Source organism: Danaus plexippus, chromosome 11, assembly GCF_018135715.1.
Source record: "Danaus plexippus chromosome 11, MEX_DaPlex, whole genome shotgun sequence".
In the NCBI taxonomy this organism is placed as follows: domain Eukaryota; kingdom Metazoa; phylum Arthropoda; class Insecta; order Lepidoptera; family Nymphalidae; genus Danaus; species Danaus plexippus.
Genome location: NC_083544.1, coordinates 130,526 through 252,421, shown reverse-complemented (window position 1 = coordinate 252,421; position 121,896 = coordinate 130,526). Strand labels below are relative to the sequence as shown.

The following is a 121,896-nucleotide window of genomic DNA, read 5'->3' as shown; positions in this document are numbered from 1 at the left end:
CGGCTTTCTCACTCATCGGACGAAACGCAGACACTAAATGCTACTTCACACCGATCTTCTGTGAGAGGGTGGTAATTCCCCGGTTGAGACGGCCGATTTTCGAGCTCTAGTAACTTGACCACAGCTAGGCTCTACCAAATCAAAGCATTTATGTCACCATACATAGATCTAAAAATTAAAAACTCCTGAAGACATAAAAATATGAAGCGACGACTGACACTGGAAAGTCATATTCTAAAAGTCTGCTGTTGAAAAAGAACTCTATTTATTAATTAAACTTTAGTCGTTCTTCAAGTTTCGCGAACATTCCCACCAGGGACTTATTATTAAACTTTCCGTACAGCTTTTAAACTTAGCCACAACACACAGTACATGTAACGTTTTAAACGTATAAGTAATAATGTTGGTTCTCTCCGGTTTTAGAGATCACCTTGTGAACCAGTCATCCTCGTGATAAAGGTTGACCTGAACTCGTCTTCCACGTGTCACATTCAGTCAGAAATCAAATGTTCTTCTTACAAATCCTAAAATTTAATTCCAAAGATCTGATGCCCATAAAAGCCTCCAGATTGCATTAATGATTCGATTGACTACTAGAATGCTTTGATAACGTTGCTGACCAAATTCGTCAGAATCTATCAACAGAGTGCTGAAATATTTAAATCTCTCGGTCAAAAACGAGCAAATATACAGTTTTTTTTCTATAGTAACGACAATCTAATTTTTTTAATAAGTTAGGTGATGTAGCATGAATCGTGATTGATTCCATATATTCGTTTACCGAAAGACTTATATTCATAAAGAGCGATATATATGAGAGTAAATGATCATAGAAGCTGCTATAACACTTGAATATATCTCGGTCATTGAAGTGTCTAGAAGCCGGTTGTAATTCTGTCCAACATACCAACGAGTGTTGACTGTTTCATTAATTAAGTTTCTAAGCGGAGTAATCGACTGACCTTACTCAACTACAGATATTCAATTATGTTGAGCCAACAATTTGTTGGGAAATTGTTACGAACATTCTAATTGAGATTAGACTAACGTATTGCTATTTCAATTCGCTACTTTAAATAAATAATGTATATTTTATTACGGACTATGAAATGTGTGTTATTTAAAAAAATAGACCTAATAGTAAAAATAGGTTTAATTGTTTTACATTTATTATATTGCCTCGACTTTTTTCGTCAACGTATAGCATGTTTCATTACATCTGGTGGTGTGGGGGTATAATGAAATGAGTTCAGCAGAACAGCCAAGGCCACCGACTCGGACCAGGTAACCGGGTAACATTTGTTCTCGGTCCTTCATTTAAGTACTCTGAAGTATTCATGTATTTGAACAGTAATTTTTAAAAAATATTGCATAGACTTAGGGTTCTGAACCCAAAGGAGAATTAATTATTAAAAGAGTTCTTCTGGCCTGTCACGAGGCTGTATCTCGTGAAGGTGAAACCATTGTAATGTCCCCAGATAATGTACCTTCTGCCTCCGCTGCAACATCATAATTTTATACAGACAGGGTTCCATAGAGCACAAATATTATTTCTATCACTTTTGGGTACGGGTACTTAATTTTGATGTTTTTATATATTTGTTGTGATTGATTTTAGGTCGTAAATTGTAAATGAAAGTTGTGGTTATACAAAATACTTTACGTGCTCCTGATTTCCTATCACTATTCCTATATTTTAGTCCCCGCCGTAAATTAAAGGTTGTTATAAGTTTGACGTTATTGGCTATGTATGTCTGTCTGTGGTATCATAAGTCTCAACCGGTCTCGATGCAAATGAAAATGCAGGCCAATTTCCTTGCGATGTTTTTTACCTACGTATATGTCAGTTATTATCGTTCCAGATGTGTATTTTGGCCCATGATTACTCGATTAAGTCTCTCACACGTACCGGAGATTTTTTTAATTTAATAGAATTTTTATTTATCAATAATAAAGTAAAAATGAAAATGGAGATTTGTTCCCACTAAATGGAATAATTTTTCGAAAGTTTCAGTTCAACATCTTTGTAATTTTTTTATTCATATCACGAAGACATGTTACATTTTGTATTTGGAATGTGTTTTTATATTAACATCACACATCATTTGTAAAACGTCTCTATTCTTTTTAATCTTCCCGCTATTGGCTGATTGAACTTTACGTCATTGTTAACAATAACTTAAATTATTAACTTATATAAATGTAATAATTAATAGGTGCGCTAATTACTAAATCAAATTGCATATTGATATGTGGATAATGGATATACATCAATGTAACATTTGTATTTTGCTCCTAGTCATGAAACACAGACGATAGATGGCGATGCTCCTTGGTTACTGAAAACAATACTGATGTCTCAAATACAAGTAAAATGTCTTAAATAAATATATGAAACACATGATTATGATTTTGTACCATTTAATAGAATTAGCGTCTCCAATTCTTTTGTTTCATTTATTGGAGCATTGCCGTTTTGTTTCCTTGGTGACACTCACGGTTAATAAGAAAACTAATTGACAGTTTATTTTCTTACACTACCAAAATTACAAATAATATAGGTATTTCATTAATTGCTAGCTATAAACTAATAAGTACAAAATTATTATTTCTATAAAACCTAATAACGTTACAGCAGATTGTCTTAATTTACAGAAATCTTTGACGTTGATACATCTAAGTTACAATTTTTAAACGTCAAGCGTGATATGTCAGATGTTCGACACAACACAACTGTTTTGTTATTGTTTATAAACTTTTAATTTCATATTGTATGACGATAACATTAAAGGTGAATTAAAAACCAAAATGAAATCCTAATTTAATACAATATTTTGAAATGTCAAATAGTTATAACTACAGCTATACGCCGCTACTGTCTGACAATGGGTAAGTGCAACTGTTTTTTTAATATTATTTTAAATAGTATTTTGTTTTTCATTAAATAATTCAAGAAATTACAGGACCTTCTTGTCCAATAATATTTAGAGGTTTTGTAACTACCACCATTTCACTATAGTTATTGAAATATTAAATCACTATTTACGTAAATAGCACAAGTAAAGTAAAAACCTTATTTGTCAATATATCTGACTACGGCGTCTCTAACGAGATAATCGTATAAATAAAATTAAACTTATCCTTTTTTATAGCTTAACTAGGAATTCATCAAAAATTATAATATTACACCTATTGTCTATACTGTTATTCATATTTTTAAATAACAGGTGATACATACATGTATATTCGTAGTTCCATAAATAAAAAATGACTAACAATATTTAATCTTTCTTAAGTATGAGAACTATTATTAGTAAAGTATAATTATTTACTTTTAGACTTATTTTGCAGGTTTTCTTAGTACTTCTGAATTAATGAATGTTGTTAGCAGAAAATGTTAAGTATTTAAAGTGAGTAATAAATTAATAATTTGTGTTCTGACAATTCTAAGACTTGTGCACACAATTCTGAATTTTCTATACATTATCTTGTTAACAAACACTTACAATTACATTAGAATATGAAATGGTGATTCAACTTGTAAGCTCAACTTATAACCCAGTAACACAAACACAAATCAATACTTTTGTTGTTACAACTACTATAAAAAACATTAAAAATATTTTAACATCTATAAGTAGTTTATGAATAATACAATTGTTATGGTTTCTGGGTATCAAATAAATTAATAACAACCAGAGTACTGTTTTTAAATTTAATTTTTTTAAATTCGAACCATGCCAGTAACAAGATATTAACAACTAAAGACTCATTGAACACACACTAAAAGAAATTTAAAATAATATGAAATTGAAATTCCATGTAATTCAGAACAAAACAAAACTCCATCTTTTTAGAAATATGTGTATGTAAATGCTAAGTACTCTGTGAGTTTCTTCATGGCTGAGAGGCTCGGCCGTTTGAAGCAAATCTAGTTGAGAACAGAACTCAGCAAAGGATGCGTGTACATTCTGTTACAAAAACTTATCAGTACTTTTCTAGCAGAAGGTTTCTATCATCTAGTTGTATATCAGTGTTCATGTATTTAAGAAATGAGTATAAAATATATTAGTGTTCAAATCATTCCTGAATTTGAAATCAGACTCCTACAGATTAAAACTAACATCCATGTACATACCTATGATTTTATTATTATAATCTGTTTGAACTTAATAGATTTTAATATTTAATCTGTAAGAAAAAAAAAAGAATTAAAACATCTGTTTAGGATATGCATACGAAAATAATAAAATCAAGTGAATATTTTTGACAAATCAAATTGTACTTTGCTTCTTAAATCTTCATTCAAAACAAATATAAAGTGTTTTCAAATCTTGGTCTCATTTAAATGGTGATGTTTGTTCAACAAATATTATCATTATAATAAGCAAGTTTCTCAGACAAATGTGTAAGTAATTTAATTTTATTCTTATCTTCATATTATGGCAGTATTCAAGATAAGGAGAAATAAATAAAGGGAATAATTTAAAAATGTTATAAGGAAACAAGATTAAGCTTATCAACAACCATTCAACAATTCACTATGAACAGAAATTATTATTTATTTTTTTTCTATTTTGTTGATTATTTCACTCGAATCAATCACGATAAATTTTGTTATATAGCAAAATATGTAGCCTTATAAAGTACATACGAGTTCAATCTGAAAGAAAAATTGCGAAGATTGTTTGTTTAATAAAGTATGAAAGTTAATTTTCTCCTTCCCAGTTCCCAGATCTCATTACAGTATATTGGAAAGTTATCTACACTGCTGACTGCATGTGATAGTGGGGGCGAACTTGATCGTGTGCTCACTAGTACTGGCTAGTAGTCAGTAGAGGGCTCGGTGGCGCGGGCGTCGATTGACTTTGACGAGCCGGCCGTCTCTATCTGACGGTTTATACAACACTGAACGCGGGTTACTGTTACTGAGATTGTTGTAGTTCCTACTGCTAAAATGAGTGAAGAAAACTGTGTCAGTGATGATCTCAAAAGACAGGCAGCCCTGTTCTATAACTCCACTGAGAGGTTTGCTTTGAAACATATTACCTGTTATTGTGGCGGATATTCAACAATATGTCGTTGTTGATACTTTCTCGTTAAAGTTCGGATTGCGTTTTTGAATTTTATAACAGAATTGATCAACAAATCTCTTTATTCAGTCGTATGGTGATTAAAGCGAACTTAGTTAAGTGCGGGATTAGGTTATCAGATGACCATATGGATCGGCGAAAGCTAAGACAAAAACAAAACATTCTCTCGTATTGATTTTTTGATTAGATACATTGAGCCTTTGGGGCTGGTCTAACAAGGGACAAATAACTGTCAATAAGAAGGTATAAAAGTATCAAATTACATTAGTTGCGTATTTTATAAATCTAGAGGAGAAACAATGTGTAATAGCTAAAATTGGTTTTATGGGTTCCAATTACATAATAAAAGCGATTAAATTTTAAAACAATGACTAATAAATTTAAGAAATGTTATCGTTAATAATTCCAAACAAATAAAAATATTCATAATTTTTAAAAGGAAATTAATTATTATTGGAATCGATATTCGATTTGACACACAATATGAAGTAATTAATAATTTGAATATAGCGACTTTGATTTGTAACACGTTCTGTCAGGGAAGTAACTTCAAGGTCAACTTTTCATTTATAACTCGTTTACTTAATAGTTCATTATATTATTTTATATAAATAAATATCTATTAAATTTAACAAACATTTAAGGTGTTATCCTTATTGTATAATAAGTTTATTGTTAAGAATGTTTTGCACAATGCTATGTGAGGTTAGAGCGAACAGGTTTCACGAATTACGTGTCTTTGACCCCTCTGACATTCTAAAAGCGTTATTATTGAGGGTCTTATAATATATTAATAATGTTTCCACCTAAAATACACGAGCAAATAAACATTTCTCATTTTACGTTCCGTATACAAGTATATCCGATAACTGCTTCTAATTGTCTTAATTGAATTTATTGTCTTCTGTGTGTTCCTTCAAATGTATCATTGTTAATAATATCGTGTAACTACGTTTTATCACAACAAACAATAAAACCTCTAGTAATGTCTGCGTGTAATTTACTTAGGAAGCCTTTCCGGAAATATGATGATCGCGGGAAATTACTTTGATATTAAATTATTATGGTCCAGTGATGATGAGTTCGCTGCGTCGTCAGCTGTTGGCTAATATTCTGATATTATAGTGACAAATCGACAACCAACATACGGTCTACATGAAGGAGAATAGCTCCCGACAGCTGATGTCCCGCGTCCGTAACACAATTATAGATGTGTCACCGTATTTCGAAGGGTCCGGATTTATTTGGTGACTGGGGAACTTAAGATAAAATGGGTTTTAAGCTGACAATCCTCTCACTGTTGTCTGATTTATAGTTTAACCGAAGTTTCTTATCTGAAACAGCTTGTTCACTTAGCCCCCGCCGTTAGAAAAAGATATATATTTTACAGTTAGAAGAAAAAAAGCATATCTCCTACATATATTTATCATAGATTTTTAACTCGTGTAGCTGGTTGAAGTTTTGCTAAAATTCATTTTAGTTTAGTGCAGAGGAAAAGATTTTATTTAATGCAAATCGCAAACTGCTGTAAGTCCTTGTATTGTGTTTTTTATTTAAGCTGCACGAGTAATATATTCGTATGTATATAATGAGTATGTATGTGCAGGTACGGTAAAGAGAGGACGCCAGTCGTCACAAACCATCACGGGAAAACAAAGATTATATATAAAAATTAACAATAGCCTTAACCACGCACTAGGCACATCCTTAATGAAAATAAGTAAATTAAAAAAGAAAAATTTATTTAATCATCTTGATAAAAATCAGACGATTGAGTTAACAATAAAATTACAAATCTAAGAATTCACAAACAATACAACGTTAAATAAATAGCCCACTATGTAAATCTAGTTCGTCCAGCGAGGCATTAACCGTTACTATAATTTAGTGTCTACTCAATAATAGAGTTGTCTTTGGCATCGGATACTGTTGAAACTTACATCAACATTAGATTATTAAACAATCAAATAATGATATGTCACGTTAATATGTGGGAAATAAAGGATTGTAATCATCTGGTTTATATACTGTTTGACTATTAGCAGCGGCAGTAACTTACGTACATATGATTCAGTATCAAAACATTTGTTAATTGATAAGACTCGCTCACGCGTAGTTGACAACCGAAAGCCGAAAGAAAATAAAGAAAGAAACACGTCGGGTATAACAAAGAGATCTGGAGGAGCGGGAGTGGACCTTCCATTTAAAGGTAACCGTCACTTAGCTTCAGCTCGCACTAATGAGAACTGTAGGTTACAGACGTTGTATCAACATGCAACCCCGCGTCCTCTGATTACAATCACGTGTTTCGAAAAGTACCATCGTTTGGAATAGCTACTACCATAATTATACGTATGATGGTTGCAAACAGACTTCCATACTCAAATTATCGACACTAACATTTATGTATATTTTGCTGTTTTATATCAAAACTAATATTACAAGGCCGGCCAGTGGGTGCAAAATCATTGTGACAGTTTTTCATACCTGTTCCAACCCGAGCCTTCATTATACGCTTCATACTTTGGACTACTTCTGATCTCAAACCCGTTTAGTTCTTACGTTTCCGGCTTCAAAATATATTTTTAAAAGCTAAAAATAATATTGTTAATATAAATGAAATCATTTCTGTTTACCATTGCATTAAGTACTCTTATTATCTCGTTAACTAAGTTGAAGGTACACATTACAATCTCTAAACGGTAATCTGCTATTTCTGGGATATAAAATTACGTATGTATATTATGCTACAACGTTATCTTCCAACAAAAGATTTTACATTTAGATATAAATGTATTTGAATAATCCAAAATTTAACTGAAAAAACCGGACACTACATACACATAAAAACAAATTTGTATTATCATTTATATTAGATATGTGTCTTCCTATTTTTTCTTAAAAATATCATTAATATATGACTACAACCGACATTATAATTTTTTTTCACGCATAATAATATATTAAAAATTGTATCTGTATACATGCAAAAACGTCTGGTAGTACTCCGTAGATACAAATTTTGAATAACAGCCTACAAGGAGTCTGTTAAACGAAGTACGATCAGACTTTTGATTATTTTGGAACACAAAACAAAAACTGACGAGTGCAAAGGATTTAATGAAATAAATTTACTTGATTAGGACACAGAGCTGGAGAACATACTCTGAAATTTACAATTATAAATTTTTGTTCTAACAAAAGGTCTCAACACAAAAAATGTATTCATATTTGCAATACAAAAATATTTGCAATACAACTACTCACAAGCCGGTAAAATTTGTCGAGAATGTATATGAAGATGTTGTCGAGAATTAGAACACTTGAGACATTTATAGTCAGTTTTTAGTGAATAAAGTGATAAATATCGGATAAAATGAATCGTGGGAAAATCTCACCATTCATTGTGATCAAATTATATTAACAAGAACAAATCTATGAATGTAAGACCGAGACTGTTTACCAATGAATTACTGAATAAATATGTTTAATGTATTCATGATGGGCTGATGACACATCCTAGCTGTCGACCTTAGTCGGCGAGTTTTTCGGATTAACATTCCAAAATTAACTGCCTGGTATTGTTGATAACAGCAACTACATCCTTTAAAAAGCATAATTAACTGAGTAATAAACTGAGATTATAACAAAAAGTACATAAAAAGCTACTGCAACTAACTGACGAAATTAAAACAAACAATTATTTAATTAATGAGCAAAAAATTAAAACGTTAAAGATACATTCGAATAACTGTCAAAAAATGTCAAACTATCAAAAAGAAATACTGACGAGTAGACTAAGTTGCTAAAACCATTAAGTTGCTAAAAGTGAATTAATAAACTAACATAATAAATGTAAGAAGAAAATCTATAATTAACTTCTAAATCTCATCCGATACAAATACGACTTTTAAATTTTTAAATATTCGTTAAATAAAAAGGATTCTTTTATCTCAACCCACCGGGATACGAAGAGAGGTAGAAGTGCAAACCTTGTCATGTTTATAATAGAGCAGACGTCCAGACGTTAATTATCTTCTGATGGTTAGAACATATAAAATAGGTTAGTATTAGTGTGTACATTAAAGGTATACGTATACAGTCGGTCCATTCACAGGTACCAAGTGCTACAGGTAAATAAAAATTGTACCGCTTTACGTATAGTCTGAGGTCTGATTCTTATGTATGTTGTAGGATATATTGTAAATAATTTCAAATGAATACTGCCAGACGCCTGCTGTCGAATTTATCAATCTAAGGATGAACTGATTTCGATCTAAATGATCCAAATTATATTGCAACGTTCTTCAAAGAGGCTAAGTGTTCCTGTAAGCTCTCGGAGCCTTTCATTGGAATCTGGACCTCAAAATCGTATCAAACATCCACCGTAACATAGTATATTCTTGTACATGGAATTTAATACTGCAGTTCTTTGTTGTTATTATCTGACCGATACCACTCACCCATACTTTCAAGTACAGCAGCACTGTTAACACTTTTTCTCCGTCTCCATATTTGACTTCAACTACCTGTCGTTTGAATCTAATGACAGCATCATACAAAGCTATGAGTATAAGTTCATGATCCAGGTTTCATAACAAATGATCATCTCAAGTGTAAAGTGACAACAAATGAAGTAGAGCATATTTTTATGTCACGCAGATTATTGTAATGGCGGAAGCGTAATGTTCCGCATGTTTGACTTGTTATGTCAATATGTAATGACTCGGAGTAGACCCGAGACTGAGACAACCTTCAGAAGTAACAGTACACCTTTGGTCATAACATCCAACACTGACACATTAATCATTAGGGTTCCCTGAGATACAACTCTGAACTCATATCGTGTTTTGTGTGTTCCTGGTTTTTTTTAATAAGAAAAATATAAATATAGGTTTTTTAGAACCTAAATTATGGATGACCAAAATATCTGCACGATCAAAACAAAAAGTACTTTATATATGTTTCTTTATGATATAAAATTTATATTAGAACTTTGGTTTAAAATTTTTATAAGATAGCTTATAAGACGTTATATACCTGCTTTTCATAATAAGCAAAAACATGGTCAAGCAATTAACCAGATTATAATTTCGATGCATCTTAGTTGGCTTAATGTCTTACGTAAAAATTTTAACAGTCAGATCAGTTCTTTGTGTGTGTGATATTTAACGTTTTGCGTACACTCGGAGTAATTGGGTCACGGTGTAATCAGGTCGCCTGACACCATCGACATCTTACGGCTGCCATCGTTATAGTACTACGGGGAATAAGTTAACGAGCACTCATTCAAACGAAGCTATCCCAGCGATCTTTATAATGATCCCAACGATAAATGTTTCGTTCTCAGCCTTAGCGGTTTCCGTCTATTGTTTGATAAAATTATTGATAGTCGGATAGGCACGACTGAAACACTCTTTAGTATAGGTAGGTAACTTCCTAAGGACTCCTTTATTTTTCATACAATATAATTATATTCTGTTTGCAACAAAAGACGCTTACTGCAAACAGTAACCTTACCAAAAGTTAGGATCGTCACACTACATACGGAGCGGTAAGAGTTTTTGACTCAAACCTTTTACATCATAGTATTATGGATTAACGGATTACGGATTATCATTATATAGCAGGTTATAGCATGAGAAATAGAATGATGTGTCCATATAACAACAGTAGTGCGTCTGCAGCTCTGTCCTCTGAATATAAATTGTAAAACATCGGAGTTCCTTGTCATCAATAAGTGTTGAACATTCATCTGCGAAAATAACAGATCAGAAAATTGTTGTCCAATAACAAGCAGTGTTCGACATTATAACGGTTAAAGAAAAACGATTTCAAATAAAAACGGACTACTATTTATATATTAGTTAATTCGAACTGAAATTATCGGCGGAAATGTGGAAAATAATAATGAAAGTAATGACCGTAACTAAGATTACCTGCGGCCGCGACAGTAACCCGCCGCGTGTTCGGTCGATCGATACCCACGTGTATTAATATTTCCCGCTCGTCTGATGACGCTTCATGGATCTCATTGACGAGTAAGGTTTTGACTTTGTTTATTGTACATTCATTATATCTGCGGTGTAATGCGATAACATAACACTCACGTAAGAGATGTTAAATGAGAATAAAGTATGAATTTTCAAGACGTTTCTTATCAAACTAGGTTTGATTCGGTGTCTTATAGACATTTTAAATTCATAAATAATATATTTTTTTCATAAATACATCCGCTAGCAACTTATAAAGCCTACTCTGATTGAATAGAAGTTGCTTTGATTTCTGTTATTTTACTTAACTCCAGTTAGTGTTAAAAACTAGTGTAGTAAAATAACACAAGGTTTAAATGAATTTTAGTTTGTAGGTACGTTAATTTTAAGGTCGCTCTGCGAGAACGAACGCATTTCGTCCGCTTATATCATTATATTTGACAACGCCTCATTAACTCTGTTCATATCAGAAATGTTTTAATGTAAGACCATTACAGGACAATTGACCCGATATTATTTAGTATTTTTATTATAAATTATAATACCCGGGTAAATGGGGATTTTTTTTATTTTTTATTAGATTTTTTACTATAAAATCCGTAAGAAATGAGTTTTTTTTCAAGTTTAGGAACTTTTATAATAGCGAGGTCCGTTAATCGATTAGACTTAAGAAAAAACCGTAAAGTTATTTAATTACTCAATAACGTAATATTTTTATGACCCGATCGATTGTTCTGTTATCACGCTCCCTCTATTGTCCGCTTTTTAGTTTGAGTTTCAGAAAATACGCTTCGAAGAATGAAACAAAAGACTTATGAACTTCATCCTAACAAGTATACGCCATCACACAGTCCCATGGACTGCTCACAGCGCCGGGAAACTTGAATCATTGAACTGCTGCCTTCTAGAACATACTCATAGAAACAAACGCACCTGCCATAGATTACTAACGTCAACCCTTTTCTGAATCAATGTTTCTACCACGGTTAAATACCCCTACAATTTGCACTTAAATACAGTCTGGCTCTACCGACGGTTAAAATACATAAATAATATTTATAAACATTATGTAATACTGTTTTTAATGGTGAATATATTTTATTGCACCCATTTGGTCAACAGTCTTGTTAAATAATTTACGCATGTGTTACACATTATAAAATATAAATATACTAGGTACCAGCCCTAAGACTTTAGGCAACATTTTCGTTAAAAGCTTTCAGACGGCTCATGTTTTCCCGACATCTTCAACAATTATCGGTAATGTACACACAAGTAAATTCCAAAACTTAACAAATTATATACTAAAACTTTTCTCGAGAATCACGCTATCGAGTGGTGATAACTGTTAGATAATCGGTACAGTAGGTTTTCACAGACAGACAGACAGACGCTGCGAGGGACTTTGTTTTAATCTGTATATAATATAATAAAGTATATATACTGTTTAGAGCCTGGCCGCTTAGAGATTGCATTTCTGACACCCATCAGTTCGACATGACTAGAGATGTACAGAAAAAGACATTAGTTATATTCAAAACGTTATTATTTCATTTATTATGCATATTTACTCAATTCAAAATATACGTATGTTTTTGTCGGAATCGCTTCAACGTAATGTAAATAAAATTGTTAATTTATATTTATTTTATTAATAATGTAGAATATTCGATGAGGATTGCTTCGTTATTTTGTGATATAATAAAAAAATGTTGACATGACCTTGCAACAGCGCCGTTGACTTTGTTCCGCTTTAAAAACTACAGTTATTTGTTATTATATTGATTAATTAATTACTCATATATATCTTAAACAAAAAATTGTTGTTTGTTGTCTGACGACAAACATTATTTTTAACCTCCCTGACAACAGTTGTGAGGAAGTTTAATAAAAGCTACGTTACTTTTCGACGTAAATTGTACACAAGTACAAAGTTACATCGATTCCATGACGTCCTGTCACAAGTGTGGTGTGTAGGCGGAGTCGATTCGATATGAGCGAGTACAGTTTGTGTGAAACGTGTGATCTTACAAGGTTGAAAGTCATTAAAACATTTTACTATTTTCCTTGACCTTGTTTAGATTTTTATTGAAAATATTATAAGTTGAAACTAGCAATGTTTTATATATATGTGTCCCTATTCAGTTTATTTCAACCAAAAGAAACAATGATTCGACATCGTACAATATTATAATGTTATATAGAAATATAATATCACGTCTACCAACTACGGGTACTTGTTAAATAAGGAGGATTTACTTCAAAACGACTGTGAAAAGTTTCCCAATTGGTCTAAAAAAAGGATTTTTTATACTTGTACCAGTATTTTCATGTTTGTCATGTGTATGTAAATTGTCGTTATATGGACTAAAAGATATGTAAAGCGAACAAAAAACTCATTATTAATTCATATATTTTACGCTTAATGTTATAACAAACTTGAATGTGAACTTAATAACTAATTTTAAGTAGTGTGATCAACATGTCAGCGTTCAGACGACCTAGAACTGTTTGCGAAACATCCTGTAGAGGTCCACGTGATCAAAAACACAAAAACAAACATTGTATATCAAACTTAATATCAAGGAGTTATGAGAGCGTGGCGTATTTAGTTGTAAATAAATAAGCGTAAAATAATTTTCTTCGCGTACAACAACAACTTAGCGCTCTGAAGTGTAAGCGATAAGGCATAAATTAGTGTGAGAGTCGATTCCGATCGGGCGACTGGTCACTGTGACCTGGTTTTCTTCATTTTCTAACTCAGTTATCCGACCGAGGAGTTAAATACTATAATGTTACAACAAGAATTCCTTTAAAAACTAACAAAGCTTCAACGAAAGAGATCGTTTTGGTGACAGCGAGACGCGTCCCAGGAGTTTTCTTTTTATCTTTCGAGAATGTCTTAGAAGTCACAGGCCTGAACTGATTGCAGCGAGCGTTGCTCCGTCGCGCGGAAACATTTTTATTTTTAGAAATTTAGTTACTTGATAGAGCATTTCTTTTTAACACATGACTAACATTGATAATTTATGTCCCAGATAATCAAATTTAATAACTATTATGCAGATTAAGTTACGTAGCAAGCAGAATTTACACAGCTGAGATACAATTGATTTAAAAACCTTGATCCGTCTTGATGTAGTGACATGTTTCGAATGATCTATATTTCTTTCTACAGTTAAGGGACTAAGATTATATCTACTCAAACGGCCCAAAGCTTTTGAAGGGATCAGTCCCTCCTCAATATAAGTTAAAAGCTGTACTTCCGGACCGTGGATTTTCATTCTGACGTGAAACAAGCGGTTCCAGGATAATCATGCAACAAGATCCCGCGCCGTAACCTATAAATATCCCGTTGTCCTGTGGGATAGCTAAAAATGTCAGCTCGGTTTTATTCACTTGCTACGAGACGTTAATTTTAATGCGGTTCCTTACGAATCTGGGTCACGTGACCTTTTTTAAGGGGTCACGAAAATATGATAAGATACATTCTATTATGAGTTACTCACATTGACTCGCACAGGAATGCCGCAAGAACGCGGCTCCCATCTATATGCAAATTAATATTGACGTTCAAGTTACATCACTTCGGACGAAAAAAATCTCGAAATGTTTAAAAAAATAAAGTAAAATTTCTCTTACTTATATAGATGTGAAAAATCGTATAAGTTAAGAAAAGAAAATTATTAAATTTTCACCGAATCTTAATTTAAGCTGCACTGAGAACCTTATACCCAAAATTTATAATATAATTATTTTAGAGATTAACTAATTACATATTTGATTATCTCAAAAAATTCTTTTGCTAAAAGCCAAAATATTGCGGAGTCGTCTTTCTGGCGCAGTGTGGCGAATACATCGGCCATAACATTACACGAATAAGTTGAAGGAAATGTTACAAAAAAGCTACATTATATTTAAATACCAAAAGCAAAATACAGGATACTAGACTACAAGTATCGATTCCTACTAATAAACTTTTCTGACTTAACTGACGTCTGCGGGTCGAAGAAATATTGTGCTCACCCACTGCCTACGCGTATTCCTATCACTTATTAAAGTTTAACGTCTCTTTTATTATATGCTTCACTTCTTTATTATGTCATTATAAACATGCATCGATTTTTATTCTAAGAAGTAATGTTAAAAAACTACCAGTGACTTCTGACTTTTATAAAGAACGTTAATTAAACCAGACGTCGCATCATAGTCATAATAACAATATGTAACGGTCGTACGTCAACAATCAAATATCAAAACTATGTAAATAAAGTAAATATATAAAAAAAAACATTTACGACATGGAGCTTTTTATAATATTGCGATATCTATAGAATCTTTATCGTTCCATAATAAATATCCTGTGATAACATTATTTTACAAAAGCTTGATAAATCTCTTACTCATGTCGTACACGTAACTACAGCATACTGCCTTAATATTTGTCACTTTACGTGTTTCCTAAAAATTTCCCAACTTTTTCTTAGGACTATTTTTATTATAATAAAAACCTTAATGTCCTCAAGTCGCCACTTCTTGGACCACTATAAATGTATTTGTAAAAGAACCAGCGAGATATGTAGCTTCACTACTATGTTACATTAATACTCAATATTCATATTACCATCCATGATCAGGTTCGAGGCTCTTGATCTTATTCCTTATCACAAGATGCTATAAAAGTATAAGAACTATGAACCTCGGGTATAAATATTTTTATTTGACTTCTGACCTTTAACAAGTCTCGTTCAAAGATTCCCGTAGCCAGGGTTTCTGTAACATTTTAATACATATTCTTTAATTCGACGTAAACATTTTAAAACATAATCTTTATAAAAAGTGTTTAAAATGTCTCTTGTTGTCAAAGCTGTCTGAAGTACTGCATTTATTTTAATTTTCTTATCACACGCGAAGTAAACGTGGGTCCTCTGGGTACAAGAGTGTTTTTTAAATTAAAGCCTTAGCATTTTTAAACATTTGTTCCAGGGAAAGGATCGACCCAGCTCCAGAGAGCGATGGTTTCTCGTGGCGGTTTTGGGAGAAGCGTCGGCTGGTTGTGGCGCTGCTGGCTTTCTTCGGCTTCTTCAACGTTTACGCCCTCAGAGTGAACCTGTCAGTAGCTGTGATCGCTATGACCGAACCGATCGAGCTCGAACTTGATAATGGCACGACTGTTTACGTGAGGGTTACAGTCACTTAACTATGTTCTCGATAAAAACCATCGTCTTTGTATATACATATTATGTGGCAATTTCATCATAGTAATTGATAATTCTCAGTCCTCAATCCTGCATTTCAGATATAGTAGGGACCGAGAAAAATATTTAAATTTTTCCGGATACGCAATAATCCCGTTCGATTTTTTACAAATTTTCCTTAAAATAAAATTTTACAGCCTTATAGTCTGCAGTCGCAGCGCTGTCATAACAATTTATAGTATTGTAGAGGTTTTTATTAAAATTAAAGACACCTCTACCGAAACGACGTAAGGGCGACGAAGTGTTTGACCCATTTAGAGAAATAAAGATCGAGTTTTATGGGCAGCTTAAAAATACCAAATGTCCCCTCCCGTCTTCGGGAAAGGACTCAAAATTTAACGTTCTATTAAATCGGATATGGAATAATCGAGGAACATCGAATTAAAGGATAATAAATGTCTCGAATATCTTACGCGTGTGATTTTTTATAAGGCTGTCTTATATCAAGTTCATTTTCATTTATTATTCTGGGCTCATAAAATATTATCTTTATAGAGGCTCCTCATGTAGATTTATGGAAGACATCATCGGGGACGATTTTATATGACCGAATAACTTCACGTACGAATCCGCAGAAAAGTTTCCACACAAAAATTATCCAAAATCTTTTTCATTCGTGATAGGCTTGGGTTTTCCTTCATAGGTTCCAGAGTTCGACTGGAGTCCGCAGACGAAGGGCTTGGTACTGAGCTCGTTCTTCTACGGCTACCTCCTGACACAGCTGCCCGGCGGTTGGCTTGCCTCTAAAATAGGAGGTCACAGGTTCGTTACCGTAAGAATAGCTGATGATACTCTCGAGACACTTTGGCATAAAACTATCATAAAAAAATTCCAAGCCTCAGCAAAAAGATTTAAGAAATGCATGTACTTGCTGTAATACACCTTATAAGTTATGAAATCACTGAGTAAAGTAGAGACGTTGCGGGCAGATAGACATTTGCACGGCATGTCCAGAGTGTCATGTCTAGTAGTGGAGACGAGAACATTGTTTCTAGGATGTTTGCTATCGGTGTGGGCGCCACGTCCCTCCTCACATTGTTCACGCCGCCTCTGGCACACATCAGCACCGGTCTACTGGTGACTGTAAGAGTCATCGAAGGACTTTTTGAAGTGAGTTCGTTGTGTTTAAAAATATGAGAAGAAAAATATATTATTACTTTTTTTTTTACTGCAATAACCACCAAACAAAATTACTATTCAAAACATTTAACGTGGTTTCTTTTTTGGTAGAAAAAAAAACAATTACTTAGTATTGATTGACTATTTAGTAAAGATTTTAATAATTTTAATGTTGAGATAAATACTATTCCATATAGATTGTAATAATTCCTGCTGATTATTTTTTTTTAACGATTCAAAGATACAGGTTTAATATTTCTTATAAAAATTCCTTTTTTATGTAAATAGTGGCTGTGACTATCATTATAACGACAAAAACTGTAAAAAGATGTTCTGAATTTGCAAAAAAAAAATTGATAATATAACAGTTTTTGTAGGGCAAGAATGTCACAAACAGTTGATTCAAATAATACTATAAATATATATCCTCTGTGTTTACTGTCTCCTCTCCGGTCAGGGTGTCACGTACCCATGTATCCACGCCGTGTGGAGCGTGTGGGCGCCGGCCGGAGAGCGCGCCCGGCTCGCTTCCTTCGCTTTCAGCGGCAGCTACGTCGGAACGGTGGTGTCCCTGCCCGTGTCCGCGTACCTCGCCCGCTACACCGGCTGGCCCGGCATCTTCTACGTGTCCGGTCAGTGTGACCGCCGCCCACACACCCGTGCTCCCGCCCGTGCTGATCGTATTGTTGGTCACGTATCCATTCGATCCTCTTCCAGGTATATTCGGTCTTCTGTGGACCACCATATGGTGGTTGGTGGTGAAGGAGTCCCCGGAGAGAGACCCTCACATCACGGCCGCCGAGCTTAAGTACATTCAGGTTTGATCGATTGCATCATACTTTATTCTACTTTTACTGATTTAGTCTTGTTCACGCGACATCTACAATCGAAGAGAAAAACAAAAACACACAACACAAGGATAGTATGAGAGAATCACGACGCGATATACATAGTTACGTGTGGCTTAGAAGGATCTCGAGTGATTTGTTCCAATCACTGAGATTTAGCAAATAATTGTTGAGTAATTCAATGGCTCCCCTCACGTTGAGCATGGAGATGATAGGAAGTTTGACATGCAGTAGCAGTATTCATGAAAACAGAGAAGAGCGCCGCAGGCAGTGACGCTTCACACGTTACTCACGGTACTACTGCTAGTGTGACAACGGCTGTCTCATACAAATACAATCTCGTCTTCATCAAGTCCTCAACTATTATAATTACTCGTGTTTATTATTTTTTATAAACTTCAGTCATTTAATTATCACGAGAAATAATTGACGACAGTTATTTTTTATTATAAGTAAGACAGGAATCTCTTAACTAACTTGTTAATTATCACTGGAATCGTTGTTTGAGAAAGCACGCCAGAAACAGAAGAAACAGAAGGTCCCATTAATATTCCGAACTTTCATTGTAATGTATTAAAAATATAAATAAAAAAACTCCGTAAAACTAAATTCTGCCCCACGCTGTTTGTTCGCCTTCAACAATAGTGTTTGGAATGGTTAATTTCATTAAAAAATATAATTATACCATTTCTGAGAATTTAATGAAGAAATTTTTTTATATATCCTATATTTAAAAAAAAAATACGTTTTACGAGAAAAATGAATAACATGGATTGAAATAACCCTTTAGAACGACTTTACTAAGTTCGTTTCTATTAGAGTCATATTTGGACCAAATTTTTCTGTCTAAGAGGAGGATTCCATAACTGTCTGTTGTTCACGATATCACCAGATCTTTGGCTGTTCTATTTTGTTGTGAGAACATAATTTTTCAATTCATAATATGGCTAATATTATTTATTATAAGAATTTAAAAAAATATTTATAAATGTAACAAAACATGTCTGTTCTTTGAATGCCCACGACTAAACCTTTCTGAAGTGATATCCGCTAACCTTTTAAACTCCACCGTCTATTTCCTGACACGGAGAAACAAATCGCATTACGTCCGATTTAATTCTATTAAACTAAGTTTTAGGAGATTAGAAGTTTTAATGTGTCGTTGTGTCCGAGGGTCGGGGGTCGAGGGTCAAACTAAACCAGCGTTCCCACAGAAATGTGTCACGGGGACGGGAGACAACACTCAAACGCTATTAACATTCACATATTATCCGGTTTACTGAAACCCTGACGTTCACTTGATTCATGCATCGATTAATCAAACGAACAGTTTGTATTAAGCTGATACAAACGACGCCGTACCATGAAACACGCTTCATATTCTGATGGCGCGTGAAGTAGCGTTCGGTAGGTCCAGTTAGCTCGTGCTACGTTATGAAACGGAAAAAAATAATAATGATATTGATGAAATTATATTATTTAAAAGTTATCTGTTGTGTTGTTAAATATTAATGTTAATAAGTCTGTCCATGTTGTGTGAATAGTGGTTTTGCTGAAACAGACGTTAATATTTTTGATATTTGCTTCGTTAATTCGCATAATTTAATCAAAAACCGTGTCCGACGTGGCATATGCAAGACATGTAATATGTATTAAGTATGTCCCTATAAAGTATACGAGTGTATAGGAGTCCCGAGGTTGTACGCGCGGTGTGCGGAGTCACCCGTGGCGCGCGATGCTGTCTTCGGGTCCGGTGTGGGCGATCGTGGCCGCTCACTTCAGTGAGAACTGGGGCTTCTACACGCTACTCACCTTCCTGCCCACCTTCATGCAGGGTTAGAGACGTCACAGTTCGTGTATCGAGAGCTATTCAATCGAATAACCATGTGATGTTCTGCCCCTCGTCTCCTCTTCATCTTCTCGTGTGCAGACGCCTTCGGGTTCTCGACGTCGTCGTCGGGCTGGTCGTCGGCCGTCCCCTACCTGGCCATGTCTCTCACCCTGCAGGTATCGGGCGTGTTGGCGGACTGGCTTCTCTCCCTCCGTCGCCTGAGCGTCACGGCTGTGCGGAGGCTCTTTACGTGCGGAGCTTTCGTGGCCCAGGTACACTACTTCAGGTCACGTCACAGTGCATCCTCGCTGTGTATCTCATCCCTGGTGTGTTTCCAGACGGTGTTCATGCTGGGCGCGGCCTACTCGTCGTCCCCCTCAGCTTGTATCGCGTGCCTCACCCTAGCCGTGGGTCTCGGAGGGTTCGCCTGGTCGGGTTTCAGGTAACATTTACTGTCTACGGTCTACTGTCTACTGTCTACTGTGTACTGCTTCCTGTCATTGATCATTATAACACTCAATTACTTCACAGTAATGTCCATGACTAAGTGTCCCAGCCTCCTTGTAAAGTCTGTCTCTTTATCAGGTGCTCGTGCTCACCTCCTACTTACTGACTTCACTTTTATTAGCAATTTAACATTACCTAACTTTGTAACAGTGTTTCTCTTAAAATATAACATATTTTTTCAGCACTGCTACATTTCATTAAAATTATTTTATAGTAAACATTTTATCCATCCTGCATAACATCAAAAAAACTAAAATTTAATTAACAGTCTAGTGTCTACTGGGTGTGTACCAACTCATATTTTTAACTAGTTTTTAAATGAGTCTTTTCTCAATTTGATTTTGGAATCAGCAACGGTTAGCACATCATACATGAAATTCAGTACTCCGCACGAGTGTTCACAGAATTATAATTTCATTTGATAAATGATTTAAAATTAATGAAAGCTCCATCTATAAAATATAAACAAACATTATAGACCGCTCGCTACTAGCGCCGCCTTCCACTCGATGTGACCGTAAGCAGAACTACTCGCCACTTGTTCTCTAATTCCATACAAACAAATACATCACGTTAAAACTAGTTTTGTATGAAGAAAATATTCGTATGCCTTTGTAAAGGCGTAGGCATGTCTAGCGTTTGAAAGTTCATAAATTGTAATTACGCAACTAGTGACTTTATAAACTAATTCTTCATTTATAAATAAACTCAATCACACAGTCTCCCTACCGCATCCCTGCCCGACCCGGCACCTGGATGGGATACGTGAGAAGTGTGTAGAGAGTGATAAAACAATAGGATAAGGTTTGTGTCACGTGTCGTCATTCACAACACTAGCGTTACGCTGCGCCCTCGCTCGGACTGCACTGCATTACGTGTCATTCCAATGTATAAGTTACATCACGGCCGAGTTTCATCAAAATCCGTGTCGCAGTTTACCATGAACAAAGCGTGTCTCTTGACGTGTGTCGCGTGTGTTATGTGCAGTGTGAACCACCTGGACATCGCTCCGCCTCACGCCAGCGTGCTGATGGGCGTGTCCAACACCGTGGCCACGCTGCCCGGGATCGTGTCGCCCGCCCTGGCCGGGGCCATCGTCACCGACAAGGTGCGGCACTCGATGCGACCTTATAATAAGTGCCCGTGTATGGATACGACTGGATGTTGCAGCTGACGTACAGTCGTGCCGTTTAGTGAAATGAAGAGCGTATCGGAGTAGCGTTGTAACATGTCGATGTCATGTTAATGTTTCAGTCGCCGGAGCAATGGCGGATCGTGTTTTTTATATCCAGCGCCATCTACCTGTCGGGCGCGGCGCTGTACGGCGCGTTGTGCTCCGGGAACAGACAGGCCTGGGTGGTGGAGGTCGAGGGAGACGCCACCTTCGACACGGACGGCGCCTCCACCACCACCTACGACAACAAAGCCTTGGACAGGAGTTCGGAGATGTGACGGAACAACACGACACACACTCGGCTCATTACTTGATACTGTGCAATATGATCTGTTTTAACAAGGATTTAGGATTTATAAACAAAGCTTAACCTCTCGGATGTTAAGTGATTGTGATATTGTAGCTTGTCTTTGACAGTTGGAAGTCTAGAGAACAATTGAAATAAAGTTATCAAAAAATAATAAACATGTCCTTTGCATAAAGAGCGCACATTGGTTTATATTATTTTTGTTACTATTCATGAAATTTTGGCAATTTCGTGACTAATTAGTTCCTAAGTGGATGATTTTGTAAATATACCTTTATAAATATGTATTATATTGTTAACTCATACGACTGTGATGATGAAATAAATATATTTAAACTAGCTTTTATTTTCTTTTATTTCGCCTTAACAAAACGAACACTACTTACTACTACAAATCAAACGAAAATAAGGCGGCGTTTTATATTATTACTTTAATTCTATATAAATCATTAAATTGACATGTCTCTGTTTAATAAGATCAATAATTCAATAACCAACAAAAGATAATTACAAAACTACATTAATAGATCCTCAAATAAACAAACTATTATTAATTAAAGCTCCACCTGTCGTGTGAAATACGAAACTAATACAGAATTAATAAAAAAACTATTTGATCACAAATGATACAATTTCAAAGAACTTTGATAAATAAATTAAGGTTTTTTACAGGATTTTAAAAGGAACTATCTTTCATAAATGTCAACGAATATTTTCTTAACAATTTAAAACACTCTCAGAGTCCGGAAATTGATTTTGATTCAATTGAAGTGTTATACAATGTTGTATATTGCGTCTTACATTATTGTTTATTTGTTGGGATAATATTATATGAATAAAATAAATTCAAGAGATTTGACTAGATTTCTAATAATTATCTCCGATTGATTATAGTGTTTCACAGTGAAAAAGATTGCATATTTATTCGTCAATATTACTGTTGTATTAATATAATTTATTGAAATATCTATTATTTAGGAAAAATAAACTTGCAAAAGTTTTATTTTACTTTAAAAATCTATTCTTATCACATTTCAATTTATGTCAAATAAATAATTTAGTAAAAGCTGTATAAGTTTCTAATGTAACTGATTAAAATTTTTGAATATTGTGTCGTCATATCCACCGGTACATTTGTCGGCGAGTATAAAGACAAGTGTAACTTTGTGTCGCCGCGCCAGAGCTGTAACGTAATTCGCGGCGACGGTGTATCAAAGTCGATCGTCTCGATTTATAAACATGGTGGAGACTAACAACCAGATGTCTTACAAACTGTTAGAGCTGATGCAGAGGACCGGCTACACTATCGCACAGAGAAACGGACAAAGGAAGTTCGGCCCACCGCCCAACTGGACCGGACCGCCGCCGCCCAGAGGATGCGAAGTGTTCGTCGGTAAGCTGCCAAGAGAAATATTCGAAGACGAGCTCGTCCCGCTGTTCTCGAGAGTCGGCAAGATATACGAGATGCGACTCATGATGGATTTCTCCGGCTCGAACCGCGGGTACGCATTCGTAATGTACACTGAACGGGCAGAGGCCACGGCGGCCGTGAAGCAACTCAACGGCTACGAGATACGCCCGCGACGACACATCGGAGTCGTAAAGTCCGTGGATAACTGTCGCCTGTTCGTAGGAAACATTCCCAAGACGAAGACCAAGGAGGACGTCAGGGAGGAGCTCTCCAAGCGCGTATCGGACATTGTGGACGTCATACTGTACAAGAACTGTTTTGATCGAAAGCTGAACCGGGGCTTCGCCTTCGTGGAGTTCACGTGTCACCGCGCAGCCGCTATGGCGAGGCGGGCGCTGGTGCCGGGCTGCGTGAGACTCTGGGACCAGGAAGTCATGGTGGATTGGGCTGAACCAGAACCTGACATAGATGACGAGCAGATGCAAAGGGTGAGTAGTATTAACTCTTCAGCTGAGCGATTAAAATATTATATTTTGTTTATGGCTACGTTATCTACGGTTTACGTTACGTTTAGATAAACAGAGCAATACGATCGGCGTTATTGTAAGTCCGTTGCGTGTATTCGGTTGCAGGTGAAGGTACTGTATGTGCGTAATTTCGAGATTCGGACGACCCCGGACGTGATCCAAAAGGTTTTCGAATCCACCATTAACCACAAAGTGGAACGAGTAAAAAAAATATATGACTATGCGTTCATACATTTTTACGAAAGAGAACACGCAGAGCTTGCTATAGCGAAATTACAAAACGCAGACATCGACGGTAGTAACATTGAAATAAGATGGGCCAAGCCCGTCGACCGCGACCTGTACCGCATACAGAAACTCAGTAGAGGCAATGCGAAGTTTAACAATAGCTTGGATTTGACACAAACCCTGTTGCTTTATAAACATCACATCGAAAAGCAGGAGTACGCAAACGGTCCCAAGGACGAAGGCATCGGCTCGGCCTGCGCTGGGGGCAGTTCCTGTTGCTCTCCGACAGACGCAAAGCCTCCAGTGTATTATCAGGCACCAGCTAACTATATTCTGGCAACGGTTAAGCTGGAATCCATGTGCAAACGGTCAGTCTAATTTTTGTAAACTACAACTTTAATGTGGTATGTGTTATAATTGTTCTAATGTAATTATACTTTTCAGCTACATGTGGTCTCCACCAGTATATGACTATCAAAAGTATGTGGATCCTACTGGCACAGAACTATGGGTGTGCCGTGTGGAGCTGCCTCAAGTGGGTCTGCCGCTGCTGTCTGTTGCGCAACGTGTGGGTCCCCTTGCAAGCCGAGCATGCTTCTCTCTTGAACAAGCTCATGTAGAGGCAGCAGAATTGGCCCTGCAGGCCTTGAAGGTGATTCTTAAACACTAACTTTCCTGAAATATATTTATATCTAAAGAACAGGTATTTGAGAAGGAGATTTCAAACTCTCAGATTTCAAAAATCTATTATAAATGGTTACAGATGTTGAGAGTGGACCTGATCCACCAGTCTCCTGGTTCCCTGTACTCCATGCCTGCAGCTTGTGTCGGTCTCCCTTGTGACTACCCGGTGTACTCGCTGGCGCCTGCTATTCCTGCTACACTACCTGGTTCCTTGCCAGCTCCACTTTCTGCTCCAATACCAACTATTTGGCGTACTGTTTAGATTTTAATTGCCCTTTGAACTTTGAATACTGTCCTTATTGTTGATACAATATGGATGGGATTCTATAGAAACAATTTTTTTATGTAAGTAGTTAATATTAAAATTTAGTTTTTCTTGTTATCACAATGGAAACGGGTTTTCTCGAGACTGTTCTTTGTTTAGATTATATTTTATATGTAATATTGTTGGGTATCATGTGTTATATCCCACAATATTACTTTCTCCTTGATAAGACCTCTTTGTTGACTCATTTTTGACCTTAGACTGCATAGTTTTTTTGTTATATGTTGATTAGCTATTTTAGTAGAAATATTTTTAAATGTAACGGCGGTAATTTTTATAAGTCCGCATCATCGGAGCTTCCTTGTGCATATACATCAGTATATTCAGAGAGAATGCACTGATATTAATATTTTTTTGTTGACGTACAAACTTAAGATAAATAAAACACATGTTGCATATACTTGAAGTTTATTTGTAATAATCCCAATAATGATTTCCTATTCAGTTCCACTGCACCAGTGGAACAAATTAGGGGTGAAATTAAATTATTAGTATAACCAATAGAAAACTGGTCACTTGTACCCTCATTTCCTTTTATGCACATACCTCTTACATTTTGTTCAATTTATTATTAACGAATAAACTGATAAAGTAGGGCATTGATAATCGTAATAATTTTACAATATTTTTAGGTAATAGTTATATTTTAAATATAGTCATGATATTTGAATTTTTTACCTTTATCTGGAGCTTTTAATAGGATGATATATTCTATGTATGCAGTGTTTGCTGTATTATTCTCCGGTATCAATATGAACGTCTAAAACTTTTAATTTGATCCTATGTATTCAGCGATTTAATTATGAAAAAGTTTCGATTAAATCCTGGTTCTTCACAATACACTTTTGATCCAGGCATTTTAAACTTTTTCCATATAACTGTTTCCATATTATACGAATGGGATTTTTCTACATAATGGATTGGTAATATTTACAAAAAGTTTTGCTTTTATTTGAACGCTTGCATGAATTTTGTATTGAATGTGACATTTATTGTGACATCTGACATGTGGATGCTGTAGTTTAATTTGACAATTGTATTTAACCGCGGGTGCTTACTCCTTACTCTTATAAACATAAACACGGTTTACAGATGAAATTATGTTTGGAAAAAGTGTATTTAGATCTTTACAAAAGCATGTCAACATATTAAGATGTTACAAAAGCCATCTGAGTCTTAAGAAATTTGAGATATTACTCAGACGCACACAAACAATTAGATGTCAGCATACAGTTAGAGATACGACAATTAAAACAAATCAAAATGAAGTTAATGCAAGAAGTTATAACTTAAACTCTTTTACACAAAGGACTCACACATGTGGAGAACTAAATCTAAGTCATGTTGGAAACAAGGTTATACTTTGTGGCTGGGTACAGTTTGTGCGTTTATCCAAGTTTTTACTCATCAGGGACTCGTACGGGCTAACCCAATGTATAATCAGCGGCTCTGATATTGACATGAAAGATTTACCATTAGAGACTATTGTTCAGATTGAAGGGACTGTAGTGGCACGACCGTCTACGATGGTGAATAAAGAAATGATTACTGGAAAAGTGGAAGTCGTTATTGACAAACTGAAAGTGTTGAACGAAGTAACGAAGTTGCCTTTTAATTTAAGGGATTATCAGAAACCAAAAGAACAGTTACGTCTTCAATATCGCTATATAGATTTAAGGTTTCCTGAGATGCAGTCAATTTTAAGAAAGCGGTCTGCAATGTTGCATGCTATGAGAAAGTTTCTCATAGAAGAACACAATTTTGTAGAAGTAGAAACACCAACGCTGTTCTGTCGCACACCCGGTGGAGCGAGAGAGTTTGTTGTCCCCACTCATCATTCCGGACTGTTCTATTCACTGGTTCAAAGTCCTCAGCAGTTCAAACAGATGTTGATGGCGGGTGGGGTGGACAGGTACTTCCAAGTGGCTCGTTGTTACAGAGATGAAACCACGCGGCCTGACAGACAGCCAGAGTTCACACAGCTCGATTTAGAACTATCATTTACAAGTTTAGAGAATGTTCTCTCTCTGATAGAGCAATTGTTGTATGACACATATCTCATACATCTACCAAAACCACCATTCAGAAGAATTACATACAGAGAGGCATTAGAAAAATATGGAAGTGACAAACCTAACATAACATATGACTTGTTATTGAGGGATGTTACAGAATTATTCCAAACAAATACTGACTCAAACTTTGGAGCATTTGTTCTGCCATATCCCAGTGAAGTTGGTAAACTTACAAGTAAACATAAAGAAAAAATAAAAGAGCTAAGAAAAAAATATAATGTGAAGGTCGTCTTGAATGAAAACATATCAAAAGAAGTAGGTAGTGATTTAAACAGTCAAATAACTAGTGAAGATTGTCATAACATTCTGTGTCTTGGTGATAGGGACGATGTTTGTATGTGTTTGGGTGATTTAAGGGAAGATTTGGCAACTTTGTTAAAATCTAGAAACCTTCTATCAGTGAAAAAGAGCTCCGAGCCACTGTGGGTGGTTGATTTTCCCTTATTTAATAAAGGAGATGAGGGTTTGCAAACTTGTCATCATCCGTTCACCGCCCCACATCCTGATGACATACACTTACTACATACAGATCCACTGAAAGTGAGATCACTTGCCTATGATATAGTGTTAAATGGCAATGAAGTCGGCGGTGGATCCATAAGAATCCATAATGGGGATTTACAGGAAAGGATCTTGGCAATGTTGGATATAGATCCGCAGCCTCTATCACACTTTATAAGTGCATTAAGAAGTGGTTGTCCTCCGCACGGAGGCATTGCTTTAGGTATTGATAGACTGATGGCGATCGCTTGTGACGCCGAATCTATAAGAGAGGTCATAGCATTCCCAAAATCCCACTTAGGCAAAGATCCACTCTCAGGAGCTCCCAACCTTTTAAGTGAAGACGATAAGAAGTATTATCATATTAAGACAGAGTCATGAAACATGTTTATGTAAAAAGTATTATTATAGTAATAGCACAAGTTTGTAATATATAAATAAATTACAGGTGAATAAAAAGTTGTTTAATGTTTAAGTGTATTTTTGTGTGAACATTATTATGATATATAAATAATTCCTAGGTTGGTTGTTTTAAATATGTCCTTTATCCGTTCAAAGTATAATTTCTAATACATAATAATTAAACGACTTATATTTTCCCTTTAACATGGTGCGGGAGACCAATATGACATGACTAGGGATGTAACGGTATGCAATTCATCTTTATTACTAACGATACTTGCAGTATAAATCTAGTTCTCATTAATATTGTTACGAAAATTAGCGTATGATTTTACTGTGCATTGTAATTATTATAAAATTTACATAAAATCAGGATTATAATTTTTTTCATATTTAATCTGTTTTATGAGCAAAATAAAAAAAAATTAGTCATAATTGGTGTACGACGTATTATAAAATAAGCATCGACTATATGTCGTAGCGGTAACATCACTAAGTTCGTCTATGACGTTACGTTATACGCTTAGCTTACTTTGTCTTTCCATTAGATTTTATTTGAATACTAGAAAACTGGGTAAGTTAAATATAAATTAATTAAGTGAGTAATTTCAGAATGATTATAGTCCTAGAATGTATTATTCGTAACAAGTCTTCTGTTTTATAATATTATTTCATTCATAAATTTAAAACTAGATTCATAATATTTTGCTTTCTTTTCTCTGCTCATTTGTAAACATTGAATAAATTTTTATGTTTTTAATGAGTTTGCGAAATAATAATTCTATTTATTATTAAACGTTATATTGGGACGGTGTCGTCTTTAATTACGGAAATAGATGGCAGTTGTTTAAAAAAACATTGAAAAAAATTACACAAGGACTTCAGTATCCAGACACTTAATGTAATTAACATTTACTTTTTTTGCACGGATGAAGGCAACATTGAAAACAACCAGCCAACCAACATTAAAATTTAATAATTACTCATAATTAGGTAAAATTCTTAAATTGATATATTTTTTATTTTACAATTGTATAGGAACAGTAGTTACAGTCCGTAATGATCACGACAACAATAATATCATATGTAGATGACATGGCCATTGAAGGATAGGACATAGTGCAGTTTTTAAGAAACTTCAGACGATCTTCCGTCCATAAACATGGGTGGAAGCTTTACACCAATAGAATTAAAGGCTTATTATTGTTAGGTATTAAGAAACATAATAAAATAATTCGCAACTTTTAAATTATATTGTATGTATTATTAAAAGTACTATAAAATCTCTAATAAACGAATGAATATGTGAAACTCTTTATCAATCGTGTGTAATTTAGTGAAATTTTCTTGGAGATAATTCCATTTATAGTATTGAAAATGCGTCTTAGATCTTAAAATTGTAAACGGATGATGAGAATAATGGTCCAGGTGATAAATATAGGTTAACATAATGTTTGTTTAAGTAATATATTAAAACAGATGAAAACAAAAATTCTGTGAAAGACAAATATTTCAGAATATAATATACGGTCAGCTGATGCGAGATGAGTACCTGCACTTCCGCCGAGGGAATTTTAATTAGTCCCATTACGTGAGCGGCTGTAATGCAACATGGGACAGATTGAAGAAAGACGGCCGGTGATAACTCAACTTTAAAAGAAACAAAGCGATATCACAGCGACAAACAACCAACAACCTGTCAGACTACTGTTTACGTAGAACGTAACGTATAAAGTTCCAATATACTTTTCAACAACAGCTCGCAGCGTTCGTATGTGACCAATGTGAAACTAACAGGTTAAGTAGGGTCAGTACCATCGGGAAACATAATGTGGAATATACTTACCGTGGTTCGGGTATTTTTCATTCATCACAAACAAACAAAAGCAGGAGAATTTCGTAGTCATTTTAATATTTAGTGTTTAAATATCATCCCACTAGTTGTTTGTATTTTCATATTTATCAGCTATTAATAATATACGTTACTGGAACCTAACATACCGGTACTTTTAGGATATCTTTTCAAGGGTAATTTTTTAATTGAAGGAAACCAGTTACAAAAAAATGTTAAGGAAAAACGTTGGCGTTCACGTTGGCTATGTGTGTATTTGTTACATCATTGTTAGTGAATTTAATATTGAGTATATCAGTACTCGAAGAAATGGCCGAATTGCAGGGAAATTTATTTTTTATTAAAAAATGTTTACCCCACATAAGTATAGTTACTGAAATGTTGATCGACTCTTATGTTGATATTATTCAACGGATTTAATATATTTTGTGGTAGAATATTTGTAAAATGTGGTTACAGTTGATAACCCTTGAAAATACACCAAATTCTTCAAAAACGTAAAAACCCAAGTATGTATACGGATAAAAATACATTATTTTTATTTGATTTTAATGATGTTTGTATTCAATCTAGCATCGATCATCTATCTGAACCGTTACAAATCAATTACATCATTAGTCATTAGGTATATTAATGTCAATACCGGTAATCATAAATTTTAGCGATCACAGAGAACAGTTAGAATTTTCTGTAAGGCACCCGAAACTTTGTACTCTGTACTTTTTTTGGGTTTTATTTTAAATAACGCCCTCATTCAATTCGCAAACAATGGACACCCTTTTTATGGAACGTACCTATGTATGTTTATTTTGGTGCAGAAACGGGCTCTCATATAAATTTCAACCGCACCACAACTCATCTTTTGACATTCTTTGTGACTATGAAATAAAAAATTGAAGTAATTTTATTTGCTGGAGGTGTCATTTTATGTGGTGTATTAAGTGTGGTCTCTTTATGTGGTACTATAATAATATTTACGAATTCCTGGTATGTGGAAAGGAATTCTTATAATTTAATTTGAATTAATTATTATTCAATGTTCAGAGAATTAGTTAAGGTAAACGTGGAGTAAATTATATACAATAAGAATTACGTATTTCTTTCAAGCTATTAGTGGGCTCTGATATTTTAATTTTATGGCAGCTAGTCGGTACCCAAAAACGTGCCTACCGATGTGGACTTTTGGTTTTTTCAGCTCTTTTACAAAATTGTTTTCATTCTGATTTCATTTTTTGTACTATATTATTCACTCTAGTTTGAACGTTCGAAATAGGTGATAAACATACCCATCGGTAGGTGAGGAAACATAGGTTATGGGACTGAATAAAGTGGCGAGCATAAAAACGGACTCTGTTGGTTCTAGAGATGATTTCCGAGCCTCACTATACAGGTAAAGTAATCTGTATGTATGTATATGTTTGTAGCGTCACAATACATACGAAGTTTCTCCCTATTCTCAATCAATAGCCGACGTTAATACTACAGGGTGCGAAGATTTGCGAATAAATTACTCTTAACGGTTCGTGTGTAGTGTGATGGCAACGTAGAGTAAGCTTACTGGATGGTGTCGTGATATTTATTTCTAACTCCGGCGATCATTATTCGTTGGGGTCTCAGTAACGAACTTCATACTCTAAGTCTATTCTTATTTCTGATATATATTATTCAAGTCCGTTGTGTTATATTTATTATATACATATTTATACGAATCACAATTCTTATTTTTAAAGTGTATGCTGATCTCCTGACACGTTTGGTAGCACCTTTTTCCTAGAAATATTGTTTGAGTTTATAGATATAAGATTTCAATATTTTTATTCTTATAGCCACAGATATTACATTAAAATATGACTATTACAATAGCAGTAAAGCTCAAAGCAGGTGGCCATATTTATATTTGTGAATTGATACTTACTGTATAACTCATAAAGTATTCTTAAGTCAATAGTTATTTTTTGGTGAAAGGAAAATAACTTTGTTTTTTTAATACATATTTCTATAGCGTTATCCTTAAAAGTCTTCATTGTCAAGTTCTTGTAAGTGTAACTGACAAGAAATAATTAAATTTTAGTTTGTAAATATATATTAATGTTATTATATATTAAAAGGTCCGTCCTAACTGACAGGTCCAATAAAATATGTCTAAAAGATCACATACGGCACTCCTCATAAGGGACACATTGTTTTTTGCTGTTCCTCCAATAGCCATCATCGCAGCGACACGCAGGTTCACAGATCACAGTGATACCTATTCGTCCAACGAATCTACATCTCTTTCCAGACGCGACTGCGTTATCGCAACCCTCATTACACACGGGACAGACGTCGAAGTGCTCATTGTTAGGGCAGTCGATGGGAGCTGGAGACGAACGGGGAGCATCGTTGTGTAAGATTAAATAAAATAATGTCATTGAAAAGGAGCTGCTCAGAGAACACTCATTCTGTAGATCTCATTCATTAAATAAACACTTACGACATTGTCTCGTCGGTATACAGGTCCCATTGGACACTCTGTGGTACTGGAGGTCACACGTGCAGGCACTGGCGCAAGGGTCGGGGCAGTCTTCACCGGGGCAACAGTCCGATTTGCAACTTATACCATCTTTGAGATGTTCATTGGGTCCACATACTTTTTTCACTGCAACGACGTAAAATCTCATGTAGTTTTAGCAATAAGCACTATAGTTTCTGACGTGATTTATTTCGTGTGCCCACATTTTAATTATTATTAGGGACACTTGCACCAGATCGGTTTTCGTTTTTGTTTATTTATGAAGTCAACAAGAACTTATTAAGTGACTTAGGGAGAGGTCAAAAAAACCTATAGTTCTATCCCGGGGAGACCCACACAGCCTTCCGACGGCCCCATGGGTCAGAACACACCGATAAACTGCTTCCCCAAAGAAAAAACTAATTATATAGTCATCTTGGTCTTTCTTTTAATTAGAAGTTAGATAATAAATAATATATTTTTTTATATACAGATGTCTGAGCGTTTTTGCGTATAACAGTTTTAACATTCATATATTCTTTCAACGCGGGAGTTGAGAGTGCGTTATGTCATGTTTGTTTGATCTTGAGTTCTGTTCTTGCTTTAAGAAATTTAATTAACACATTAAATATAATAAAGAATTGCCTTGATAAAAATGACAAACAAATAAAAAGAAACAATTACCTCTGCCATAACAAGACACAATACTTAAACACAACACTAACAAGACGACAGAACGCGCCATGACTGATTAATACGATGCAATGAAGATTGAAATAAAAATTTGTTCCTTTATAGCAGTGAGGCTTCAATGTCTGGTGTCTTGCTTTATTGTTTTTCAGAAGCGTTTCTCTGATGTATTTCAAAGTATAGATTATTCAGATGTAATTATTTATGAATTAAATATCTATTAATGTTGAATTTAAAGTGTGACCGAAGTGGATACAATTATCAAGGACCACTAAAAATAATGTTTCCATTATTAAGGAAAGTCAAAACTTTTATACTATACTTAGTTACTGTAAACAGATTAAACTAATCATCTTTTTTCTTCTCATAGTCCTTTCTTCGTCATACAATCAATACAATGCAGTCACTGTGGCCTTATTTGTTGTACAATAATATATTATATATAGTAAATGTTTATACGGCGTACGTTGCAGACAGTTTAGTGAGTTTAATAATGTCATTGTTGGTGAAGGTGATCGTGAATCCAGTAATAACATTTAATTGTTTCGTGTCATGATAACACACTACCGACCATTAACGACTTTATTTCCGTGGATGTTCTTTAACATTAAATATATGTTTTCATAAATATTTATCATTATTTGACGAAATTTCGTTTCGTTTTAATAATGACAGACAGATAAAAGTGACAAAGCGTAACGTTACCTCTCCCAATGCACGATACTAGCTGTGCTGTGTTGTTCAATGAAAATAATATTTGACAATTTAATCAATGTTTTCGTATTTTACTTCCGAATATTTATAATATTTGCAACACAAATTACGCCTTAAAATCTGAATTATGGAACTTTAGTGTGAATGCGCTTGTGTTTCAGGTTTTTCTTGGTCAAACGCCGACTAGTGGTGTCTTCTGAGTCAGGGTCGTATTTTTGCAGATGACAATTTCATTAACCCTTATAAGATTTCACCCGTTACTGTAGGACCTACATATTTCTTCCCACGGAGACCTATGAATTATGAAATGATAATTGTTGTATGGTTAAAAAACAGTTATGACAACCAACTGGTAGCGACAACTGTACAAAATACGACTTGTACGTAATGTTTCTTAGAGAAGTTTACAGAATTTAGGGTAGTATATTATTTTGGTCTCCAAGGTACATTCATGGAACGTGTCATAAAAATCCGTTAAGTATTTTTTTTCGTGGAAGAGTTATAAATATCCATACATCTGTGTATATTCACTAACTTTGAAAACAATAATATTAATATGGTATTTTAAGATTGAACACAAACTAACATTGAGACCTTAATCTGGCAACCAGTGGGCAGCCTTAGGGTAGGGCGTAGGCTTTTCATATTTATGTAGTCAATGGATCATATTTTATAAATTTACTTATTCTTAACTATTAATTCATACGTCATAAACGTTATTCTTAAAGGCTTACGACTAAATATATTTTAAAAAACCAACGTATGTTTAGAAATAAAGTAATCTTCAAAACTTCTATGGCTTTTTGGTAACATGTAAAGAATGTCTTCCTGTTATAAATCTCAGTAATCGCTAACTAATATAATGATTTGTTATATTAGTGTCGACGTTGTTTTTTAGTCACGCTGACGTTACCGGCTTTGTCGACTCTTGATCTTTCGTTACTGGAGCCCGAACTCAACCGGGCACAACCAACGGAATCCAAGTATAAAAGTAGAGCCGCAAAGTAAACAGGAGAACCATGAAAATAGTTAAGCCAGACAATAAGATAACACAAGTCTATAGACAATAAGCCTATTAAAGGGACTTAAACTAAAGAATGGCGAACAGACAAAACTACTCGGATTTAACATAATACATTATGTTTGTGGAAGATGTTAATGCATGTAGTGAGATAACAAATACATTGAATCTCAATTACAAGAGCATTCAGCCTTTGACATAGAATAAAGCGTGGAGAAAGATCTATTTACTACACACATGATTGTATGCATAAAACAATTCGGACTAACTTCAACCCAAAAGATAAAAGTGGACGTGGATCTTTCCTTTTTTTTTCTCAATTTGATAGAACAATTTTTTTCTCAATTTATGAGGTTAACTGGCTTCGACTCAGACTGCCATTTTACGATATTCTTCAACCTACAATCGGTAAAAAACAAAAAGATAATAAAAGACTCTCAAACTCGAACCACGAAAACACAAAAATTGTTCAAGTCTTTATCAATAACAGCGATTACATTACATAACAGCACCTCTGAGTAGATCAGAAGTTAGCGGAAAAATTCATAAACATTGTTTCTAACGTGTATCCCACTAGCACCAGAGGGTAGGATAATCAAACTTGATGGGATATTAATAAAAATCTTCATTATTGGAGGTGAGGCACAAAGGGATCAGATTTCACAAATAAACATTCAAATAAGACTGTTACAATAAAATGATGGGCCTATACTGTCCCAAGAAATGATCAGTGTAAATAGAAATTTATGAACCACCTGAACTTTGCTAGTGACAACATACCTGAAGGCTGAAAGTGAGGAACAACTAAAAAGTATGATGATCAAGTTGCTCAACATAACTATCAATCAATCAATGTTGGACTGAAAATAAGCTTGTTGAAACTTATCACCGTTAGAGGATGACTTTTTTTGAGTTCTTTCAATAAATATATAAAAAAGCTGAGAGAAGAATAACAATCACATTGGAACAGTGCGATACGTTTTCTTTGGGACTCCACCAAAAGAAACCGTATCGTCCCATCATCAAAAGGAACATATTACCATGCATGTGTTGTTATACTGTCAGCTCTAGCAGGAAGAATATGTTGCATTGAACACTGGTCGGAAGTCCAACGCTAAAACAAAGGAAGTCTTGATGCTTCGTCCCTAAGCTATGTAAACAACTATATGTATATTATATAATATGTATCAGTGGACGTATTTACATGCGAAGACTAAGTATTTACTTAAGTTACATTTCAAGTTAGTAACTAATTGGAAAAATATAGGATTGTTATTATTATTATAAAGTAAAAAAAAACAAACAATCTGAACTGAACGTAATTACATTAACGACAACCAGAGGATTATTAATAGTTCAAAGTTTCTTTAAAATGTATTTAAATTTACGTTTATTTAAGTTATAATTTAAACTTAACTTAATATACAATAATGATGACTGCAACAGTTTAAGAGCCGTAAAAGTTATTGTTTTAATGTCGTTATTAGAAAAATTAATTATTTTTATCGTTTCTTTACTTTAGTTGCACTCTTCCTGAACTTGCGCTGAAAAGCAATTTGGAAGTTTATTTAGATGTTTGGATTATAAAACATTAAACAAAAAAGGTGGCTGATATTTGATAGTTCACTCACGGCACTCCTCATAAGGGACACATTGTTTTTTGCTGTTCCTCCAATAGCCATCATCGCAGCGACACGCAGGTTCACAGATCACAGTGATACCTATTCGTCCAACGAATCTACATCTCTTTCCAGACGCGACCGCGTTATCGCAACCCTCATTACACACGGGACAGACGTCGAAGTGCTCATTGTTAGGGCAGTCGATGGGAGCTGGAGACGAACGGGGAGCATCGTTGTGTAAGATTAAATAAAATAATGTCATTGAAAAGGAGCTGCTCAGAGAACACTCATTCTGTAGATCTCATTCATTAAATAAACACTTACGACATTTTCTCGTCGGTATACAGGTCCCATTGGACACTCTGTGGTACTGGAGGTCACACGTGCAGGCACTGGCGCAAGGGTCGGGGCAGTCTTCACCGGGGCAACAGTCCGATTTACAACTTATACCATCTTTGAGATGTTCATTGGGTCCACATATGTCCTCAACTGCAAGTACGAGTATATATAATGCAAGTTATATAAGTGTATTAAAATCAGCTTATATAAGTAGTTTTTTTTATATAGTTTTACAATATATAAAAGTGTAAAATGGAAAAGTGTTTACCAATTTTTGTTATCGTTATTTTTTGTAAGACATATTTCATTATAAATATTACACCCATGGATACCAAAAAATGACAATCAAAATGTAATTAAATTACTAATAATATTTAGATGATGAAGTGCACAAATTGAAAAACTAAATAAATGAAAGAGAGTTTGAGAAACGACTGAAGTTGGCAATGAAAATAGACGCTGAATATCGTTTGAACTTATTACATTTAATATGAACATTTTAAATTGAGAACTTTCAAGCCTCTTCTGGAAAATGATAAAATCAGATGGATAAAATCAAGAATGAGTATGTTCAACAGTTTGGAAGTTCCGCTAAGGTTACTCCATCTTACGATATTGAGAGTTAAAATGAGTGATAATGTACATAGTACATAATTAATTACCTTCGTCATAACAAGACACAATACTTAAACACAACACTAACAAGACCAGTGAACGCGCCATGACTGATTAATACGATGCAATGAAGATTGAAATAAAAAAGTCGTTCTTATATAGCAGTGAGGCTTCAATGTCTGGTGTCTTGCTCTATTGTTTGTTAAAAGTGTTTTTCTGAATAAAATACAAATTATTCAGATGTAAATACATCTTAAGCTCATTGTTATTAATGTTAAATTGAAGTATTTATTAGATTCCTAGAATATAAAATGTTTTTTTTTTCTCTTTGGTTCATTTTAGAATATTGACATGTAAAATATATAAAATAATCCACTCGTGTTTGTGTTTATTAAACTGTATTTATTACACAGGGACGTAAAAGTTATTTTAATATTAATAGATAAAACTAAGGTTATATGGAATTAGGAAATTGGGTTTAAATAATGATAATGTGAATGTAAAATTGCAATATATTTCATGTTATCATATGGAGGACCAAATTAAACACAATATATTATTTATTTAATTTGCAAAAAAATATGTCATCATCATCATCATCATCAGCCTATAGAAGCCCACTGCTCAGCAAAGGTCTCTTCTCATATGGAGAAGGTTAGAGCATTAATCACCACGCTTGCTCAAGACGGGTTGGCGATTTTAATCTTATAATTTGAAATGATAAGACCAGGTTTCCTCACGATGTTTTCCTTCACCGTCCGTCAGTGGTGTCTGAATACTCATAGAAAGTATATCTGACTCGGAAAAGATCACATTGGTACTTGCCAGGTTTCGAACCCGCGCCATCACGTATGAGAGGCGGGCCTTTAACCTCCAGGCCACCACGACCATAAAAAATATATGTAGTGTGTGTATTTTAGAAAACTTTATTTAGGATAAAAAGATGAATGCGATATGAATGTTCCATGAGCATCTTTAACACGAGACATTTCTGCATGTTCACACTGTATCGTGTTATAGTCATTTCTAGTCAATCGATATATGTTTCATTATTTTAAATGGCCCTTCCTCAAAGTATCGTTAATATTATGTCTTCTCTGTCACGCGTCCGTCTATATAAGTTAACCTTTACAGAGAACGCGTTGTTATTCACCTCAGTGAGGTATTTTTTCATTCTTATTGTTGTTTCAGGTGATCAAGACTTTTATTACATTTGATACACGTCATCACGCCACCAACACCGTGAACTGTTGATGAGTCCTTCATTCTTTTTTTATTCTGTAACGATTCCGTAGCAATATTTCTAATATATTATCTTCTATCTTGTATTGCCCTGTTGTCGCTCGGTTTGTTGTTTTCTGTATCCATTCTTATGTTCCCGATGGAATAGATCCTCAGTAGCCAGCTCATTCGTTTCGCTCTGTTCGTTTCTAGCCTAACGACTACCACCAACTACCGACCTGATACTTAACTTGCTAAATGGTTCTATGTCTTAGTTTTTAATATTTTAGTTAACTTATTACCTCTACAGTGACTTCTAAGTTCTACGTATAACTACTTTGTGTCCCAAACTTCGTTCGTTTCGATCTCAGAATTAGTTCCAGAAGTAAGAGAACGATATGTACTTGAAACATAGATGTAGCAACCAAATCTCAACGCTATCCATAATTCTCTGTTCCGTGGCTCCTTATGAAATACTATTTTTATTTAATTAAAAAGGCAAAATTATTTATTTGCTACATAATAACAAGGGAAAAATGAAAATATAATTATGGAAAGAGAAAGACTTCCTGAGCTTTTAAACATCCATAGAAAAATATTTTCTTTTCGAAGTTCGACACGACTTGTAGGTACACAGGACAAGCAACGTGAAGTTCTGCTTACGGTCACATTTAATGGAAGGAGGCGCTAATAGCGAGCGGTCAATAATGATTCTGTTTACATTCCATAGATGACGCTTTTATCAATTTTTCCAAATCATGAAACGGTTGAAATTATAAGTGTCTGTGATGACTCGTATGGAGTATTTTATTTGCATGAATGATGTGCGAACTATGGATTAACCCAAGGGAAAAGACGCGCTCAAAACCTAGTTCAAAATATTAGGATAGGAACAGAGAAGGGAGGAGACGAAAGGTCGCAGTCAGCGGTCAGGGACGAGCACCCGACACAGAGAGGGGTACTTTACAAGGAGGCTGGCACACTTAGTCATGGACATCACTGTCGTTGTTCTTTGTTTAAAAAATGGCTTTCAGCCGTGTAAAGATATGGATATTACTGTGAAGTAATAGAGTGTAATCATGATCAGTGACAGGGAGCAGGAGACAGCCTGATATTATTTCAATTATTAAAAGGGAATGACAAGTTCTTAAAATTATACTATCATAACGAACTGTAAATTTAAAGACCGGAAAAATGTTTCTGTGTTTTCTATAGAACATTTCTCACTGACTCATGTGATTGAATGTGTCCTTGGTGTTCCGAATCATTGACTATCTGTTATCCTAACAACTGTTATGTCAATCAAAAATATTATTGATTTCTAATAATCAGATCACCAACAATTTCTTTTCAATGGTATGTTTTCTGTAATGAATATTAAAAAATAATCACAGCGTGAAATGTAACATGGAAATAACAAATTTATCAACGGTTTGAATATAGCATACTTCTTATGAAAATAATTAAATACACTACTGAAAACGTGATAATAATTATATATATATACACACCTACGTTTTTGAATAGTATTCGTTACCCGGATCTTACAAGTTTATGATAAAGATCATTGCTTAAAAATCGCTCCACAGAAACAGTCGGATACATTTATTTGATCAAAAGGTCAGAACTGAAGTCATAGCGACCATCAAGTACCTAAGGAAATATCAAATATTTGTAGATTTCGGCTTATAACTTCACATCATTTAGGTTCACAAACAACAAAACCTCTTGATAATTTAATTCGCTATAAAAACTGTTTCGCTATAAGAACAGTGTTCAGTAACTTAATCTGTATCTGTCACTGACTTCAACAGGTGATTGGATATTAATAACTTATATATATTTAGTTAGGCATCAAATTATATTATTGGAAAGTAAATAAGAATAGTGGAAGTCGTTTTTCTATATATGGCTTTCAGTCGATTTTTGTGCAGATATTTAGAATTTATTACAACGTGTACGTAGGTTAAGTTACTAAGTTAGGATATAATATTTAAGTGTAAAATTGTTTTTTGCTTCGTAGTTCCTGTGTTAGAATGTTGTTGACTTGTTATTTTTTATCTTACTTTCAATTTGAATATCTGACCTGTCTGTGTTAATGAGTCTTGTTTGTGTTACTTAAATGTTACTCGTTTTTTTTATTTTCTGTCGCTTTATAAAGAATTTATTTTTAATCTCAGACTAAAAAGAAGGGGGTTACGAGTTTTGATTGCGATGTGTGTGTACTATGTGTATGTGTGCGTGTATGTTCGTATGTATGTCTGCAGTATCGTAGCTTTCAAACGGATCGATCGATTTTAATGTGTTTTATAAATTTGAAAGCCGGTTTTCTCGGGTAGTTCTCAGCTATGTTAGGTTACCATCGGCGCAGCGGTGTGAAAATGACAACAATGTTCTTACTGTAAGATAATTCGACTAAATGCTTCACGCGTGCTAGAAATATATTCATGGGTAGGGGGTTATTGAAAATTTAATAATATTTTATTATCTTATTGTGTTAATAAGAAAATATAAGTATCCAATTTATTTCAAAAGATTTTATTAAGCAAAATAATGTACAATACACATTGTCCTAATTAGGACTCTGGGATTGTTGATGGTTTTCCTCGTAGTTTAGCTTTAATGTTTGCTGTAACCAAAATTACATATGATTAATAAATTTCAAATATCAGATATAAATAGATTATTTTGCTAAAATTATAAGTTTTTCCAAGTGAGACACCAGGATGTAACTAGATCGCAGTTTCGTGATATATATCGTGAGGTTTCTAAAGTCAAAGGCTCTTCTTGTTCCTACTAAACTTACTGATATATTATTTTATGATGTGCTACATCTGATACAGTAAGATATACGAGTATGTATTGTATATTGTTTATTATCTAAGTGGTAAATATTTTTCACTGGTGGCTTAACTTATATGTGTATTTTAGTTAATATCCAGTAGTCGATTCTAAAATTGTCTCGTCTATCGTGATGGTACAATGTAACACAATTACATGATCTCGAGAGCCCATATTTTAATGCTATGTAGCTCTTGTTTGTTAGCCTCAATAAATCAATGTATTAATGCTATCTTGGTCAAACGCCGCTTCAGTCATACAAGGACTGCTGCCTATTTATTCTTTAGTGGACAAATTCGTTACTCCCCTAGTGTACTAAGTATCGTGTGTTTCTCTAAACGAGATAATGGTATTAGAGTAGTAACTAACGGCACTCATAGTAAGGCACACAGGTCCCGTGATCCCTCCAGTGATGAGGCTGGCAGCGGCAGGCGGGGCTGCACTCCACCACAGTCAGTATGAAGAAGGGATACACATCAGTAGGGGCGGCGTCCTCACACTTCTGAGAAGGAAACCACGGAGGACAACTGTCGTACACCTCCCTCACACCCGAACACTCGAACGGAGCTAAAAACAAATCTCAGGAGTATGTAGCTGAAGGAGTTTAAACGATTCATAGAAGAGAGCTTTGGTATTTTACTTTACTTCTTTTTATTTTAACAGTCGGGATTCGGATTTGGGTTTCCATAATTTATTTTAGTTTCGAACATATTTTATATTTACTACGTCAATTCCGTCGACATTTTCAAAATTGTCTTAAGATTTAATTTACGATATTTTATTTGTAACAGTTTTAATTTTTAACGCAAATTTTGAAAGTACTAAGATTTTTGGTTCGTAAACATTCCTTGTTTTACAAGAGACATTGCAAATTCAAGAACTTTTAATCGTATGTGTTGTTGTTGACTGAAACAACTCTTTACATCCTCGACACGGCACAAAGGAAGTCATTAGGTACCAAAAATGACACCCGCGGTGGGATAACTTGTCTCTAGCCACTAACTACAATAAAATCGATTTTAATTCTTATTTAAATCATTTTAAAACAAAAAAATACAATGAAATGTAAAGACAAATGCAACGTATGATGAACGTGTTGGTACCCAGGAATTACTCCTTACTAGATAACTCTCTCTTTCTTTCAATACTATCAATACATCAAAATAACTTACGACATTCAGTAGTAGGTATGCAGGTTCCGTTGTCAGCTCGTCTATAGTTGAAGATACATTTACATGTCGGCGGAGGACACTTCTCAGGTCTGGGGCAAGGTGTCTTGTCGTGATACCGACTCTTAGGACAGGAGTCGAAGTAGCAGTCTCTTGGACAATCCATTGCTACCTCGTTGATCCCGCATCGCAACTCAGCTGAAATATATAAGCAGTAAATTGCTATAAATAAATATTTATAGTAATAGCGGCCTTTGCTTTGTCTGAGACCTGAAGGCATGCTATAACAGTGGTTTGAGGTGTCGAGGTTTTTAACTCTTTAATCAACGTCCTGTGTTTTGTCTCGATGACATTTGTGTTCGATGTTGGATTTTCCCAATAATAATGAGTCGTGTTCTATAACATACCGACTAATAATACTTTTTAAATAGTACTTTAAGTTGAATTTCTCCCAGTATGACTGGTAGCATCTTTTAAAAAATACAAGTGGTCGGGGAAGGAAACAATGAAGTTGTTGCATCAGTTCCTTATAAATGAGTGTCATTCCATTATATATTAATTAAATTAATTTCAATATAATTGCTGTTATAGTTATCGTAATTTTAGAGTTAGTCAATTTAAAGAATAACGTTTGGATGTCGGTACCTACTGGTGAACGTGGATTAGATACACAAAACATAACTATTAACTATTCCTAAGTTATTAATGATAAAAACACAATGTATGTGTTTATTTAAAAGTCACGTCTATGATAAATGTGCTAAGAGAACGCTCCGTAAAACGTCTCATTATGCTAACATGTTCCTTATTTTTATTGAACGTCACCTTTTGGACTTTCCTAATGACCATGAAATTAAGATTATTTAAAAAACCGTTTTATTTATGTTCGCTATTATTTAAACTTATCGTATGACAAATTGTTCGACAACTCAACATAACTCCGATTATATATTTCCGATTATACATTTGTGTCTCGATTCTAATGACTTACGATGCAATAAAATACATTGAAACTCACCCGCTGAAGATGCCGCTGTATATAATATTATAATAGCACTTAACATTTCAAATGACAACATTTTACTTTACTATTTCAGACAATTATTAAATTGAATGTGAGAAATGAATTAGTGAACTGCTGTTTTATATTAACGGTTGCAACCTCTGTGAGTTTTCTTTAAAGCGCCATCTATTTATCTGTTTCTATATTTAATAACTTACAGGTTATAAATATACATCTTAATACGTAATTTAGCAGACAGACAAGAGATGGCAGGCTTGTGATATTACTGAAATAAAACTGTGATCAAATAAAAAAATTATACATAAATTTTCTAAGTAACTTTTATATAATATGACAACTAATGTAAAGACTAACTATAATTATATTTCAATATTTAGTGCTCAGCCTCAGTCAATGTGCTCCTCATACAATAAAACTGGATACATTTAGGATTTAAACTCTTAATAATGTATGAAATTATGTAAAATTAGTTGCCCGAGACATCGTCTACTTAATTAAAAAAAAACAAAAATCAATGAAAAACATTCCATTGTCGCATGTGACCCGGTTCCCACTCACGATAACGCTTAATATCGGGAACGGGATAAAAAGTAGCCTGCTTTACTCCTTATTACATCAGCTACCTGTTAATAAAAGTCCGTCAAAATCGGTCAAGCCATTACAGAGCTCAGCCGGAACAAACAGACAGACACAAATTAAAAAACTACCGTATAAATATTACATATACGTAGTTAAAATGTTTATTATTTTTATTTATTTGTGCACATGTATAGATTATTATCAAATGATTCGCTTCTTAATGATTACAAGAACTCGTAAACCAATTTCTATGGCATTATATTAAAATTTTATATGATATTTTATAAAATAGGCAACGATTACCAGCACATTACTTAACATTAAAAATAAATTTTCATTTTAACTTAGATCATATAAAATAACGAAAAAGACATATTGTGATGAAGAAATGAAGAAGGAAAAATAAAATAGCTCTATAATATGCATAACCCTGAACATTAATATCGTTTGTTATCGTTTGACAAAATTTGATGGCTAGGGAGATTAAAATTTTCAAATTATTGGGCGAATACTATATCGCAACAAACCAAATAAAATATTTCTATTATTACTATAACTTAATAATATAACAAAGTAATTGTGTTAAATTAAAAACGAATGTTCTGATATTCACAGAATAATAGGATGAAAAAGTTTTATCCCAGAATAATTTCAATGTCAATCACTCTTATTTAATGGATTAGATTCTTATCATATTTAAAAGACAAGTGAATGATCGGTATAAATCATTCTAAGTTATGAATAACTGAGTGCTGCTTAGGGTTTAAATACGTAAATCGCGGGAGGAATCAATTTCAAACTGCTTATTAGGTAACAGTCAATTGTGAAAATTAGAGTTGTTTCCTCATTATTGAAATCTACTGAAGTATGTCGTTTCCAAGCTTCATTTACAATTAATTTCATTCAAAAATGACATCTGTTTATAACTCTACAGTCCACAAACAAAGAGATTATCATTTAGAAAAAACAAAATAAAATGATGGCCGACACGAGGATGGCGCGATTGTTGAATGACTTTGCAATGAAAAAAGCCTTTTCACATTTCCCTTGAATTGGGAAAAGGCTCGGATGTTCTGTAAAGAAAAAGGGATATGAGGACGAAATCTATTTTGTATTTCAATACTGATATAACGCTGGAGGCATAAGAATTTGTTTCTTAAATTACCATTTTGGTGACATGTTCTGTTGATGAGATAAGTGTGTTTGCTATATATCGGCGCTATCAGCTTCAATGACGGATGCAACACGAAAATAACTGAAGGCTGTCATCAATTATTATAACAACTTATTGGTCGTCGTTACTATTGTTAAAAGTAAAACGAAAACAAAGGCTATTTAAAAGGAGAATAGAACTATGTTTAAATTCTGGTATAAATATGACGTCTGGACGCACGACAGCGGACTGCAGAGTTCAGCGAGTGCGGATCATAAAGAATGTGATTATGAAGAACCTTCGAAAAATACAAGAACATTTAGAAGAATTGAATATTCATTTTGAAATATCTGGAACATACTGAAACAAGTGACATTAGGGACGTCAGCGAGGCTGGCGTCCTCTCTTTAAAATAATGAATTTATAATAAATCCGATATATACATGATGTACATGGAAGTGACCCGGAGTGAGCGGTTGAATAAATCACTCATGTACATTGTAAAACAAACAGAAATATATACGTGATGTCAAGCAGAAGTTGTAGCTAATAGCTCAGTTAAATTTATTTAAAGCAATAAATATCCACCAGATTTATTAGTGACTAGATCTACGATAGCTATTAGTTTCAGATGTTAGGAAAGAAAAAGTTACATTGTTTAATTGTTTTCTCATCATAAGAAACTAAAAAGTCTTGTATTGTCTGGTGCACTGTTCTGTCGCACGGTCATCATGATATGTGGAAAACCCTCGTGAAATACATCAAAAGGACACAAAGGTACAGGAAAATAAACGGTTGATTAAACTGACGTTAGGCATAGAGTGATATGTGACCGATGTGGACGCTATATAAACTATAATAAAGTTCTTGCAAAAACATTATTGTCATTACGTGTAACAACCTGCCGCTAAATGTTTGTACAACATAAAGAAAATTGTATACAAATATTTAGTTACAAGTAGATAATGATAATATTCCATTAATTAAGAAACACTTGTACAAAAATTTGATTTATGTTAAACGTCACGATTTGTACGCGGTCCGCTATTATATATAATATAATACGATGGAATCTTTATTGATATCAAAGAAACTTTCACAATGAACTTCCGACAATCTGAATCTTAAAGGGATACGATTAGTGTTTATTATGAAGTACCTGCAAGTAGAAGGTGTGTAGTTTTGTCTTTACAATAATAATAATCAGAAAATGTTGTAATTGCTAGGTCGTTCTTGTGATTAAACATTAATCACTCCCTCATTTTGATGGCTGTCTCTCTTGTAAAGACAAGGACATATAATACTGTAGGTTCATTCGAAAAGCGATCCGTCTTCTCATAATAACATTAAAATATTCATTTCGTTTTCACAATCCAGACGAAGATAAAGAATATAAATTTAATGTGATCCATAAAAATATTATTGCCGACTTACTTTGATTGATTCAAGAAAAAGGTAAGCTTCGAGACAAACGAGTCATAATACACAAACAGATTTAAAAGTGGCGTTTAGTAAATGATTAATATTATCTTTTTATTTACTTTGCTTGTCTTAAAAGTAAAGAAATATATATTTGTAACATTAATAAAATTTTAAACATTAAATATGTTGTCACTAAAATTTATTTAAATTATAACAAACGAAGTATAAGAAAGCGGCGTATGAGAGGCTTTGTGATATATTTATCCGTCTGTTGTTCCACTTAAATTAACATTGAACCCAAAAACCATACAGTTTCCAAGAAAACTGAAAGTGGTTCAAGGTTTGGAACTGTTTTCAAGCAATAATAAATTATAATTTTATATTATTTCGCAATTTTAGTTCGGGGCCTGCTAACCGTATTTCACAATGTTTGACGCAGACTGTACATTAATATTAATAAAAATTTCAATAAGAATTAAATTAAAATTCTCACAAAAATAAACTATGGAATGTTATTTACACATAATGGTTTAAAAAACAGATTCTTTGAATGACGAATTACCTTCGTATTTTCTTAATAGATTATTACCCACTAATAACTATTACTCGACGTCTATCAAATATTTGGTAAAAATATTTGTTTTTAATTTCTTTTTATTTACGCTTAATAAATTTCTCGCCGAATGATATATGAGAGTATTTGACGCAACTCGGACTTCATTTACATTGGCGCAAACATCGAGAATTCAGGTAAAGGAGTACATCAAACAATAGTATTGTATGTTCAGCTTTCGGTTCTGTTTGTTTTGTGTGAATTTATAACAGGAGGCCCCTTTACTAAGACTTTACAAGTGGTCGGGTCGCACCAGAGACGGCGAACATGACTGAAATTATATCAAACGCGTTCTGTCTCGCGTTGTTCTTGGGTTTGGGGGGTGAGTTACATGTGTTAATGATATTAATGAATTTTGTTACATTTTATTAGAACGTCATAAAATATTTAATAAAATTATGTGCGTATAGAAACTCTTGATGAAATATTAATACGAACTGTTCTTCTGATTCCGTCTTTTATATCAATATATGTTATTACGTTTTAGTTTCAACACCTCAAGGAAGTAGGTACAACGAACCGATTCTACAAAATGAAAGATATAGTGAATTCAATGCAGCACGAAAGTTTGATGAACCCGCGGTGGCGTACGATGTTAAATATAAGCCGAATGGAGTAATGGGGCAGGAAGCTGAAAGGGATCTATTATTTCAAAATGCAGGCTATAATCAAAATACCTTTCAAGGCAATAGAGAGGAAATTTCGCTAAATACCCAGCATGTGCCTCTCAATCCATCTTTAACAAATCAAGAATATCAGCGAGAATCAGTTCTAAACAAATATGAAATAAGTGCCATCAACAACGAACAAAGGATATTGCATAAATATCCAGAAGATTTCAAAAATATCAACATACAAAGGAATATAATGCCCCGGGATAAAGAGGAGCTTATCAATGAGGAAAGGAATATAAAGAAAGTAAAAGATCTCGCACCTGCAGTGCTATATAAACCTTCCTTGTCTCAAGTAAACAGAATTCAAAACTTTCGACCAAACTATGAAGAAAACCGTGAAATCAATGTTCCTGGCATCGGTGCCATGATGTCAGAATCAAATAACAACAGAAATGTTATTTTATCAAAAGTAAATTCTATTTCTCAAATAAACCATATCAATGAGAGACTCAATTTGCCAGTTGAGCGTTTAGCCAATAGCATGGACCAAAATCGTGACGAAGACGGAATACAAATAGACGTACCAATAGCAACACCTGAGTACATAAATTCAATTTTGAATAACTACAAACCCATGACACAAAGAAACTTAGTCTCCCTTAATGGTATGAAAAATGAAAATAGTTTACTTTATAGTACACAAAACATAAAAGGAACCTTTCAAAATCCTTCAGCAGAAATTCTTTACAAGACAGGCCGAGCAAAACCATATGAAATAAGTAGCGAACAAATATCAGATTTGCCTCAGGGTAAGATGAAGAGTTTAAGAAAGTCTTACAATATGTGCTTGGGTAGTAATATAAGTTAAAATGAAATTATCATTAAATAATTGTCTTATTTATTTCAATGCCTGAGGTTAAAAGAAATGATCATTTTTCTGAGTCTGCTTAGTGGGATGGGGGGGATTGAATATTTAGGGGGCTAACCCTTTCTTCATGGCCTGGCTTGTTTAGATATTCTAGGAGTTTTAATTTTATGGAATAAATAAAAGAAACTTCTTCATTTAATTTACAGGACAAGCACGCGTGGGAAATATTTTAAGCAACCCTCAAAGATTAAAAGATATTTATATATCTTCAAAACCATCGAAGCGTTACATGGTTGTGTATCCAGATGGTAGAGTGGAGCAAGTTGATGAGTTGGAAAAAATCCAGAAAAATTATCCAAATTATGTAATGCTTCAAGCTAAAGAACTTTTGCAGAAAAGTCAAGTGAACCCAGTTATAACTCCTGAAATACGAGGCTCTGATAAGCCAGTTCTCTCTACTATTTCGCCGATACTACCAATAAATCCCTTAACGGATAGCAAAACAAATCAATTAAATAAAATTGATTCTCAAACTGTAAAAGATCAAAAAGTACCTGTCACTACCGACACTGTCATTGGTCCGTATAAAGATGCTGAAGATCTGTTGTCAGATTTGAAGCTCGAGAAGGCTGAAATAGAACCCATTAATCCAGTTCAGCAAGTCTCTTCTTATAATGAGAACGTAATAAGTACACCTGAAATTAGTCAAGGACAAAACATTTTGGATAAAAATGAATACCCAAATCCTGGCCATAATGAAATAATTCCTACAACAGAAATCCCCTCAAAGGAAGAAATAGTTACAAGTAAGATTACGTTTTTTATTTTTGGTATGTTTTTAAATTCAGAATGACTGTTTAATATGTATTTTTAATGTTTAGCTACTAAAAACACGGTATCAGTTGAACCGGACCCTCCTGGGAATAATCAAGTTTCTGATAATCAAGATCAACACAATAGATCCTCGCTAGATAATAGTCGTGAGATAGATCAATTGCCTACAAAGTCGGAAAAAGTAACAGGTAAGTAAAAAATCAGTCTATTTCGTATCTGTGATTGTTAAACTGGGTTAAATATAAAGTAATTTAGAATTATTATACTTATTATATTTTTAATAAACCAAGAATTATTCACTTTCTTTTCTTTTTATAGATAACCATATAAAACCTAATAAAAGCACAGAATCAAATGAAAATTATGAGGAGGGTAAAACTACAGAAACCTCTAATCCTGAAATACGTTCCCCTAACGAAGACACAGAATTATCTAATCAAAGTTTAGGTTCAGGTAATTAAACAACTTATTCTATGTTTGTATTAAACAGTGTTTAAGAGATTAAATGCCTATAAAAAAAATTGTTACATTCAGATATAAGCAGTTCCCCAACGCCACCCGAACTATCGCAAAATACTGAAGCTAGTAAGACAAACGTATCAAATGAGACAGTAACCGCTGATGGAGACAAGGATTCAAATGGGAAAATACCTAGCACAGAAGTTGAAAAGAAATATGATGATGGTGTGTGATTAATGTCTTTATGTTTATAATTGGATGTGTATGATTAGATGTTAATTTATCTCTCGTGTTTCCTATCTTTACAGAAAACGTAGATAGCATAGCACCGGGTACGGAATCGGATATAAATTCTACTACCAGTGAAGCTACTTCACTATTTTCTCCAGTGAACCCTGAAACAACGGATCCCACGATAGACAGAACAACGGTCGAAAATGAAAGTAAAAACATAACCAGTTAGTACTACATTTATGATTCCAGTTGTGAGAATGTTACAAATATTCTAAGCCTTATCATATATTCTAAAATTAATTTACTGCCACTAGATTATACACCACTTTTATCAAATGGAGGAGCACTTATAGATGGAGAGGAAGCCTCGAATTCAACTCAACCGGAATCAATTAGTTCAATCTCCAGTCAGGGAGATAATAAAAACACTTCTAAAGTCCAGTCTTCTGATGTGTATGATGATGCTTCTTGTAAGTTTAAAATTTAATTAATCTTTATTCTATATGATATGTCGAAATAATATTGTCAATAATTCTTTTTAGATAAGGATGCGTCTCCCTCTCGTAATAATTCTGAAAGTATACCCCTTGAAGACGACGTTTCACGAGAGGAATCAGATTTAAATAAAAAGCCGAGCTTAAGTCTTAAACAGAATGTATCCAATTCTGAGGGTAAGTACGACACCCAAAGACTATTATACAGGTCCTTATACAAATTTTAATATATTAATTTTTGCTATAGAGGAATTGAACCCTATATCAAAGGAAAGTGTGAAAGAAAATTCAAGTATAGCGATCGACGACGTCCAAGACACAGTTATAAATTCAAGTCCAGACAGTAAGTTCATAGCCATAGAGTTAACGTAAATTGAAGACTATCCTAATGTAAGTTGAAGTAAAAAAATATTATTAATATGTTGTTTGCTATCGCTTAGGTGGACTGTCCGCTTCAAATAATGGAGAGAGTTCAGTACCAATAGCTACTTCTTATGATTCATACTACCAGAATTCTACCGACAAGAATGTTGAAGAGAGACGCTATGAAGATGAAGACGATAAAGAAGAAACGTCAAATGATAAACTTCAAACAGGTGAGCGTTAATTATTAAAAGGCAGTTAAACCAATGTAATGCCTAAAATACAATATCTCAATATAAAAATAACTTGAAATCTTTAAATCATTTTCAGACGTGTCCACACCACCAGCTAGTGCTGAAAGTACAGACAGTGAACCATCGTGGTTTAACTTCAATGAGAGTCTGTTAAAAAAGCTATTGAGTAACGATGACTTACACAATTCATTCTATTTCTTGTTCCCGCGACCGAAACCTAATATAAAAGAGACGAAAGAGACAATTTATCCGAACGGAACCGTCGTTATTGAGACGACTCAGACGATGGATGCTGACGGTACGTAGAAAAGATATAAAATATTGTTGCAGCGAAATGTTCCCCCAGACACACTCATTATAAGTGAAATTTTTCTTTAAAGACAGACCAATCTACAGTATTCATTTCTTATTACAGACGGAGAGAAAACTACTTCAAAATCAACTCATCGCTGCGTTAGTTGTAGAGCATGTAACAATACCTAAAAACATAATAAATGATTGAGAGCAGTCATTATTGTTATTAAAAGTCTCAAATAATTGTAAACGAATGTATTGGGGGAGTTGTTTAAGTATATATAACATTTGTTGTAATTCAAGTATGTTTTATTTATATAACTTTATTTCAAACCACTTCATGTAAAGACGTAAGCAACTAGATTTTCAAAAGTGGAAAATTATTGAATATTCTTCCTATTGATTTAATAGCTTGCAGAATAAACTACACATTAAGGTATATAATAAAATAATAGATCACAATTCCAAGACTTTTACTTCACATACACTGATATGGAATAATTCAAAGATTATTTTATTCAGCTGTAATAAGTACCTTTTTTTAATTTTGTGATTTTTTGTATTAAGTGTTCGTTTTACTTTTAAGGATATTTTACAGCAACGGTAAGAAGTCGTGGCGGTCGTTTTATTCCATTAAATATTTTCAAAGGTCTTCAGAAAAAACCAAATCCATCTAAGTTTTCTCCAAACAAAGATGAATATTGTAGGGACCGTTAGAACTGGGAACTATTCACTTTTTTCTAAGACATCGCTTAATTTTTCAGAATTTATTTCACTTAGCACGTACTTAGTAACAAGTACTACTTAACGTACTTAGTGACAAGGATCCTTAGTAATATTCGTTGGAAGGCAGTTGATTAAGAAATATTTAGTATTATTCATTAGACGTGGCATGCGATGAACAAGTCGTCCGTTTATAAACCATTTTTTTAAATGCTTAAAATTAAAGTCGTTCCAAACTGAGAAAACAAAACACTTACATATTTAGCCGTCTACACATTTCACACTATGGTTAAGGAAAATTAGCAAGATTTTATATTATTTTTAAAAGTAGAGAAATTATCTCTGCACAATAACACGAGTATAATTTGGCCATCGCCAATTGTCTAAGCTTACTTATTCGGCATCGTAAAACTGTATCTCATGTCTCTTTAATATTTCCTTGTGATCAGTATTTGTCTTATTACCTTTCCTTTTTCTTTTTTTATTCCATTAACTGCTATCAACTACAAAGGACAATATAATAGAAATGTTAACACTAAGACTTCATTATTACATACTTATAATTTTTTTATATTTTAAGCCCCAAATACTTTTTTATATCACACACAGTGTGAGTTCGGTACCCTGAACATATGACTCCAAGGGAATAGTTGATGTATTTTTGTTAATATTCAAGATAAGAGCTGCGACTCAATTAATTTACCAAAACATAACACATAGTCCGTTTGTTCTTCATGAAGCCTGAGAAGCACACACAAACACAGGCACGGATGTAGAATAAAAAAAAAATATACTTAAATCTTTTCAGTCATAGTTTTTAGTTTCAAATTATCCCAAAGGTTGAATGTTAATTAATTTGAAAGTGCACAACAACTATTACGTACGTACGAGTATATAGTGACTTGATATTGTATAAGTGATCATCTATAAAAATAAAGACTATGAACGTATTGAAAATGAATTTTAATGAGAGCTGAGTTTGCTCCTAGTGTCGTGGGAGTGCCTCCGCTCTGAGATAATCCTGGACTAGTTCTACGTAATAAAGTGCTAGGTGATCCCCGAGAGGGTGCGAGGGGGTGAGGGTTGTTAAGTACACTAATACAGCTCGAACTAATACCTTCTCGTATATAATTTAAACATATTGATATTTTTCTTATTTTATTTGGAAAGTAAAACATAATTCATAACTTAAAACTATACCATTATTCGGCGAGTATTCTAGGGTCATCATATTATATTTAATTATATATTTATATAATGCCTTTCAGTTACTACTAAGCTGTTATAATTTCTTAGTTAAGTATTCCGGGTAGAAAATTTAAATGTTTCACACGAACATAAAAGAAAAATAAATGACACAAATTTTCATAGGACTGGTAGATGTAAAACATTCAAAAGGAAAGGTCTAAATCATAAAGGATCGGAGAAGGTTGTGATAAAAGGATCTCAAAGGGAATAAATACTTTTGATTTATCGGAACGTCTTGAAATCTCTTTGTTTGATATCGAACATTTCTCGCCTCGGTCCTTTACAACTCTACAGACGATATGGATTCAGATACACGCTTCTTGTTTCTTATAAATGATAAAAGCAGATTGGTTTTTAGTACTCGTGCAGTCTTTATACTGACTTACAACTTGGGATCTCATCTCGAGCGGTAGATTTGTAACGATACAAATTTTATGAATTAATAAGAAATTTTGCTGTTTTCAATAGACTTTTTGCTCTACTAATATCTAAAAAAAGAGTATCTCCTCCCAACATATTATATAGATATTTATACCGCATTTCGTGTTATGAATAATTGTACGTCTATAACCATATTTCAAAAATATCCGAAGCGGCAACACACCTGGAATAAGACCAGCAGGTGTCCAGGCAGGGTGATGAGCAGAACATTTAAAGGTAATTATTATAAAATTCTCACCAATTGTTAATACCGTTTAATAATAATGGTTATGGAAGATAATAAAGTCACTTAAGTAACAATTTAAAACACATTTGTCAGTATTTTGTACACTTGCCAAAAATTCTTGAAACATTTTAAAAATGAATTTCAGATATAAACATTTTAAACGTATCTGAATAAAAATCTATGCATGAAATGTGAAGTGAAATGATTTCTTTCTAACGTTCAGATGGCCGCGCCGCGGCGCTCGCCGGTTCATGCCAAATTCACTCGCTCGTGTTTATAAAGTTCTTATATTTTATTTTTTTTTCAGTTTTAGCGGAGATTCCCCCAGACATCACTTCACATTAGAGTGTGCTTTATACACTTCGGTTTTTATGTTTTATTGAGTAAGTTTTCAGTTTACAAGTTAAATCGTTCTTTGATTCAAAATCAGTCGGAGAGGATTGTGGATTTATGATTTTAAATGTACTAAGGAATTAAAAGGATTTTTTTTATACAAAACAATGTATATTTTTAGATTGATGTATTTCATGTAAATAAGTTTTCATATATTCATTACTGTATAGCCCCAACATAAACGGAACCGATGTCCGCCAGGGAATACAAATATAACAGCAATATATATTAAAGTTTCTGCCCGCGGCTTCGTCTGCGTGATCTTCGGAATTCGCCTGAGAAGGTAATGAATCAAATATGTTAAACAGTAGATATGATTACCAACCCGCTGGGATATCTCCAGCGGCACGTGACTTCGTACACAATACAACTGTCATTGCGTTTCTACACGGGCTACATTACTGCCAAGTCCCATCGAAATACATTGTGTTGTTTTTGTTTTAACGAGCAATAAAACATACGAAAATCCGTACAACATCACAACCTTTTATCAATATTCTTAGGATAGTAAGCTACAAGGCTTTATTGTGTTACAAGATAAAACGTTTCTTTGCACATTTTTCTATCCTGAAATGATTTCTATGTATAATATAATGAATGGAAATTTGAAATTTTGATCGCTTACCTATCTCCTACCCACTTGTAGTTATTAATAAATAAACAATACAGATAGATAGCTAAACATATCGCCTCTACTCATCGGCTTTCTTATCATGTGTATTTCCCCTTATAGATTAGTTGATCAGAACATGGTAAAAGTCTATTAAAAATTAAAGTAAATGCTATAATTAGTTATTGAAAGCAAAATTTATTCCATATATCTCCTTTAACTTTATATTATTCGTTACATAATATCAATATATAAGTTATATACCTATTCAAAAGTAATACCTATATAAAAGTAGTAAATACCTATTCAAAATAAATAGTACATAAAATGAATTTACTGAATGTTTGAAGCGTTAATTTGGTTTATTTCAGAATCAGTTGTGATGACGTAATGTATGCTATTGCTACAACGATACTAACAGGCGCTCGGTAGGACAGCTCATTAAAGGCCTTTGTCTGCTGAACGCGCTCAAATGAGCCTGGGCTTTGATACGAACGCTGCGTTAACAACTAACGTGTACGTTATATAATAGTCAAAATACAGAAAAAGTATATATGTATATATATTTCCAAGTCTCAATATAACAAATACTATAATAAAGCGTATGTTCATTATATACTAATCTTTAATTTCATATAGATTATAATTGACATTTTAATAAAAAAGACTTTCATTGAAAGTATAGGAAGCCACAATGAATGAAATGTAATGAAAAAGCGGCGAAGCGGCTCGAAGGTTCCATAGGTGTGCGAGAGGTTCATCAATGAAGTTGCAGTCAACTGTGAAGAGCTTTGTACGTGTAACATAACCTTTGTATCAGCAGGCAGGGATATTTATAAATAGCTCTGAGCCGCCTTTATGGTTTGTGTTGTGGCTATTTAAAGTAAACGTGGCTGTTTAAGATATTTGTATCAGATTTTTTACTTACAATTTAAAATACACTAAAAACATTTTTCATATGTAGAAGCATCTATTTCTTTTTCTTGATAAAGTTCGTCGTTAGATTTCGGCAATAAATCTGAACCTTTTCGTATTCTGAAAAACATTCGTCTGCATCCGAACATTCAGTGAGATGGCGCTTTCGAGCACAAAAAAACGACCAATATAGGATTTATAAAAACGAAAACTCAGCTGATAAAAGAAAATTTTCCCAGTCGTTTACATCGCAGATATAAGATTTTGTATAAGAATATAACTTAGAACGAACTTTGGAAATGTGCCGAAATGTTTATTCCGAAACTTGTCCATTTTGGATTCCAACTAAAATAAAATGAATATGTTAGTATTGACCGCTAAGTCTGAAGACTGTAGTCTGAAGGCTGACCCTCAGCTGTTGGATTAAAACAGATAACATATTAGGATGATTGGAAAGTTTGTCGTCACAGCGAGAGGCGGAGAAACTAAAGTCTAGCGAATTACATTCCTTGAAGCTGTTAAGTGAACTCGTAAACACTGTTGTGTGTGGAACAGATAACATTTAAACTGAAACCACACATGAGTTTCATAATAAAATGTTATAACAAAACATATTTACATTACTTTAATCAATCGTTTGTATCGGACAATATGATTATTTGTCTAATACTGAAACAAAGATTGTTTTCTGTGCTGTTTGCTATTTATAACTGTAGCAAAACGTAAATTATACCTGACGTCTTATTTATATGATGTAGTCTGGAACTTATAACTTTCGCTCGTTTCAAATCTCTGTTACGGTTATCGAGTTACGCAAGTAGTCTGTTTCGTCCATTATGTTATATTGCGATCGCTTTAAGCTATTGTATATTAAAAACAATTTAAACTTTGTTTTTGATTTTGATATTTGTTTTGTATATGTCTATCTACATATAATGTATTTTCATAATCCGTAAGCTAGAAATGACATTGTTAGATTAATATTTAGTTTTATTATATTTTCAGAATATCGCATGAGCCAGTGATAATAATTTTCCATCATCAGTTAAGGAAGAATAACTGTAATTAATTTCAATTTGAAAAAACCTTGGTTTTAAAATGTATATAAGTCAACCAAAGAAGTAAAAAATTAAAAACATCTTTATATAGATATTTTTAAAAAGTGTTATAAATTGAATTTAGATAAATAGTGAATTTTTTTTTATTGTTAAATGTCTCCTGTGTAGGTGACGTCAGCGTAAAATAATTTTATTTGAATGCACAAGTGAGTTTCTTCAACAACATAATGCCTAATGACCTCATGATTCAGCGTGTTCCGAACAAGGAGCGGGTGAGGTCGGCGTTTGTCGTGTTATATACGACCTTCCTCTAGAACCGAGCGGAACTCGAATCAATAAAAATTTCCACTAAATATCCACAAAACTGGAACAGGAGGAGTCCCGCGAGGAGCACACTACGAACGTTCTCTTGATTTGATTTGTGAGAAGTTGTTACATCTATCTGTAACATTATTGAGGTTTGAAGTATAAAAAAAGGATTTTGTTTATTATTAATATAATAACTATTATAGCGATCATATTAATTTAAATTTGTGTGTGAATATATATTTAATCGCTCGTCCTTATATAGATATTATGAATGAGATATTGTTTTCGGCTTTAACCGCTCTCACGATGTGTATTTTTCTGTTCTGTGTAGGTATGTATGAATGTACGTACGTAGTATGTTTGTCATTGTCCCCAACAATTGACAATTTTCATGTTCATGTTTAGAAACAGATTAAAATAGTGCTATGAATTTGTATGAAAGTCTAGTTGTTACCCGCGACTCTACATAGAAAAAACATAAAAGGACGAAAAAACTTTTATGTACATAGACAGGAACAAAAACAAAAAATCTATTTCTCGAAATGAAAATCATCTGTCTTACTTATCACGTAATTACCTTCTTAGGTAACTGAACTAAATATAACTAACTAAAATAACTTTCTACCAAGTGTTTTATGATGGATAAATACTACTACTTATATTAAGTACTGGCTGATTTGTACCCATTCTAAAGTTAAAGAAAACTATAAGTAAACTTTTCCATACATGGACACTCAAAAACTAACAAAAAGAAATGGCTAATGTCAAACTAAAAAAAAAAACAAATAAATTCGTTGAAGTGAAACATCCTAAAGATTATCCTGAACATTATTTTAATAACACAAACAGAAACTTCAATTTAATTTATGTGTATAGATAAAATGACGTAGAAAAAAAAAGAAATATTGTTCGCGGGGAGTTGAAAAAAGTATCCGACATGCTCTAAAACCATTAACAAAGAGACTGTCCACGTACCATACATAAGTAATAATACATTTACTATCTATCATTACGATATGGAACATTTCACATATCCGACACTGCTTATTGAATTGATACCAAACGGCTTTAGTAACGGACAGCCAATTAGAAAGGGATCAATTATTTTATAATTTTAATTATGAAAATCGTGTACGCGTCACGTACAGAGATTATATCTTCGTTTTATTTGAAGATAATTACAAGGGAGCGTATTAAACAAAAACGAATTCAGTCTTCCTATGATCAAGGAACGTGTTTTATAAAATTAATAACATAAGTATGCAGTGGAGATATTATTGTTGTGATCGCTCCGTAGTATTTACCTGACTGCAAACTTTAGTTGAGCTTTAGTTTCATGTAACATTTGTAAAATAAAGTGGATTAAATGCAACAAATCAATGTTAACACAAATCAATTATTAAACATATACAAACATATAAAAAACTGATGGTTATAAGTGGCTCCAGCAAGATACTGAAGACCAACTTTGAATCTAAGATTATTCTTATTTATTTTTAAAACAAGTGTGACCCAGTAGTTTAAAATGACGAAATAGGAAGTAGCAGTAACAGTTTCAAACGCATGGGATAACACAATTTGATCTTCTTAGATATGCAGTAAAAATTATGTAAGGGAATTGTGAACTTGAACTGACTTGAGGACCGTACATTACAGCTTATTTTATGATCACATCCGGAGGGATGAGAAGAGGCATGCATGTTCTGCAGGCAGCAACTTCCACAGACCAAATCAAATATACAGTTTTCATCAGGTATGTATGTAGGTCTCGAGGAGCGCCTTCTTCGCCTCCATGTAAAACTGGGACGGAAAACTTGTGTATTAAATTTGAAGTATGTTCACTCTCACTATCAAGTAAGTATACTCGATCCTCTCGATGCTGATATCAAACGGCTGCTATGTAACAGAGTGTGTCGTGATGAAAAACAGCTCACTTTATAATGTGTCAAAGTAAACTCTTGGCTAGAAATACTTTAAAACTTCAACGGCTATTTTTATTCTCTATTTTCATAATAGCTAACATCAATATATTTTGAGCAAAGACAACAAACAATATTCATCTTATCTTGTAAGCTAACTGAAATAAAAGCTCCTCACAGAAAATAAATGCCTCGCTCTTTATCGAATGTTTTGAGTTATCTGAACGTCTTTAAATTGCTTTGTTCGACCGTCGCCGGTCACCGATTGTTCAGATTTCATCTCGGAGATTTCCGATATCGGCCGAAATGAACAGTTTGTCCTTGTTAGAATCATTCAACTAGAATATAATATATATATATAATAAAATTTAAATTTATAAGATTGTTATCATGTTAAATTTATTGTGTATACTGATATATTTAAATTAGGCTATGTTACATTTTTTTTAATATGTCTTTAAAATTTGAGAATAAATTTTATTGTAATTCCACCGAGAATAATATAGCATGAGATCTAAAAATATCAAATATAAATAATTAAGCGATATTCAAGATAGTTCATTGTCTGACTTCTGTACCTGCCGACACGTCGAAACTGATTCCAGCGATGATATTTTATTTTCAATGTTATAATTTAAGTTGCTTATTAATATGTGATATTAAATTGTTATACGAACTATTACAGACGAACACTGAACTGATTAGTTTAACAAGGACAGTGTTTTCTGAGCTTGATCATACCACCTTTTGTTTTTTCTTCAACAAATTCGTCGTTCGTTTCGTTTTTTTTTGTAATATTATTTATTATCAGGGATCATCTCTCAGTGGTCGAGCGTTCAACTGTCTGTCTCTGACGGATTATAAGCAAAGATAAACAAATGTTCATAACAATATATTTAATAGGAATACCAAAAAAATTATGAATGAAACTAAAGACTTGTTCCTAAAAGTTTAATTATTCTCCTACTAATTACTATTTACATTTTATCACACGAACGTGTTAAATGTGCATCATCACGAGAATTAATAGAATATTGATTATAATATTTTACTTGTTTCACTCACAGACCGCCAGTATTAAAGAAATAGAAGCGTCCTCGAGTTGACGAGAGGAAGATATTCGTTTCTTGTGTGACGCCTTCAAGTAAACTTTACAGAATTAATTTGAGAGAGAGTCGATACCCCCCGCCCCCAACAAAAAGTTATATGAGATTATCTATAAATATAAAAATGAATCACGAAATGTGTTGGTAAGCGCATAACTCAACAACGCCAGGACCAATTTGGCCAATTTAATTTTCCTCGAGGCGAACGAAAATTCGAATAATGGGTGGAAAGACTCTAAAAACAGCCCTTTTGTTTTTCCAATACAAACGTTTTCTAACTGAAACGTAGAGACAATTTGAACTTTATAGCTATTATATACAGTTCATATTAAATTACAAGCATTCACTAATGTTTAAACAATGTAGGTATGTTCCTACCGTCGAAGAGGCAATTACACTTTATTAGCGCCACACAAAGTTCAAGTTCAATCATATCTATCAAAACAGTGCGCGTGTGTGCGTTGGAGCCCAGAATACATCGTGGGGGGATTTAATGTCGCATTCCGAAACTCAAAAAAATTGATTTGTCTGCAGCTGGAGGATTTGACTGAAGGTCATAGAAATTAAAAAGAAATTGTAATATCAACGAACTGTCCATGACGATTTGCCCGGGTAGTTGTTCGAAACCGAGACTAACTAACAGACGTATGGCAAATAAAAAGTTTGTTAAATACAAAGTTTTCATATTTTTCAAAACGACTGTACAAGAACTAATTTTATTTATACTTCGATTTTGTTATTTTTGTTATAGTCTGCTTTTTATCAACACACCACGCGGGCAAAGCGCTGGCAGAAGCTAGTATTTGAATATAAATAAGAAAATATGGAAGATTAAGGAGCTGTTTTTTTAAAGTCCTTTAAATAGAACGTAGTTATGATAATTGTCGCCACAACGTGTTGCAGTGTGAATTGTAAGATGGTTCATTACCAGGTATTCGTCTCGCGAGGTCTCAGTCAGTTCATGTACACTTCAATATTATCTTTCGAGCTAATTACCATGTTGTTAGGAGAACGACCTTTCAATACGTCGTGTATTCACTAGAGTAATTACCCGGAGGTTTGTTTAATGTTTTTGGAAACTAAACACACATTTTATTCGAAAACAGTTTTAATATCAGTAAAACCTTAACTCCATGACCTTTCTATTGCCAAGACTTTTGTTTATAAAAAATAAGCTTAAATATTGTTTTGTATTAAACTATTGATTTTTTTAGTATAAATCTTTTTTTTGTTATCTTGAAATTTTTACTGAAATTACTTAAATAGAACTATTAAAAACTTAATTAAGAAGTGAAACTTCATGTAAACAGCATTAAAAGCTTTCTTATAGAATCGTTTTTTAATTACAAGATCAACCAAAAGTTATAATAATAAAAAATATTTTTGTTCTTGTAATAGAAGAACAGATTTTTTATTTTATATATAAAATCAAAGATATAATAATACTCGTGTATATTTTTGTAAATGCAAAACTCAACCATACTAAAGGTCAATGAGAGCCGGACTTATTTATTATCAACATTCAGTCAATCGTTAACATCACTCAGAGCGTCCGAGAGGTTTAAAAATATCATTCACTTTTAAATATAAAAGCGCTATTATTAGTATTATTATTATAATTTTTACTTACTCTTCTTTTATCCGTTTTTTCGTGAAATCAATATTAATGCAGTTGATCGTTTATGTAATGTTAATCGACGTGTTCGTGCAATGTACTGAACCGTCAGGTAACTCACTGATTGTATAACACGATACAAAATAGAAGAAAAGCTTTGAATGGTTTTTTCATCAAATGGTTTCTTGAAGATAACCAGCGAGCGGTTCCCGGAAACAACATGAATACCAGTTTTACTTTTAACACGAAACATGTTGTAGTGGACTAATATCGGTTTAAGTTCGAGAGCTGGTTAAAAATGTTTTAATAAATTTATGGAACTGTTTTATGATGTAAGTTCTAGTTGTTATTTTAATGCTCCTTCGTTAGGTACGATCAGTATGGAATACACTTTATTTTATTTTAAATATTATTTTTGATATTAAATTGTGATCTAGAAATCAATATCTTTTCTTGAATCCTAAGAAGCCTACTTCTTTCCGTTATCAGAATAAAGTACAAATTCACATCACTTGGGACAAAAAATCGTAATTCGTGAACACGTAACAATATTTTACAAGTGGGATCCGCGACTGTCAAGTACATTTTATGACATATATTTTGTTCGCAATAAAACACGCCATCAAATGTGTGTTCCATGTACTTCTGAAGACGTGACAAAATTCTGGACTTTTACGATCGGAGCTTTATCAAGTTCACTCACTATACGCATCGCATCAATAATATTATCTAATTAAATTTTTTATTGACCTCAAATCATTAAGTCGTCTTCTTTATAAAATACTTATGACTCAATATGAGAAATCATTTAAAAGTTATTCAGAAGCAAAGTACCTGGTAAACATCTATACAACAGTACATAATTGTACACCCACACACACACACACAAGGACACACACGTGTGTGTATATAAAAGCTTATTTATATAAAGTTAGAGGTAATTTAGTAAATGAGAAAGTAACTGTAGCTGGAAGGAAGAGTATAAGTCGAGTGCGATTCTCGGAACACATCTTAGTGATTCGCGTTAAGTTGATTAAATGGAACCAATTTTCCTCACAGACATAAAGATCTGTTCATACCTCTTGAGCAGTCCTACAAATACTGAAATATCACGAAAAATAAAACTTTTATGCCAAATACTTTTGGATTGTGTTATAATTTCCATTTTTCGATGACATTTTTTTTTACATTAAAAAGATTCTTCTTCGTTTTTACAAAAGTCAAGGATAATTATACAATATGAGAATGATGTATACTTAAGTATGTTTTATAAAGGCCACAACATTGTATTTTCGAGGATTTATTCATTGTAAAATCTATTATATTATTTTTATATATCTCATCATTTTCATTGTGACCACAGTTTTATCATTTATGTTTCAGCAAAAACTCTCGAGTGTGAATCGGAATCACATTTCTCTTGGATCGTCAGAATCGTCTCATGTCATAAAGTATTTTACGTAGAGCTCGACGTAGAGCTTCACGTAGCGCTGCGCCGTAGAACTGCTACATACAATTATTTTTAACAAAAATATATCTGAAAATATGAAATTTAATACGATACAAAGAAAATCCAGCCTTTTATAGATTTTATCTGTAATTGGCATCTAATAAAGACTTCGTTTCTTTAGACTGCCGTATCTATATTCGAGCAAACCACCAGTTACGAGTGAGGAGGCCATTGTTTTTCTCAGTGGAGGCTATTAGTGACACTGCGTAATTAATGAGGGTCCCGCAGAAGGTGTCGAGGTCCACGCTGAATGACGCAGGCTCCTGCGGCAGCAGCCAGTATTCGCGCGACACTCGCCCGAGCCGCCCGCGTTCCTCGTTCTCGGAGAAGCTCGCTTCAAGCTTGAAGCTCGGTGTCTGTGCACGTTTGTTTCGGTATCTTAATATCAACATTTAAAATATTCTTCGTATTATAAGTTTTGTTGGTAACTCCTCGTCGTGTGATGTATGTGAGTATGTTGAGGCTTGTTCGCGACCTCTTCGTGTTATAATTTGATAAATTTCGGGTGTAATTTTTATCTCCCATGATATTTGTCATTTAATTCACGTTAAGTATCATTGGAATACAACTAAATAAAGGACTTTTATGTGTTATGTGTTCAGATATTATAAATATAAGTTCATTATTTTATTGATTTCAGTAAAACTTTTTCAATTTAATATTCTATAATTAAACAATTTTTACCTCAAGGAAGAAATAATTAAAAGTATTTTTCTCTTTAATATATTCACATATCTATTAAAAACAGTAATTTTTAGAAAAAATCTTAATTTGCAAACTAATTATTTTACGTTATTATAACGATTCATTGAGTCTAAATATTATTTGATCTCTGGAGTCACCCGAGCGTCACACTAAATGTTACAAAAGCCGAGTTAATCGTGCGTCAATAGAATGCGTAATGTGGCCGATGAAGGATTTAACAAATGTATTCTCAAATAATAAAACAGCATGACATGTATGAAAGGAGAAATATAATGACTATGACATACAATATACTGCCTATTATAATTGTATATAAACGTGTTCTGAAATCCGTACAAACGCTGAAATTAATTGAAACATCGACCATCATATCATTACAACACACCGCGACCCGCCGCATTCCGCGCACGACGCTCCGCACGCAAAACTCTCGGCTTTTAAATCTGTACTTTATGTTAATTGGATTTCATTTATTACAGAGTCATGATGTTCATTTATAAAAATCCGTTTTAAAAACTATGTGAATATTATTATGTAACGTGTTAATCCCACAACAGTCCATTGTTTCGAACTATATAAAGACTATCCCGAGCCACGATTCCCGTCTCTCCATATAAACTATATTCAGGCCCGAGCCAGTTTATTCGCAGCATCTTCAGATCGATGCTCTGTTGTGTTATTTTTGGTGGTCGCTCTCCCTCCGACCGTCTTCTCGGATAATTTCCCTCCAACTCCGATGAGATAAGAATTTATTACAGAAATAAGTCAAAGGGTTATAAACTTACGGAAAATAATATTATCATATCTTCCCTTTTGCTGTAATAACATACAATCTTATTCGTAAGGATATTTCGTTTATAATTGATTACACACACACACCCACTCACACAATTATATGTATATATAATAAATAAGTAAGAATGAGGTTTTTCTATTTATCGTATTCCAAACTGAAACGCTTGCAATAAAAAGCTAATTTCTGAAAGGCTTTAGGGATTTCATCGTAAACATATCATCGAACTAGCGGCAGCGCTCTGTTTTTGCTTCAATGTTTCTTTTTATATCTCTTATATATATATGACGTCTGTCTCGGTGTTCTCCAACAGATAACTAGCAGACTTATCTGGTTTCAAGAAGAAATTTATTTATCACCATCTAGGTTCAACATCAACTGTAGTAGAACATAGTTGATTCGTACAGTCGAGTCTCCAGCACTGTCTCCAGCCGGTGGCCATGTAACGTAAGGACACGAGATGACGCCCGTGATAACTGACGTCTCAACGCTAAATCTCCTTGATAAATTACTATACTTTATTAAGATAGCAAAATTTCAAGTTCCATAAGCTTGTTATGATCAAACTTGCCACTGAACTTTCCTAATTAGTTAAATTTATAACATCATTCGGTGTATACAATCACAATGTATACGAAGTTATTATAAAGCTGTTATCTGTATTTCTTCTCACATTCTTTAATCAGTTGACACCCGTGAGTGTATTTATGTGTGTTTTCCGGGAGCCAGGGCTAGTACCTACGGGGTCATGACCAGAAAAAGGAAAGATTCTATTGATTCGTTCTTAATTAAGATCAAATATGACCTGCCTTTTATTCAACTTAAAATCTACTCGCGGTTGTCCGTTTTGTTAATCACTCAGTTAGTTAACACAAAAGTTACTTGTATTGGAACAACAACACGGAAGGTTGATGTGCGTCGTACAAACATAATTAATATTTCGATAACAGTTTATGATGAATGTATAATGAGGTCTTGATGTGATTCTGATTGTCGGTTGCTTGTGCTTGAAACATCTATTTCGTCTTTGTTACATCGACATTTAGTATATGTTATTTGCATACTTTGCTGATAGTGAAACTTACAATTGCTATAACGACAAACTGTGGTATCTAATTCCTAAGAAATAAGAGAAAACTCCTTGAGCGTTCGTAATCCGAGCAGAATACACGCTTAGAAATTCAGTTGTAAATTCTAGTTTGGCCAACATTACAGCACATAGATTTTAAGAGGAAAGGCAAAGTATTTATTTTTCACTCCGTACAATATATTACTTATAGCCATTAATATGTTGCTTACTATTCATATAAAATAATAGGACATTTTTATATTATATAATAGATACATATGCAAATATGTACATCAAATGAATGGCTTATTTTGTCACTTCACATTCGATGTAAGACTAGTAGCGGTGAAAAATATTATTCTGAGATATGGGGCGTTGATCTACAACAATATATTCTCATATAATAAAACCTTTCTCTGTAGAATATATGTCAGAATATTGTCTGGAGATAGAGGTAAGTTCAACAAAATGTTTTGGGCTCCAGATTTAAAAATAAGCCTAGAGTTTCATTTGTGAAGATAAAAATGTCATTCTCAAAACAAGAAACGACAGAAATTCGCGGGGCTGTGTCGTCCTGAAGACGCTCGACGACCGTCGTTCAAAAAGAAAATGTCTTTAAGCTTTGCGGAGAAGAAACTTTATTTCAAAACCTGAACTGTTCTATATGAAAGAATATTTTCGAAGCGTTTCATTCTTTTGTAGATAAAGGACAATACGTCGGTAGACTGGAGCGATACAAAGCTGCGGCTTCCGAGGAAGTTTCAGTTGTGTGGTGGGATTACTGAACTAGTTTTATTAAGTAGTTATAAAGAGCGGTCGGACTCAGTTCTATCACTACACGTGGTTTGATTTTCAGTTCGGAATATGGTTGCTGAGGGCACATAGAAGAGATAATACCTCTAATCTTTATATACTCACTGACTAAATACATACAATCGGCGCCGAGTACTGTAACCATAATTCAAAGGGATTTACGCTATTTTATAAATTATATTGAATTATAATGTTAATGGCTTGAGTATTTTTAATTTATGACCGGTGTTCGCGTCTGCTCCGACTGAAATTCGATTTCTAAAAGACAGAATAACTAATCTTCAAATTAAATATTTACATTATAGTCATATTATTTTGTTAAAGACTGTTATATAATAATAGTGACAAGTTTACTGAGACTATCTAATCCTGATTTGATGAATTATTATTAATTAATATAAATTTCACAGGTTTATGATGACTTTATGATTAAAAGAAAAAGAAACATTCAATGACAAGAATTATATGAAAAATATAGACAAAATTTTTGATATGAAATTACGAAGCTGTCTCAACGTGTTGCGTTCGAAAAGAATTTAGACGACTTCTGAACATCGCGCGGGATTAATGCCATACATAATTTATGAAGTAAAAGCGACTCGTGGAATTGGCTGAATACAGTATCCAAGAGATTCTTTAATGAAATAAAATAGAATACTTCTCATGTGTGACACATTTCATTTTTTCATGTTTGTTTTCATCGAGTCCATACATCTGATATAAAATGAGACTGAACATTTGAGAAAACTTTCTCCATTCAAATCAGTAAATTATAACCCAAGCATCATAACTCAAAATAATTTGAATATAAAATTAAAGTTAAATAATAATATGACCACAATAGAGGTGACGTCAATAGACGCATAGTTAACGAGAAGTTAAAATAACAAAGTCTCTCTTCAAAGTTTTATAACGATCTAAATATTCTTTTGTGGCAGTTTTGAAAAACTGCAGTCTAAATGGAACGGAAGAGTTCGGCGACCCTGCTCGGTGTCGACGCCAGTTATACAGGAGCCGATGGAAGCTTTGTATACCAACACAGTTATATATACATATTTGATATTTGAAAATAATTATATCGTTAGGTAATAATGCTCTCCAAATCAATTGTTATTAGTTTGAGTTAAGGAGTTTTCTCATTTCATGTCTGTTTTCGTTACACTGAAAGTATTCTTATATATTTTGTGAAACACATCCACCCACCTATATTCGTCTTTATTTTATAAACAGAATTAGAGCGTAACGTGTCTAGTGTTAACGACATGGACTTGAAGTAATTGAAATAAAATCATGTTATGAACATAGCGGACAAAACCTTTAACACTAACTAATAATAGAATATTCCTACATTCGTTGCAGACCCACCTCCTCCCTCTCAACTCAATCGTCAAATGTGGTTTCCTTACGGTTAATTCTTATTAAACAATATTAAAACTATAAATGACGTTAAATCAAGTAAAAGATTTCATATAAAATATGATTTATTGTACAATACATTATACATAAGTATGGAAACTAACAAGGCTCATATTTGTAATTTAATTTAACGCTATTTTGAAGTCTGCTCTTCTCAGTCGTACGTTTTTCGTGTAGGTACATTCAATATTACATTATTATCATTATCACAAACCATACAAGGAATTTTTGATAGAGTTATGTATTTAACGAATATCTATATGGAAGATCAAAGGAGTGAAGTTAATGAGTCGTTCAGTTTGGATAAATTTTCTGCAGAGATGAGAGAAGTGTTGCAGATCGACTATCATCCTCAAACCTCAAAACAAGAAATGTAAGGACATTAACTGTGAAGACAAATTTTACAAATATATATTATTTTATAAAATTGTATAAATAATCAGAACTGTATATATTTTTAGTTTTGTGAAGTTTAAATGAAACAATATTATTATATCTCTTCAGCGCCGCCGATGCAATCAGCTCGGAACGATTGCGAGGGTTTTGTTAAGATAAACTGGAAAATATTTCTCACTGACGACTCGTTCTATTGTATCATCCGAGTAGCTTTAATTAACGATCGTTTACTCTTTCATTAAGATGAGATAAATGTTTTTGTTTCGAATGACGTAGCGTTTCTGTCATCTGCTCTGGAATAACGATGATTTAAAATATTGGGTTGTCAAAACATAAAAAACAATCTAATAAACACAGTTATACGTAACTTCAAAATATAAGAAGAAGCTTTACAATGTTACTTTAATGTAGATTCATTAACAGTTGAATTTTATGACTATCGATTAACTTTGTTTAAATCGGTCCCGAGAAATTACCGTAAATTAAATAAAAATATCAAACAGACTATCATATGGGATTCTTACATTAAAAAGCTCCTTGAAAGAAGCATCGTTTTATCTTTAAATACTGCATGAACGTTCTATTAGTGATGCAAGTCTCGCGTACACCGACCCGCACAACATACATTCTAGAAAGATTTGTCTTTTTCAATATTACAAATAAAGATTGCGTCGTTAATAACAGCTCCCTCATTTAAAGATGAGAAAAAATAATAATCAGGAGACATGATTTGAAAAGAGACTTATTTTAGTGTAAAATATTTAGAACTATTAACTTTAACTCGGAGAGTAATATGAAGTAATATATTGAATACTGCAGTTATATCGTTTTATAAAAAATATGAAGAGATTCATTAGTGAGATTAAATTTGATATATGTTATAAAACAACGTCTAACTAACTCTCGGTCTCTAATAGTCGTTTTAAAACCCCATTCGCAGTTTTAATCCCGTTTTATTTGTGAGCGAAAAGTCGATATCAGTGTTGGTGTGTAGCAGGATTACGTCCGTGTTTGTACAACAAAATGTCACTGCTCTTAAAATACCGCAAAACGATATTGAACTCGCAAATAGGGATTTAAAATAACCGTTTTAATGCCATATTAGATATACGTTTTAAGAAATTGTTTGTGGCTCCTGATGTTAAATAGCATTCGGAAACTTTTATCATGATTTACTTTACGAAATAATGTGACGCCGTTCGTGTTTGTGGAATTCAGACAAATATTGATAATCTATACAACTTAGAGTATTTGGTAAACAGGATGTCGTCATTCTATTTTAGTATTTGCCAGTCACCTCTAAGGAAAAAATAGATAGTCTGGATATATTTTTTCACAAATGTTATATATTTTCTTAGATTTATTAAGGTTTAAAAGTTTAAATTGTCTTCCGGAAGTTTTCATAGCTTAAACTAGAATGACAGAAATAGATTGATAGAAACATGTCTTATCAAAACAGCAAATCTCCCTTCGGGGAAGTCTTTTTGTGGCGTTGTTCTCAAAGGGTATATTATTTCCATATTTCTTTAGACCCTGGAACGATACCATCAAGATTCCATAATAGGCGATGGAGACTCGTACTGGACTCGAGGTTGATCCGTAAGCTTAGTGTCATCTTTGCCCAGAGCCAAAACAACAACTGACAAACTATACTTTAAAATTGTTTGTAGCATAGTTTACCATCTATTATGCGGAGAATGAGGTTGTTTTTCCAACAATGTAATCAGCATTAATCAATTAAAATTACCAAACAGTGATAAATTAATTGAAATACTCGCTATAAACTCGGAGTGTTCTTTATTTCAATGAGAGATAACGTGGTTATGAGAGTGCAATGGACGGGCGGAGGGAGGTGGGTTGCCGGAGGTGGAGCTTACTAAGGAATATAATCATATGCTGTTGCTGAGAACTGACGCCGTCAACAAGATGTCGGCAGGTAATTAGTATATTTATTATTAATTACATAAATAGATGATCGAATGTAAATTTACGACTTTATTTATTATTTACTTAGTTCACTTCAAGCTATAGATAGCAACAGACATTGTTAAAATGTTTTATCTATTACTATTCAATCTAGTGATTTTGTAAAGCTATTGGTAATATAAAGAGTTTAGTGTCGGTCGTAGCGGGCTCCGCGGTGGCGATGATCGGCGCCAACCTGCGCTTCGGTTCAGCGGGCGCTTCCAACTCCTCTGTGGTTAACAACACGAGGCTTTGCCCTCCAGGGGGAGCAGCTAGCGCCGCCGCTCTCCTCGCCCTCTCAGGCCTCGGTATGACCGCTAACATCGCGCTCATGGCCGTCATACTGAGCAAGAAGCAACTGAGACGGTAAGTAAATCTCTTTTTTATTATATTTCTTCTTATCCGAACTTTTAGCTTTGAGTGTCACATGAAGGTGGTTTTATTTGACGTGTATTTTATTCGAGTAATAATTAGAGAGCGTTTCAATCAATATCTACTAAACCTCTCGACGCAGAAATAGTCATTACAGCAGCAGGAAACGTGTAAGTAAGAGACATGGAAGTTACTTTTCAATATGACAGCAATGTACAGAATAAAATTATTAGTGTATTGTTTCTAACTGAAGTATTTCTCTTGCTATAATTTTTTTGTCTTAACGTAATTAACGTAACGTAACGTAGATTTAGAGTAGTAGAGTAACGTATATTTAAAAAAAAATGAAAGTATAAATTGAATAGTCGCATTTTATTGTAACAAAAGGAGAAAGAATTTTTATTAAAAAATGTAAACTTTTGTTATTATGTACCTTATGAAAGATTCGTACAAACAAACGCTCGTTTTTCAGAGATCTGGAAATATATGCTCGTATTTCAAATAAAGATTAAACATGTACTCTATGAAACAAATAAGTATTGTACAACACTTCACATTTTAATAATATTACGTACATCCATTTCCATATTATTACCTTTTAGCCACGTTGTGATGTATAGCGACTATACTTTTAGTCATCTCTGCCAGCTCCGTATCCGTGTAATGTTTGAAAACTTAAAAGCTTCCCACGACAGAAATATCTGGAATATATAACCTAAATTGGACGACTTCAGGGTATGTCTCTGAATAAATCACGTTTGAGAAAAGTTCACATTTAAATATTTTATAATATTTTGCGTTAAACTATATATCTGAAATATAGAAAGCGAAGCGTGTATCGTGTTGAACTCAAAGAAAATTATTAACCTCGAAAACAAAAAGAAATTAAAGAAAATATTGTTTTACTGAAATATTATTGGAATATAATTAATATAAGCGATAAATAGCTGGATGAAGCGTCAAATAGTTGTTTAAAGCAAAATCAGTCTCCGAAGTTACTGAGTTGTTAAAAATATACATATTTCAAGATTATAACTATATAAATATTTAGAAAATTTTAGAAGTTAAATTAATGTTAGTATGACGATAATTTAGTTATGGGATGTTTTTTTAAGGGTTGAAAAAGGCTTACTTTAGTAATCTAATTTAGCCAAATATTTCAAAGAAAGACTTAAGAGGAATGTCCAGAATTAAAGATCGCCAGGGGTTTAAACTTTGGAAGAGTACAATTTTCATTGGTGCGTACAACAATGAACATCGAAGCCCGGTTTTCATATTTCTATGGGTGAAAATAAGGTTCTGCAAATATTTTTATAAGATTAGTTATGGGTATAATTAATATATCGGTAAAATAAATAGGTAAAGGCTCGGTACGGACTGACGTCTCCTGAGAGTCAGCTAAAATATGAAATATATTTTTAATATAGTCGAGTCAGAAGTAAAGTAATAAGGGCGGAGGTTGGATAATGAAAGTGATAACACACCGGTGTCGAGGCAAGGTTTTCAGTTGGTGTTTCCTCGACTTGAAAGATGAAAGACAAACATCTCGGGTTATTGTTGTTGAAATTGGAGAGATTAAAAGATAACACGGAACAGGAAAATATGTTGTTAGCCCACAAAAGAACATTTCGTCATGCTTAAAATTTTTAATATCGTACCTAAAGTAAACATGTAATGATGCTACGTTGTGTAGATTCGTCATGTTTGTTATACTTGGTGAGTTTCTCCTGGATATTACTTTCATTTGAAATGGATAATTATAATAAAACACAATATTAGCATTACATAAATATGTAATACATATGTTTTATTATAATTTATATATATTTATATATACTGGTTAGGTGTGTTGTTGAGAACAAGTGATTAATAAACAAGGTTACCACAAAGGTCTTCTGCTGCCGAAGGAAACTCCTATTATAGTTGAATCTCCTCTTGATTGTCTTGATTTTCATGAGGTTACTAGCGATCATAGTCCGTAATTCCTTAAATACAATTTTCATCTCCGGCTGAGGGGCGGAGAAAGCATAAATATTTTTCCTTATGTTTTAAAAAATCCTGTCAAGAACTTGTCCGTGCTCTGAAGGTCGAGGATAAATATTAATGACTCCTTTTAAGCTTGAGCTGGACGTGTAGTTACCCGATCGGTCTAGAAGAGTAGGATAAAAGAAAAGTTATGAAAATAAATATTTGAAGTGCCTAAATTTTTAAGTAAAGACACTGAAAAAAGACTTACCGACCTTATCTCTCTCCTGCATTGTTCACTGTAGAGCTTTATTATTTATTTATATCCTAGTCTCCAGCAAAAGCAGCCAGGTAAGGTATTTAAATTTATTAAAAAATCCACTTATATTTATGTGTATTATGCATTATTATTTTTCATACCATGTCGATAGTATAAAAGCGAAAAGCTCTCAGATGTTAAGACATTGCCGTTGCCTTTGACCACGTGTAATATCAGGGTTATTTAGGGTACTATAATTCCTTTTTCTTATAAATATTAATCTTATCCTTATCATCGGCAGGTGGTCTCACGGCCTACTCTTCCACCAGGCGATGGTAGACTGTGCCCGCGCCGCCATCCTTCTACCTCTGGGTATAGCGGTGTTCCGATGTCAACCAGTCTATAAATGTTCGCTTGTGGAAACTGCGTTTTTATTACTTGTAAGTGAACTTTACCTTACTGCTAAAAGACTTGGGCCTGCCAAGAACTAACATGAATTCATTCTCTGAACGTTCAAATTTGGTTAGGTAGAGAGAGGAGTTTGGACAGTGGAGGTAAGCGTTTAACGCGCGTTAGATAGGGGTCCCTAAAACCTGGGTCGCAAGTCCCAGGCACTGTTAAAGCTCCTCAGCCTGCAACGCGATGGACCCGGTACCCGCACGGTGAATCCATGGAATCCTGAGAGGTTTCGTCTCAAAATAATAAAATATGCATTTCTTCTATTAACATTGATAACAATGCACCTTGACTGATACCACGTATGTTTTTGGGATAAAAAAAATATAATCTTTTCAAGGAAATTATGACAAAATAAACCTATTATACTCTTATAATATGTGAACCCAATAACTGATTGATGGGATCAATAATTAACAATGTTCATGATTATTTATTTGAGTAGAATTTTCTGTGTTATTTGTACAATGTCTTCTACATTAACAACAGTTTGTAATTCGAAGTTCTATCAACTTGTACTATTCCCAAGGGGTTGGTCGGTACGATCATTCATAAATAGGAAGCCGAGCTCGGAAGCCGATGCGGCTATAGCCTCCTTCCCGGGCTACCTGTTAATGTTTCCGACTGACCTACATTAAATATTCCATATTATAGTTTCGTGTGCAGTGATTTTTAAGTAGTTTTTGATATTTTACATTACAGAGCGGCTATTAGCAAGAATTATATCGTTATATTTTCTATTTAAACTGTAAAACATATTATCGGATTTTTAAATTACACGACCATACTCTTATCTCTTGATTCGTTGCCAACTCATTTTTCGAACATTTAGTGAAATGTTCTTCTTCCAGAAAACCAGTTTGTGTATTTATGTTGATTTGAGAATATTATAAATAATAATATCTAAATATAGTAATCTTTTCTATACGAGTAAAAATTTGTACCAAAAGTGTTTTAAAATTTTGTTCTCAAGAGATGAACTTTAATATTTAATCAATTTACAAATACTTGAATTTAAATTCTAATAATTGTATGGCAGATATAGTTATATGTAAAAAGAAGAGTTAGAATTTAATAATACTGAGATCAATTGAAAAAAAAATCGTAAATAATTTTTATTTTGAATTCCTTGCTTCTTTAAGTTTTATAATAATTTTTTTATGTTTTTCTTTTTTAAATAAAAAAACATACAGGTTAATATAGATTTGGGTTTCCAAGTTTAGGGACGGCTATAAGTGTTTGATTACTTGAAGTTTGTTTGAATGGCTGGAGGGATCCTGTTACAAAGTTAGTCGAAGATAAACTTAAAGCAACTTTAGGACTCCGAGGAGCCCTGTGACCGCTGTCGGTTATTTAATATATGTAGATATGTATGTCTGATGTTACGGTTGTCGAAATATATGATTAGACATAAGTTTTTACAATGTTTAGTACTTATATATTATTCTTCCAATCAGCACCTTGAATGTTGTAACGGTGTATATTCTAAATGGTTTTAATTAGCCAACGTAAATCTCGACCGAGGATGGCAGTCTGCCAACGCTGGCTCCACATCAGAAGTTCGATCTCAAGACATGGACTATAATACGCCTATTGTTACAAACTAGCACAAAAAGGCTCTTCTCTACTTTCTACTACATTTATCGGCTCTTGGAATATAAAACATTTTCATTTTATTATTTCGTACTATGTTTGTGTTAAGAATGTTTACCGTTTACCATAAAAAAATATAGGTACTTTTATTCGTAGACTGTTATATTATATTGAATAAAATATATTGCAATTTCTTTTTTGCTTAAAATTTAGAGAACAATCTAAATATATAAAATGATATTCTGCTATTGTTAAATATTTCTTATTACTTATTTATTTTCATTTTTTTAGGCCAATAATAATATTACAATAGCACAGATATATATTTTTGGGACGTTGTATTCTTGCATGTACATATGTTTTGTATATCTGTAACAATAGAACGTAAATCAATTTATTACCGTATCAGGTAACCGTCTCAACGGTCAACATGCTCACGACAGTTCTCAACGACAGTCCCATTTTCCCCGAAAACGAAGAGGAGCAGGCTGATTTATCGGCGCCTTTATTAATGGATAGTCCACAAGTACGTTCCAATGATAATGTCTTAAGGATACTGTTGTCTTGCGGAAAGAAAATATATTTTAAATAATAAATTCTCTTCTTTCTTAATTTTTGGCTATTAGACACAATGCAACAGCGTGATGTTTACGTTAAATTATTAATATTGTAGTAACAGACAAGACTAAAATAAAGACGTGTGAATAAATAATACTCACATTATATGTAATTGTACTCATTGATGCATAAATACAATATTTTTTATTAATACGTCGAGTGACTTGATGTAAGAATTTGTTTACAGACAATGTCATACTTTAACGTATCTCTAAATTTTTTATTAGATAACAAATTGTATTGCTTTTATAATTCTCAAATAGACATTCTGTTAGGTTTATTAGTGTAATCTTAGTTAAAGTTTTTATTTCAGTGCGTCCTTTTCGGAACTTTTATGATATGGTTTGCGTCAATTACCATTAACCTCGGACCCACTTTCTTATCGGGAGCGTTGGCCGCCAGTGCGGGCTCTTACGGCTCCTATGGACCGTCACCGTCCTGCCCCCTGGTTCGAGGACCGTTCAGACATTACGTTCTCAACGCCCTCTGGATAGGAGTTAATGCCGTTTGCGTCGGATTGACATTATTCCATTTACGAAAGCTCCATCGGGACCTCACAAAGGTTTGTAAATTAATATTGTCTTATGAAAGTTACAACCGATAGCTCGGAGAAGTTTAACCAACTTATCGAACGCTTCAGTATTAGCATTCCATTCATAGTAATATATGTTCTAGTTCGTTCCACTTCTCCATGTTTAGACGCTATACATGCATATCATTCATTGCTTATAGCCGATAACATAGCAATTCAAGTAGTACGAGTAATACAAATGTGTGTGTATGACAGCCGTTTGAGGTCGTTGTTCGCGAGGAGGCTGATGAAAGTAATTCCAACTCGTCGAAGCTCGCCGGTGATTTGCAATGCAAGAATACTGAATATGCATAAATCGAGTTGGTATATTGCCAATATTTCACAGAACTTTCGTATAAGATTTAAATTTTCGTGCACGAACTTATTCGGAATAGCATCACGTGGTGGTGACGTGAATCGGGAAAATTGTTTCTACGATGTCTCGCAGTTTTCGTCTCGAAATTGAAGCGTGGGTATGGAAGGTTGGATAAAATTTAAATCTTATGGCATGCAGGCTAACGTAGAGGCCGTTCGTGTCGCGGGTTTATTGACCACGCTGGTCAGCATGGCTGGAGACAGTCGCCGAATGGATTCGCTCCCCAACAGTGTCGGTCCGAGGGTATGTATGCATGCGAGGAATGCCTATTTTTTACTTCATCTAGGGATGTTGCACTGTAGTTTAGACTCTAAATAGAAATTAACTAACTACTAATTGGTTTTAAATATAATCTAAAGCTAACTAATACCTATATTATATAAACTTCTTAAATAGTTCTATATAATGACTTCAGTAATAGTATTTTTTTTTAGTAATTTTTTTATCTTTTCTGCCTTCTAATTTCATAAAAGCCTATATCGTCCAAATTCTTTTATTTTCTTCTAAGTATGTAGGGCTCGAACGTGTTTTGGTGTTGAATCTTAGAGCAGGAATGTTTTCAGACCGTCGATGGTGCTTTAGCTGACGGTCACTGTCGTGTCAGGGGCAGCGCCAATCTACCGCTGGGAGGAGGCCGGCGTCTCCGGGGATATCTGGCGAGAGTCGAGCGGGAGGGAGTCAGACGAGTGCGCATGTTCCTCGTCATCACCGCGGCCTATATTCTATTCTGGGGACCTTTGTTCTTTATTACTCTTTTGCATCATCCTGCCTTGACCTCACATGTGGCCTATGAAGTAATTACATCCAACAGATTTAAATAAATCCACACTCCAGAATGTGTATACCAAAATACCAACAATTTATATTTTCTTAGCTATACTTCCAAATAACGCTGCATATCTCGTACGTGCACGCCGCTGTCAACCCGCTACTGTTCTTGGCGCTTCATCGAGCTCTGCGCCGCGCCGCTTTGCAACTCTGCTGTGGGTGCTGCGTACACTGGAGCCAGTTCGTTCTGGCCCTCACCGCGGCTGGTAACCTAATAGCAACTAATCGTTATCATAACATGTATAATCATTAGTTCAGTAAAAAAAAAAACATTTAATACTATCGTCGTATGTTATATATTGTGTTCTGCGCCAGATAAATTATGAGAGGCCTCGAAAATTTTTATATGGGTCGATAGTGATTCAAAATGAAGGTAAGCCAAAAGATGATGTCCGTGTAGCCCAGTCTCCCCTGGCTCCGGCGTCTTTCTCTCCGGCTGCAGCGTCCCCGGAGCCTCCACCCGCGCCCCCTCCCCCGGCGCCTCCTCACGCTCCGGCGCCACACACGATGATGGTAATTACTTCTTATATGTAAGTGTTGACACCGTAATACGTGGTTTATCACTCGCACGTCCTGCACGCATCCCTTAGCGTCCCTGACGTCGTATATCTCTCCCTACCCCTAAGAAGGCTAACGGACCTGAAAATTTTAATCTGGCTTGCATGTGTGTGTGCGTGATCGGCTGTGTGAGTGTCCCTTAGCTGAAGTCACGATGTCGATCTCAGAGTTGGGAGGTCGAGGAGTGTGATGCAGAGAGTATGTCGAGTGAACGTGTGCAGGGAGACGAGGATATGATGGAGTGGACCGGCGTGCGGCGTCCGCGCTCGCCGAGCCCGCTGCTGCCGGCGCTGTGAGACCACAGTGACGTCATCGATGACGTCGACCGTGACGTCCCACGACACTCGAACAAAACTACTACGACTATTCCTCGGAGCGAACTTTTATTGTATTCTCGATGTTAGTCAGTATTGATATCATATAAGAGCTCAATTATAAAATAGCAATAAACGACCACAAATTAATATAGATCGATAAAGATATTTTTGTGATGTTACTTTAACGACGACACCAAATAAAGGGTAAACCCATATAAATAGTTTTATAAATACTCGTAGATATAAGAGGATCCCTCGTGTGTTTTCACTTGCAAATATTCTTCTTAGATCAGGTACACGTACGTGTGTATCTTATTTGTTGTAAATAAATCGATGTCGTGATTACATTATCTATTTGAGAGTCAGTAAATGTTCACTTTTAAACTCACAACACTTTTAGACTTAATTGAACACTAATTTTAAAGTCACAGCCGTTTTAGAACTAGGGTCGATATTTACTTACGATTCGACCGGAAATAAAAAAGAAAATCGAGATAAAACCTCTATTTCAATTTTTTTGTAAAAGTTAGTTTTAGTTCGAGCTTTTAAACTCAATTCCGACATTGAGAACTAGTAGGTAGTAGATATAAATGAACCTAATGATTATTAATAGCATTAAGTTATGAATATTACTAGTAGCTATGAATACTAGTGTCGTATGAAAAATAGTATTTTTGTAATACTTGAATGAAATAAATTTATTATAAGTTGATAAATAATTAAAATTCTTGTAGAACTTTGCTCTGCTTTCACCGTTTTATAAAAACTTCTTTAAATATTATATTATAATACAACATGAAGAGTTCCTTATAATAATGTTAGTTTGAAATAAATTAAAAACACATTACGTATTTCGATGACGTAAATTATTATTAAGTTAAAAATTCCATTTTTTTCGTTTTATTCTAGTTAATTATAACGTAAACTTTCATTATAACTGTAAATGTTTAATTTTATGTCTCAATGCTTATGAACAAATACGCTAAAGGATATATGAAGCCAGTGTAAAGACTGATTTTAATAATTCATTTATGTTATTTGAAAGTGCTGCGTCCCACTCGTTTAAACGTTTTAAGTTAAATTGTTACAAAGAGTTAAACTTCAGATACGAAAATTAAAATATTGTAATCAGAGTCGTCGAGCTCCCGCTGTTAACTTAAATTGAACTTTATTGTTCGGACTCGAAGTTCAAAATAAAAGATTTCCTCGCACGTTTCAACAATTATAAAGACGTTCCTCCTTTAAATGATGCATCACCTCGAATATTATTCAATAAATTGTTTAACTCTTGAACTACGTACGTTTATTAAAAAAGTGAATTAAAACTTATATTATATATGAACACTTATAAAGTAAGTGAAACTATTGTCCGTTTTTGATATAAACTTATACGTGAATGTGTTAGTACAGATAAGTGTATAGATTTAAACATTTTGATTCTCATTAAAATTTGAGCTCTATAAGTATATTAAAAATAAATCAATTCTCACTTCATTTGACAACAACTTTAAAGTACGAGTATATCTTAAGAGTTTAATAAATGTAACAAATTGCCAAGTTCGTGCTCAAAAGCTTACTCTCTTATATTTAAATATTGTCAATGATTCCCTTGTATGTGTACATTTATTATTAATATCAAATTATATGTATTTTATTCCAATGTATGTTAGTTCGTGTATTAGAATATGTTTAGATTAAATTTTACATCGATATATAAAAGGGTTGTACATTAATGAATTTGTAAAACTGAGGAGACTAAAGGTAAAATTATTTGTAAAAATAATGTGTTCTGTAACGAAATGAAATAAAATATAACATATAATATACAAAATAAAAGAAATATTAAAATAGGTTTGACGTTCTTTTTATTTTCTTGAATCATAAAAGGTATTTATTTATATAACGATATTTTCCCATTCCATGCAAGGCTTTAAATAAGGCTTTGAGAAATAAAAATCCGAATAAGCTATCTCACCTCAGAGGTCAAAACGATCAGAGAGCACTGCTTTATATATTTAAATAAATATGACATATTAAATATCTCTCATTATTTTTGTTATTTTATAAGTATGAAACGGTAATTAAGGTTTCCCTCACGATACTGGCAGCCTCTCGACATTTAATTGCAAAATTAGCAGCGGCTCTAGTTTAATATTTACTCGGCTTTAACTTTTCTCGTTGAAGCAAAAAAATATATTGTTCAAGAATGTTTTATAGCTTTAATGATGAAAAATAACTTTACTGAATAAAAAAAATTCATTTCATGTTACTAAGAAGACAATATGTAAACGTTTCAAAATGTTTAAGGAGAAGCTTTTTTTACATAATTTACTCAATTTAATAAAATATATCAATGTTAAATGTTTGTTGGGGTAATAATGACATGTTGTCTGATTTTGCAATAATCATTAGTATTGTACACACAATTTGAACCATGTCTCTACCTTAGGTTCCAGTAGGATGCCTTCTGAGGACGTTATCTTTTTATAAATGTGTTCACATTGTTTCATGGTTGTTTTAAATTATAAGCCTCATGTTCGTTTGCAGACAACCATAGTCGCTTCAGTATGTAAACTAAAAATAATTTTAGTAAATATATACTCTGCCTGTTAAAGAGCGATAAACCGATTATTTAAAAAAATATAATTTTATATGCAATTAGGATTTTAGTAAAAAAAAAAAACAAAAAATTAAGTGGTCGGAGTCATCGTGGAAGCTAGTGACATGTTATGAGTTCGGAGATGACTTTTTATTTTTAAATGGCACGTCTATTTATTTCGGCGTTTTTAGTTTTTCTTTATAAATTTTTTTGATTGAAATGCTAGTTTAATAAAAGTATTATATATTTGTGAAAAGCAAAAATATTAACAGGACATTTAAATATTTTAAAAATATAATTTTCCTTCCCAATAATAACATCTGGACAACCAAAATCGACAATTGTGTGTCAGATTATATTAAGATTACACTAAATCATATTTTTTCTAGTTACGATTTTTTTTAGTTTATAAAGTTTATACCATTATATAGATTTTATGAAAAAAATACAGAATAACTCATGGGAAGTAAATATTCAGTAGTTTCAGATTTTTTCCCAAAATGACGTAAAATTGTTTCAAAAAATACTTCACAATTCGTTACAGAGTTCCATAACGATCCAAAAAATAGTTTGTGACTTTTCCTGGTCGAATAAATGGAACGTCAAAGGTCATTGACGTCGCCCCGAGTGTGACTCACACAGTGTGTACAAGACGATTCATGATATTATTTTTCACGTTTAAAAGAAAAATATATATCCAGATAGAATAACAGATTTCAAATTCCTTTGGGCTATTTGAACACACTGGTGAAGAGAAAGTATAGATGTATCACGATAAAAAATATAAAAACATAAAATCATAAACTTTAAAGCTTTCAGAAATTTTATATTAATTTTAACAAACTTTCGCACAGGACTTTATTTGTGTCAAAATTCGCTCGTCTCCATTAACGTCATCGCTTCAATAAAAATAAATGAAAAAGGTAGGTATCTATATGAAGAGCCAACTCATATTTCATATTTAAAAAAAAAATCTACTTCTGAATTTAATATTATGAAAATTCATTCTAAAAAACTATAATCTTTTTTAACAAGAATTTGATTATATATCATATCAAATGTACAGTAAAAAAAAATTTTTGACTTCGGCAACTTTTACCATTAGTAAATTGATTTATTTGTATTATATAATGTTTCAAAATGTTTAAATTTGTTAATATCAATGAAAAATTTAATTAACAAAATACTTTCCATTCCTTCTCTTATAAAGAGATTAAGAACTTTGACTTTAATACACAAACAACTGTGCAGTTTAACTTTAGAGACGCACTTTAAATTTTTGAGCAACTTTTCTTTTATTGTAAGTAGATTTTGGTGAATCTTCTTATTAAGAAAAAAATATTTTAATATGCTTTGTGAGAAATTTATAGAAACTGTTTTTTATTTTTAGACGCAATCTTGTAGTAATGAATGCAGAGCAATTGTCGAGATAAAATGAAATATTATTCCTCACCGTTCAGCGAAATTTATTCCGTTTAAATTTATTTTAGTGGAAATTTTAATTTATTTAAATTTTAGATGTCGTCTGATCTCGTCTGCCCGTGATCACGGATGCTGCAAAGTAACCGAAAGGTCGGGAGTATGTAGTTTTAAAATAATAAAATACGCGTAGTAATCCGAAAAATATTAGTTTCATTTAAATGAATAATCGCGAAAGTCTTAGATCTCATAATTTAAATTTATTCAAGTGTCGTTCAACAACTAATCGATTTACGTTTTATTAAGATGAAAAAAAAAAAAAATTATTCTCAAAACAGATTAAGAATCCCTATAAAGTATATACGGTATGAAGTTAATCTTTATAATGTTCTCTAAAACAACACATAATAATTATAATGAAACGCTCTTCTGACGTTTTTATCTGGTTCCACGTTATAAATTTCATAACTACATGTTGAATTTTATACTATTTTTAGAATTCTTTTTTTTGTACTGAACGACCAAAAGTATTTGTTGAAATCATCCTTTAAAAGATATTTATTTTGTTTGTCATATCTTTAGGATTTATAGGTCAACCTATCGTGACCAAAGTATTGAAGCGTTATGAAAGGAAAAGAAATTTGTGTGCAGAAAGTTTATAATTTAAAATTTGTCTGTAATTGTGGCTTGTAAATATCGCTTTTACACAAATAAAGTTTATTATCTGTAGTAGTAATTATTATGGTATATTTAATATTTTTCATTTTGCCTGAATTTTATTCATACAGCTATCACATGTCGCGTTACAGCCGTCAGCATGGTAGGAGTAACGGTAAAAGCAGTCAAGATCAATCACGGTATCAGAAGCCTTTTGGCTCACTAGACGCGTTTTATTTCCTTATATTCTGACTAATTCTAAGTGACTGAAAGAGAAAATTGTGTGAAGTGTTTGACCTGCTTCCTCCTCGTGTGAATTTTGTATTTATCATGTGTACCGTTTTAATATGAAAATTACAATTGAGATTTATTATTAATTTATTTTTTTTATTTAATTTATTATGAATAAAAAGCTTAAACTCTACTCTAAATCCAATAATTTTCAGAAAATACGAACATTTTCAGTTATACCTTTACCACCAAAAAAGTGTCATTTGCATCGTGGCTTCGTAACATAACACCACACATTTATGTGTCTGTATCAACGGCACCTTATTTTAACTTATGTTTGTGTAAAACATATTTAATTCACAAAGGTTTTTTGAAAAATAGCTTGGCTCATTAAAAGCATATCCTTTGTTGTATCAAGGGTTTTGGTAAGATGAGTTTTTTATAATAATTTTAAAATTGAGTCGTGAATCATATAAGCTTTCGACTCAAACTGGAAAATCTTTAGAAATTGGTAAAGTTCCGTTCGTTTGTCTTTTTTACAAAATTAGGAAAGCCTGTAAGCTTTGTATTTTATCTTATATCTTAATATACTAATACTCTTCTTATTGGATGGCTTAGAATTACATGATCTTTCTTATTTCAAAGAATAATATTTAAAACATGTTCCTAAGGGAAAGACTTATTGTTTAGGGTTGTTTTCAATATTTTTCATAATAAAATTCGTTTATTTAGCTTCTTGAGTTTGATTCCAAAAGGCAGCAGTATATAACCTCTTGTTATTATTTAATGAATAAAGTAAATTATGTTTGCATGTTGGAAAATTAAATCTTTTAACTACTTATGATTTGTGTTAATTTTAGTGTTGATTTTAACAAAGCTTGTAACTGTGTTCATATATTCAATATTTAGATTTTGAATGAAGAAAGCAGGTCATCTATAGTTGAATACTCTTTAAAATATGTGGTTTCTAAACCGTATTTCTACTTCAGTCATCGTAAACTACCGGGTCTTGAAAAAGTATTCAGTTCTTGTAAAAACATGGATCTGTCCCATTTAATTAATGATTAAACTTGGAAATTAGTAACTAACTTAAAGAATAATAGGTAGATGATCTTGTCCCACAGCCACAGACACGTACTCGTTAGTGTTTATGTTATTCACAGGTAGTTATTATTGCATTTTGTGTCGAACGAACTTAATACACTATGAAGTAATTATATTTACACTTCGCTCAGAATTCAGAACTTTTTTTTCTTAATAAAAAGATTTGATAATTTAATATACTTTTGATTTTTCATTCCATTCATTTAATTATTAGAGTTATAGTTTTAAAATATTCATCGGTTTAATTCGAAATCTCAACTGAACGGTAAATGTAATAGATGAAAAAAACCACAGAAAGTTCTCATGAGGCCTCAGAAAATAAAAATATATATTCTTGGAAATTTGTCTAATAAATCAAATATATACATACATTCATATTTTGCCCATACACTAAAAACTATAGATAGAACTGCGCCGAAAACAAAATAAGGAGGGTTGGTGTGAAATAGTGGCGCACCCGTCTCCCAGCGAAGTAATAATAAGAAGTGTGTCAAGGTGTGCTCATTGTTAACGTATCTGTGAGAGATCTGAGCTGAAAGACGCGCTTGGCTAATGTGGACGAGATTAAAACATTATTAAAAACTGGCCCGAGACAGTTATGTTCATTTGTTTTGGAACATAAATATTGGTATCACAGCCAAGGTTACAATAACCTTAGTTTTAGAATTAATATAACATTTCAATTCCTGGGAAACATAGTTTAATATTCTGTTATAATTTCTACGTGGATGGAACTTAATCACCCCTCGAGGTTATGCCTCAGAGTTTGTGGCGTCTTAAATCTTGAAGGGACAAGTTGAATGTTATGATCACAGTTAAACCCTTGCACTATAATTTAGAATTTCAAATATCTCTTATCATTTCCTACACATCGATTTTTCATTCTTGATAGTAGTCTTCTTTTTAAAAATATATTTTTAAGGAAATAAAGTTCATGTTGCTGGTATAACCAACCTGCGGTATGTTTTTAAAGCCAGTGTAGAAAATATTAAATATGATTAATCTGCATCAAGCCGCGAAACCTTCGCGCTTGTAAAAGAAATTGTTATGATTTATTAGACACGTTTGAGTGAAAAAACTTTTAAATGAATTTTCCTCGTCAATTATTATTGATGGCGCGGGTAGAGGGAGAAATGGCTTCTTTTGAAAATCATTTTGGTTGTTGTATGGCTCAAGAACTTCGTCTTTTTTCGTGACTTTTGTTTTTTTAATTAAACGAATTAGCTATATAAATTATATTTTAAAAAAACCACAAAGGATCAAATCAAGACAGCGTAAGTCCGACAGTTAATAATGGTATTATTAATTTTGTGTCTTGTTGTTAGAAGGCATTGTTTATTTATTATAACAGAACATAAAGATAATAATAAACAATCTTTAATAAGATTGCTACATAAAAGTAACTTTATATATTCAGATCAATTTCAGAAATTAAGTTTACCAGAGTCGTTCAAAGACAAGTCCCTTTGTTATTCAATGATAACTTATTAAATTAACTTTGTCTGTGATCAAACAATAACATTTAATTTTCATTACTATAAGAGTATTTGAAGTTAAAATTATGTGCGCATGAATAAGTTCCTCTGAATCTGAAGGATATTAAGACCTTTAAAAAGTTTACAAACATCCCATAATAATAAGTTACCCTTGAAATAACAATAGCGGTGTGATGGATATCATCAAGAATATTTTTTAAATAAAACGAATATTTTCAGATAAAGTAATAAAAAACGCATAGTAAACGAATTTTTTATTACTTTAAACTCTAGATCCCCATGTTTCATATTCTAGTAGTAGTATTCTAGTAGTAGTTTTAAAATATTAAAAAACGCTTAGTAAATCCGAAAATATTACTTTTATTTAAATAAGTACTCGCGAAAGTCTTAGAGATATGAAGAATAATATTATATCATAATAATATACCATGATGAAGAATATCTTTACAAATTCCTTTTAAATTAAACATTTCAATATTTTTTAGTCATGAAATTTCAGCAAATGAAAACAATTTCATTGAGAGTTGCTAGTTAATTAAATATTGCTTGAATAAATAACGCAGAATTTCAAACATATATAAATATCGAAGTGTCGGGAATTGGATTATATATGTCGGAGTAGGGTCCAAGCCATGGTTATTAAAAAGAGTGACGTCAGCATAACGGACGTCATCAATGACTTTATTCTTGAATGTCACCAGGCTCTGAGGTATTTAAAGTAGCCCCATAGACGGTTTAATGAATCCCTTACTTCGAAGAGGTCCGTACCCTGCAACGGCTCGAGCGAGACTAATCGTAATCTGAACTCTCGTCTCTCTTTATACCAACCGACACTGATTGTTGTGTGACTACACTTACACAGGTGCCTATACAGGTGGTTATGTAAATGACACCTGATAATTTCCTTCAATTATTATTAGTTATTCAAATAATAAGAATTGCGCCGATTTATATAATACTACTTTAAGATAATTTATCGTTAGCTTTATCTACTGATACATAATCCAAAAACCTATGTGTACTTTTTAAGGCTTCATATAGCATTATAAGGAATGAAACGAAATTAAAAAAAAACCGAACACGAGTTCCATAACGTCATATTATGAGACACGTGTCACGACTCAAATGGTGATAACGGAACCTTAATATTCTTAATATAATGTATCCTTAAAACTCGCAGGTTATATAAATTCTGTTGACATACTTCTTTATGTAGGCTTCAGTTGCGTTAATTATTTCATGTTTCTGTTTCTATTAAGATTAATATACAACATTAGAAACAAGACTTAGATGTAATTATAAACCAGCTCACGCGCTCACAATATGGTCTCCATCATGTTCGATAAAGATTTCATTGATTATCGAAAATGTTTTTTTGTTAAAACCAGTGAAACTTCGTAATGTGGAAATGAAAATAGGAAGTCAATCAACAAAATCATTTTATAAGTGAACTCGTATTGTTTCTTTAAGACAAACTTTATAAACTTTGCTTACAATTCACAACCGACCCACCCATTTACCTTCGCTCCGTCTCTTTCTATCACTCCTCCCCAGAAGCGTTCAACGTTTAACGCAACCTTGTAGGAAGTCGCATCAAAGGTTTCACTTCAATAGGTATAAGATGTTACTTTATTAACTTACTTAATGTTCTGAATAAATTAAAATTGTCTGCGGAGAGAGCTCCATTAAATTCATCCACGGACAGATTATAATTGGTAAGGAATCACGTCATATGCTCAGAACAAACATTTTACAACGAATACTTGGACTATTAATGTACTAGTTAGTGTCCGTTACTATTACACTGATAATAGCAATAGGAATATTTGACTCATCACTTCTCGGGTGGCAAGGTAATGTTTCAAACGTTTAATTCTTCTTGTAAACTACTCATCTCGTGTTTATATTACATACTATAAAGTTATTACCAGATGTTTTCATTGTACCATTTAAGGCTTATCGAGACATCATAGCGACAACACGATCTGGTAGTTCGTGCTCAATGATCTGAATTTGACTGGCTGAGAAGTTTAGTCTGCACGCTTCCTACCGCGATCAAGTGACAATTTCCAAAGCAATCTGTGGGACCAAAAACTCGTAAAAATGTTTCATTTTATAAGAAACTAGCTGTTAGCCCCGACTACGTCTGCGTAAAAAAAAACCATTTACATGCTCTGCACACGCAAAGGAACAAAAACTCGAATCATGTGCAATGACATGAAATACATTTATAATAAATATTGAGCTATCGGAACACCCGCACGCTCATTGTTTAAAAGAAACCGTTCAAAGATCTCGGCTGATAGTCGTATTATATATGTAATAAAAGCATTACAGAAATATGCTTTTATTTTTCAATTGACTTATCTTTAATGTATAAATTAGGACCATTGTAACAATCCTAAACAAAATAATATTCTCATTTAAATTGAACTGATACACCTTATTTCTATGTTTTCGTAGAAGTTCCATATTTATTTAGACTATTATTACTCATAGTAATTTACATTCTTTCTAGTAAGAAGTTACTAATTTTGACAGCCTAAAAGCATGTTAATAGCATCATAAAAGGGCGGTGGGTGTGGGTAACGACGCCGTCCCCTAAACTGTTAAAGATATCCAGTAATTTTTATTACATTAGCACTTGCTGATAAAAGTATTGTAATACATGTTCTATTAGAAATGTTCACTATACTTTAATGTGTTTAACGTGAGCAATTATTTAAAAGAAAGTACATAGTCGTTTATTTAGTTTACTGTTTTATGCTTGATCGACCGTGGTCAAACAGAATCTCTATTTTTTTATATAAAATATGCTCAAGTTTATATCTATGTATACAGAATAAGAGAATATATAATTTTAGGCTTGTTAAGAATATATTTGTAATATTTATATCATACAAACTAATTAAATAAGAAAAGATGTAAAATTATTCGTCGTTAATTTTCAGAGAAATAAATAAATAAAATTAATTTTTATTATTATTATCTTATTCTTTACATAGTTTGTTTAAAAAGACTCTGAGAAGATTGAAGTCTTCCTGTACGCGTCGGATGTGTCAGATTAGGAGATATGCTTACAAATTATGTTGGTAAAGTGTATTTTATATATATATATATATATATATATATATATATGTATATACTCAGGTGAAATAAGGACGTAATTACGTTTCTGGAAAACAAACTTATTTTATTTATCGATCATCACACCACGAGTTTTATTACAATTAACATATTTTAATGACAATAGCTTATCTGAAACAAAAACAACATTTAAAGCCTTTACTTCTACTTTAAATAACATATACTTCTTTTTAAAATAAAACAGGAGAATATTTTCCACGTTCTCAAGATCACAAAATCCTATCCTCGATCTTCGTCACGTTACTCAATTATATCTGAACTGGCGTAAGTAGTGATATCCTTTACACACACACACACACCAAGAAATAATATTAGCAAAAAATATTAAATTATTATATTAATACTATAGTTTGTTTGGAAGTAATTAATTAAAACCTCCAACTACGACACCATAACATTTCTGGTTATCGCTTCAACGAGTAACATAATTCAGAAGTGTCGCAAGTTTAATTACTGTCAACAGACTGTCTGAAACTACTTATTAGTTTATGACGTCTGTATGGAGGTCAATGCTTAACAAACATTTAATATAGTGTTGAAAGTTGGAACAAACTGAATTAAGTATTCAAAAGTTCAAGAAATCTGGTTATTGGGAGGAATTTAAGTTGATGTTGAGAGAGGTAAAGACAACACAAAAGTTGGAAACAAGAATTTTTTTATCTTAACTCATATGCTACAAATTATAATTCAGTCGCATGATATTAAAATAATTACTTGATCATCGTGATCGTTTATTAATGAGCCCCTGTCTCTTATCCGTCTATTACTTCACACAGGTGACACTTCTAGTATGAATGTTCACAAACAAAACTCATTGAACATTCAAATTAGTTTCGAATCCTTCACTCTAACGTCTTAATTAGATGTTTACGAGCCCCGAGCCTCTTCGTTAAGTCGTTAGTGTGAGTGTGTAGTGGACTTGTTTTTAATATATTAATGAATATCTAACAGGTAGCGGTTGATGTTATATCAATCAGAGAATTGTTAGAAGTTAATTTATTTAAACATACCTGAAGTATGAAAATTAACTTAAAGCTTATGTTTAATATTATTTACATGTGCAAGTAGTTTTATTGTACCGCACAGAACATTATATGTTGTGAACCTAAAGCTGTTACATCTTATCACTAATGGCTCCTGCTCATACTAAGATACTGTATTTATTATTAAAACTCTAACAAGGAGCCAATTACATAGGCATTAAAATAACGAGTGAAACATTCAATGAAAGATGACGTCATAATTTTTAAGAACCAATCTAAATTAAACTTATTAAATGTATAACATGTTAGTAGAGATTATAAGAAAGGTTTTAATATAAGTGTAATATTTGACAAAGTCACTTGTTTCGGTTCCATGTTACTTCAAAACAAACAATGGTCAGCTCTACTCAAACTTACACAAAACACTTTAAGCAGCGATACAAATTAACAATGTTATCATTTTTTCTCGTACAACAATTTTAGTTCCTGGAAAGATACATTATTTTTTTTTTCTAATTGAATATTGTACTTAAATGTAATTTATTGCAATTAAAACTCTATGTCTACTAGTTATAGAGGTCACGTTCAACAAATTAAATACATGAGCTACAAACTTATTTAATAATATATTACCATAGTTAATGATGGTATATAGGTTACTACAAGTGTACTTGGCTACTAGTGTCTTATACAAACTTCTCCACTCTCCGTTACGTGCTTCTAATGTGAAGTCTCTCTGTCTCTCAGATAATTTCTTATCTTGTCAATGTGGAGATTTTTCACAGAATTTTGCGAGTATTCATTTAAATGAAACTTATAGTTGCAGATTACGGGTCACTTAATTATTTTAAAACTACATATATACTCCCGACTTTTCGGTTACTTTGCAGCAACCGTGATCGCGGGTAGATAAGATGTGAAATATTTTACATATTTTACGAGTTGTTGTCTGTTTATTTATTAAATAGTCCAATATCTCTCTTTATGTGAAGAATATATATATATAATATTTCTCTTTATGTGAAGAAAATTACTCTTTTACGATCTCTTTCAGTTACTTTTTATATTTCAACTGCTTTGGAAGTGTTTTTATTCAATTACTGTACAACATTACAACACGTTTTCTCATTTTTTAATAAAAATTAGAACGGAAAGAATGAAATATAATAATAAAATGAGACTTTTGGATAAAAAAAAACAAATCACAAGTAATTCTTATTTTATAAAATGTAAGCATATTAAATATCTGTAAAAGTTTGTGGATATAACCTCATACTGAGAATAAATTGTGCAATGTCACGATTCTACATTAGTTTTTAATAGCTTCCGCCTGGAGCTTCCACAAACATCTTCTATATTCAGCTGGAGAGAAGGTTTTTAAAATACAGCTGGTGTCTGCCGGCGCTTATGGAAATTAGAATGGATACATTTCATTTTGGGATTTATATCCAAATCTACATCAAACATAATAATTATATTTGTGATACGTTCCAAACTCATTTATTCACGAGAGATGGAAAACCGTTCGTATGTATTGTAACGACACAAACTTGTGCTAAGCGGCTGACGTTCAGTTTCTGAAAACTTTTATAGATGACTACTACACATCATCTGTAGAAATTGAAATAAAAAAATATATGTTAGTGTTACACCATACAACGATATCATAGTGTAATGCTCACTGTTAGTGTTGCCCAAATTCAGCCTTGGTCTTGCATTTTTGCTTGAACAAGACCAAGACCGCATATTTTTAGCAAGACCAAGAACAAGACTGACTGTGCAAGATTTAAGCAAGAACAAGACCAAGCTTGCAAGACTCTTACGTCTTGTGGTTAAGACTGCGGGTCGTTTTAGGGAGTAAGTACAGGAGTTCGGGGTATACGCTTAGGGACTCTATAAGGCTCTATGAGATAAAAAGTGAATGCTTTTTTTGGAAAATTGGACTTATGCGAATAACGAACACTAGATACCATAAACAAACGTACATAACGATTGAAAATATCCATTACAAGAAAAAAGAGTGCATCCCTAGTTTAGACCATCGGTATTGTGTGTGATAGTGAGCGGTGCCTTGTCGACATCATCAAAGGTCGGGTACTAAACTCTCATAGAAATTTTGCAGCTATTCGGAAGTACAAGGTCAAGATACACGTGCGGTGGCTTCTATTGCGCATACAATTAATCGTCGCCGCCGCGCCGCACGCACAATATTTGACACCGTTTGATTGCCGCCACAGAGTACAAATGTTCCAGAGTAATCGAATAATATAAAAAGCGGGCAATAAGATTTATGTACTGTTTAGGTGCAGGAATATAATAATATATGAGAGAACTGTTTAAATAAATAGATTGATATATTGACTGTTGCATCACAATATATTTTTGCAAATATTCATTTACATGTAAAATAAAGTCAAGTACTTTAAAATACAAACGAGTTAATGTCATTAATTTGTTTTCTACATGTTTAAACCGTGTTTTAGTACATTGAAAATGATTAAATGAAAACATTTATTAAGAAACAGACTGACTCCCGCGGGACAGGTCGTGACTTCAAACCCCAACAGGTGTCAGTTGATTTTTTGAATTTGTCATGAAATGTTTATACAATTATTAATTTGGTTGGTCTTTATCACGCCTATATTAATTCAATATATAAAGTAACGTTTAATAAATAACGACAGGCTAATAGATAATTGCAAGACTTGCGAGACTCTTGCTGCAAGAACAAGACCAAGACCAGGATTGGGAGTGCAAGACCAAGACCAAGACCAAGACTGGCCAAGTCTCGTCTTGATCTTGCATTGGGCAACACTACTCACTTTATGCTCACTGTGGTCGATATCCAGTTTAACGAGGGTCTAAATCGTATTTTTCAATTTTCTCTTCAATATTTTATATCAGGCTATGGTTTGATGATGTTACAAAAATTTGTTCAGAGTTTTATGTTAATACGATTGATATTAATGATATTAGTTTATGATAAGTTGCTTATATTTCAATTACTATTCAAATTCAAAATATAGAAAATAATTTCAAATCAATTAGAAATTAATAAATAATTTTTAGATAATAAATAATTATTATTTGTCAAGTCAATCACTATCTTCAATTATAAAAAAGTATTTGTTACGTCTCCACCCTCTGACCACTGCATGTAATATATTACCATCAGTGACACTATGGCAGTATCTTTCCAAAATGTTGTAGTTATCGAAAAATACAGAATATTTCGATGTTGCAATGAGAAAATATATCAGATAATTTATTTAGAAAGGCAAAATATGAGCAGGGAACTATTTTTTATTAAACAGTGGGTTCTTTGATAGTAGTAAACATCTGCAGGTGTATTATAGAGGGATGTAGGTCAGTGAGGTGGCGCGGCCGGTCTGCCAGTGGTAATTACTCTTTCTAGTACAAAGTCTAGTCGATTTAAGCTCCCAATTTTAGTTAACAAATTTTTTAATCTGTGTAACTACCAGGATTAATTTACAAACACATGTTACAGAACGCATAACTGAACGTACCGAATTACTCAGATAATAAATAGATTTTATAAAAACCATATAATTAATTAATGTCATAGAATTAAATGAAAGTATGCTATTAAAGAATACCTAAAATAAGAATATATTTTTCATTCAAGATAACCTTCTCTTGAAACATTCAAGATAATAATAGTAAGTAGCGGTGAAGTGAGTAATTAAGGCGGTACATGAGTAGCTCGCGTCGACAACTTAAAGTGTTGTGAGATATTGAGCCATTTACTCTCTTAAGAATTTGGTAGATATTTCTTGTGTCTTGGGTTAATGGTGAGATGTATTTGTAATTATTAAATTTAATTAGATAAAAATGATGCTTAAAACATCACGAGGTATTTGTTATCATGAAATAAAAATTAATACATCTCAATGGGATTTTTGTTTGAGAAATTGATAATTTTAACATTTTATGAGAATGTCACACTGAAAGTTTTAAATTGATTTAAAAGAAAACATCAACATCCCATCTCTCGTCTTTCCCTCATTACTGAAGATCGTGGTCAAGTGGCATCCCGCAACGAACAATCTGACGCCATTTGTTCCGGTCCGCTGTTGCCCTCACAGCCTGGTAAAAAGTTTTTGAGGAGGTGGCTTCTTTAGATTGGTCAGCCATCGAGTAGGTGACACCCTCCGGCTCTTTTGTCCTCTATGTTACCCACTACGTCCAACTTCTCCAGGTTAACACCTCCTCTACGCATAATATGGTCAAAGTATGTCAATACGCGTTGTGGACATATAGTTGACAGCCGAGTTTCGATTGAGAGTTGAGAGAGAATAGAGGCATTTGTGCGTTTAGAGGTCCATGGTATTTTAAGCACACGCCTCCACCACAACCTTTGCCTTTGTTATTTTGTATTAATTCCTTTAGATACAGCAAAACTTCCATACGTCGTCACATACCATACAGTACTCTAACAACAGTTATTTATAAAACGTTATCTATAAATCTAGACCATATATGATCTGAGAAGAAAGATTGTTTCAACAAAAACTTATGACCAGAGTGTACTTAATCATATTAAAGGTTGATTTAAAATACAATGAAGGTATTGTGAGAATCAGGTGGCCGATCATGTTTAATATCATATATACGGTAATGTAGTCTCGTATAATAAAGCTAACAGGTACCATAGTCCACACAGCGGTGAGCCCTCACCACAGTTTATGGCGATCGATGCTTTTATAGTCACTTCACTTGAGGCCTGTGTGAGCAACAGTTTAAACTTAAATAAGCAACAGCTCTAGCTCCTCGTGGTCAAATCAGCTACTGTATTAATGATATCTCTGATAGTATTTTTTTTTATTTAGAAGTATTATATTCCACGTCTTGAGATCGAACTTTCGATATGGAGCCAGTGTCGGCAGACTGCCATCCTCGGTCTAGGTTTACTTTGGCTAATTAAAATCATTTAGAATATACAACGTTACAACATTCAAGTTACTGATTTTAGTATAAGAGTTTAAAGATCCTTAAACGTAAGATTATAAATTGAGATAATATAAGTTTAAATATTTGCTCTGTGAACCATCAAAAGCGCAAAACATTTCGCGTGTTAAATTACATCCTTGAGAGTGGTCTGTGAGCGGTCGTTCACAGTTTTGTGAATCCAACAAAGTTTCTTATTGAAATATCTTTATAACTTAAGATGACAAGATCGCTCCAGTCATTAGGCAACAACTTAAAGTGATCAAACACTTAAAAACGTACTACGGACTCTGAGTACAACTAAATAAATAAATTATATTCCTATTAAGAAGATAAATTATATAATTGTGCAATTTTTTTTTGTAATTTTGTCTTGATTTCTCCGATCATAAGTTTAGATTTGCTCCGGCTCGTCTCTCGGATGGCAGTGCCCTTTTGAAAGTTTTGTTGTGAGTCTGGTGGCAGACCTTAAAAAAAATAAAAAAAATGCAGTGTGGACTGAGAAGAGAAAGTAGTATTTAGCCGTCCTCAAGTTAATGTGAGCCGTGTAGGGAGATGATGAGGCTTTGTCAACATAAAAAGCAATTTAAACGTAGCGAGGAAGAATAAAGAACAAAGAATTATCAAATATTCTGAGCATATTTTTGTGTATAAATTCTTTTTTCCGTGAAGATTAAGGATTTTCAATTTCCTGACAAAAATTGAAATTGTTTTGACAAACAGTGTTTGTAATGTCTGTTAATAACTTAATTCATTAGACAAAGAACAAACAAAACGCAGTGAATTCATATGCAATGTTTAATTTATATATTTTTTATTTCATTTAACATACTCAAGAATCCAAAATGCGGATAACATCTTTTTAATATATATTCATTTTTAAATTAAAAAAATTAAGCAATACCATTAATGATTATAAAAGGTAAATAAAAAATAAAGACACCATTAAAATAAGCAAATTTATTTATATATTACAAGTATGTATATTTTTCCTTAATCTCGTTTTACTTTTACATTAATAGATATCACGCAAAATAATAAACGAGCGAGATCACAAATTATTATTGAAAAATGAAAAAAGGAGGAATGAGGAAGTAGAGAGAATCACATATATAGGATTATACATTATACACACATACATTCTATGCTACGTTAGTATAATTATACATCCTATAAATTACAATAACTTCTTATCTTTCCGAGCTGCTCTCAAGGAAGAAAGTATAACGAAGACTATTTTTATAATAATCAAGAAAGATGTTATATGTATGGGTATGTGTATATCTGTTCTACGCAATGCGGTAATACAACACTCTTTAGGAGCTTCCTCTTGAGTTGTTATTAAATAAACTTATATGAAATAATTCCAGAAATAATAATAGGAGTACATTAACTTTTCTTCGTAAATCTACAATATAATATGTATCACAGACACGATGTTAAATCCTACTTTCACAAGAGTCGCGAGTTTCACACTTCATGGCACGGCATTGTGTTGTGTGATGTCGAATAATTTTATTCGTTACTTCGAAAGAGTTATTGTCAATTCGATTCTAATGAACACTGGGGCTTATTGGTATTTTTACAGTTTATGTTACTTTACTTTAAAGGGAAAGAAATTTAAATATATCAAAATGATTCCATGTAATATTAATAACTAAAATACGTATTATTGAAAGTAATGTATGTAATTTAAGTTGAAATTTTCAGTAAAACTTAACAAAGGTTGTTACAACACCGGTGATTGTGTAGTCCCTGTCAAACTATCACCTACTTTAGATCTCCGTCATACGGCATCAAAATGACGATACTTGTCGTGTTATGCACCTTTCAATGAATTTAAAATATATTTGAGGAATAAGTTCTAGAGCTTTGAAATGATTGAAATCGAATTCTAAGAAATGTCTGACACTACAACAATAAGAACACTGTAGTCCGTAAGACTCTAGCTAGAATAAAATTATTATAAACGTTTATTATATATTGCAGATGAAAGGACAGGTCATAATAAAAGGTGAAGGAGTGTTGCCACATGCTAAGAGTGAATATAACGGTAGTTATGTTCTTATTAAGTTATATCAGCCGTGAGTATTAAATTAAAATTTCCACGGGGAATATTAACTTGGCTCTGGAGAGAATACAAAGGATTATAATAAGACTTAAGAGTTAAACGAATATACTTTCACGTATTAACATGTTATTTTAAGTGACATGCATAGTATATTATTATAAGATAAAATAACTTTAGAGTGAAAAAATCGACTTCAAAAAAATAACATAACGCGGAAACTAAAAAGACAAAAAAAAAATTATTTAAATACTAGTTCATAATTTAACCTATCTGATAATAAATTCTAAATATCTGCACAAAAATCGACTAAACACGCAATGTAGATAAACAAATGGTATTTTTAATTAGTTTTCTATAATCCAATTTCATACGTTATTAAATATTTATAAACCTTTGACGTCGGTGCCTGCTACAGATTAAGTAACTAAACACTAATATATGAGAGTAGAATACTAAATTAAAACTACTTAAAATTACAAAAAAATGTTTTTTTGAAGTCAGTTTTTTTTACTTCAAAATTATTTTATTTCTTGCATTTTTATTTATAAAATAGACGCGTAGAAGAGAGCAGTTCTTTTAAGATTGGAGGACCTTCCTTAGGTGCATCTCGTTCAAGAAAGAGTCGAGCTCAGAAGTCTGAAATTGACAAAAACTTACTCTGTTTTTTATCAGGCAACCAAAAAAGTTCGTGTGGTTTTGAGGGTTAAAAGATACTAATACAAAAATAAGTTAAATTTAGTTTTTTATTCCGGAAAATAGTCACCTTCATTAGATATAACCTTTTCCCATCTAGACACGAGATCTTATATCCTTTTTTTCTAATAATCTGGTTTTTGTGAATTAAAGAACTGTACAATGTCGTTTTCCAAAGCCTTTCTATTTTGAAATACCCGATTCCGCATATGGTTGCCCAATGCTAAAAACAGGTGGTAGTCACTTGGGGCAGGACTTCCCATTCTAATCGCACAAGGGTATCCTGCGTGACTCTTGCTGAGTTTGGTGTTGCGTTGTCCTGATGGAAAACAACTTTTCTATTTGCTAACGCAGGCTGTTTCTGCCTTAGAGGTACCGAAACTCTGTTTAGTTGTGCTGAGTAGACTTCAGCAGTGGTTTGTCCACTTGGCATTAACTCAAAGTGAACGACACCTGCTGTAGTACACCATATACACAACAAGATTTTTTGTTGATGAATGCTAGGTTTAGCAGTCAAGGGATCTTCACTAGATAATCAATGATGTGAGCGCTTTTTGTTGCAGTACATGGTCCATATTTCATCACACGTCAACAACCTGTCGAAAACCGGCGCTGAGTTGTGACGAGAAAGCAATGTTGTACAGATTGTCAAACGCTGTTGTGTGTTTGCTTTACTCAATTCATGTGGTACTCATTTGCTAAGCTTCCATCGTTTCCCAAGCTGGTGCAAATGCATGCGAATAGTTTCATCGCTTACATTGAATTGCAAGGCAAGAGCTTGGCATGTCTGACTTGAATCCTGCTCGATTGCCAGCTTGATATCGTCGTTATTAATCGTCGATGGTCTTCCGGAGCGAGGTTCATCTTCCAGGCTTTCATTTCCAGAAGCAAATTTTTTAAACCACTTCTCGCTTGTTCGTTCTACTACAGCACCCTTCCCAAAAGCAGTGCATATCTTACGACAAGCCTCTGCGGCTTTACTGCCAAGTTTGAATTCGTAAAATAAACAAGCACGAATTATTGCATTTGACACGGCCATACTTTACCAATAATTTTTCTGTTTTTTTTTTTAAGTGAAAAAACTTATGTAACACATTAAATAATACTTATTAATATAACCTTTCAAATGTATAATAATGGTTACCTTATAACATTTCATAATATTTAATATAGGGTTTTCCATTAAGGGCGCTTGATCTTTGAAATGCAAAAAAAAATACATGTAGGAAAGATATTTGCAAAATTTTTTTTTTTATTTGGAAGGTCTATCGACCCCATTATGAAATATGACATCATTCAAATGACCGCCACGGCTTCGGTTGGTGGCGCGCACACGAAAGGTCCAATTTTCGATGACTCTGGCGCACAAATCGGGCTGTATTTGATCGATGGCGTGGCGTATGTTGACTTTGAGGGCATCGGTGGTTTGCGGCTTGTTGGCATAGACCTGCGACTTAAGAAAACCCCACAAGAAAAAGTCCAGCGGGGTCAAATCGCACGATCTCGGTGGCCAGTTCACGTCGCCTCCGCGCGAGATGACCATGTCCAGAAATTGCTCGTGCAGAACTTCAATCGTAGCGTGTGCTGTGTGACACGTAGCGCCGTCCTGTTGAAACCACATGTTGTCCAGATCCATATTCTCGATTTCAGGCCAAAAGAAGTTGGTTATCATCGACCGGTATCGCTCACCATTGACGGTGACGGCCACACCATTATCGTTTTCGAAAAAATACGGACCAATCACGCCTCCGGCCCAAAATCCGCACCAAACAGTCACTTTCTGCGGGTGCATTGCCACTTGGTGAACCTCGTGTGGATTGGTCTCGTCCCAAATACGGCAATTTTGCTTGTTGACATAGCCATTCATCCAAAAATGCGCCTCGTCGCTGAAGATGATTTTTTTGCCAAAATCGGCGTCAACTTCCAACTGCTCTAATGCCCAGTCAGCGAACACACGGCGCTGTCTATGGTCATTAACCTTGAGTTCTTGGGTCAGCTGGATCTTGTACGGGTGCAGGCTCAAGTCACAACGCAAAATTCGCCAAGTTGTCGTCTGCGAAAGGCCGAGTTCCTGTGCGCGACGCGGAATTGACTGCCGCGGGTTTTCGAGGACACTGTCGCGCACAGCGGCGATATTCTCGGCAGATCTCGCGTTACGTTGACGCACGGGAACCGGCTGATTGTTAACTGACCCGGTTGACTCGAATTTGTCCACCAATCGACGGATAGTCGACTCGGCAGGACGATCATCGGTAAAACGGGCGAAGTGCGCGGAACGTTGCTCGAACTGAAGACCCATTTTCATAAAACAATTTTATGATTTGTACGTGCTGCTCGACACTGTAACCTGTCATGGTGGTTTGGAAGGACGGAATGAATATAACACACTGCATTTGACAGCTGTCACTCAAACAACATGGCCGCAATCAGCTGTCAAAGTTCAAGCGTCCCTATTGGAAAACCCCATATTTCCTTAAGTAATAAAAAATATTAGTTCACTAAAGATTTATAATTATGGGAACAGTAACAAACTAACTGGAAGGGACCACATAGAAAATATATATGAGCAGCTACTTATTTGTTTTTTAATTATTCTAATAAATATACTTATAGAACCTCTAGAACACGGAATTGTACTCGGCACTCGGTACACGGTACTCGGTGCTCGGTACACGGAATTGTATACTTGTACTCCTCTGTTTAGGTCAATTTGCGAATCAGAGTGTAAATAGTAGAAGGTGGCTGAATTGAAAATCAATAAATTTTCCCACGCGGTTCTTTATTTCTTCATTAGGTTTTTGAATATCAGTTTATAAAATGTAAATAACAAGAAATAAATAACGATTTTCCAAGGGAAAAAGTCAAAAATAAGTTATACTGAATTATTGAACCAGAATAAATATTAATAATAAAATAAAAGTTTAAAAATACCTCCAATGTGAAATACTGACAGGTTGTTGAATTACTAGAAACAGAATGACTAAAATGAAGAGATATCGCTACCGGTTTATTTTAACCTTGACTTAAAATAAACACATTATATATAACAAGTGATTTAGACCGAAGTTAGGTCGTTAATGATTTGGGTTTCAGCCGAGTGAGTTATTTATGGTGATTGGTTCACGGGGGCTGGAACACAGGTGACCATTGCAATTAAATTCTTTGTATAGTTAAATTATTAGGACACAGGTTGCTGCAATCGAATTTTGGATATCGTCCGCCTAGGAGTGCCGACTTAGCATTTTCTTGTGGTCAGTAGCTCGATGTAACAAACATGTCGAAGAATAAATATATGTACTGTCCAAGCCTTTATGTCTACATTATATTTTTCAATATGACAACGGTGTCCCATACTTCTGTAGAAATTCAAACTAATAACTTCGCTGTCGTAATACTAAGATAATAAAATTATCCAGGTCACATCAGAACAGGAGACAGTATCTCTGCACATATCTTTAGCATTGTGACTAATACCATCCGAGAAACTAACCCTGTTCACGTCAAGAATTAACAGTGATCTAAGTCTCATCAGGTGTAGTCGAATTGTTTGTATGGACTGACAGAAGTTTGTTTCCCTAGGTTTGTATAAAAATCTCCTGCTAGAAGGTTGAGTGGCAAGACTCGTGCAAAAATAATCCCTCGTAGAAAACCACCCTTGCAGCTTTTTGGACCACATAGGAAAAACTTAGTGAGAAGTCAAGATTTCGCGCTCTTTTTCTCAGCGTAGTCAGTGAGCTGCTATGGAAAGAGCCAGTCTTGGTGTGCTACCTAATAAATACGTTTTATCAGTCTCTATGTGGTGTTTGAGTCATAAGGGTACTGTTATTGAGAGGAAATGCAATCGTTTCATAAGCTTACTTTTTTCATTTCATTCATTGGTTTGTGAATAGAGTGAATTTTTAATATAACTAAAGATAAATTATGATATTATGTCTTGAAATTATAAACCAACAAAACTGCCCGAGTCGGTGTGTGGGTCAGTGTTTGATCTGGACTCTGTGGGACATCCCATTTCATCAGCTAAACCGTTATAGGGCTCGCGTTCTCGGTCGGATTCCCACGACACAGTGAGCTCCAAAACTTTTTTGTGACGTCTTAACTACATATGTTGGCGGTTGAGGTATGATGTCTAACAGACAAACAAATTAATGTTGCTCAGGGTTGTAAATAATCTTATTTAATGAACAAAACAACAAAAATAATGAAAACATTACAGAAGGCACTTTAAAATTCAATATCCCTGAAATGTTTCAAAATTTGTATGTTTGTATTAAAGGTGAACCTTGAATATATTGTGACGAAAATGTCTGATGGAAAACGAGAAATATTATTTGAAAAACATTCTTTGGAAAATTGAAATAAAACGAGCGCTAATTTTACACGAAGCGTAACTTGAAATAATGGAAACCATTGCCTTGATGAAACTTAAAATTAATTAAGGATCTTAAGACACCGGTTTAAAGATTCTGAGGCTTTATTATTGAATTCTCTGAGAGCTACCTTTTCAAAGCCAATTTTATTTTTGTGAAAAATATTTATTCTTGCATTAATTTTTGTTATGAAATGAGTATATAATAAATTATAAATATAATATGATAATCATATATTTCGACGGTCCCTACCTATACAAAGACAAGTCGAAAATGGTTTTTTTTTATTTCATCATTGGCTTTAGATTACCTATGCTCACATACTGACATAAGATTATTTATTTTATTTACATTAGTTCCCTCGTTTTACAAATCGTATAAAAGAACACGTATTACGAATACAATGAATAAATGTGGTATTTGTGGACATTTATACATACATATCTTTTTGACGGTGTTTTAAAACAAACGCCATTTGCTGCAAACGCGACCTTGTCGGACTTATGTAGCGCCTCTTACGGGAGTTCCCGAACAACACTGGTCGACGCTTGTTTTCCTAATGAAACAATATGAACAGTTTGGTACAGTTTAGATTAACTGATCTGTTATTTAGTTATTAGTTATCATTTTACCTCCAACCAAAGTATAAAACATGAATAAGAGCACATTAAAGTTATAAGTAGATATTGCCAATACGAGAAATAGTGTTTTATGCGTTTCTAGAGCATAAGATTAAATTAATTACATCGATTAAGCCAATAAGTAATCCAATTATCGATACATTAGACACTTGATACATAACATCATTATAATTAATCTTTGTTGTTTTATGATATCGTTGATATCAGCGTAGAAGCGGTCATATCACACACGCTCGCTTATACTATGACTTCGGAAATGAATAAGGTAAGAGAAATAAAAGTGCAAGGAAATAATCAAGACATAATAGAAATTAAGTACGTATGTTCTGAAAAAAAAGAAAACTTAATTGTAGCAATAATTTGATATTGACTAGAGGGAAGAAAAAGAAGGAACAAGAATTAATTTTTAGAGAAGGTGTACAATAATTCTATTCCTATTGCTGAAGTTAAATATGAGGACTTGATTTGTCAGTGGGATATGTTGATTATTCCAAATAAGTATCATGGTTTGTATGAAAACCTTAAGCATAGTGAGGCAGAACAGGGCAACGACGAAGATTGTTAAATTTATCTGAACTGTTTTTATATATGTTGTTTTGTTAGTTAAATACTGAGGAAACTTTATTAGTAATAAGTTAAATAGTCTGAATAAATTTGTGAAGATGCCTAAATGTTCCCAATTAGGTATTAGCGATGAGGCATATGCTGAGGCGATGTTGTTATGATTGTACAATTTTATTGATTAAGTAGTTTATTAAGCTGAATTACTTTCTTCATAAAACTGTGATGACTGTTAAATACTAGGTAGCGTTTTCTTTGTTAGACAGATCATTAGCCTGAAGCTCATGATTAAAATAAAAATGATTAATTACTAATATAGCGCAACAGAGGTTGTTTATGTTTAGTTTCTATTTCAGTGAGACAATATTAATTAGTTGCTAAGAAACAATCTTCTTTTTAATAACAAAATGTTGAATTTATAAAGCTTGATTTATTAAAAACACAATCCTGATCCTTTTGAATAAACTTTCTTCAAAAGGATCAGGATTTTGTTTACATTACAGAAGTCGTACACCAAAAGACTAAAACCACTTATAAAGTGATATGTATGAAGTACTTTTTATGTCCATGGTTGAAGATTTCAGCATGTTGAACGTATTGATTTAAAAATTGGTTATTTTTTTTATGCTAAAGGGGGCAACCGAGCAGACGGCCTAACTAATGGAGGTAGTAGCTTCGCCCATAGACATCCGAGATGTCATAGATAAACATAGATTTGCGGATGTGTTGCCACCGTCGATTAGGGGAGAGGGAGAGGAACAAGTGGGAAAGGGAGGAAAAAGGGAAAGAGCAACCGGCTCCCATTCTCATCGGACAAAACTCAGCCATTAAAGACTACTTCACGCCGATCTTTTGTTATAGTAATATAATCTTACATTTTCATAAAACATTGTATTTAAATTCTAAATCTCACACTAATTACTTGTTTCCTGCATTTAAAAGGCTATGATAGAAATAAATGGCATGCTTCTATTTTAGTATGGGCGTAAAAACGGTTATCTATCAGTTTTTCCAAGAAAATTAAAAAAAATTAAGTATGTTTAAATTGAACAATTAAGATCTTAAAATAGTGAAAATATTGTAAAAAGATTTTTTTAATTATTTGTTATAGAAACATTTCTAGGGCTTGTTGAATACTAATTACGCTATCCTGTAAACCAAGGGTTTTGACTAGACTCTATATACGTTGGCACCGTCGATTAATGTTATGAAACTTATTGTTATTACACTTAATGTTAGTTGGAAATCATTATATTTGTAGTTGAAAAATTATGAAGGAGCTGGCTAATATTAAAACAAACCCTGTTCGTTTATTTTTTACTTTGAATAAACTGAAGCACATTTCTATTCAAAACGCACAAAGAATTGAGTGATATAGTTTCTAGAATGGCTGGATTATAGGATAATACTGTCAGAGTCCATTTAGATAAAAGCTTATTGATTGGATTACAGCGAGAACGTGAGATGACTAAACTTGGATTGGACAAGAGATTTCTAAAACGTGTTTGGATATATCATATAATATATTTTTTATTTTTGGAAGACAGAGATAATACGAACTAGGAGAGTAACCAAAGTAAGCGCTCCTTGGTATATGTATATTAAGATTATGCAACAATGTTTACGTTAAATTTATAAAAAAAATAAATTAAATTAAACTCTCTCTGGTTATAATGCTCTACGACTGATTAATGTTTGAAATTAAAATAAAAAAGGCAATATATAAAGTAGAGAAACACTATGTAACAGTTATATTTTTATTATAACATTATATATAACATTCGCAGTTCGATGCAACATCTGTTCGAGAACAAAAGAAATCCAAGAGACGAAATATGTTTCAGCTAAAAATTAATTCTCTATTTTATAGATAACTTTTGAAGAGATGCTCAAGATATACATACGTAATAAGTGTAAACAGTGACTCACATGTTAAAATTATTATTAGAATGATTGTCCAATTATTAATCTTAATAGATGAGAATAGAAGTAACAAAATAAATTCTAATTTGAATTCATCCAAAAGCTCTAGAATTGAATCCATTCTTATTGAATTTACGTTAAAAGCCTGTAATTACAAATAAGCACAATAAAGTTCTTGAAAAAACGAAAAACACGATTCTGCCAATGAAACAGTCCATGTCCATATTAAACTTCTTCCCAATTGCTTCATCAGTTTTTGACTCTATTCCGTCTCAAGCACTCCTCGTTTTGTCAATTGGAGAAGCAAGCGTGTGAGGTTGATCGTTTAATTAAACAATATCATTATGGCGTCAACTTATTCAAGCCCTGGAATATCAACTTGTGAATTGAGAAAGTAACTTTTGTTAAATAAATTTTCTACTTAGTGACTATTTTTTACACAATAGAATAAAGTTACACTATTAGATTCTAAAAGGCGGAGTCCCCTAGAGAATCTGTTGTCATACGCTATAGTACTTACATATTACAGATCAATGTTAGTACCCATGTCAAAAGAAGATATTTTTTATATGTACAAGTTTTAAACATATGCATTGATAAGACTAAAATAAAATAGTGGGGTATTACAAATATCTACAATTGTCGATTAACATGTTCGTGTTATAGTATCCCACAATTTTATTCTAGTCTTTTAGACATTTACATATTAAAGAACTTGGACATTAAACATTCAGAACACGACCTGTCTGCTGGATGACAGATTTAGTGAACCGCTCACTGACCTTAACACAGAATTATATATTATTGGATTTATATATTTTGTGACAAAATAAAAACAAGACAAATCCACAAGCAATTAGTCAATTAAACTAAATTATTACGGTAAAAAAACTTTTAAGTTTGTTGATTATATAGGATTATAAAAAAAATAGAAGATTTGTTGTCTTTACGCTTCAATTTTACTCCACAAAGTCTATGTTTATTCACTTTCTAGAGTAAATAGAAATTGATTTGTAACCCTTCCTGTTTTTATCTCCACGTCATGAAGCTTTACTTATTCCGCATGGAGGAACTCCACGCACTATTTTTTCTATCACTCAATATTATTATGTATATATATATATATATATATATATATATATATATATATATATATATGTAAAGATCTTTATACAAAAATTACCTCATAAGCACATATTTAAACAATAACCAAAATATTTGTCGTCAGATTCTAATAAATTATTTAGTTGTTGAAGTTTTTCAGGAAGTATGCATAATGAGAGCATTATGTCTCTCTTTATTTCATTCATTTTAGACTTTTTATATTATAAAGTCTTAAAATAGTTAAGACCCAAAATATTTTCATAAAAACACCCTGGGCGTCTTCGCTACTTGACACCGTTATTTAATAGCTGCAAGAAAGCTTGAAGCCCAAAAAACGTTAATGAGCGTGTAATATATCAGAGAGATCCCGGAGAATGTTGAAGGAAATTGTCGTTGAAGCTGCTCATTTTGTATCTTATTCAGGGCTTGAAACTGGTTAATGTAGTACATAAGTATATCTTCATCTCACTACAGACAGATAAGGTTGTCACCTATATCTAAACCTGTATCTAATTTGTCATGTCTCTATAAACCGCATCTCTATAGCGTAGTTGATACGATCGTTACTAAATTAACCTTACTGAACGTTATTCACGTCCTCGATAACTCAATTTACTCACAATAAGTCATTAAATATATAATCAATCACTATAAGTCTACAACAGGTCTCCTTATAACATTATAAACATTTTCATTTGCGATTACTCTAAAAATATTTTGCATCTACTTTCATTGTATTATTTATAGTTAAAACTTCAAACATTCCGTCGTCGTATTTTTTATTTTTATAAAACAATTAAGTTCAAAACCAAGTTTATTGAAATTGCTACAACCCCGAGAATTTTACACAAATATTTTAAAACATGGACGTGAAAACCTGAACAGAGAGACAGTAAAATAAAAAGTTATTATATTTGTTATTCTTTGGATCTTTCTTAAGCGATCTAAATTTTAAAATTGATTTGTTTAATAAACACACATAACAGCACATCTGTTTCAGTATCCCTTAGACATATATGTATATGTCAGCGTTCTGTCCGAGTCCATGGTGAAAGAGTATAATTTCTAAGAGCTTACAGATTTACTAATGCAGAAGCGTCCTGTCCTCTGAGACTATTAACTAATAACTTACTAACTAATCGCTACTGCATTCAAGAGTAATAAGTTTTTGTTTCTATAGTCCTGTCCCTACTACCACGACAATAAAGGGACAGGTCATGTCATGTGCTCGTGTTTTTTGCTCTGGGATACATATATATCTGGCATACATATAAACCGTTGGTGGTGTAATGTCAAATTTTATCAGGAGGACAAATATCAATCTTGTAATTTCAGTAGTCGACATATAAATAAATAAAGAAATATAATTTGTTGGTACCACTATTTCCAGATGTACATAGCTATTGGTCGTCATGTAGGTCAGTGAGATGGCAGTCCGCCAGATGTAACTCACTTTGATCTAAGCTCTAGTAACTTTCAACTAGCCGCAGACTAACGATGAATAAAAAGATTTAAAATACCTCCGTTATACTAATTGTAAAACTGTTTATATTATATAATGAAATATTTAGCAAAACTATTTGTTAAAATGAATCAATCACATATTAGCGCTAAAAATGAATGGGTCCTTTTTAAAATCATTATCGAAAGAATAATTTAAAGTAGATTGCTATAATAAATGTTCTTGGTATTTGATTAAAAATAACGTTAAAAATAATCCTTACAAATACAACTTAAATAAAAATCGAGTTTTGACGCATTAAAATTCATCTCATACTGTTTACTTAAGTTTTATACACTGAAAATATCCATTTCTATATATGATAACAAAATTAATCCCTATTTCTTTTAGTTCCGCTATCATACGTGAAAGGCAACACCGATTTTACTGCTTTTTTGTAGTTGTGTATGTTTCGTCAGTAGAAGGTTATGATGAAAGATAAAAATATGAAATTTCCGTAGATAATATGAAGTTTTTAAATAAGCTTTTCGCTATTTGATAAAGGTAAATGTGAAATATCTATCGGTGGTTCAGATAGGTCGCAAACCTTCAATATCGTTTGCGAAGATCGTAGCGTAGAGTAGATCGTAAGGTAGCGCAGCGAGTAGAGTAGCGTTGCAGTATTTTTTGCTTTAATTAGAGTTATATTAATCGGAAATAAAGACTTTATTATTGAAATCCACGATCTATACTTTTAAAAACAAACTATATCTCTCAGCCAGTTCCTTGGTCTGGATGATATCTGTGACGTGACAGGACAAGGTCTGTCGGGTCAGCTGGTTTATAATAAAGTTCTGAAACTTATGACCTTTATAAATTTTAAAATAATAAAGCATATGATTTCATTGATTTGTTTTTCGAAATAATTTTATATTTATTCCTAACGAATTCGTATTTTTTCTTTGTAATATGTTTATAAAAATAGGCATATTTCGACTTGAATCGGAATACTGTCTCGTGACCCCATTAAATCCGATCAAAATATATGATATAAATTTTACTGTAATGAAAAATCATCGATGAACCTGACAGAAATGGTGAATGAAAAAACCACAAGAATAAGGAGTTCAAATTAGTGTAAAGTTTTCGTCAACTACAATATATTGATCATTCAAACACCAGTCGTCTGAGTGAGTTCACAAATACATTCAGACTATACTCAATTATCTCGTGGCCTTTTTACGATCCACATCAATCTCCTCAGACTTTACTTAGATCTTTACTCTTTGCAAACATTGAAACTTGCAACTCTTGCATGATTTATGCGATCAATTAAAGATAGTGGTGTAATTTATTTTAACCCTTAACTTGGTAAGGTACATTAGACTGTACATACATTTCAAAAAAAATTTACTGGTTAAATAATAATACTTTTTTGTTTTGTTTTTATTAAAAATATTACTAAATAATTTAGAATTAGTAGAAAAATATTTTCGTTGTTGCAACACTGAACAACACATGTCAAATTCAAAATGGCTTCGAAACAACAAAGTGTTGGCGGGACCCGGGTAAGTTTTTGCGTTATAAATTACTTTTTAGCTCAAAAACTAATAAAAAATGGTGTGTTATTTGATCTAAAAACTATGTATTACTCAAAAAGTGGTTTTATGCGTTACTGTGTCAATTTTTATGGCCGATTTTGGTTGAAACAAATGTATGTACACTGCACTGCACGTTGCCAATAACGCACTAAAATACTAAAAATGAACTATGGTAACCACGCTGTACACTGCTAAGTTTACACAGTTTTTGTTTTTCAACGAATCGGCAGTTTTTGTTTATTTATTTTTTTACCTTCTCATAAAAACTGTCTGCTTTGAACTTTTTTTTTTCTTTTTCCGCCTGCAGAACTTACAACTAACTCGCGCCCATAAGATCTTGGCTTTGGTACCCGCTCAAAACGCATGCTCTGACGATAGTTCCACATCTGATGAGGAAGCAAATGCTTATATACCGCCTTCACCAGATACCTCTGATCCACCTTCAATAGCATCATCACTAGAAGCCCTTAATTTGCTTGATACTTCAACTGACTCCAAAAACGAACAGCATGATATACCCATTACTTTACCACTCACACCAACATTTGATGAAGTTTTTCCATCGCCGAATACAAGTAACTACAATGTTATACCCACATTGAACTCCATCCAATCTTTGCCATCTCCTTCTGTTGAACTATCATCTCCCCAGCCTAGCACCAGCGGACAGCAGTTACTACTTACCAGGTCCAAGCGTAAAAAGACAACAAAGACTGTAGTGACCAAAAAAGTAAAGGTTCAGAAATTCGCCCTAAATTATCAATGGTTAAAAGCAGTATTTCGTCACAATGTATCTCTTGAAGAAAACTTATACAATCTCCATCAAACACAAATAGAGACAGTACTGGATTATTTTATTTCTTTTTTTCTCCTGACTTAATTACTGACATTGTTTATAATACAAATTTATATGCAGTTGAACAACTAGGTCGATCTATTCAGCTGACAGAAGATGAGATTAAAAGCTTCCTGGCCATTCAAATCATGATGGGTATAGTACAGATGCCAGCTTATACTGACTATTGGGCAAGAAAAACAAGATACCCTCTCATTGCTGATCTTATGCCTCTCAAAAAGTATCAACAAATACGTCGATATATTCATTTTGTTGATAATACTTTGCAAGATTCAGACCGTTATTTCAAGATTCGCCCCCTAATGGAGAAAATACGCAAAAATTTTCTGAAAATTGAAGAAGAAGGAAAATATTCCATTGACGAGATGATGATACCTTATAAAGGTCGTAAAGCAGGTAAACGAAAGCAGTACATAAAAATGAAACCTAAGAAATGGGGGTTTAAGAATTTTGTCCGTGCGGGTGTTTCGGGTATCATCTACGATTTTATTCTGTATGGTGGCGACGATACCTTTCGTGGACTGACTTTTTCAGAGAAAGAAGCTACAATTGGTTTAGGAGGTATGGTAGTGCTTGCATTGTGTCAAACTATAAAGAAAAAGCCGGCCATTGTGTATGCTGATAACTTTTTTATGTCGCCTGAACTAACATATATTCTGCGGGAAGAATACGGGATCCTTAGTCTAGGAACAATAAGGACTAATCGTCTCAGAGGCTGTCAAGAGTTATTGCCAACTGACAAACAATTAAAAAAGAAGAAACGCGGTTCTAGCGCCCAGGTGGTTTGCAATAAGAATAAGTTGGCAGTCGTAAAGTGGAACGACAATAAAGTGGTTACACTTATTAGCACCTACATAGACTCGTACCCCTTAGAAACAATCAAACGATACGATAAGGATGAGAAAAAGAAAGTAGATGTAGAATGTCCTCAAGTGGTCAAACATTACAACAAACATATGGGAGGGGTCGATTTAGCAGATATGTTGATATCGTTATATAGAACTCCCTTCAAAAGTCACCGTTGGTACTTGGGAATATTTTCACAACTTGTTGATATGTGTATAAATAACGCTTGGCTCCTACATAGAAGAGATGGGAAGAAGACTTCATTGAAAGATTTCAGATTTGAATTGTTTGATGGGTTGTCTAAGTCTAATAGAATAGGAACAAACCAAAACGTTACAGACGATATAGGCGAGAATCTGAAAATCCATAAACCAGTCTCAGTCCGACCAACTGATAGCGTCAGATTTGATAACACAGGTCATCTTCCAGAAGCAGGTAATGAAACAATGCGTTGCAAATATTGTAAGAGTGGAAGAACATCTGTCTACTGTATAAAATGTAACGTACATTTGTGTTTTGTTGTGGGAAAAATAAAACGTAATTGCTTTCGTAATTTTCACCTAAAATAATAAAGAATAATTTAAATATTTCCTCCTTTTTTTGAAATAAATTTATAATAACCTGAATAATGTAATTCATTATGTCCTTGGTAGTGTACACCAAAATGTACAAACAATTTATTTATAATATTTCTGTAAAATTGGCAGTGTACATTGTGATGTACTTAAGTTTTCTCGAAACCTAGGATACCTAGATTTTTATTTTTATTTTTCTCAAGTTGTCCATTCATAAATTAAACAAAATTTATCAATAATTTCCTTTTTTTTCATATTTTTAGTTCTTGCCAAGTAAAGGGTTAAACTGAGGAAAATGACATCTGATATTAAAAATTATACTATTTTTATAAGTAACTTGTTCTGATAAATTAACGTAACGAGTGTTACTGTTAAACGTCGTTATAAAACACAAATTCTAAGGTTGAATTCTGTCACGAGATAGAATAATCACGAGTCATCCATCACGCGGAGTGCAGCCTCAGTGCTCTTCAGGCTGTCGTTCTTAGAAAGAAGAGTATTACAAATTCTAGAAGAACATTTTAAAGTAAAATTTAATTTGTTTAAATAAGGCGATTAGCTCGTTGATATTCACATGTATTGTTTGTATGTCATCTTTCTACACATATACATATTTACAAAACAATGATCAAAACTTCCCTCACATAAGGAAAGGGTTTCCATATCAATGCGTTTAGATGTAGTAAAACGTATAATTTTAAATAGCTGCACAACTGTAACGACTTCATTAAAATACTTTTAATTGGAGTTCACTTTAACTTTTGTTTCCCTTTTATAAGTTATTAGCTACTGTCACTCGTCCATTGGTAAAATATTTTTTTTTTATTTAGAACATTTAGAGGAATATAGTATTTGAAACTAAACTTCAACAATAAGTTTTTGTTTTTATATTGAAGACCAAGTAATAAATTTTAACGCATAGCTAACACATAATTATCTTCTATCTGTACAGGTTTATCTGGCGGAAATCTTTGTTAATATTAATAAACTAACCACCATTATTATCGTACTCGTGTTCGCAAAATAATGTAATCAGATTTGAAAAACAACAGAGATCTGATATAACGAACCGCTGACGAGATGGAAGCGAGGATAGATTATGATAATATTTAAATTAGTTAATGTTTGTTTGTTCATAGGATTTTTTCAATTTAAACATAAAAATCTTAGAACAAGAACCGTTTGTTGTACATTTTTTTGAAAACGAAATGAAAAGTCATGTTTTCAGAGTTTCTAGGTCCCGTCGTTGCTCGTTATATTTATTGTAAATAATAATATCGAATATTAGAAAAATTTAGTTTATAAATTATTATCCTCAAAACAATTCTCTCGCGAAGGATATAAGATACGTTTCACAAGAAGTGAAACTTTTGGAGTGCGTTGTTGACACAATTATCATGCAATTGGTCGTTTAGTTTTGTTTTACACGACTTCAATATGACTAGAGACTTTGTTACTTGATCTGTCCGATCATAATTTGGGTACATCAAGTATGCTCCACCATAAAACGCAATGTATTTCCTGCAATTTATCCTTCCATCTTATTCACTTCCAATAATACAAGACTTTCAAGAAGAACGAGAAAAATAGCCTCAAACACATGCAACGCAACTTCGAAAATAGATTTGCAAGTGAACCAGGGTTATTAGTTTTTTCAGATGGGTGCAACATAAGAAGCGAGCCCTGGGTGTAAGGTTGTGCTAGAGAGAAGAGAGGGCAAGATAAGAGGTGATTTCAATGGTCACGGTGGAAGAATAAATGCGGTTTATTGAGGAGTCGTTGAGGGATGGAGTTTGTGGTCCGAAATGCGGAATCCGAGGCTATTATACAAACTGCGATTGCATTTCACCTATCAGTTCCACATGCGTAGTGTGGTAAGAAACTTCAGCACCTAATCCATACTAATATTATAAATGCGAAAGTAACTCTGTCTATGTCTGTTACTCAATCACACCTAAACTACTGAACCAATTTGCATGAAATTTGGTATGTATGTAGATATTTTGATACCCGAGAAAGGACATAGGTCACTTTTTACCCCGGGACAATGACGCATTCCTGTGGGAAAATTTAGGCGGGCCGATCGTTTTACGCCTTAACCACTGAACAGATTTAAATGATGTTTGGTAAGGAGATAGTCTGAGACTTCAGAAAGGACATAAGTTAATTTTGACAACGGGAAAACAACGCATTCACATCGAAAAATTGCATTTCTGGCCAAGGAAGCAAAAACAAAAAACATCGTATGTAAAAATGTATTGCAGTAACCTATGTTCATCTTAAAATTTATTAATCTCACCTAACCCATGACAATTACACTTAGAATGGCCTCATCCAATCTCGACACGATTCAAACATACGTACAAAAAAGCACAGCTCAGGTTTTTTCATACTACTATCCAAAAAAACTATCTAATGCGGACGAAGTCGCGGGTAAAAGCTGTATATTACTAATTCTGAAATTTACGCGGACGAAGTCGCGGGCAAAAACTAGTAACCTATAAAAGCGGAAACTATAAAACCCGATTAACTCTTATTTTCTACTCAGATCAACTAAATATTTTTTCAGTCAATACCTGAATATATTTTTTATTAACCAATTAAATATAGACAACATATATATATGTGTTGTCGAGTTGCAAACTTGTCACAAATTAACAACAGAAACCAAATGACTCGAACAGTAATCTCGCTCAACGCCGTAATTGACTTTATCGTACCCTTTTCGATCAATTTATTTACATTTTTTGAAAATGTATTCGAATATGCTCAAATTGAAATAAAAGGCATTTGCATCTTGTTACTATACAAGAAAAAACGAAATAAATAATATTTCAAGAGAGCACTATTCTATTACGACACACAATGATTGTTAGTATAGTAACAGGATAGGCCTTTTTGTTTCTGTTTTCTCGTATAAAATTGTTTATTTTCGGATGCGAACATGATTTATAGCAAGGATTCACTAAGACAGGATGAGAAATATTCCTATGCTTGTGTGTGCTATAATAATAATAATTGGAATTGTATCTGATACTCTCATATTACATTATTGCATCTCAGCTCTGAAAATGTATTTTTTTTTATTTTACTATCAACAAACGAGTCTTTTCTGTAGTTACTTTACATTTTCATGCAAATTTTAATGTAACTTGTAAATGAGTTCTCACTATAGAAACAAAACTTAGTTGGTATTTTCTCCTCCATTATAAAATGTTGCATGTCTTTTCATGTAACAGGCTAAAGTATAAGAAACAGCTCCTTCATAATTATATAACTGACTCGCTGCGAGTTTTAAATAACAACGACAAATAAAACAAGATTAGTGAAGAAGAAAATAAACTACGAAGTTTTTAGGCAACTCCTTATACTTTTATAACGTATTTTTTTAACTCCAAAATAAACCCATTCACACATGTTTCAACTCAAAGTTAAATAATATCAAAACTTAGAAAATATCATTCATGTCACGTGACTCGCATATTACAGTAAAGGCCAAATTGGTTAATATAACATTATTTGAGGCACCCAAATCCCATGTTACTTATCTATAAATTCTTATTGAAAATATAAATACTAAGTATTGTAAATTTAACAATGAAAAGGAGATATTTTGAGTTGAATTACGGAATTTTTTTACACATTTTATAACTGAAATGGATCTGTTCACTAGTTTCAAATTTGCAGCAGGGAATATAGAAGGTAAAAGTAATATCTGAAAGACAACAATGACGTATCGAACACCGGGTCAGTCACTGTGTTAAAACTCTTCTCGTATAATTTTTAAGAGTCCTATGATTCCATGAGAATTCTGTAATAATCGGTTTTTGGATAAATGATATCTAAGATTTTCGCGTATAAACATTTAAATGAAACGATGTTATTCTGATATTCTACTATCGTGATCACAGCACGCGACGCGATCATCTCATCTGTTCGGGATCCCGGTGAAACTTCGGGCCAACGTGAAATAAAATAATTTATACTTGTAGTATATTCGATCAACATAGTCTCATTTTAAAAGGTTTTAGATTTATCTAGATGAGAATACATAGACTAAACGGTTAAAGTTTAGTGAAGCAGGTTTGTAGTCATTCTTGACATGTTGTGTAAAAGTTTTCATAAACAAATCCTCAAGAAAACTTACATCTGTCATAAATTTATTTATATTTTATATTAGCTTTAAGTATGACCATTTAAAATTTGATCAGGCAAATGTTTGAAATTGATGTTATATGTTTTTTTTTTATAAACATACAGTAAGGTTAACAAAGTTAATTAATACTCCGAAAAGCACCGTTTTTCCTATCATACACCTCACCCTGCTATGTCGTAACTACCTTTCTCTTTTAAATTATTCCGCTCACTTGGGAATATAATTAAGACCTTGTAGAATATTTTATGTTCACGATCACATTATCCACTCAATTTTTGTTACAAAAACACAATCTCAGCGTGTGGTCAATCGGTATATTTAATGAGATATCGCAAAGAGTACCTTACACTGTGACGTTAGAGTCTATATTAGAGGTGACGTTACTATACTAGCACGTTTTGCGTATTCTATTATTCAAGTGACTAGGGACAACTACACGACGAACCGTGGAAGATAAAAACAATTTAGAGAACATTTCACATCAGAGCTCAATGACATTTTAATATAATTTGATATAAGGTTTAAATTTGATTTAAAAGCGTAACGTAATGTTCCAACATAATATAAAGTTATATTCGGAATACTTTATATCTGATTGTTAAGACAATCGTTTACCAAACCAGCCTCGTTGTTAGACTTTTTTTGTGGTCCTTTATTTTTATAACTCTCTAAATACTAAGTATTACTATAAGAAAAACTGATCCATGTACTATGAAATGTTTTTAAATCCGAATAGAGTTTTCAGCCGGATTCATGTTGAAGTCATAGTAAATAGTAAACGAAACGTTTGTAACGATGAGCCACACGTTAATGGCGTGTGGTAGACTCGGTTTATGATCAATTATTATCAAGAACATAGCTAATAAATAGGGTCACAGAATTACGAGAGATCTTATTAGAGTTTTTTATCATTGAGTCATTATTACAAGTATTTACTCGCGAAAGTCTTAGATCTCATTAGTGTAAATACACTAATGAGATCTAAGACTTTCGCGAGTTTTATTCATTTAAATGAAACTAATATATTTCGGATATATTCCGCGAGCTTTATTTTTTGTTAAAACTACATACTCTCGACGTTTCGGTTACTTTTCAGCAACCGTGATCACGGAGCCAAGATGTGAATGTCTGACATTCGTCGAAAGTATGCACTTTTAACAAAAAATAAAACACGCGTAGTATATCCGAAAAATATTAGTTTCAAGTAAATATACTTTTATATTGATCCACGTCAAATTTGCTTTTGACTTTAGTTTTGGGGAGTTTAAAAAACAGTTGTGATATGAAACAAAACACATACTCGTTTCATCACGAACAAGTAAATGCCTACTGACCAAAAATCTACTGGACTATTACATATACTTTGAATAGATGTTAAATATCACAAAAATGTTTATAATGTAATTTTTTTTTAATTCTTCAAGGTAAAAAGATTTTTTAAAAATTTGATTAGCTAGTGCGAATAGATGTTTCAAATAACGGCAACTTTTATTAATCAATATTCTAGGAACAGCTCCAGTTCTAAGGTTCAGCTTGTAACACTGAAAAACCGACTGCAACAGAAACAACTTGACAAAAAAAATCTCTGTTAGTTACTTTTCTTCGTATTTTGTATAATAATAAGTTTCTGATTTATTTAAGTAAAATATGATTATATCACATCTATTTGAATATGCCAATAGTCTGAAACGTACCGAATTGATTTTATGGATCTGAGTGTAATTAAAAGAATTTATTGAGATTTTAATTACATGAAAGCTTATAGATATATTATTTACGTCATTAATATTCAATGTTTCCTTTATAAAGTTGCTTTAAGAGTGAATCGGGTTTAAGGAGAAAATTCATACAATGAATAAAACATCACAGTACTTTTTTGGTGATCTTTTAAAACCGCTTCCTTGTCACGAAATCAAGGAATGCAACAAAAAGGAGAGTAAAATATTGTGAAAAAGTCAAAGGTCTTGTAGCTGGCATTCTCGGTAGATTAAAATTTTATTCCTATGAATATAACAACATCCAATTTCTTCACATCGCTGAACAAGGCGACCAACCAAATCTAACGCCGCGCACAGTTCACTAAATACGATCAATTTATATTGGTAACCTATTTCCACATATTTTTAGTATGTGATATGAAAATATAAGTGTTACATATTAATTATCTTTTGAATGTGTAGGTACGTGGGTTCTCTGTGTATCCGTCCGTGGCATCGTATCGGATCATTATAAAATCGTCCATTAAGGTTTCTTAAGGGATCGACCGATTGCGATGCGATTTTTTAAATTTTTATGAAAACTAGTTTTTTTTTGCAGTTCTTCGTAGTTGTCTTTCTTCGTAGTTGTCTTTGGTTAACAGCAGCGTAGTTTAAAGTTTATTAATCAAATAAAGTTGACTTTTATTAATCATATAACACTTATAATATTGTTATCACTACTAAATCTTTTAAACGACCTAGTAAACCTGTCAAAAAAATGGGATTCATGATAGATACGGGGTAATACATTAAAAGGTTAGCTCTTTTTCTTCAGACTATACGAGTACCAACATTATCATGGATCATGGATTAATAAGAGGTTTACACTCAATCGATATTTTAGAGAATTTGTCAACTGTTGATATTAATAATAAACATGACGGGCGTTCAAGACAATATTATCAAATAAAAAAATCCATCAACAAATAGTTTTACATCGCTGACTATTTTAAGCTTATTTCTTTGTTTCAGAAACTTATTTTATGATTTAACTTATTACATTATTAAATGTGAAACGGCTATTTTCTAATGAAAGACTTTTTTTATCTTAAAATACTATAGGTAAGCAACATAAATGAAAGTAGGTACAATTATTATTAAAAAAAAAAAACAAGATGTTGCTTTATCGCTCGCTATGTTATCTTTTGAGTAAGTAAGTTAATCAGTTTTGAGAACTTTCAAAGGTCGGACTGGATTTTTCTAACATTACGGTAGAGTCAAATTATATTAAGTTCGAGGAAGCTTGTAGCAGTTTAGACGACTTCTAATTGAATTGGGTTTCAAGTATTAATTGGCCGGAAGTTGAAGTAAGTTAAGAACAGTATATCTAATTTTCCAATTTATTTATAAATAGTAAATGTTGTTTTAATTCAATTTTGCGGAGACTTTCATGCCCACTATGATGAACATTGGCAGTTTTCATACGCGTAAGCTGAGTAGTTCTATCTGTTCTAGTTTTTTGCTTCATATGCACGACCATACAGCGCCCTAGAATTTCCGTTGACAACCGATTCAGATACGTGTATCATTTAAGTCTTTTCCTAATCCTCTGATAACTATCTAGTTATTTCTTTATCGACATATTGACTATCTGGTCATGAAATCAGCTGTGGCAGGCCAATGTAGAAGTAGACGTCAGCAGGTCAACACACTGGAGATATGTTGTTCTAGCTCTTAAACCAACTGGTATTGAAAGTTTTTGAAAAGTGCTTTTATTTGACACTTCAAATAATTTACGGATGGGAAAAAACAATATTGTGACTCTTAGTGGCAACAAACTACCAGCATATCTTTCATTTCAAAGAGGATTCTGTTCACCTTAATATGAACTTTTTTGTCGTAGACTATCTTTGGCTTAAATAAATATATATTGGCGTTACTTTTACCATTAAAAACTATTAAACGTTGTATTGTTAGTATTTTTGTAAAATTTTGTAACTGTAAATCTGTAATAAATATTTTTATTTAAATAGTACTCTATAAGTATTTTAATTTAATTATAATTTTAGAAATACACTAAATCAATATATCCTTAATGGAAAAAGAGATAGTTTGACTGTGAAAAGACGAGAACTATTATAACAGCGATTGGAGGAATGTGTTAATAGAGTCGGTATTTTTAATTTTCTTTTAATTAAATTTGTTAGCACTTTTAAAGAACCATTAATTAATTCAGAACCATAAATGTATAAAGTTTGTGTTATCAAAACAAGGAGCTGAACTGGGCTTCTGTTGTTCAAAGTCAACCCGTCATCACGATATAAGTCATTAATGAGCCGCGCCGCTCACCGTTACTTAATTATTATAATAAGAGAATTTTAAGGAAAGATCGTGCAGAAATAAATTTTCACTCATTGGTGGGGTTTTGAATTTTAATTTAGAAGTGTAATCACTTATTGTAATGGATATTGTTTACAACTGTAGCGTGAATTTATCGTCAGGACGATTGTATTTATATTATGTTTAATGTACTATATGAAAAATAAAAATAAACTCTGTCGTAAATGTGTTTCTCAGGCTTTATTTCTTCTTATTACTCATTTTAGATTAACTGAACAATCATTTAAATGTGTATACTTTTTATATAATTATCCGAAAAACTATTTTTAAAAAACTTCTATTTGCAACATTGCATAGATTTTAAGTGACAGTGTCAATAAAATGTATCCTTACACTCTGTAGCTTCAATGCGGCTGAAAACGCATGAATCAAACTTTCTTAAAGTACGTTTCAAGAGACGACATAATACTATTGTATATCACTTGCTATATCTGTGGGAAGGCAGTTGGATCTGCTAGGCGTTTGTTAGTGGGATGTTGGGTACTCCTGGATAGCGGTCCATACTCGCGTCATCACGATAGTGTTCTGGAAATCATACGTGAAGCGGTTAGCCTTTCGGTAGCCAGAGCGTAAAGGGAAATAACCACAAACGAGCGATCAGTAGGTTTTGTGAGAGAGAGCACTAGGGCTATAAAAACAAATGTCAAGCCTTATTCCATCCTTAAAGCGGCTACGGATTGGACTATAATTATGGATACGTATGAAAAACAATACAAAATCCCCAAGGATATTTGTGCGTCGGCTTCCAGATCAGACATATTTATGTATTTGCGAATTTTAAAGCGCGTTGTGATGATAGAGCTTACTTTTCCTTGGGAAATCAACATCCCCAAAGACCATACCATCAAGGTCAACAAATATTACGAGCTCACAAACAAACTCAATCGAAATAGGTTCCTTGTGGATTTATAGGTGGTAGAAGTGGGAGCGAGAGGTATAACGGCTAAATCTCTCTATAATCTACTAAAAGACTTGGGCCTGTCCAGAACTCACATCAATTCATTCTTGGAACGCACTTCGAAGGCAGCCCTAGTAGATTCTTTTCAAATTTGGTTAAGTAGGGAGCGGAGCTTGGACAGTGGAGGTGAGCGCTTAACGCGCGTTAGTTAGGGGCCCCCCTTAAACCTACACCTGGGTCGCGAGTCCCAGAC

The 121,896-nt window shown here is 33.1% G+C and overlaps 9 protein-coding genes across 15 annotated transcripts; 6 read left to right on the top strand and 3 right to left on the bottom strand.

The window, feature by feature from the left end:
- The first annotated feature begins 2,707 nt into the window (after window positions 1–2,707).
- LOC116765669 (vesicular glutamate transporter 1) lies at window positions 2,708–22,471 on the top strand. 3 transcript variants are annotated; one of them, XM_032655236.2, is made up of 11 exons: window positions 2,708–2,889; window positions 16,073–16,265; window positions 16,988–17,106; window positions 17,340–17,454; window positions 17,921–18,095; window positions 18,181–18,281; window positions 19,999–20,146; window positions 20,242–20,414; window positions 20,481–20,584; window positions 21,637–21,757; window positions 21,904–22,471. In XM_032655236.2, exons 1-11 carry the CDS (start codon window positions 2,840–2,842, stop codon window positions 22,099–22,101), a joined length of 1,497 nt encoding a protein of 498 aa, XP_032511127.1. In that variant the 5' UTR covers window positions 2,708–2,839; the 3' UTR covers window positions 22,102–22,471. The 3 variants fall into 3 exon arrangements, with proteins under 3 accessions (XP_032511127.1, XP_032511126.1, XP_032511128.1); XM_032655235.2 differs by lacking the exon at window positions 2,708–2,889 and adding an exon at window positions 4,823–5,028; XM_032655237.2 differs by lacking the exon at window positions 2,708–2,889 and adding an exon at window positions 10,837–11,134.
- A 76-nt stretch (window positions 22,472–22,547) lies between these two features.
- On the top strand, window positions 22,548–25,662 carry LOC116765860 (probable RNA-binding protein 46). The gene is made up of 4 exons (XM_032655486.2): window positions 22,548–24,029; window positions 24,174–24,664; window positions 24,741–24,948; window positions 25,060–25,662. Exons 1-4 carry the CDS (start codon window positions 23,370–23,372, stop codon window positions 25,240–25,242), a joined length of 1,542 nt encoding a protein of 513 aa, XP_032511377.1. The 5' UTR covers window positions 22,548–23,369; the 3' UTR covers window positions 25,243–25,662.
- Window positions 25,663–26,326: 664 nt separating this feature from the next.
- On the top strand, window positions 26,327–29,598 carry LOC116765859 (aspartate--tRNA ligase, mitochondrial). The gene has a single exon (XM_032655484.2). It carries the CDS (start codon window positions 26,406–26,408, stop codon window positions 28,260–28,262), a length of 1,857 nt encoding a protein of 618 aa, XP_032511375.2. The 5' UTR covers window positions 26,327–26,405; the 3' UTR covers window positions 28,263–29,598.
- A 2,597-nt stretch (window positions 29,599–32,195) lies between these two features.
- LOC116765686 (inducible metalloproteinase inhibitor protein-like) lies at window positions 32,196–34,442 on the bottom strand. Its single transcript, XM_032655263.2, has 3 exons — window positions 33,311–34,442; window positions 32,609–32,773; window positions 32,196–32,494 (listed from the first exon to the last, which is right to left on the bottom strand). Exons 1-3 carry the CDS (start codon window positions 33,369–33,371, stop codon window positions 32,286–32,288), a joined length of 435 nt encoding a protein of 144 aa, XP_032511154.2. The 5' UTR covers window positions 33,372–34,442; the 3' UTR covers window positions 32,196–32,285.
- Window positions 34,443–36,413: 1,971 nt separating this feature from the next.
- Window positions 36,414–37,816, bottom strand: LOC116766062 (inducible metalloproteinase inhibitor protein-like). Its single transcript, XM_032655715.2, has 4 exons — window positions 37,675–37,816; window positions 36,998–37,162; window positions 36,683–36,883; window positions 36,414–36,595 (listed from the first exon to the last, which is right to left on the bottom strand). Exons 1-4 carry the CDS (start codon window positions 37,733–37,735, stop codon window positions 36,570–36,572), a joined length of 453 nt encoding a protein of 150 aa, XP_032511606.2. The 5' UTR covers window positions 37,736–37,816; the 3' UTR covers window positions 36,414–36,569.
- A 3,554-nt stretch (window positions 37,817–41,370) lies between these two features.
- On the bottom strand, window positions 41,371–44,016 carry LOC116765711 (inducible metalloproteinase inhibitor protein-like). Its single transcript, XM_061521992.1, has 4 exons — window positions 43,877–44,016; window positions 42,862–43,056; window positions 42,059–42,256; window positions 41,371–41,477 (listed from the first exon to the last, which is right to left on the bottom strand). The coding sequence occupies exons 1-4, from the start codon at window positions 43,935–43,937 to the stop codon at window positions 41,425–41,427; spliced, it is 507 nt and encodes a 168-aa protein (XP_061377976.1). The 5' UTR covers window positions 43,938–44,016; the 3' UTR covers window positions 41,371–41,424.
- Window positions 44,017–47,897: 3,881 nt separating this feature from the next.
- Window positions 47,898–52,511, top strand: LOC116765986 (homeobox-like protein HDP1). Of its 2 annotated transcripts, none has more exons than XM_032655639.2 (13): window positions 47,898–47,971; window positions 48,137–48,928; window positions 49,338–49,937; window positions 50,013–50,153; window positions 50,284–50,418; window positions 50,500–50,649; window positions 50,733–50,882; window positions 50,973–51,128; window positions 51,201–51,329; window positions 51,400–51,495; window positions 51,593–51,748; window positions 51,846–52,067; window positions 52,185–52,511. In XM_032655639.2, exons 1-13 carry the CDS (start codon window positions 47,917–47,919, stop codon window positions 52,250–52,252), a joined length of 2,850 nt encoding a protein of 949 aa, XP_032511530.2. In that variant the 5' UTR covers window positions 47,898–47,916; the 3' UTR covers window positions 52,253–52,511. The 2 variants fall into 2 exon arrangements, with proteins under 2 accessions (XP_032511530.2, XP_032511529.2); XM_032655638.2 differs by having other exon boundaries at window positions 48,137–49,072.
- Window positions 52,512–70,873: 18,362 nt separating this feature from the next.
- On the top strand, window positions 70,874–80,978 carry LOC116765735 (uncharacterized). Of its 3 annotated transcripts, none has more exons than XM_032655322.2 (10): window positions 70,874–71,264; window positions 71,446–71,659; window positions 74,191–74,329; window positions 76,348–76,464; window positions 76,870–77,118; window positions 77,642–77,746; window positions 78,067–78,297; window positions 78,378–78,537; window positions 78,732–78,844; window positions 79,111–80,978. In XM_032655322.2, exons 1-10 carry the CDS (start codon window positions 71,222–71,224, stop codon window positions 79,183–79,185), a joined length of 1,446 nt encoding a protein of 481 aa, XP_032511213.1. In that variant the 5' UTR covers window positions 70,874–71,221; the 3' UTR covers window positions 79,186–80,978. The 3 variants fall into 3 exon arrangements, with proteins under 3 accessions (XP_032511213.1, XP_032511206.1, XP_061378083.1); XM_032655315.2 differs by having other exon boundaries at window positions 79,057–80,978; XM_061522099.1 differs by lacking the exon at window positions 77,642–77,746 and having other exon boundaries at window positions 79,057–80,978.
- Window positions 80,979–109,978: 29,000 nt separating this feature from the next.
- LOC133319062 (piggyBac transposable element-derived protein 2-like) lies at window positions 109,979–112,504 on the top strand. 2 transcript variants are annotated; one of them, XM_061522046.1, is made up of 2 exons: window positions 109,979–110,182; window positions 110,523–112,504. In XM_061522046.1, the coding sequence occupies exons 1-2, from the start codon at window positions 110,147–110,149 to the stop codon at window positions 111,093–111,095; spliced, it is 609 nt and encodes a 202-aa protein (XP_061378030.1). In that variant the 5' UTR covers window positions 109,979–110,146; the 3' UTR covers window positions 111,096–112,504. The 2 variants fall into 2 exon arrangements, with proteins under 2 accessions (XP_061378030.1, XP_061378029.1); XM_061522045.1 differs by having other exon boundaries at window positions 110,002–110,182.
- The last annotated feature ends 9,392 nt before the right edge of the window (window positions 112,505–121,896 follow it).

What these genes read in the sequence shown, in the direction of transcription:
- LOC116765735 (XM_032655315.2), top strand. Translation starts at nt 71,222, where the DNA reads ATGCTGTTGCTGAGAACTGACGCCGTCAACAAGATGTCGGCAG. An exon ending in TATTAATGGATAGTCCACAA is followed by an intron (nt 76,465 to 76,869) that starts GTACGTTCCAAT and finishes TTTTTATTTCAG; the next exon opens with TGCGTCCTTTTCGGAACTTT. An exon ending in TCTGGCCCTCACCGCGGCTG is followed by an intron (nt 78,538 to 78,731) that starts GTAACCTAATAG and finishes ATGTCCGTGTAG; the next exon opens with CCCAGTCTCCCCTGGCTCCG.
- LOC116765860 (XM_032655486.2), top strand. Translation starts at nt 23,370, where the DNA reads ATGGTGGAGACTAACAACCAGATGTCTTACAAACTGTTAGAGCTGATG. An exon ending in CTGGAATCCATGTGCAAACG is followed by an intron (nt 24,665 to 24,740) that starts GTCAGTCTAATT and finishes TATACTTTTCAG; the next exon opens with CTACATGTGGTCTCCACCAG. An exon ending in TGGCCCTGCAGGCCTTGAAG is followed by an intron (nt 24,949 to 25,059) that starts GTGATTCTTAAA and finishes AAATGGTTACAG; the next exon opens with ATGTTGAGAGTGGACCTGAT.
- LOC116766062 (XM_032655715.2), bottom strand. Translation starts at nt 37,735, where the DNA reads ATGGCGCGTTCACTGGTCTTGTTAGTGTTGTGTTTAAGTATTGTGTCT. An exon ending in TATACCGACGAGAAAATGTC is followed by an intron (nt 36,884 to 36,997) that starts GTAAGTGTTTAT and finishes GTTCGTCTCCAG; the next exon opens with CTCCCATCGACTGCCCTAAC. An exon ending in TGTCCCTTATGAGGAGTGCC is followed by an intron (nt 36,596 to 36,682) that starts GTGAGTGAACTA and finishes ATTGCTTTTCAG; the next exon opens with CGCAAGTTCAGGAAGAGTGC.
- LOC116765669 (XM_032655235.2), top strand. Translation starts at nt 4,958, where the DNA reads ATGAGTGAAGAAAACTGTGTCAGTGATGATCTCAAAAGACAGGCAGCC. An exon ending in TCTAAAATAGGAGGTCACAG is followed by an intron (nt 17,107 to 17,339) that starts GTTCGTTACCGT and finishes CATTGTTTCTAG; the next exon opens with GATGTTTGCTATCGGTGTGG. An exon ending in GGGCCATCGTCACCGACAAG is followed by an intron (nt 21,758 to 21,903) that starts GTGCGGCACTCG and finishes TTAATGTTTCAG; the next exon opens with TCGCCGGAGCAATGGCGGAT.
- LOC116765859 (XM_032655484.2), top strand. Translation starts at nt 26,406, where the DNA reads ATGTTTGGAAAAAGTGTATTTAGATCTTTACAAAAGCATGTCAACATA.
- LOC133319062 (XM_061522045.1), top strand. Translation starts at nt 111,200, where the DNA reads ATGATGGGTATAGTACAGATGCCAGCTTATACTGACTATTGGGCAAGA.
- LOC116765986 (XM_032655638.2), top strand. Translation starts at nt 47,917, where the DNA reads ATGACTGAAATTATATCAAACGCGTTCTGTCTCGCGTTGTTCTTGGGT. An exon ending in GTTGTTCTTGGGTTTGGGGG is followed by an intron (nt 47,972 to 48,136) that starts GTGAGTTACATG and finishes ATTACGTTTTAG; the next exon opens with TTTCAACACCTCAAGGAAGT. An exon ending in TGTGTATGATGATGCTTCTT is followed by an intron (nt 51,129 to 51,200) that starts GTAAGTTTAAAA and finishes AATTCTTTTTAG; the next exon opens with ATAAGGATGCGTCTCCCTCT.
- LOC116765711 (XM_061521992.1), bottom strand. Translation starts at nt 43,937, where the DNA reads ATGTTGTCATTTGAAATGTTAAGTGCTATTATAATATTATATACAGCG. An exon ending in TACAGCGGCATCTTCAGCGG is followed by an intron (nt 43,057 to 43,876) that starts GTGAGTTTCAAT and finishes TATATATTTCAG; the next exon opens with CTGAGTTGCGATGCGGGATC. An exon ending in CATACCTACTACTGAATGTC is followed by an intron (nt 42,257 to 42,861) that starts GTAAGTTATTTT and finishes ATTTGTTTTTAG; the next exon opens with CTCCGTTCGAGTGTTCGGGT.
- LOC116765686 (XM_032655263.2), bottom strand. Translation starts at nt 33,371, where the DNA reads ATGGCGCGTTCTGTCGTCTTGTTAGTGTTGTGTTTAAGTATTGTGTCT. An exon ending in TGTGTCTTGTTATGGCAGAG is followed by an intron (nt 32,774 to 33,310) that starts GTAATTGTTTCT and finishes ACGTCGTTGCAG; the next exon opens with TGAAAAAAGTATGTGGACCC. An exon ending in TATACCGACGAGACAATGTC is followed by an intron (nt 32,495 to 32,608) that starts GTAAGTGTTTAT and finishes GTTCGTCTCCAG; the next exon opens with CTCCCATCGACTGCCCTAAC.